Source organism: Somniosus microcephalus, chromosome 4, assembly GCF_052327205.1.
Source record: "Somniosus microcephalus isolate GS21.2 chromosome 4, FLI_Smic_1.0, whole genome shotgun sequence".
Taxonomy (NCBI): Eukaryota; Metazoa; Chordata; class Chondrichthyes; order Squaliformes; family Somniosidae; genus Somniosus; species Somniosus microcephalus.
The window spans coordinates 127,084,436-127,228,614 of record NC_140990.1 but is presented as its reverse complement, the minus strand read 5'-3'; positions in this window follow the sequence as shown (position 1 = coordinate 127,228,614).

The window sequence follows — 144,179 nt, the reverse complement described above, 5'->3', positions numbered from 1 at the left end:
ATGCTACTCCGAAAACCAGTCGATTGTACTGGTACATACCTTTGTGTGTATATATCGTGAGATATTTTTTAGAGGCCTCTTCAACCTCCATCTGTAGATATGCCTGTGCCAAGTCAATTTTGGTGAAACGTTTCCCTCCGGATAGTGAGGCGAAAATATCTTCTATCCTCGGAAGAGGATACTGTACCATGTGAAGGACCGCGTTTACCGTCACCTTGAAGTCTCCACAGATGCGAATTTTTCTCTGTTCTTCAGATTTATTATTATTCAATGCTTTCTTCATGACTGGAACGATGGGTTTTGCCCACTCGCTCCAATCTATTTTGGATAATACGCCTGCATTTTCCAAATTCTCCAGCTCTGCCTCGACTGCTGGACGAATTGCGTATGGCACTGCTCTTGCTTTAAAAAACTTGGGAATTGCTGCATCTTCCACTTTTATTGAGGTGGTGATGCCTTTCAAGGTTCCTAGTTTCTCTTGAAACACTTCTTTGGCGTTGGCCAAGATGTCTTTTAATCGTTCAGGTAAGACATCATCATCGTTTTTTTCTTACTGGTCACCGTCAGTGCCTGTATGGAGTGCCAGTCTAAACGTATTTTCCTGATCCATTCACGTCCTAACAGCAGTGGGCCACCATCTTGTAGAATGTATAAATACAACTTTTGTATTTCCTTGCCGTTGTATACAACAGGCACCCTTATTTTTCCTTTGGGGTATACTTTCGGAGTCGCTATCGCTTTTCTGGTCTTCGGAGCTACTGTCCGTCATCATTTGTACCTTTCTGTACTTTTTTTATTGATTTTTTTTTTCCTGTCTGTGGATTTATTTTGTCCAGATCGGCATACCTGTGCAATGTGTCCAATCTTTCCGCATTGCCGGCATGCTTTGACCTTGAACCAGCAGTCCCTCTGGTCATGGGTGGATCTGCCGCAGCGATAACATCTCTCGAAACCCTGTGTCATTTCATGGGTGCCGAAGTCCTGTGTTTTAAGTTGTATTTCTGCAGCTCCTCTTGTGGCTGCTTCGTATGATACAGCCATACTGAAAGCCTTGTCCAGTGTTAAATCTTTTTCAGAAAGCAGCCTTTTCTGTGTTCCTTCACTTAAGAGATCGCAGACGAATTTGTCTCGAAGATAATCTGCTAGTCCTGCCCCGAATTGGCAGTGTTTTGATAGCTTTCTTAATTCAGTGAGGTAATCAGCGTTACTTTCATTCTTGTGTTGATTTCTCTTGAAGAATTTGAATCGTTCTGCTATCAGCAGCGGTGTTGGGTTTAAGTGCTCCTGTAGAGTATCAACAATTTCTTTCAAATCCTTGTCCTTTCATTTGGCTGGAGTGTTTACATTTCGTAACTGCCCGTATGTCTTTGCGCTCATTAGATTCAGCAGTACTGAATCTTTTTTTTCATCTTCTATTCCATTTGCAGTGCAATATAGCTCCACTCTTTCCACATATGTGGTCCAATCCTCTATCTCGCTATCAAAAGCATCAATATTGCCAGACTTAGGTATCTTAGAAAAGATATGGCGCTTCCCGCACTTTTCTTTCTTTTCTGCAGAAAAGATATGGCGCTTCCCATGCTTTCCCGCCGCTGCTGCCAATGACAACGCTGTTTCCCGCGGTTTCCGTTCTTTTTTTATTTATTTATTTGCTGTTGGAGACTCGTTCCCGCCGAACTTTCACTCTAGGTCTGAACGCCTACCTTATTGCAGCGCCAGCTGTCTCCCGAGTGCTCCCTCCCCGTCTGTTACTGCTTGCCTCCGCTTTCGCTGCTTGGCCCAGCTGTAAAACCAGCTGCTGGAGCCCCAGCCTGACGCCCAGGAAGGATTAGCGCAGTACCTGCCACCAGCATGGCCAGCTGGTGAAACCACAGCTTTTTTCACTTTCTTGATTCTTCTGGACGCCAGAGGAATCAATGTCCTTGAGGTGCTGCTGAATTGCAGGTAAGTCCGTTTCCACTTCATCGCCACTGTTGTGTCTGTGTGTTGATAGAGACACTGAAGACAAGAGTTGGTTCATAGGTGTTTACTAAGCAAAGTCTGGAGGGGTACTAACGGATATAACACAATATACAGGCTTATTTTGCCCGAGTGGCCATTACCGGCATTACAGCACACATGGGGCTCTTAAAGGCACGTACACTACAACAATGTTCAATAAGGATACATGAGGGCTGAAAATACAATGGTCAGCAAGGATACATTGGGGCTGATAAAAGAAAGGTCACTAAGGATACATGGGTATTGACAATAAAATGGTCAGTGAGGATGCATGGGGACAGACAATGCAATAAACAGTAATGATACATGAGGACTGTTCATACAATAATCAGTAAGGACACATGGGGCTGATTATACAATGGTCAGTAAGGATACATGGGGACTTATAATACATTGGTCAGTAAGTATACATGGGGACTGATATTACAATGGGAATGATAATGCAATGTTCAGTAATGATACATGGAGACTGATCATACAATGCTCAGTCAGGATACATGGGGACTGATATTATAATGGTCAGTAATGATACATGGAGACTGATATTACAATGGTCAGTAAGGATAAATGGGTACTGATTTTACAATGGTCAGTATTGATACATGTGGACTGATATTACAATGGTCAGTAAGGATACATGGCGTCTGATAATGCAATGGTCAGTAAGGATACATGGGGACTGATAATAAAATGGTCAGTAAGGATACATGGTGACATATAATACAATGGTCAGTAAGGATACATGGGAATGACAATGCAATGTTCAGTAATGATACATGGAGACTGATCGTACAATGCTCAGTCAGGATACATGGGCACTGATATTATAATGGTCAGTAATGATACATGGAGACTGATATTACAATGGTCAGTAAGGATACATGGGGACTGATTTTCAATGGTCAGTATTGATACATGTGGACTGATATTACAATGGTCAGTAATGATACATGGCGACTGATAATACAATGGTCAGTAAGGATACATGGGGACTTATAAGGCAATGGTCAGTAAGGATACATGGGGACTGATAATACAATGGTCAGTAATAATACATGGGGACTGATATTACAATGGTCAGTAATGATACATGGAGACTGATATTACAATGGTCAGTATAAATACTTAGGGACTGATAATGCAATGGTCAGTAAGGCTATATTGGGCTAATAATGCAATAATCAGTAAAGATACATGGGGACTGATAATTCAATGGTCAGTAAGGATGCATGGGGGCTGATAATACAATGTTCAGTAAGAATACATGGGGGCTGAAAATACAATGGTCAGTAAGGAAACATGGGGACTGATAACACAATGGCCAGTACGGATACATGGCAACTGATAATGCAATGGTCAGTATGGATACATGATGGCTGATAATACAATGTTCATTAAGGATACATGAGGGCTGAAAATACAATGGGCAGCAAGGATACATTGGGGCTGATAATAGAAAAGTCGCTAAGGATACATGGGAAGTGATATTAAAATGTTCAGTGAGGATTCATGTGAACTGATAATGCAATAGTCAGTAATGATATATGGGGATTGTTAATACAATAATCAGTAAGGAGACATGGGGCTGATTATACAATGTTCAGTAAGGACACATGGGGACTGATAATACATTGGTCAGTAAGCATATATGGGGACTGATATTAAATGGTCAGTTAAGATATATGTGGACTGAAAATACATTGGCCGTAAGGATATATATGGACTGATAAGACAATGGACAGTAAGGATACATGGGGACTGATATTGCAATGGCCAGAAAGGATACATGGGGACTGATAATACAATATTCACTAAGAATGCATGGGGACTGATAATAAAATGTTCTGTAAGGATACATGGGGACTGATAATACAATGGCCTGTAAGGATACATGGGGCCTGATAATACAATTGTCAGTAAGGGTACAAGGGGACTGATAATGCAATGGTCAGTAAGGATACATGGGGATTGATATTACAATAGCCAGTAAGGATTCATGTGGACTCAGAATACAATGGTCAGTAAGGATACATGGGGACTGAAAATAAAATGGTCAGTAAGGATACATGGGGACTGATATTACAATTGTCAGTAAGGGTGCATTGGGACAAATAATACAATGGTCAGTAAGGAGACGTGGGGACTGATAAAACAATGGTCAGTAACGATACATGGGGACAGATAATACAATGGTCTGTAAGGATACATGGGGACTGATATTACAATGGTCTGTAAGGATACATGGGGACCGATATTACAATGGCCAGTAAGGATACAAGGGGACTGATAATACAATGGCCAGTAAGGATACATGGGGACTGATAATACAATGGTCAATATGGATACATGGGGACAGATAATGCAATGATCAATATTGATACATGGGGACTGATATTACAATTGTCAGTAAGGGTGAATTGGGACAGATAATACAATGGTCAGTAAGGAGACTTGGGGACTGATAACACAATGGTCAGTAAGGATACATGGCGACTGACAATACAATGGTCAGTATGGATACATGATGGCTGATAATACAATTTTCCGTAAGGATACATGAGGGCTGAAAATACAATGGTCATCCAAGATACATTGGGGCTGATAATACAAAGGTCACTAAGGATACATGGGGATTGATATTAAAATGGTCAATGAGGATACATGGGGACTGATAATGCAATAGTCAGTAAGGATACATGAGGACGGATAATTTAATGGTCGGTAAGGATACGTGGGGCCTGATAATACAATGGTCAGTAAGGGTACATGGGTGCTGATAATACAATGGTCAGTATGGATACATGGGGACTGATGTTTCAATTTTCAGTAAGTTTGCATTGGGACAGATAATACAATGGTCCCTAAGTATACATGGGGGCTGACAATGCAATGGTCAGTAAGGATACATGGGGACAGATATTGCAACAATCATTATGGTTCCATGGGGACTGATAATAGAGTTACCTGCAAGGATACATGGGGGCTGGTAATACAATGGTCAGTTAAGACACATGGCGACTGATATTACAATGGTCAGTAAGGATTAATTGTGACAGATAATACCATGGTCACTAAGGTGACATGGAAACTGGTAATACAATGTTCAATGATGACACATGGGGTCTGATAATAGAATGGTCAGTAAGTTTACATGGGGACTGATAGAACAATGGTCCGTAAGGACACCTCGGGACTGATAATGCAATGGTCAGTAAGGATACATGGGGATTGATAATGCAATTATCAATATGGATACAGGGGTCTCATAATACAATGTTCTGTAAGGCTACAGGGGGACTGATAATGGAATGGCCAGAAAGGACACATTGAGACTGATAACGCAATGGTCAGTAATGATACATGGAGACTGTTATTACAATGGTCAATAATGATACATGGGGACTTATAATGCAAAGGCCGGTAAGGATCCATGGGGTCTGATGATGCAATAATCAGTAAGGATACATGGGGGTGATTAAACAATGGTCAGTAAGAAGACATGAGGACTGTCCATGCAATGGACAGTAAGGATGCATGGGGACTGCTAATACAAACGTCAGTTAGGTTATATGGTGATTGATATTACAATAGTCAGTAAGGATACATGGGGGCTGATAATACAGTGGTCAGTAAGGTTACATGGAGACTGATAGTACAATGGTCAATGGTGATACATGGGGACTGATAATATAATCGTGAGCAAGGATGCAAGGTGACTGATAATACAATGGCCAGTAAGGTTGCATGGGGACTGATAATACAAATGTCAGGAAGGATACATGGGGACTGATAATACAATTGTCAGTAAGGGTACATGGGGACTAATAATGCAATGGGCAGTATGGATTGATGGTGGCTGATAATGCTATGGTCAGTAAGGATACATCGAGACTAATATTGCAATGGTCAGTAATGATAAATGGGGCTGATAATGCAATGGACCGTAAGGAAACATGGGGACAAATAATACAATGGTCAGGAATGATACACTGAGACTGATATTCCAATGGTCAATAAGGATACATGCGGACTGATATTGCAATGGTCAGTAAGCATACATGTGTAATGAAAATGCAATAATCAGTAAGGATACATGGGGACAGATAATGCAATTGTCAGTAAGGATACATGGGGACTGATAATACAATGAGCAGTAAGGATATATGGGGACTGATAATACAGTGGTCAGTAAGCATACATGGTGGCAAATAATACAATCGTCAGTAAGGATACATGGGGACTGATATTCAAATGGTCAGTCAGGATGCATTGGGGCAGATAATACGATGGTCAGTAAGTATACATGGGGGCTGATACTACAATGGTCAGTTAGAATACAAGGGGACTAATAATACAATGGTTAATATGGATACATGGGGGCCGATAATGCAATTGTCAGTAAGGATACATCGGGGCTGATAATTCACTGGACACTAAGGATACATGGGGAGAGATAATGCGATTGTCAGTAAGGATACATGGGGGCTGATATTTCAATGAACAATAAGGATACATGGGGACTGATAATGCAATGTTCAGTATGGATACATGGCGGCTGATAATACAATGGTCAGCAAGGATACACGTGGACTGATACAACAATGGTCAGTAAGGATACATGGGGACTGATAATGCAATGGTCAGTAATATAAATGGGGAATGATAATACAATGGTCAGTAATGATACATGGGGACTGATAATACAATGGTCAGTACGGATGCATGGGACTGATAATGCAATGGTCAGTAATGCTACATGGAGGCTGATATTACAATGCTCAGTCAGGATACATAGGGACTGATATTATAATGGTCAGTAATGATACATGGAGACTGATATTACATTTGTCTGTAAGGATACATGGGGACTGATGTTACAATGGTCAGTATTGATATATGTGGACTGATATTACAATGATCAATAATGATACATGGAGACTGATATTACAATGGTCAGTAAGGATACATGGGGTCTGATAATGCAATGGTCAGTAAGGATACATGGGGACTGATAATGCAATAATCAGTATGGATAAATGGGGACTGATAATTCAATGGTCAGTAAGGATATTGGGGGCTGATAATACAAGGGTCAGTAATGATACAAGAGGGCTGATAATTCAATGGTCAGTAAGGATACATGGGGACTGATATTACCATTGTCAGTAAGGATGCATTGGGACAGATAATTCAATGGTCAGTAAGTAGACATGATGATTGATATTAAAATGTTCAGAGAGGATATATTGGGGCTGGAAATTAAATGGTCGATAAGGATACATGGGGACTGATAACACTATGGTCAGTAAGGATGCATTGGGACAGATAATTCAATGGTCAGTAAGTATATATGGGGGCTTATAATACAATGGTCATTAAGGACATAATGAGACTGATAATGCCATAATCACTATGGGTGCATGGGGACTAATAACACAATGGTCAGTAAGGATGCATTGCGGCAGATAAAACAATGGTCAGTAAGTATACATGCGGACTGATATTACAATGGCCCATAAGGATACATGGATGCTGATAATACAATATTCAGTAAGGATGCTTGGGGTCTGCTAATACAATGGTCAGTAAGAATATAAGGAGACTGATATTACAATGCTCAGTAAGGATACATGGGGGCTGATAATAAAGAGGCCGGTAAGTTTACTTGAAGACTGATAGTACAATGGTCAACGGTGATACATCGGGACTGATAATAGAATCGAGAGTAAGAATGCATGGTGCCTGATAATAAAATGGCCGGTATGGTTATATGGGGACTGATAATACAATTGTCAGTAAGGATACATGGGGAATGATAATGCAATGGTCAGTAAGGATGCATGGGGATGATAATACAATGGTCAGTATGCATAGATGGCAGCGAATAATACAATGGTCAGTAAGGATACATCGGAACTGATATTACAATGGTCAGTCAGAATGCATTGGGACAGATAATATAATGGTCAGTAAGTATACATGGGGGCTGATACTACAATGGTCAGTAAGAATACAAGGGGACTGATAATACAATGGTCAATATGGATACATGTATTTAGATAAGGCAATGATCAGTAAGGATACATGGAGACAGATAAGGCAATTGTCAGTAAGGATACATGGGGGCTGATGATTCACTGGAGAGTAAGGATACAATTTTCAGTAAGTACACATGGGGAATGATAATACAATGGTCAGTAATGATACATGGGGACTGATATTACAATGCTCAGTTAAAATATATGGGGACTGATAATGCAATGGTCAGTAAGGATACATGGGGACTGATCATACAATGGTCAGTAAGGATATATGGGGACTGACAATGCAATGATAAGTAATGAGACATGGAGACTGATATTAAAATGCTCAGTCAGGATATATGGGGATTCATACTGCAATGGTCAGTAATGATACATGGAGACTGATATTACAATGGTCAGTCAGGATAAATGGGGACTGATAATACAATGGTCAGTCATGATACATGGGGACTGATATTACAATGGTCATTAGTGATACATGGAGACTGATATTACAATGGTCTGTAAGGAAACATGGGGACTGATAATGCAATGGTCAGTAAGGATATATGGGGACTGATAATGCAATAATCAGTAAGGATACATGGGGAGTGATAATTCAATGGTCAGTAAGGATACATTGGTGCTGATAATACAATGGTCAGTAAGGATACATGGGGACTGATATTACACTCGTCAGTATGGATGCATTGGGACAGATAACACAATGGTCAGAAAGGAGACATGGGGACTGATAATACAACGGTCAGTAAAGAAACATGGGGACTGATATTAAAATGGTCAGAGAGGATAAATTGGGGCTGGTAATACAATGGTTAGTAAGTATACATGGAGTGATAATACAATGGTTAGTAAGGATACATAAGGGCTGAATATACAACGGTCAGCAAGGGTACATTGGGGCTGATAAGACAAAGGTCAGTAAGGATACATGGGGATTGATATTAAAACTGTTAGTGAGGATACATGGGCACTGATAATGCAATAATCAGTAAGGATATATGAGGGCTGATAATACTATGGGCATTAAGGAAACATGGGGACTGCTATTAAAATGCTCAGAGAGGATAAATTGGGGCTGGTAATACAATGGTCAGTAAGGATACATGGGGACTGATAATAATATGTTCAGTAAGTATACATGGAGTGATAATACAATGGTCAGAAAGGGTATATGGGGACTGATAGTACACTGGTCAGTAAGGATACTTGGGGCTGATATTACAAGGTCAGTGAGGGTATGTGTGGCTGATAATACAATGTTCAGTACGGATGCATTGGGACAGATAATACAATGGTCAGTACGTATACATTGGGGCTGATAATACAATGGTCAGTAAGGACATATGGGGACTGATAATGCAATGGTCAGTATGGACACGTCGGGACTGATAATACAATGGTCAGTAAGCACACATGGGGACGGATAATGCAATGGTCAGTAAGGAAACATGGGGACTGATAATGCAATGCTCAGTATGGATACATGGGGGCTGATTATACAATGATCAGTAAGGATTCATGTGGTCAGTAATGTAAAATGGGGACTGATATTACAATGGGCAGTAAGGCTACACGGGAACTGATAATGCAGTGGTGAGTAGGGACACATTGTGACTGATAATACAATGGTCAGTAAGGAGACATGGGGACTGATAATGCAATTGTCTGTAATGATACATTGAGAATGATATTACAATGATCAGTAAGGATACATGGGGGCTGATATTACAGTGGTCTGTAAGGATACATAGGGAGGGATAATGCAATGGTCAGAAAGGATACATGGGGACAGATTTTACAATGATCAGTAATGATACATGGGGGCTTATAAAACAATTGTCAGTAAAAAACGTGGGGGCTCATAACACAGTGGTCAGTAAGTTTACATGAAGAGTGATAAAACAATGGTCAATGGTGATACATGGGGACTGGTAATAGAATGGTCAATATGGATACATTGGGACTGATAATACAATGGTCAGTAAGAATACATGGGGGCTGATAATACACTGGTGAGTAAGGATATATGGGGATGGATATTACAGTGGTCCATAATGATACAAGGGGCTGATAATGCAATTGTCATTAAAGATACATGGGGGCTGATAATAAAGTGGTGAGTAAGCTTACATGGAAAATGATAATACAATAGACAATGATGATAAATGGGGATTGATAATAGAATGGTCAGTAAGGATACATTGAGAAGGATAATGCAATGTCAAGTAATGTTATATTGCTACTGATAATAAAATGGTCTGTAAGGCTCTATGGGGACTGATGATACAATGGTCAGTAAGGAAACCTCGGGACTGATAATGCAATGGTCAGTAAGGATACATCGGGACTGATAATGCAATGGTCAGTGTGAATAGATGGGTCTCATAATACAATGGTCTGTAGGGATACAAGACGATTGATATTACATGGTCAGTAATGATACATGCGGACTGATAATGCAATGGTCAGTAAGGATACATGGGGAGAGATAATTCAGTGGTCAGCAAGCATGCCTGGGGACTGATAATACAATGGTCAGTAACGATACATGGAGACTGATATTACAATGGTCAGTAAGGCTACATGGCGACTGATAATACAATGGTCAGTAAGGATACATGGGGACTGATATTAAATGGTCAGTTAAGATACATGTGGACTGAAAATACATTGGCCAGTAAGGATACATTGGGCCTGATAATACAATGGTCAGTAAGGATACATGGGGACTGATCTTACAATGGTCAGTAAGGATGCATTGGAACAGATAATACAATGCTCAGGAAGGATACATGGGGACTGATATTAAATGGTCAGCGAGGATACAGGGGGGCTGATAATACAATGGTCAGTAAGGAGGCATTGGGACAGATAATACAATGGTCAGTAAGTATACATGGGGTATAATAATACAATGGTCAGTAAGGACATTTGGGGACCGAGAATGCCATAATCAGTTTGGGTGCATGGGGAATAATAATACAATGGTCTGTAAGGATACATGGGGGCTGGTAATACAATGTTCAGTAAGGATACATGGCGACTGATATACAACGGTCAGTAAGGATGCATTGCGACAGATAATACAATGGTTAGTAAGTATGCATGGGGCTGATAATACAATGGTCAGTAAGGACACAAGGGGAATGATAATACAATGGTCAGTAAGGATACGTCGGGACTGATAATACAATGGTCAGTAAGGACACATGGGGACGGATAATGCAATGGTCAAGAAGGATACATGAGGACCGATAATGCAAGTCTCAGTATGGATACATGGGGGCTGATAATACAATCGTCAGAAAAGTTTCATGTGGACTGATATTACAATGGTCAGAAAGGATATATGGGGACTGATAATGAAATGTTCAGTAACTATACATGGGGACTGATAACACAATGGTCAGTAATGATACATGGGGGCTGATATTACATTGGGCAGTAAGGATACATGGGGACTGATAATGCAATGGTCAGTAAGGATACATGGGGATTGATAATACAATGGTCAGTTAGGATACATGGGGACTGATAATGCAAAGGTCAGTAATGATACATTGAGGCTGATATTGCAATGGTCAGTATGGATACATGGGGACTGATATTACATGGGGAGGGATAGTGCAATGGTCAGAATGGATACATGGGGACTCATATTACAATGGTCAGTAACGATACATGGGGGCTGATAATACAATGTTCAGTAAAGAAACGTAGGGACTGATAATACAATGGTCAGTAAGAATATATGAAGACTGATAAAATAATTGTCAATGATGATACATGGGGACTGTTAATAGAATGGTCAATATGGACTGATAATACAATGGTCAGTAAGAATACATGGGGGCGGATATTAAAGTGGTCCATAATGATAAAAGGGGCTGTTAATGCAATTGTCATTAAAGAAGCATGGGGCTGATAATAAAGTGGTCAGAAAAGTTACAGGAAACTGATAATAAAATGGTCAATGATGATACATGGGGACTGAAAATAGAATGGTCAGTAAGGATACATGGAGATGGATAATACAATAGCAATAAAGGTTATATTGGTACTGATACTGCAATGGCAAGTCAAGTTATATTGTTACTGATAATACAATGGTCTGTAGGGATACAAGATGATTGATATTACATGGTCAGTAAGGATACATGGGGACTGATAATGCAATGGTCAGTAAGGATAAATGGGGACAGATAACGCAATGGTCATTAAGCATACATGGGGACTGATAATACAATGGTCAGTAACGAAACATGGAGACTGATATTCCAATGGTCAGTAAGGATACATGGGGACTGATATGCCAATGGTCAGTAAGGATACATGGGGTCTGATAAAGCAATAATCAGTAAGGATACATGGGGGCTGATAATTCAATGCTCAGTAAGGATACATGAGACTGATATTACAATGGTCGGTATGGATGCATTGGGACAGATAATACAATGGTCAGTAAGGATACATGGGGACTGATAATACAATTGTCAGTAAGGACACACGGGGACTGATAATGCAATGGTCAGTAAGGATACAAGGGGTCTGATAATGCAATGGACAGTAAGGATAAATGGGGCCTGATAATACAATGGTCAATAAGGATTCAAGGGGACTCATAATACAATGGTCGGTAAGGATACATGGGGACTGATAATGCAATGGGCTGTAAGGATACATGGGGACCGATAAAACCATAGTCAGTAATGATACATGGGGACAGATATTACAATGGACAGTAATGATACAGGTGATTGATATTACAATGGTCAGTAAGCATACATGGGGACTAATAATGCACTGGTCAGTAAATATATATGGGGGCTGATAATGCAATAATCAGTAAGGATACATGGGGACTGATAATTCAATGGTCAGTAAATATATATGGGCGCTGATAATACAATGGTCAGTAAGGATTCATGGGGGCTGATAATACAATTGTCAGTAAGGATACATGGGGACTGATGTTACAATGGTCAGTGTGGTGATTATTCTTGTTTTATAAGAAGCATTGTAATTGGTTGCCTGTTTTCCTGCCTTGAGATATATGCTGTAAACTTATTGGTTAGTTGGTTCCATGTGACCTGTGGTGGCCATCTTAAATTCAGTTCTCTACAGCTTGGTTGAGACTGGGTGCTTAACAAGTACTGCTGGTTTTTTAAGGTTATAAAGCCTAGCTTTTGAAAGGCAAGCTACTCTTTATTTCAATTTATTAACTTTTTGCTATAATGGAACGATATCTTCGACCGGAACGATTTAATGCTGATCCTCATTCTGCAGGAGTGGATGATCAATGGAAACATTGGTATCGTACATTTAAAATCTTTTTGGGCGTGCTGGATCAGCAATCTCTGAATAAGTTGGATATACTAATCAATTACATTGCTTCGGATGTGTATAAGTATATTTTGGACTGTGAAACTTATGAATTGGCTATTGCTACGTTGGAAAAAAATTTTGTTGAACCCAAAAATGAGGTATTTGCACGTCACCATTTATCTGCCCGTAGGCAGCAGGCGGGAGAATCCTTGGATGCTTATTTACAAGCACTCCGGCGCCTTGGTGTTAACTGTAATTATAATGCCGTGTCTGCAGAAGAACATAAGGAAGAGTCGGTACGGGATGCATTTATTAATGGATTACTGTCTAGATCAATGCGTCAGCGGATATTAGAAAATAAGACCTTGGATCTTAAGAGTGCTTTTGAGCAAGCCTTTACATTGGATTTGGCTCAGAGAAGTTCGGATTCTTATGCTCTTTTTGATCGGCCTGCGACCGTGGTTTCAGCAGTTCCAGATGAAGGGGAGTTACGTGGATTTAATAGGAGTGGTTTACCAGATTCCAAAACAGTTCCTACTTCGGCATCTGTTGCCTCTAGGATTCAGAAGTGTTATTTTTGCGGGAACGCCCGGCAGCCCCGTCTGAAGTGCCCTGCCCGGGAGGCTGTGTATAGTAAATGTGGCAAGGGAGGTCATTATGCACGTGTTTGCAAATCGGTTGCCTCCTCTGCGACCATTCAGCCTTTAGATAGGGCGTTTATTGCATCAGTTTCTGCCGCCTTTTCCCATGGCCAAAACAAAGCTATAGTTATGGCCCAAGTTAATGGGTTAGAAGTGAAGGCCCTTATAGATACGGGCAGTACTGAGAGCTTTATAAGTCTTCAGTTTGTGAGGGAGAAGCGTTTGAAAATTTCGCCTGCTTCCTATCAGGTGTGTATGGCTCAGATGACTCTCACCTCACAAGTAGCTGGTTGTTGCCTTGTGAAATTAATTCTCCTAGGTAATACGTATACTGATATACGTCTATCCATTCTGCCTAATCTCTGTGCGGACATTTTGATTGGTCATGATGTGCTTCAATTGCATGAGTCCCTCAGTCTTTCTTTCGGAGGAACTAAGCCACCTTTGTCTATTTGTGGATTAACTTCTTTATTCATTTCTCCATTATCACTTTTTTCCAATTTGATGCCGGACTGTAAGCCAATTGCTACCAAGTCAAGAAGGTATAGCAGTCCGGACAAAGAATTTATTAATTCTGAAGTTCAACGTCTTTTATCGGAAGGAATCATTGAACCTAGTTTTTCGCCCTGGCGGGCACAGGTAGTTGTCACCACTAATGAGAGGCATAAGAAGCGAATGGTGATAGACTACTCTCAAACTATTAACAGGTATACTCAATTAGATGCGTACCCCCTGCCTAAGATTGATGAGCTTATCAATAAAGTATCTCAATATAAGGTTTTTAGCACTATTGACCTAAAGAGTGCTTATCATCAGATTCCTATCGCTAAGAGGGACAAACCATATACGGCCTTTGAAGCTGGCGGAAAGCTGTACCAGTTTTGCCGAGTACCATTCGGTGTTACTAACGGTGTCGCTTGTTTTCAACGGGCAATGGATGCTTTTAGAAGTGATAACTCTCTCTCTGACATCTTCTCATATTTAGATGACATCATGGTGTGTGGCAAATCAAGGGTGGAGCACGATTTTAATCTAGAAAGATTCCTTCAAGTTGCGGAAAAAGTTGGCTTAACTTTCAATAAAGAGAAGTGTATCTTTTCGACCACCGAGGTAAATTTACTGGGGTATATTATCTCGGGAAACAAGATTAAACCAGATCCAGAACGGCTGCGACCAATGATTGAGTTACCTTGCCCTACTAATTCTAAGGCCTTGCAACGAGTTGTTGGACTGTTTTCTTATTATTCTAATTGGATTGCAAACTTCTCGCAGAAGATCCGGCCCCTTATTCGGGTTACGACATATCCTCTATCATGGGAGGCCAGGATGTGTTTTGATAATCTTAAAAAGGATATCCTTGGAGCAGTTGTGCATTCTATTGATGAGCAGGTTCCCTTTGTGATTGAGACGGACGCTTCCGATTTTGCAATTGGGGCTACCCTGAACCAAAATGGAAGACCTGTGGCCATTTTCTCACGTACTCTGAACAATAGTGAGCAGAGACATTCATCAATAGAGAAAGAGGCGTACGCAATAGTAGAAGCACTGCGTAAATGGAGACATTATTTATCTGGGCGACATTTTAAGTTAGTAACCGACCAAAAATCTGTGTCCTTCATGTTTGATGTCAAACATTTCGGAAAGATTAAGAATGATAAAATAATGAGGTGGAGGATCGAGTTGGCATGCTATGATTTTGATATAGTCTATCGTCCGGGGAAGGGTAATGTTGCCGCTGATGCGCTTTCGAGAGCTTATTGTTCTGTGCTTCACGGAGATACGCTTATTAATCTTCATAATGCTTTGTGCCATCCTGGTGTTACGAGGATGATACACTTCGTACGCAGTAAGAATTTGCCCTTTTCAGTTGAAGGCGTCAAGCGGATGACTTCATCATGCTCTGTCTGCGCCCGGTGTAAACCGAATAACTTTAAGCCTCAATGAGCTCGTCTTATAAAGGCTACTCCTCCCTTTGAACGCCTGAGCGTTGATTTTAAGGGGACTCTTCCTTCAACGACTCAGAACCGATATATATTTACTGTTGTGGATGAGTTTTCAAGGTTCCCTTTTGCTTTTCCTTGTGCAGATGTATCAGCTGCTACTGTTATTAAATGTCTGACTCAACTTTTTGTCATCTTTGGGATGCCTGCGTATATCCAGTCGGATCAGGGAAGTTCTTTTATGTCTTCCCAGTTGAAGGAATACCTCCAGAGTCGGGGAATTTCTACTAGCAGAACTACCCCGTATAATCCCCAGGGTAATGGACAGTGCGAACGATACAATGGGGTGATCTGGAAGGCAGTTATGTTGGCTTTGACATCCCGGAACCTTAAGAATACACAGTGGGAAATGGTACTGCCTGATGCCCTGCATTCCATTAGATCATTGCTTTCAACGGCTTCTAATGTGACCCCCCAAGAAAGGCTCTTCAACTATCTGCGGAGATCCTCTACGGGATATTCAGTACCTTCATGGCTTACTATGCAGGGACCTGTGCTGCTCCGACGCCATGTTAGACTGTCAAAGTATGATCCTTTAGTGGAGGAGGTGGAGCTATTGGAGGCAAATTCCCAATATGCTCATATTCGATTTCAAGATGGGAAAGAAAGTACGGTTTCAGTTAAAGACTTAGCTCCTTGTGGTGGCCAGCCCTCTCCTGAGGACATTAACAATAGCCATAATTCAGATAATGTTGATGTCGTCACAGATACTACAAACATTTCCAATCCTATTGCAGACGCTTACAATTCTCTCAGTCTGCCCCCGATGGATGTTAATGACCCTCCCAGTCTACCCTCTAATGGGACTTCCAATCCGGAAACCGTTGATAATCGGGATATTGATAGCCTCCCTGCAGAAGATATTTCTGTGTCTCCTGGTGTGGGAGGGCAAGGAACTCCACCAAGGCTAAGAAGGTCGACACGAACAAGATATCCGGTCGACCGATTAAAAATGGACTTTTAAAATAATTAATAATTTAATAGTAAAATTTTAAAATTGTTGAAGGCATTATACATGTATTGCTCTAGTCATAAATAACTAATTGTAAACTGTAAAGGGTACCTAGGTTCAAGTATATTTTAAAAGGAGGGGTGAATGTGGTGATTATTCTTCTTTTATAAGTAGCATTGTAATTGGTTGCCTGTTTTCCTGCCTTGAGATATATGCTGTAAACTTATTGGTTAGTTGATTCCATGTGACCTGTGGTGGCCATCTTAAATTCAGTTCTCTACAGCTTGGTTGAGACTGGGTGCTTAACATGTACTGCTGGTTTTTTAAGGTAAATAAAGCCTAGCTTTTGAAAGGCAAGCTACTCTTTATTTCAGTCAGTAAGGTTGCATTAGAACAGATAATACAATGATCAGTATGGATACATGATGGCTGATAATACAATGGTCAGCAAGGATACATTGGGGCTGCTAATACAAATGTCAGTAAGGACAAATGGGGATTGATATTAAAATGGTCAGTGATGATATATGGGATCTGATAATACAATGGTCTGTAAGGATACATGGGTGCTGACAATAAAATGGTCTTTATGGATACATGGGGACTGATATTACATGGGTCAGTAAGGTTGCATTGGGACAGAAAATACAACGGTCTGTAAGGATACATGGGGACTGATAATTCCATAATCATTACGGTTGCATTGGGACAGATTATAAAATGGCCAGTAAGGATATATGGGGAATGATAATACAATGGTCAGTAAGGATACATGGAGACTGATATTGAATGGTCAGTTAAGATATATGTGCACTGAAAATACATTGGCCAGTAAGGATACATGGGGTCTGATAATGCAAAGGACAGTAATGATACATGGGGACATATATTACAATGGCCAGAAAGGAAACATGGGGACTGAAAATGCAATGGTCAGTAAGAATACATGGGGCCTGATATTGCAGTGGTCTGTAAGGATACATGGGGACTGATATTTAAATGGCCAGTAAGGATACATGGGGACTGATAATAAAATGTTCAGTAAGGGTACATGGGGACTGAAAATGCAATGGTCAGTAAGGATACATTTTGACTGATAACACAGTGATCAGTAAGGATACATGCGGGCTGATAATACAATGGTCAGTAAAGATACAAGGGGACTGATATTACAATGGTCAGTAAGGATGCATTGGGACAGATTATTCAATGTTCAGTTAGTATATGTGGGGGCTGATAATAAAATGGTCAGTATGGATACATAGAGACTGATAATACAATGGTCAGGAAGGATACATGGGGACTGATAATACAATGGTCAGTATGGATACATGATGGCTGAAAATACAATGGTCAGTAAGGATACATGGGGACTGATAATGCAATGGTCAGTAAGGATACATGGGGAATGTTCATGCAATAATCAGTAAGGTTACATGGGGACTGATAATACTATGTTTGTAAGGATAAATGGGGGCTGATAATTCAATGGTCAGTAAGGATACATGGGGATGAAAATAAAATGGTCAGTAAGGATACATGGAGACTGATAATACAATGGTCAGGACGGATACATGGGGGCTGATAGTACACTGGTCAGTAAGGATACATGGTGACTGATATTACAATGGTCCATATGGATGCATGGATGCTGATAATACAATATTCAGTAAGGATACATGGGGTGTGCTAATAAAATGGTCAATAAGGATACATGGGGACTGATGATCCAATGGTCAGTCAGGAGAAATGGGGACTGATAATACAATGGTCAGTAAGTATATTTGGCAGCTAATAATACAATGGTCAGGAAGGTTAAATGGGGACTGATGTTACAATTGTTAGTCAGGTTGCATTGGGACAGATAATACAATCGTCAGTAAGTATACATGGGAGCTGATACTCCAATGGTCAGTAAGTATATAAGGGGACTGATAATACAATGGTCAATATGGATACATGGGGATAGATACACAATGATCAGTAAGGATAAATGGGGACAGATAATGCATTTGACAGCAAGGATACATGGGGCTGATAAAACACTGGACACTAAGGACACATGGGGAGAGATAATGCAATTGTCAGTAAGGATACATGGGGGCTGATAATTCAATGGACAGTAAGGATATATGGGGAATGGTAATACAATGGTCAGTAAAGTTACCTGGGGACTGAATATACTGTAGCCAATAAGGCTACCTGAGGACTGATACTACACTGGTCAGTAAGGTTGCATGTGGACTCATAATACAATGGTCAGTAAGGATACATGGGGACTGATAATGCAATGTTCATTATGGATAGATGGGGGCTGATAATACAATGGTCAGTAAGGAACAGGTGGACTGATATAATAATGGTCAGTAAGGATACATGGGTACTGATAAGGCAATGGTCAGTAAATATGCATGGGGAATGATAATACAATGGTCAGTAATCATACATGAGGACTGATATTACAATGGTCAGTTAAGATACATGGGGACTGATAATGCAATGGTCAGTAAGGATACATGGGGACTGATACTACAATGCTCATTCAGGATACATGGGCACTGATATTACAATGGTCAGTAATGATACATGGAGACTGATATTACAATGGACAGTAATGATACGTGGAGACTGATAATGCAATGGTCAGTGTGGACAGATGGGTCTCATAATACAATGGTCTGTAGGGATACAAGAGGATTGATATTACATGGCCAGTAATGATACATGGGGACTGATGATCCAATGGTCAGTCAGGAGAAATGGGGACTGATAATACAATGGTCAGTAAGTATATATGGCAGCTAATAATACAATGGTCAGGAAGGTTAAATGGGGACTGATGTTACAATTGTTAGTCAGGTTGCATTGGGACAGATAATACAATCGTCAGTAAGTATACATGGGAGCTGATACTCCAATGGTCAGTAAGTATATAAGGGGACTGATAATACAATGGTCAATATGGATACATGGGGATAGATACACAATGATCAGTAAGGATAAATGGGGACAGATAATGCATTTGACAGCAAGGATACATGGGGCTGATAAAACACTGGACACTAAGGACACATGGGGAGAGATAATGCAATTGTCAGTAAGGATACATGGGGGCTGATAATTCAATGGACAGTAAGGATATATGGGGAATGGTAATACAATGGTCAGTAAAGTTACCTGGGGACTGAATATACTGTAGCCAATAAGGCTACCTGAGGACTGATACTACACTGGTCAGTAAGGTTGCATGTGGACTCATAATACAATGGTCAGTAAGGATACATGGGGACTGATAATGCAATGTTCATTATGGATAGATGGGGGCTGATAATACAATGGTCAGTAAGGAACAGGTGGACTGATATAATAATGGTCAGTAAGGATACATGGGTACTGATAAGGCAATGGTCAGTAAATATGCATGGGGAATGATAATACAATGGTCAGTAATCATACATGAGGACTGATATTACAATGGTCAGTTAAGATACATGGGGACTGATAATGCAATGGTCAGTAAGGATACATGGGGACTGATACTACAATGCTCATTCAGGATACATGGGCACTGATATTACAATGGTCAGTAATGATACATGGAGACTGATATTACAATGGACAGTAATGATACGTGGAGACTGATAATGCAATGGTCAGTGTGGACAGATGGGTCTCATAATACAATGGTCTGTAGGGATACAAGAGGATTGATATTACATGGCCAGTAATGATACATGGGGACTGATAATGCAATGGTCAGTAAGGATACAAGGGGATATAGCACGGTGGCATAGTGGTTAGCACTGTTGCCTCACAGCGCCAGAGACTCGGGTTCGAATCCGGCCTTGGGCTACTGTCTGTGTGGAGTTTGCACATTCTCCCCGTGTATGCGTGGGTTTTCTCCGGGTGCTCCGGTTTCCTCCCACAGTCCAAAGATGTGCGGGTTAGGTTGATTGGCTATGATAAATTGACCCTGAGTGTTAGGGGGATTAAATACGTGGGGTTACAGGGATAGGGTGGGATGTGTGTTGGTGTGGGGGTTGCGGGGATCGGGTGGGATGTGTGTGGGTGCAGGCTCGATGGGCCAAAATGGCCTCTATCTGCACTGTGGAGTTTCTGTGTGATTCTGTGTGGGAGAGATAACGTAATGTCAGTAAGCATGCATGGGGACTGATAATACAATGGTCATTAACGATACATGGAGACTGATATTACAATGGTCAGTAACGATACATGGGGCTGATTATGCAATGGTCAGTAAGGATACATTGGGACTGATAATACAATGGTCAGTAAGGATACATGGGGACTGATATTAAATGGTCAGTTAAGATACATGTGGAATGGAAATACATTGGCCAGTAAGGATACATCGGGCCTGATAATACAATGGTCAGTAAGGCTATATGAGGCCTGATAATACAATGGTCAGTAAGGATCCAAGGGGTCTGAGAAACCAATAATCAGTAAGGATATATGGGGCTGAATATACAATGGTCAGTAAGGATACATGGGGACTGAAAATACAATGGTCAGTAAGGATACATGGGGACTGATAATGCAATAGTCAGTAAGGATACAAGGGGACTGATAATACAATGGTCAGTAAGGATATATGGGGCCTGATAATACAATGGTCAGTAAGGATACATGGGGACTGATAATACAATGGTCAGTAAGGATACATGGGGACTGATATTAAATGATCAGTTAAGATACATGTGGAATGGAAATACATTGGCCAGTAAGGATACATCGGGCCTGATAATACAATGGTCAGTAAGGCTATATGAGGCCTGATAATACAATGGTCAGTAAGGATCCAAGGGGTCTGAGAAACCAATAATCAGTAAGGATATATGGGGCTGAATATACAATGGTCAGTAAGGATACATGGGGACTGAAAATACAATTGTCAGTAAGGGTACATGGGGGCTGATAATGCAATGGTCAGTAAGGATACAAGGGGACTGATAATACAATGGTCAGTAAGGATATATGGGGATATAGCACGGTGGCATAGTGGGTTAGCACTGTTGCCTCACAGCGCCAGAGACCCGGGTACGAATCCGGCCTTGGGCTACTGTCTGTGTGGAGTTTGCACATTCTCCCCGTGTTTGCGTGGGTTTTCTCCGGGTGCTCCGGTTTCCTCCCACAGTCCAAAGATGTGCGGGTTAGGTTGATTGGCTATGATAAATTGACCCTTAGTGTTAGGGGGATTAAATACGTGGGGTTACAGGGATAGGTTGGGATGTGTGTTGGTGTGGGGGTTGCGGGGATCGGGTGGGATGTGTGTGGGTGCAGGCTCGATGGGCCAAAATGGCCTCTATCTGCACTGTGGGGTTTCTGTGTGATTCTGTGTGGGAGAGATAACGTAATGTCAGTAAGCATGCATGGGGACTGATAATACAATGGTCATTAACGATACATGGAGACTGATATTACAATGGTCAGTAACGATACATGGGGCTGATTATGCAATGGTCAGTAAGGATACATTGGGACTGATAATACAATGGTCAGTAAGGATACAATGGGACTGATATTAAATGGTCAGTTAAGATACATGTGGAATGGAAATACATTGGCCAGAAAGGATACATCGGGCCTGATAATACAATGGTCAGTAAGGCTATATGAGGTCTGATAATACAATGGTCAGTAAGGATCCAAGGGGTCTGAGAAACCAATAATCAGTAAGGATATATGGGGCTGAATATACAATGGTCAGTAAGGATACATGGGGACTGAAAATACAATGGTCAGTAAGGATACATGGGGACTGATAATGCAATGGTCAGTAAGGATACAAGGGGACTGATAATACAATGGTCAGTAAGGATGTATGGGGATATAGCACGGTGGCATAGTGGTTAGCACTGTTGCCTCACAGCGCCAGAGACCCGGGTTCGAATCCGGCCTTGGGCTACTGTCTGTGTGGAGTTTGCACATTCTCCCCGTGTTTGCGTGGGTTTTCTCCGGGTGTTCCGGTTTCCTCACACAGTCCAAAGATGTGCGGGTTAGGTTGATTGGCTATGATAAATTGACCCTTAGTGTTAGGGGGATTAAATACGTGGGGTTACAGGGATAGGGTGGGATGTGTGTTGGTGTGGGGGTTGCGGGGATCGGGTGGGATGTGTGTGGGTGCAGGCTCGATGGGCCAAAATGGCCTCTATCTGCACTGTGGGGTTTCTGTGTGATTCTGTGTGGGAGAGATAACGTAATGTCAGTAAGCATGCATGGGGACTGATAATACAATGGTCATTAACGATACATGGAGACTGATATTACAATGGTCAGTAACGATACATGGGGCTGATTATGCAATGGTCAGTAAGGATACATTGGGACTGATAATACAATGGTCAGTAAGGATACATGGGGACTGATATTAAATGGTCAGTTAAGATACATGTGGAATGGAAATACATTGGCCAGTAAGGATACATCGGGCCTGATAATACAATGGTCAGTAAGGCTATATGAGGCCTGATAATACAATGGTCAGTAAGGATCCAAGGGGTCTGAGAAACCAATAATCAGTAAGGATATATGCGGCTGAATATACAATGGTCAGTAAGGATACATGGAGACTGAAAATACAATGGTCAGTAAGGATACATGGGGACTGATAATGCAATGTTCAGTAAGGATACAAGGGGACTGATAATACAATGGTCAGTAAGGATATATCGGGCATGATAATACAATGGTCAGTAAGGATACATGGGGACTGATTATACAATGGTCAGTAAGGCTATATGAGGCCTGATAATACAATGGTCAGTAAGGATCCAAGGGGTCTGAGAAACCAATAATCAGTAAGGATATATGGGGCTGAATATACAATGGTCAGTAAGGATACATGGGGACTGATAATGCAATGGTCAGTAAGGATACAAGGGGACTGATAATACAATGGTCAGTATGGATATATGGGGATATAGCACGGTGGCATAGTGGTTAGCACTGTTGCCTCACAGCGCCAGAGACCCGGGTTCGAATCCGGCCTTGGGCTACTGTCTGTGTGGAGTTTGCACATTCTCCCCGTGTTTGCATGGGTTTTCTCCGGGTGTTCCGGTTTCCTCACACAGTCCAAAGATGTGCGGGTTAGGTTGATTGGCTATGATAAATTGACCCTTAGTGTTAGGGGGATTAAATACGTGGGGTTACAGGGATAGGGTGGGATGTGTGTTGGTGTGGGGGTTGCAGGGATCGGGTGGGATGTGTGTGGGTGCAGGCTCGATGGGCCAAAATGGCCTCTATCTGCACTGTGGGGTTTCTGTGTGATTCTGTGTGGGAGAGATAACGTAATGTCAGTAAGCATGCATGGGGACTGATAATACAATGGTCATTAACGATACATGGAGACTGATATGACAATGGTCAGTAACGATACATGGGGCTGATTATGCAATGGTCAGTAAGGATACATTGGGACTGATAATACAATGGTCAGTTAGGATACATGGGGACTGATATTAAATGGTCAGTTCAGATACATGTGGAATGGAAATACATTGGCCATTAAGGATACATCGGGCCTGATAATACAATGGTCAGTAAGGCTATATGAGGCCTGATAATACAATGGTCAGTAAGGATCCAAGGGGTCTGAGAAACCAATAATCAGTAAGGATATATGGGGCTGAATATACAATGGTCAGTAAGGATACATGGGGACTGAAAATACAATGGTCTGTAAGGATACATGGGGACTGATAATGCAATGGTCAGTAAAGATACAAGGGGACTGATAATACAATGGTCAGTAAGGATATATGGGGCCTGATAATACAATGGTCAGTAAGGATACATGGGGACTGATAATACAATGGTCAGTAAGGATACATGGGGACTGATATTAAATGGTCATTTAAGATACATGTGGAATGGAAATACATTGGCCAGTAAGGATACATCGGACCTGATAATACAATGGTCAGTAAGGCTATATGAGGCCTGATAATACAATGGTCAGTAAGGATCCAAGGGGTCTGAGAAACCAATAATCAGTAAGGATATATGGGGCTGAATATACAATGGTCAGTAAGGATACATGGGGACTGATAATGCAATGGTCAGTAAGGATACAAGGGGACTGATAATACAATGGTCAGTAAGGATATATGGGGATATAGCACGGTGGCATAGTGGGTCAGCACTGTTGCCTCACAGCGCCAGAGACCCGGGTTCGAATCCGGCCTTGGGCTACTGTCTGTGTGGAGTTTGCACATTCTCCCCGTGTTTGCGTGGGTTTTCTCCGGGTGCTCCGGTTTCCTCCCACAGTCCAAAGATGTGCGGGTTAGGTTGATTGGCTATGATAAATTGACCCTTAGTGTTAGGGGGATTAAATACGTGGGGTTACAGGGATAGGGTGGGATGTGTGTTGGTGTGGGAGTTGCGGGGATCGTGTGGGATGTGTGTGGGTGCAGGCTCGATGGGCCAAAATGGCCTCTATCTGCACTGTGGGGTTTCTGTGTGATTCTGTGTGGGAGAGATAACGTAATGTCAGTAAGCATGCATGGGGACTGATAATACAATGGTCATTAACGATACATGGAGACTGATATTACAATGGTCAGTAACGATACATGGGGCTGATTATGCAATGGTCAGTAAGGATACATTGGGACTGATAATACAATGGTCAGTAAGGATACATGGGGACTGATATTAAATGGTCAGTTAAGATACATGTGGTAAGTAAGGATACTCTGGTAAGTAAGGATAAATGGGGACTGATAATACAATGGTCAATATGGATACATTGGGAAAGATAATGCAATGGTCAGTATGGATACATGGGGTTAATAATACAATGGTCAATAAGAATACATGGGGACTGACATTACAATGGTCAGTAAAGATACATGGTTTCTGATAATGCAATGGTCAGTAAGAATGCAGGATTATTGATAGTACAATGGTCAGTAGTGATAAATGGTGACTCATAATACAATGTCACACAACACCAGGTTATATTCTAACAGTTTTATTTGAAATCACAAGGTTATAAATAAAACATTTGGACTATAACTTGGTGTTGTGTGACTTCTGCCATTTGTCCACCACTGTCCAACACCGGCATCTGCACACAATAATACAATTGTCAGTAAGGATACATGGGTATTGATAATGCAATGGTCAGGAAGGACACATGGGGAGTGATAATGCCATTATCAGTATGGGTGCATGGGGACTATTAATACAATGGTCTGTAAGGATACATGGGGGCTGGTAATACAATGGTCAGTAAGGATACATGGGGACTGATATTGCAATGGTCAGTAAGGATGCATTGCGACAGATAATACAATGCTTAGTAAGTATACATGGGGCTGGTGATACAATGGTCAGTAAGGACACAAGGGGAATGATAATACATTGGTCAGTAAGGATATGTCGGACTGATAATAAAATGGTCAGTAAGGACCCATGGAGACGGATAATGCAATGGTCAGTAAGGATACATGGGGACTGATAATGCAATGCACAATATGGATACATGGGGGCTGATAATACAATCGTCAGTAAGAATTCATGTGGACTGATATTACAATGGTCAGAAAGGATACATGGGGACTGATAATGAAATGCTCAGTAACTATACATGGGGACTGATAATACAATGGTCAGTAATGATACATGGGGACTGATATTACAATGGGCAGTAAAGAGACATGGGGACTGATATTGCAATGGTCACTAAGGATACATGGGGACGGATATTACAATTGTCTGTAAGGATACATGGGGAGGGATAATGCAATTGTCAGAAAGGATACATGGGGACTGATATTACAATGGTCAGTAACGATACATGGGGGCTGATTATACAATGGTCAGTAAGGAAGCGTGGGGGCTCATAATAAAATGGACATTATGGATACATGGGGACTGATAATACAATGGACAATAATAATACATGAAGACTGATAAAACAATGGTCAATGATGATACATGGCTACTGGTAATAAAATGGTCAATATGGATACATGGGGACTGATAATACAAAGGTCAGTACGGATGCATGGCAGCGGATATTAAAGTGGTCCATAATGATAAAAGGGGCTGATAATGCAATTGTCATTAAAGATGCATGGGGGCTGATAATAAAGTGGTCAGTAAAGTTACATGGAAACTGATAATACAATGGTCAATGATGATACATGAGGACTGATGATAGAATGGTCAGTAAGGATACATGGAGATGGATAATACAATGGCAATTAACGTTATATTGGTACTGATAATACAACGGCCTGTAGAGATACAAGATGATTGATATTACATGGTCAGTAAGGATACATGAGGACTGATAATGTAATGGTCAGTAAGGATACATGGGGACAGATAACGCATTGGACAGTAAGCATACATGGGGCCTGATAATACAATGGTCAGTAACGATACATGGAGACTGATATTACAATGGTCAGTAAGGATACCTGGGGACTGATAATCCAATGGTCAATAAGGATCCAAGGGGTCTGAGTAACCAATAATCAGTAAGGATACATGGGGCTGATTATACAATGATCAGTAAGGATACACGGGGACTGAAAATACAATGGTCAGTAAGGATACATGGGGACTGATAATGCAATGGACAGTAAGGATACATGGGGACTGATAATACAATGGTCAGAAAGGATACATGGGGACTGATAATACAATGGTTTGTAAGGATAAATGGGGCCTGATAATACAATGGTCAATAAGGATACAAGGGGATTAATAATGCAATGGACAGTAAGGATACATGGGGACTGATAATGCAAAGGTCAATATGGATACATGGGGACAGATACTGCAATGGTCAGTAAGGATACATGGGGCTGATAATACAATTGTCAGTAACTATACATGGGGAATGATATTACAATGGTCAGTTATGATAAATGGGGACTGATAATGCAATGGTCAGCAAAGATACATGGGGACTGATATAACAATGGTCAGTAAGGATACATGGGGACTGATAATGCAATGGTCAGTAATGATACATGGAGACTGATATTACAATGGTCAGTAAGGATACATGGGGACTGATAATGCTTTGGTCAGTAAGGATATATGGGGACTGATAATGCAGTAATCGTTAAGGATACATAGGGACTGATATTACAATCGTCAGTATGGATGCATTGGGAAAGATAATACAATAGTCAGCAAGGATACATGGGGATTGATAATACAATGGACAGTATGGACACACGGGCACTGATAATGCAATGGTCAGAAAGGACACAAGGGGACTGACAATGCCATAATCAGTATGGGTGCATGGGGACTAATAATACAACAGTCTGTAAGGATACATGGGGGCTGGTAATAGAGTGGTCAGTAAGGAAAGAAGGGGAATGATAATACAATGGTCAGTACAGATACGTCGGGACTGATAATACAATGGTCAGTAAGGATACATGGGGACTGATAATTAAATGCTCTGTAACTATACATGGGGACTGATAATACAATGGTCAGTAATGATACATCGGGACTGATATTACAATGGGCAGTAAGGAGACATGGGGACTGATATTACAATGGTCAGTAACAATACATGGGGGCTGATAATACAATGGTCAGTAAGGAAACGTGGGGGCTCATAATACAATGGACAGTAAGGATAAATGGGGACTGATAATATAATGGACAGTAAGAATACATGAAGACTGATAAAACAATGGTCAATGATGATACATGGGTACTGATAATACAATGGTCAGTACGGATACATGGCGGCGGATATTGAAGTGGTCCATAATGATAAAAGGGGCTGATAATGCCATTGTCATTAACGAGGCATGGGGGCTGATAATAAAGTGGTCAGTAAAGTGACATGGAAACTGATAATAAAGTGGTCAATGATGATACATGAGGACTGATAATAGAATGGTCAGTAAGGATACATGGAGATGGATAATACAATGGCAATTAAGGTTATATTGGTACTGATACTACAATGGGAAGTAAAGTTATATTGTTACTGATAACAGAACGGCCTGAAGGGATACAAGATGATTGATATTACATGGTCAGTAAGGATAAATGGGGACTGATAATGCAATGGTCAGTAAGGATACATGGGGACAGATAACGCATTGGTCAGTAAGCATCCATGGGGACTGATAATACAGTGGTCAGTAACGATACATGGAGACTGATATCACAATGGTCAGTCAGGACAAATGGGGACTGATAATCCAATGGTGAGTAAGGATCCAAGGGGTCTGATAAAGCAATAATCATTAAGGATACATGGGGCTGCTTATACAATGGTCAGTAAGGATACATGGGGACTGAAAATACAATGGTCAGTAAGGATACATGGGGACTGATAATGCAATGGACAGTAAGGATACATGGGGACTGATAATACAATAGTCAGAATGGATACATGGTGACTGATAATACAATGGTTTGTAAGGATAAATGGGGCATGATAATACAATGGTCAATAAGGATTCAAGGGGACTGATAATGCAATGGACAGTAAGGATACATGGGGACTGATAATACAAAGGTCAATATGGATACATGGGGACAGATACTGCAATGGTCAGTATGGATACATGGGGCTGATAATACAATAGTCAGTAACTATACATGTGGACTGATATTACAATGGTCAGTAAGGATACATAGTTTCTGATAATGCAATGGTCAGTAAGGATACATGAGAACTGATAATACAATAGTCAGTAATGATCCATGGTGACTCATAATACAATGGTCAGTAAGGATAAATGGGGACTGATAATGCAATGGTCAGTAAGGATGCATGGGGACTGATAATACAATCGTCAGTAATGGTACATGGGGACTGATATTACAATGGTCAGTAATGATACATGGTGACTGATATTACAATGGTCAGTAAGGATACATTGGGACTGCTAATGCACTGGTCAATAAGTATACATGGGGCTGAGAATGAAATAATCAGTAAGGATACATGGGGACTGATAATTCAATTGTCAGTAAGGATACATGAGGGCTGATAATACAATGGTCAGTAAGGATTCATGGGGCCTGATAATACAATGGTCAGCAAGGCTACATTGGGGCTGATAATACAAATGTCGGTAAGGACACATGGGGTTTGATATTAAAATGGTTAGTAAGGATATATGGGGGCTGATAATAAAATGGTCTGTTAGGATACATGGGTGCTGACAATCAAGTGGTCATTATGGATACATGGAGACTGATATTACAAGGGTGAGTAAGGATACATGGGGATGAAAATAAAATGGTCAGTAAGGATACATGGAGACTGATAATACAATGGTCAGGACGGATACATGGGGTCTGATAGTACACTGGTCAGTAAGGATACATGGTGACTGACATTACAATGGTCCATATGGATACATGGATGCTGATAATACATTATTCGGTAAGGATACATGGGGTGTGCTAATAAAATGGTCACTAAGGATACATGGGGACTGATAATCCAATGGTCAGTCAGGAGAAATGGGGACTGATAATACAATGGTCAGTAAGTATATATGGCAGCTAATAATACAATGGTCAGTAAGGTTAAATGGGGACTGATGTTACAATTGTTAGTCAGGTTGCATTGTGACAGAAAATACAATGGTCAGTAAGTATATATGGGGGCTGATACTCCAATGGTCAGTAAGAATACAAGGGGACTGATAATACAATGATCAATATGGATACATGGGGATAGATAAGACAATGATCAGTAAGGATGAATGGGGACAGATAATGCATTTGACAGCAAGGATACATGGGGCTGATAAAACACTGGACACTAAGGATACATGAGGAGAGATAATGCAGTTGTCAGTAAGGATACATGGGGGCTGATAATTCAATGGCAAGTAAGGATATATGGGGAATGGTAATACAATGGTCAGTAAAGTTACCTGGGGACTGAATATACTGTAGCCAATAAGGTTACATGAGGACTGATACTACACTGGTCAGTAAGGTTGCTTGTGGACTCAGAATACAATGGTCAGTAAGGACACATGGAGACGGATAATGCAATGGTCAGTAAGGATACATGGGGACTGATAATGCAATGTTCAGTATGGATAGATGGGGGCTGATAATGCAATGGTCAGTAAGGACACAGGTGGACTGATATAATAATGGTCAGTATGGATACATGGGGCTGATAATACAATAGTCAGGAACTATACATGTGGACTGATATTACAATGGTCAGTAAGGATACATAGTTTCTGATAATGCAATGGTCAGTAAGGATACATGAGAACTGATAATACAATGGTCAGTAATGATCCATGGTGACTCATAATACAATGGTCAGTAAGGATAAATGGGGACTAATAATGCAATGGTCAGTAAGGATGCATGGGGACTGATAATACAATCGTCAGTAATGGTACATGGGGACTGATATTACAATGGTCAGTAATGATACATGGTGACTGATATTACAATGGTCAGTAAGGATACATTGGGACTGCTAATGCACTGGTCAATAAGTATACATGGGGCTGATAATGAAATAATCAGTAACGATACATGGGGACTGATAATTCAAGTGTCAGTAAGGATACATGAGGGCTGATAATACAATGGTCAGTAAGGATTCATGGGGGCTGATAATACAATGGTCAGCAAGGCTACATTGGTGCTGATAATACAAATGTTGTTAAGGACACATGGGGTTTGATATTAAAATGGTTAGTAAGGATATATGGGGGCTGATAATAAAATGGTCTGTTAGGATACATGGGTGCTGACAATAAAATGGTCATTATGCATACATGGGGACTGATATTACAAGGGTGAGTAAGGATACATGGGGACTGATAATACTATGTTTGTAAGGATTAATGGGGGCTGATAATTCAATGGTCAGTAAGGATACATGGGGATGAAAATAAAATGGTCAGTAAGGATAGATGGAGACTGATAATACAATGGTCAGGACGGATACATGGGGGCTGATAGTACACTGGTCAGTAAGGATACATGGTGACTGATATTACAATGGTCCATATGGATACATGGATGCTGATAATACATTATTCAGTAAGGATACATGGGGTGTGCTAATAAAATGGTCAATAAGGACATTGGGGACTGATAATCCAATGGTCAGTCAGGAGACATGGGGACTGATAATACAATGGTCAGTAAATATATATGGCAGCTAATAATACAATGGTCAGTAAGGTTAAATGGGGACTGATGTTACAATTGTTAGTCAGGTTGCATTGGGACAGATAATACAATGGTCAGGAATTATATATGGGGGCTGATACTCCAATGGTCAGTAAGAATACAAGGGGACTGATAATACAATGGTCAATATGGATACATGGGGATAGATAAGACAATGATCAGTAAGGATAAATGGGGACAGATAATGCATTTGACAGCAAGGATACATGGGGCTGATAAAACACTGGACACTAAGGATACATGAGGAGAGATAATGCAATTGTCAGTAAGGATACATGGGGGCTGATAATTCAATGGCAAGTAAGGATATATGGGGAATGGTAATACAATGGTCAGTAAAGTTACCTGGGGACAGAATATACTGTAGCCAATAAGGTTACATGAGGACTGATGCTACACTGGTCAGTAAGGCTGCATGTGGACTCATAATACAATGGTCAGTAAGGACACATGGAGACGGATAATGCAATGGTCAGTAAGGATACATGGGGACTGATAATGCAATGTTCAGTATGGATAGATGGGGGCTGATAATACAATGGTCAGTAAGGACACAGGTGGACTGATATAATAATGGTCAGTTAAGATACATGGGGACTGATAATGAAATGGTCAGTAGGGATACATGGGGACTGTTACTACAATGATCAGTCAGGATACATGGGCACTGATATTACAATGCTCACAAATGATACATGGAGACTGATATTACAAAGGACAGTAATGATACGTGGAGACTGATAATGCAATGGTCAGTGTGGATAGATGGGTCTCATAATACAATGGTCTGTAGGGATACAAGAGGATTGATATTACATGGTCAGTAATGATACATGGGGACTGATAATGCAATGGTCAGTAAGGATACAAGGGGAGAGATAACGTAATGTCAGTAAGCATGCATGGGGACTGATAATCCAATGGTCAGTAACAATACATGGAGACTGATATTACAATGGTCAATAACGATTCATGGGGCCGATTATACAATGGTCAGTAAGGATACATTGGGACTGATAATACAATGGTCAGTAAGGATACATGGGGACTGATATTAAATGGTCAGTTAAGATACATGTGGACTGAAAATACATTGGCCAGTAAGGATATATCGGGCCTGATAATACAATGGTCAGTAAGGATATACGGGGCCTGATAATACAATGGTCAGTAAGGATCCAAGGGGTCTGAGAAACCAATAATCAGTAAGGATACATGGGGCTGATTATACAATGGTCAGTAAGGATACATCGGGACTGAAAATACAATGGTCAGTAAGGCTACATGGGGACTGATAATGCAATGGTCAGTGAGGATACAAGGGGACTGATAATGCAATGGACAGTAAGCATACATGGGGACTGATAATACAATGGTCAGAAAGGATACATGGGGACTGATAATACAATGGTCAGTAAGGATATATGGGGCCTGATAATACAATGGTCTGTAAGGATATATGGGGCCTGATAAAGCAATGGGCAGCAATTATACATGGGGACCGATAATACAATGGTCAGAAAGGATACATGGGGACTGATAATACAATGGTCTGTAAGGATACACGGGGACTGATATTGCAATGGCCAGTAAGGATACATGTGGAATGATAATAAAATGGTCAGTAAAGATGCATGGGGACTGATATTACAATGGCCAGTAATGATACATGTGGACTGATAATACTATGGTAAGTAAGGATATATGGGGACTGATAATACAATGGTCAATATGGATACATTGGGAAAGATAATGCAATGGTCAGTATGGATACATGGGGCTAATAATACAATGGTCAATAAGAATATATGGGGACTGACATTACAATGGTCAGTAAGGATACGTGGTTTCTGATAATGCAATGGTCAGTAAGAATGCAGGATAAATGACAGTACAATGGTCAGTAATGATAAATGGTGACTCATAATACAATGTCACACAACACCAAGTTATAGTCTAACAGTTTTATTTGAAAGCACAAGATAATAAATAAAACAGTTGGACTATAACCTGGTGTTGTGTGACTTCTGACATTTCTCCACCCCTGTCCAACACCGGCATCTCCACACCATAATACAATTGTCAGTAAGGATACATGGAATCTGATAATGCAATGGTCAGGAAGGACACATGGTGAGTGATAATGCCATTATCAGTATGGGTGCATGGGGACTAATAATACAATGGTTAGTAAGTATACATGGGGCTGGTGATACAATGGTCAGTAAGGACACAAGGGGAATGACAATACAATGGTCAGTAAGGATATGTCGGACTGATAATAAAATGGTCAGTAAGGACACATGGAGACGGATAATGCAATGGTCAGTAAGGATACATGGGGACTGATAATGCAATGCACAATATGGATACATGGGGGCTGATAATACAATCGTCAGTAAGAATTCATGTGGACTGATATTACAATGTTCAGTAAGGATATATGGGGACTGATAATGAAATGCTCAGTAACTATACATGGGGACTGATAATACAATGGTCAGTAATGATACATGGGGACTGATATTACAATGGGGAGTAAGGAGACATGGGGACTGATATTGCAATGGTCACTAAGGATACATGGGGACTGATATTACAATGGTCTGTAAGGATACATGGGGAGGGATAATGCAATGGTCAGAAAGGATACATGGGGACTGATATTACAATGGTCAGTAACGATACATGGGGGCTGATTATACAATGGTCAGTAAGGAAACGTGGGGGCTCATAATACAATGGACAGTATGGATACATGTGGACTGATAATACAATGGACAGTAATAATACATGAAGACTGATAAACCAATGGTCAATGATGATACATGGGTACTGGTAACAAAATGGTCAATATGGATACATGGGGACTGATAATACAAAGGTCAGTACGTATACATGGCGGCAGATATTAATGTGGTCCATAATGATAAAAGGGGCTGATAATGCAATTGTCATTAAAGATGCATGGGGGCTGATAATAAAGTGGTCAGTAAAGTAACATGGACACTGATAATACAATGGTCAGTGATGATACATGAGGACTGATAACAGAATTGGCAGTAAGGATACATGGAGATGGATAATACAATGGCAATTAAGGTTAAATTGGTACTGATAATACAACTGCCTGTAGAGATACAAGATGATTGATATTACATGGTCAGTAAAGATACATGAGGACTGATAATGTAATGGTCAGTAAGGATACATGGGGACAGATAACGCATTAGTCAGTAAGCTTACATGGGGCCTGATAATACAATGGTCAGTAACGATACATCAAGACTGATATTACAATGGTCAGTAAGGATAACTGGGGACTGATAATCCAATGGTCAGTAAGTTCCAAGGGGTCTGAGAAACCAATAATCAGTAAGGATGCATGGGGCTGATTATACAATGGTCAGTAAGGATACACGGGGACTGAAAATACAATGGTCAGTAAGGATACATGGGGACTGATAATGCAATGGTCAGTAAGGATACAAGGGGACTGATAATGCAATGTACAATAAGGATACATGGGGACTGATCATACAATGGTCAGAAAGGATACATGGGGACTGATAATACAATGGTTTGTAAGGATAAATGGGGCCTGATAATACAATGGTCAATAAGGATACAAGGGGATTAATAATGCAATGGACAGTAAGGATACATGGGGACTGATAATGCAAAGGTCAATATGGATACATGGGGACAGATACTGCACTGGTCAGTAAGGATACATGGGGCTGATAATACTATTGTCAGTAACTATACATGGGGACTGATATTACAATGGTCAGTAAGGATACATGGTTCCTGATAATGCAATGGTCAGTAAGGATACATGGGGACTGATATTACAATGGTCAGTTAAGATACATGGGGACTGATAATGCAATGGTCAGCAAGGATACATGGTGACTGATACTACAATGGTCAGTAAGGATACATGGGGACTGATAATGCAATGGTCAGCAATGATAAATGGAGACTGATATTACAATGCTCAGTCAGGATACATGGGCACTGATATTACAATGGTCAGTAATGATACATGGAGACTGATATTACAATGGTCAGTAAGGATACATGGGGACTGATAATGCAATGGTCAGTATGGATGCATTGGGACAGTTAATACAATAGTCAGTAAGGATACATGGGGACTGATAATACAATGGACAGTATGGACACACGGGCACTGATCATGCAATGGTCAGAAAGTATACAAGGGGACTGATAATGCCATAATCAGTATGGGTGCATGGGGACTAATAATGCAACGGTCTGTACGGATACATGGGGACTGGTAATACAGTGGTCAGTAAGGAAAGAAGGGGAATGATAATACAATGGTCAGTACGGATACATGGGGACTGATGTTACAATGGTCAGTAAGGGTGCATTGGAACAGATAATACAATAGTCTTTAAGGAGCCATGGCGACTGATATTAAAATGGACAGTAATGATACATGGAGACTGATAATGCAATGGTCAGTGTGGATAGATGGGTCTCATAATACAATGATCTGTAGGGATACAAGAGGATTGATATTACATGGTCAGTAATGATACATGGGGACTGATAATGCATTGGTCAGTAAGGATACAATGGGATATAGCACGGTGGCATAGTGGTTAGCACTGTTGCCTCACAGCGCCAGGGACCCGGCTTCGAATCCGACCTCGGGTGACTGTCTGTGTGGAGTTTGCACATTCTCCCCGTGTTTGCTTGGGTTCCCTCCGGGTGCTCCGGTTTGCTCCCACAGTCCAAAGATGTGCGGGTAAGGTTGATTGGCTATGATAAATTGACCCTTAGTGTTAGGGGGATTAAATACGTGGGGTTACGGGGATAGGGTGGGATATGTGGCGGTGCAGGTTCGATGGGCCGAAATGGCCTCTACCTGCACTGTGGGGTTTCTGTGATTCTGTGATTTCTGTGATAGGTCGGGACTGATAATACAATGGTCAGTAAGGATACATGGGGACTGATAATTAAATGTTCTGTAACTATACATGGGGACTGATAATACAATGGTCAGTAATGATACATCGGGACTGATATTAAAATGGGCAGTAAGGAGACATGGGGACTGATATTACAATGGTCAGTAACGATACATGGGGGCTGATAATACAATGGTCACTAAGGAAACGTGGGGGCTCATGATGCAATGGACAGTAAGGCTACATGGGGACTGATAATACAATGGACAGTAAGAATACATGAAGACTGATAAAACAATGGTCAATGATGATAAATGGGTACTGATAATACAATGGTCAGTACGGATACATGGTGGCAGTTATTAAAGTGGTCCACAATGATAAAAGGGGCTGATAATGCAATTGTCATTAATGAGGCATGGGGGCTGATAATAAAGTGGTCAGTAAAGTGACATGGAAACTGATAATACAGTGGTCAATGATGATACATGAGGACTGAAATTAGAATGGTCAGTAAGGATGCCTGGAGATGGATAATACAAGGCAATTAAGGTTATATTGATACTGATACTACAATGGCAAGTAAAGTTATATTGTTACTCATAATAGAACGGCCTGAAGGGATACAAGATGATTGATATTACATGGTCAGTAAGGATACATGGGGACTGATAATGCAATGGTCAGTAAGGATACATGGGGACAGATAATGCTTTGATCAGTAAACATGCATGGGGACTGATAATACAGTGGTCAGTAACGATACATGGAGACTGATATTACAATAGTCAGTCAGGATACATGGGGACTGATAATCCAATGGCGAGTAAGGATCCAAGGGGTCTGATAAAGCAATAATCAGTAAGGATACATGGGGCTGATTATACAATGGTCAGTAAGGATACATGTGGACTGAGAATACTATGGTCAGTAAGGATACATGGGGACTGATAATGCAATGGTCAGAAAGGATACAAGGTGACTGATAATACAATGGTTTGTAAGGATAAATGGGGCCTGATACTACAATGGTCAATAAGGATGCAAGGGGACTGATAATGCAATGGACAGTATGGATACATGGGGCTGATAATACAATAGTCAGTAACTATACATGTGGACTGATATTACAATGGTCAGTAAGGATACATAGTTTCTGATAATGCAATGGTCAGTAAGGATACATGGGGACTGATATTACAATGGTCAGTTAAGATACATGGGGACTGATAATGCAATGGTCAGCAAGGATACATGGGGACTGATACTACAATGGTCAGTAAGGATACATGGGGACTGATAATGCAATGGTCAGCAATGATAAACGGAGACTGATATTACAATGGTCAGTCAGGATACATGGGCACTGATATTACAATGGTCAATAATGATACATGGAGACTGATATTACAATGGTCAGTTAGGATACATGGGGACTGATAATGCAATGGTCAGTAAGGATATATGGGGACTGATAATGCAATAATCGGTAAGGATACATGGGGACTGGTATTACAATCGTCAGTATGGATGCATTGGGACAGATAATACAATAGTCAGTAAGGATACATGGGGACTGATAATACAATGGGCAGTATGGACACACGGGCACTGATAATGCAATGTTCAGAAAGGATACAAGGAGACTGATAATGCCATAATCAGTATGGGTGCATGGGGACTAATAATACAACGGTCTGTAAGGATACATGGGGGCTGGTAGTACAGTGGTCAGTAAGGAAAGAAGGGGAATGATAATACTATGGTCAGTATGGATACGTCGGGACTGATAATACAATGGTCAGTAAGGATACATGGGGACTGATAATTAAATGCTCTGTAACTATACATGGGGACTGATAATACTATGGTCAGTAATGATACATCGGGACTGATATTACAATGGGCAGTAAGGAGATATGGGGACTGATATTACAATGGTCAGTAACGATACATGGCGGCTGATAATACAATGGTCAGTAAGGAAACGTGGGGGCTCATAATACAATGGACAGTAAGGATACATGGGGATTGATAATACAATGGACAGTAAGAATACATGAAGACTGATAAAACAATGGTCAATGATGATACATGGGTACTGATAATACAATGGTCAGTATGGGTACATGGTGGCGGATATTAACGTGGTCCATAATGATAAAAGGGGCTGATAATGCAATTGTCATTAACGAGGCATGGGGGCTGGTAATAACGTGGTCAGTAAAGTGACATGGAAACTGATAATACAGTGGTCAATGATGATACATGAGGACTGATAATAGAATGGCCAGTAAGGATACATGAAGATGGATAACACAATGGCAATTAAGGTTATATTGGTACTGATACTACAATGGCAAGTAAAGTTATATTGTTACTGATAATAGAACGGCCTGAAGGGATACAAGATGATTGATATTACATGGTCAGTAAGGATACATGGGGACAGATAACGCATTGGTCAGTTAGCATCCATGGGGACTGATAATACAGTGGTCAATGATGATACATGAGGACTGATAATAGAATGGCCAGTAAAGATACATGGAGATGGATAATACAATGGCAATTAAGGTTATATTCGTACTGATACTACAATGGCAAGTAAAGTTATATTGTTACTGATAATAGAACGGCCTGAAGGGATACAAGATGATTGATATTACATGGTCAGTAAGGATACATGGGGACTGATAATGCAATGGTCAGTAAGGATACATGGGGACAGATAACGCATTGGTCAGTAAGCATGCATGGGGACTGATAATACAGTGGTCAGCAACGATACATGGAGACTGATATTACAATGGTTAGTCAGGATACATGGGGACTGATAATCCAATGGTGAGTAAGGATCCAAGGGGTCTGATAAAGCAATAATCAGTAAGGATACATGGGGCTGATTATACACTGGTTTGTAAGGATAAATGGGGCCTGATACTACAATGGTCAATAAGGATACAATGGGACTGATAATGCAATGGACAGTAAGGATACATGGGGACTTATAATACAAAGGTCAATATGGATACATGGGGACAGATACTGCAATGGTCAGTATGGATACATGGGGCTGATAATACAATAGTCAGTAACTATACATGTGGACTGACATTACAATGGTCAGTAAGGATACATCGTTTCTGATAATGCAATGGTCAGTAAGGATACATGAGAACTGATAATGCAATGGTCAGTAATGATCCATGGTGACTCATAATACAATGGTCAGTAAGGATAAATGGGGACTGATAATGCAATGGTCAGCAAGGATGCATGGGGACTGATAATACAATAGTCAGTAATGGTACATGGGGACTGATATTACAATGGTCAGTAATGATACATAGTGACTGATATTACAATGGTCAGTAAGAATACATTGGGACTGCTAATGCACTGGTCAATTAGTATCCATGGGGCTGATAATGAAATAATCAGTAAGGATACATGGGGACTGATAATTCAATTGTCAGTAAGGATACATGAGGGCTGATAATACAATGGTCAGTAAGGATTCATGGGGGCTGATAATACAATGGTCAGCAAGGCTACATTGGGGCTGATAATACAAATGTCGGTAAGGACACATGGGGATTGATATTAAAATGGTTAGTAAGGATATATGGGGGCTGATAATACAATGGTCTGTTAGGATACATGGGTGCTGATAATAAAATGGTCATTATGGATACATGGAAACTGATATTACAAGTGTGAGTAAGGATACATGGGGACTGATAATGCCATAATCATTATGGATTCATTGGGACAGATAATAAAATGGCCAATAAGGATATATGGGGAATGATAATACAATGGTCAGTAAGGATACATGGAGACTGATATTAAATGGTCAGTTAGGATACATGTGTACTGAAAATATATTGGCCAGTAAGGATACATGGGGACTAATAATAAAATGTTCCGTAAGGATACATGGGGACTGTTATTACAATGTCCCGTAAGGAAACATGGGGACTGATAATACAATGGTCAGTAAGGATACACGGGGAGTGATTATGCAATAGACAGTAAGGGTACATGGGAACTGATAATACAATGGTCAGTAAGGCTACATGGTTTCTGATAATGCAATAGTCAATAAGGATACATGAGAACTGATAATACAATGGTCAATGATGATAAATGTCGACTGATATTACAATGGTCGGTAAGCATACATGGGAACTGAAAATGCAATGGTCAGTAAGGATACATGGTGACTGAAAATAGAGTGATCAGTAAGGATACATGCGGTCTGATAATACAATGGTCAGTAAGGATACTTCGGGACTGATAATACAATGGTCAGTAAGGACACATGGGGAGGAAATGCAATGGTCAGTAAGGATACATGGTGATCGATAATGCAATGCTCAGTATGGATACATGGGGCTGATTATACAATTGTCAATAAGGATTCATGTGGACTGATATTACAATGCTCAGAACGGATATATGGGGACTGATAATGAAATGTTCAGTAACTATACATGGTGACTGTTAACACAATGGTCAGAAATGATACATGGGGATGATATTACAATGAGCAGTAAGGACGCATGGGGACTGATACTCCAATGGTCAGTAAGGATACATGGGGACTGATAATACAATGGTCAGTAAGGATACATGGGGACTGATAATGCAAGGGTCAGTAATGATACATTGAGACTGATATTACAATGGTCAGTAGGGATGCATTGGGACAGATTTTTCAATGGTCAGTAAGCAAACATGGGGGCTGATAATAAAATGGTCAGTATGGATACATGGGGACTGATAATACAATGGTCAGTAAGGATACATGGGATCTGATAATACAATGGTCAGTATGGACACATGATGGCTGATAATATAATGGTCAGTAAGCATACATGGGGACTGATAATGCAATGGTCAGTAAGTATACATGGGGACTGTTAAAGCAATAATCAATAAGGTTACATGGGGACTGATAATGCACTGTTTGTAAGGATAAATGGGTGCTGATAATTCAATGATCAGTAAGGATACATGGGCGATGAAAATAAAATGGTCAGTAAGGATAAATGGGGACTGATAATACATTGGTCAGTACGGATACATGGGGGCTGATAATTTACTGGACAGTAAGGATAAATGGGGACTGATATTACAATGTTCTGTAAGGATACATGGATGCTGATAATACAATATTCAGTAAGGATACAAGGGGTCTGCTAATACAGTGGTCATTAAGGATACATGGGGACTGATAATGCAATGGTCAGTAAGCATACATGGGGATTGATAATACAATGGTCAATAAGTATTCATGACGGCTAATAAGACAATGATCAGAAAGGATACATATGGACTGATATTGCAATGTTCAGTCAGGATGCATTGGGACAGAAAATACAATGGTCAGTAAGTTTACATGGGTGCTGATACTACAAAGCTCAGTAAGAATAAAAGGGGACTGGAAATACAATGGTTAATATGGATACATGGGGATAGATATGTCAATGATCAGTAAGGATACATGGGGACACAATGCATTTGTCAGTAAGGATACATGGGGGCTGATACTACAATGGTAAGTAAGAATACAAGGGGACTGATAATAAAATGGTTAATATGGATACATGGGTATAGATAAGTCAATGATCAGTAAGGATACATGGGGAAACATGAAGCATTTGTCAGTAAGGGTACATGGGGGCTGATAATTAACTGGACACTAAGGATACATGGGGAGAGATAATGCCATTGTCAGTAAGGATACATGGGTGCTGATAATTCAATGGACAGTAAGGATATATGGGGAATGATAATAAATTGGACAGTAAGGTTGCATGTGGACTCATAACACAATGGTCAGTAAGGACACATGGAGACGGATAATGCAATGGTCAGTAAGGATACATGGGGACTGATAATACAACGTTCTGTATGGATACATGGGCGCTGATAATAAAATGGTCACTTAAGACACAGGTGGACTGATATAATAGTGGTCATTAAGGATACATGGGGACTGATAATGCAAGTGTCAGTAGGTATACATGGGGAATGACAATACAATGGTCAGTAATCATACATGGGGACTGATATTACATTGGTCAGTAAGTATACATGGGGACTGATAATGCAATGCTCAGTAATGTTACATGGAGACTGATATTACAATGCTCAGTCAGGATACATGGGCACTGATATTACAATGATCAGTAATGATACATGGAGACTGACATTACAATGGTCAGTAAGGATACATGGGGTATGATATTACAATGCTCAGTAATAATACATGGGGACTGATATTACAATGGACAGTAATGATACATGGAGACTAATATTACAATGGTCAGTAACGTTACATGGGGACTGATAATGCAATGGTCAGTAAGGATATATGGGGCCTGATAATGCAATAATCTGTAAGGATACATGGGGCCTGACAATTCATTGCTCAGTGAGGATACATGGGGACTGATAATGCAATGGTCAGTAAGGAAACACGGGGACTGATAATACAATGGTCAGTAAGGAAACACGGGGACTGATAATGCAATGGTCAGTAAAGATACAAGGGGACTGATGATGCAATGGACAGTAAGGATACATGGGGACTGATAATACAATGGTCAGAAAGGTTTAATGGGGACTGATAATACAATGGTCTGCAAGGATAAATGGGGCCTGATAATACAATGGTCAATATGGATACATGGGGACTGATAATGCTATGGACACTAAGGATACATGGGGACTGATAATACAAAGGTCAATATGGATACATAGGGACTGATAATACAATGGTCAGTAGGGTAACTTGGGGACTGATAATGCAAGGGTCGGTAATGATACATTCAAACTGATATTACAATGGTCAGTAGGGATGCATTGGGACAGATTATTCAATTATCAGTAAGCAAACATAGGTGCTGATAATAAAATGGTCAGTATGGATACATGGGGACTGATAATACAATGGTCAGTAAGGATACATAGATACATAGATACATAGAAGATAGGAGCAGGAGTAGGCCATTCGGCCCTTCGTGCCTGCTCCGCCATTCGATGAGATCATGGCTGATCCTTTAATTCAGTATCCCGTCCCCGCCTTCTCTCCGTAACCCTTAACCCCTTTTGCCCGTAGAAATATATCTAATTCCCTCTTAAATATATTTAATGAGCTGGCGTACACTGCCCTCTGTGGCAATGAGTTCCACAGGTTCACCACTCTCTGAGTGAAGAAATTCCCCCTCATCTCTGTCCTAAATGGTTTAGCCCTTATCCTTAAATTATGTCCTCTAGTTCTGTTCTCACCCGCCAAGGGAAACATTCCTTCTGCATCCAGTCTGTCTAGACCTGTCAGAATTTTATACACTTCAATGAGGTCCCCTCTCAATCTTCTAAACTCCAGTGTGTACATCCCTAAACTACATAGTCTCTCCTCATAGGTCATTCCCGCCATTCCTGGTATCAGCCTGGTGAATCGCCGCTGCACCCCCTCCATGGCAAGAACATCCTTCCTCAGATGAGGCGACCAAAACTGTACACAGTACTCGAGGTGTGGTCTCACCAGTGCCCTGTACAGCTGCAGCAAGGTATCCCTGTTCCTGTATTCTAACCCTTTTGCTATGAAGGCCAGCATACCGTTTGCCTTCTTGACCGCCTGTTGCACCTGCATGCTCGCCTTCAGTGACTGGTGTACAAGAACACCCAGGTCTCTCTGTACTTCCCCCTCTCCCAATCTATTGCCATTTAAATAATAATTTGCCCTCCCGTTCCTGCACCCAAGGTGGATAACTTCGCACTTGTCCACATTATAGTGCATCTGCCATTTATCCGCCCAATCGCCCAGTCTGTCCAAATCGCTCTGGAGCTTCCTGGTCTCTTCCTCTGAGCCCACCCCCCCTCCTAGTTTAGTGTCGTCTGCAAATTTGGAAATGCTGCATCCGACTCCCTGATCCAGGTCATTAATGTAAATTGTGAACAGCTGGGGGCCCAGGACAGATCCCTGTGGTACCCCACTTGTTACTGCCTGCCATTCAGAAAATGAGCCGTTTATTCCAACTCTCTGTTTTCTATCTGACAGCCAGTTCCCTATCCACGCCAAAACTTTCCCCTTTATCCCATGAGCCTCAATTTTCCATGCTAATCTTTTATGTGGGACCTTATCGAAGGCCTTTTGGAAGTCCAGGTACACCACATCTACTGGCTCTCCCCCATCTATTCTACCAGTTACTCCCTCAAAAAATTCCAATAGATTAGTCAAGCACGATTTACCCTTTGTAAATCCATGTTGACTCTGTCCTATCCTGTCCCCATTTGCTAAGTGCTCCGCTATTTCATCCTTAATGATGGACTCCAGCATTTTGCCCACAACTGATGTAAGGCTTACAGGTCTGTAATTACCTGCTTTTTCCCTACCCCCCTTTTTGAATAGTGGGGTAACGTTAGCTACCCTCCAATCCATCGGCACTGTTCCCGAGTCTAATGAATTCTGAAAAATCATCCTTAGTGCATCCGCTATCTCTAGGGCCACCTCCTTCAGTACCCTAGGATGCATGTTATCAGGCCCTGGGGATTTGTCCACCTTCAATCCCTTTAGCTTCCTTAACACCATATCCTTAGAGATATTGATTTGCGTCAGTTCCTCCTTTGCCAATGTCCCTATTTTTCCCGATATCCCAGGGAGGTTTTTTGTGTCTTCCTTCGTAAAGACTGACCCAAAGTATGCATTTAGTTGATCTGCCATTTCCTTATTTCCCATTATATATTCCCCCGTATCTGACTGCAATGGACCAACTTTGGTTTTCACCAGTCTTTTCCTTTTGATATACTTATAAAAGCTTTTGGAGTTAGTTTTTATATTTTCCGCCAGCTTGTTTTCGTAAGCTATTTTGCCCCTCTTGATTATGCCCTTTGCCCTCCTTTGCTCTATCTTAAACTGTTCCCAATCTTCCGCTCTGGCGCTTTTTTTGGCTATTTTATACGCCCTATCTTTGGATTTTATGCTGTCTCTAATTTCCCCTGTTATCCACGGTTGAGTCACCTTTTTAGATTTCCTTTTATGCCAGATTGGTATAAACAATTTTTGCAATTTTGTCATTCTATCTTTAAATGTTTGCCATTGTTTATCTACCTCCAGTCCTCCCAGGAACGTTGTCCACTCAGACCTACTCAGTTCCCGTCTCATGGCATCATAATTCCCCTTGTTTAAATTCAGGACCTTAGTCTCTGAGTCAATTTCTTCGCTCTCCATTTCGAGTGAGAAATCGATCATGTTATGATCGCTCTGACCCAAGGGTCCCCGTACAACAAGATTACTGATTAGTCCCTTCTCATTGCACAGTACCCAGTCCAATATAGCCTGTTCCCGAGTTGGTTCCTCGACATATTGATCCAGATAACCATCCCTCAAACACTCAAGGAATTCCTCCTCCTCATTATTTTTACTGATTAGGCTAGTCCAATCTATATGTAAGTTAAAGTCACCTATGATGACAGCTGTGCTCTTATTGCACGCTTCTCTAATTTCCCTCGTGATGCCCTCCCTAACCTCTATTTTACTATTTGGAGGCCTATATACCACTCCTATTAATGTTTTTCGCCCCTCGCTATTTCTTAGCTCCACCCATATAGATTCTGTATTAACTGAGTTAATATCCTTCCTTTCAATTGCATTTATCCCCTCTTTTACTAGCAATGCTACCCCTCCTCCCTTTCTTTTTTGTCGATCCTTCCTAAATACTGAATACCCCTGTATGTTAAGCTCCCAGCCCTGCTCACCCTGCAACCATGTTTCCGTAATCCCAATTAGATCATAATTATTAACCTCTATTTCCACAGCTAATTCATCTACCATGTTCCTGATGCTTCTCGCATTAAGGTATAAAACCCTCAGGCTTTTTTTATGCTCACATTTTTTATGAATTAGTTTGGCCCTTTGTTTTTTGTTCCTCACCATTTTATCATTTATTTCTGTCTGCCTTTCACTTTCCTCTATTTCACTACATAGGTTTCTAGCCCCCTGCCATACTAGTTTAAATGCTCCCGAACTGCTTTATCAAAAATTACCCCGAGAACATCAGTTCCATCTCTGCACAGGTGTAGACCGTCCCTTTTGTATAGGTCACACCTACCACAAAACTGGTTCCAATGCCTCAAAAATTTAAAACCCTCCCTCTTACACCACTGCTCAAGCCACGTATTTAGCCTAACTATCCTGTTCTCTGTACTCTTACTAGCACGTGGCACTGGTAGTAATCCAGAGATTACTACCTTCGAGGTCCTACTTTTTAGTTTGGCTCCTAACTCCCTAAATTCTACTTGTAGGACCTCTTCCCTTTTTTTAGCTACGTCGTTGGTACCAACATGTATCACGACAACTGGCTGTTCCCCCTCCCCCTCCAGAATGTTCTGCACCCGCGCCGAGACATCCTTGACCCTTGCACCAGGGAGGCAACATACCATCCTGGAGTCTCGGTCGCGACCACAGAAACCCCTATCTATTCCCCTTACAATCGAATCCCCTATGGATTCATGGGAACTGATAATACAATGGTCAGTATAGACACATGATGGCTGATAATACAATGGTCAGTAAGGATACATGGGGACTGTTAATGCAATGGTCAGTAAGGATACATGGAGACTGTTAATGCAATAATCAATAAGGTTACATGGGGACTGATAATACACTGTTTGTAAGGATAAATGGGGACTGATAATACATTGGTCAGTACGGATGCATGGGGGCTGATATTATAATGGACAGTAAGGATATATGGGGACTGATATTACAATGGTCTGTAAGGATACATGGATGCTGATAATACAATATTCAGTAAGGATACATGGGGTCTGCTAATGCAGTGGTCAGTAAGGATACATGGAGGCTAATAATACAATGGTCAGCAAGGATACATGGGGACTGCTATTACATTGTTCAGTCATGATGCATTGGGACAGATAATACAATGGTCAGTAACTATCCATGGGGCTGATATTACAATGGTCAGTAAAAATACAAGGTGACTGATAATACAATGGTTAATATGGATACATGGGGTAGATAAGTCAATGATCAGTAAGGATATATGGGGAGACATAATGCATTTGTCAGTAAGTATACATGGGGGCTGATAATTCACTGGACACTAAGGATACATGGGGAGAGATAATGCAATTGTCAGTAATCAGATATGGGGACTGATATTACAATGGTCAGTTAAGATACATGGGGACTGATTATACAATGGTCAGTAAGGAAACGTGGGGGCTCATAATACAATGGACAGTATGGATACATGGGGACTGATAATACAATGGACAATAATAATACATGAAGACTGATAAAACAATGGTCAATGATGATACATGGCTACTGGTAATAAAATGGTCAATATGGATACATGGGGACTGATAATACAAAGGTCAGTACGGATACATGGCAGCGGATATTAAAGTGGTCCATAATGATAAAAGGGGCTGATAATGCAATTGTCATTAAAGATGCATGGGGGCTGATAATAAAGTGGTCAGTAAAGTTACATGGAAACTGATAATACAATGGTCAATGATGATACATGAGGACTGATAATAGAATGGTCAGTAAGGATACATGGAGATGGATAATACAATGTCAATTAAGGTTATATTGGTACTGATAATACAACGGCCTGTAGAGATACAAGATGATTGATATTACATGGTCAGTAAGGATAAATGAGGAATGATAATGTAATGGTCAGTAAGGATACATGGGGACAGATAACGCATTGGTCAGTAAGCATACATGGGGCCTGATAATACAATGGTCAGTAACGATACATGGAGACTGATATTACAATGGTCAGTAAGGATACCTGGGGACTGATAATCCAATGGTCAGTAAGGATCCAAGGGGTCTGATAATACAATGGTTTGTAAGGATAAATGGGGCCTGATAATACAATGGTCAATAAGGATACAAGGGGATTAATAATGCAATGGACAGTAAGGATACATGGGGACTGATAATGCAAAGGTCAATATGGATACATGGGGACAGATACTGCAATGGTCAGTAAGGATACATGGGGCTGATAATACAATTGTCAGTAACTATACATGGGGAATGATATTACAATGGTCAGTAAGGATACATGGTTCCTGATAAAGCAATGGTCAGTAAGGATACATGGGGACTGATATTACAATGGTCAGTTATGATACATGGGGACTGATAATGCAATGGTCAGCAAGGATACATGGGGACTGATATAACAATGGTCAGTAAGGATACATGGGGACTGATAATGCAATGGTCAGTAATGATACATGGAGACTGATATTCCAATGGTCAGTAAGGATACATGGGGACTGATAATGCAATGGTCAGTAAGGATATATGGGGACTGATAATGCAATAATCGTTAAGGATACATAGGGACTGATATTACAATCGTCAGTATGGATGCATTGGGACAGATAATACAATAGTCAGCAAGGATACATGGGGATTGATAATACAAGGGACAGTATGGACACACGGGCACTGATAATGCAATGGACAGAAAGGACACAAGGGGACTGACAATGCCATAATCAGTATGGGTGCATGGGGACTAATAATACAACAGTCTGTAAGGATACATGGGGGCTAGTAATAGAGTGGTCAGTAAGGAAAGAAGGGGAATGATAATACAATGGTCAGTACAGATACGTCAGGACTGATAATACATTGGTCAGTAAGGATACATGGGGACTGATAATTAAATGCTCTGTAACTATACATGGGGACTGATAATACAATCGTCAGTAATGATACATCGGGACTGATATTACAATGGGCAGTAAGGAGACATGGGGACTGATATTACAATGGTCAGTAACGATACATGGGGGCTGATAATACAATGGTCAGTAAGGAAACGTGGGGGCTCATAATACAATGGACAGTAAGGATAAATGGGGACTGATAATACAATGGACAGTAAGAATACATGAAGACTGATAAAACAATGGTCAATGATGATACATGGGCACTGATAATACAATGGTCAGTACAGATACATGGCGGCGGATATTAAAGTGGTCCATAATGATAAAAGGGGCTGATAATGCAATTGTCATTAACGAGGCATGGGGGCTGATTTTAAAGTGGTCAGTAAAGTGACATGGAAACTGATAATACAGTGGTCAATGATGATACATGAGGACTGATAATAGAATGGTCAGTAAGGATACATGGAGATGGATAATACAATGGCAATTAAGGTTATATTGGTACTGATACTACAATGGCAAGTAAAGTTATATTGTTACTGACAATAGAACGGCCTGAAGGGATACAAGATGATTGATATTACATGGTCAGTAAGGATACATGGGGACAGATAACGCATTGGTCAGTTAGCATCCATGGGGACTGATAATACAGTGGTCAGTAACGATACATGGAGACTGATATTACAATGGTCAGTCAGGATACATGGGGACTGATAATCCAATGGTGAGTAAGGATCCAAGGGGTCTGATAAAGCAATAATCATTAAGGATACATGGGGCTGATTATACAATGGTCAGTAAGGATACATGGGGACTGAAAATACAATGGTCAGTAAGGATACATGGGGACAGATAACGCATTGGTCAGTAAGCATAAATGGGGCCTGATAATACAATGGTCAGTAACGATACATGGAGACTGATATTACAATGGTCAGTAAGGATACCTGGGGACTGATAATCCAATGGTCAGTAAGGATACATGGGGACTGATAATACAATGGTTTGTAAGGATAAATGGGGCCTGATAATACAATGGTCAATAAGGATACAAGGGGATTAATAATGCAATGGACAGTAAGGATACATGGGGACTGATAATGCAAAGGTCAATATGGATACATGGGGACAGATACTGCAATGGTCAGTAAGGATACATGGGGCTGATAATACAATTGTCAGTAACTATACATGGGGAATGATATTACAATGGTCAGTAAGGATACATGGTTCCTGATAAAGCAATGGTCAGTAAGGATACATGGGGACTGATATTACAATGGTCAGTTATGATACATGGGGACTGATAATGCAATGGTCAGCAAGGATACATGGGGACTGATATAGCAATGGTCAGTAAGGATACATGGGGACTGATAATGCAATGGTCAGTAATGATACATGGAGACTGATATTCCAATGGTCAGTAAGGATACATGGGGACTGATAATGCAATGGTCAGTAAGGATATATGGGGACTGATAATGCAATAATCGTTAAGGATACATAGGGACTGATATTACAATCGTCAGTATGGATGCATTGGGACAGATAATACAATAGTCAGCAAGGATACATGGGGATTGATAATACAAGGGACAGTATGGACACACGGGCACTGATAATGCAATGGACAGAAAGGACACAAGGGGACTGACAATGCCATAATCAGTATGGATGCATGGGGACTAATAATACAACAGTCTGTAAGGATACATGGGGGCTACTAATAGAGTGGTCAGTAAGGAAAGAAGGGGAATGATAATACAATGGTCAGTACAGATACGTCGGGACTGATAATACATTGGTCAGTAAGGATACATGGGGACTGATAATTAAATGCTCTGTAACTATACATGGGGACTGATAATACAATCGTCAGTAATGATACATCGGGACTGATATTACAATGGGCAGTAAGGAGACATGGGGACTGATATTACAATGGTCAGTAACGATACATGGGGGCTGATAATACAATGGTCAGTAAGGAAACGTGGGGGCTCATAATACAATGGACAGTAAGGATAAATGGGGACTGATAATACAATGGACAGTAAGAATACATGAAGACTGATAAAACAATGGTCAATGATGATACATGGGCACTGATAATAGAATGGTCAGTAAGGATACATGGAGATGGATAATACAATGGCAATTAAGGTTATATTGGTACTGATACTACAATGGCAAGTAAAGTTATATTGTTACTGACAATAGAACGGCCTGAAGGGATACAAGATGATTGATATTACATGGTCAGTAAGGATACATGGGGACAGATAACGCATTGGTCAGTTAGCATCCATGGGGACTGATAATACAGTGGTCAGTAACGATACATGGAGACTGATATTACAATGGTCAGTAATGATACATCGGGACTGATATTACAATGGGCAGTAAGGAGACATGGGGACTGATATTACAATGGTCAGTAACGATACATGGGGGCTGATAATACAATGGTCAGTAAGGAAACGTGGGGGCTCATAATACAATGGACAGTAAGGATAAATGGGGACTGATAATACAATGGACAGTAAGAATACATGAAGACTGATAAAACAATGGTCAATGATGATACATGGGCACTGATAATACAATGGTCAGTACGGATACAGGGCGGCGGATATTAAAGTGGTCCATAATGATAAAAGGGGCTGATAATGCAATTGTCATTAACGAGGCATGGGGGCTGATTTTAAAGTGGTCAGTAAAGTGACATGGAAACTGATAATACAGTGGTCAATGATGATACATGAGGACTGATAATAGAATGGTCAGTAAGGATACATGGAGATGGATAATACAATGGCAATTAAGGTTATATTGGTACTGATACTACAATGGCAAGTAAAGTTATATTGTTACTGACAATAGAACGGCCTGAAGGGATACAAGATGATTGATATTACATGGTCAGTAAGGATACATGGGGACAGATAACGCATTGGTCAGTTAGCATCCATGGGGACTGATAATACAGTGGTCAGTAACGATACATGGAGACTGATATTACAATGGTCAGTCAGGATACATGGGGACTGATAATCCAATGGTGAGTAAGGATCCAAGGGGTCTGATAAAGCAATAATCATTAAGGATACATGGGGCTGATTATACAATGGTCAGTAAGGATACATGGGGACTGAAAATACAATGGTCAGTAAGGATACATGGGGACTGATAATGCAATGGACAGTAAGGATACATGGGGACTGATAATACAATAGTCAGAATGGATACATGGTGACTGATAATACAATGGTTTGTAAGGATATATGGGGCAAGATAATACAATGGTCAATAAGGATTCAAGGGGACTGATAATGCAATGGACAGTAAGGATATATGGGGACTGATAATACAAAGGTCAATATGGATACATGGGGACAGATACTGCAATGGTCAGTATGGATACATGGGGCTGATAATACAATAGTCAGTAACTATACATGTGGACTGATATTACAATGGTCAGTAAGGATACATAGTTTCTGATAATGCAATGGTCAGTAAGGAAACATGAGAACTGATAATACAATGGTCAGTAATGATCCATGGTGACTCATAATACAATGGTCAGTAAGGATAAATGGGGACTGATAATGCAATGGTCAGTAAGGATGCATCGGACTGATAATACAATCGTCAGTAATGGTACATGGGGACTGATATTACAATGGTCAGTAATGATACATGGTGACTGATATTACAATGGTCAGTAAGGATTCATGGGGGCTGATAATACAATGGTCAGCAAGGCTACATTGGGGCTGATAATGCAAATGTCGGTAAGGACACAAGGGGTTTGATATTAAAATGGTTAGTAAGGATATATGGGGGCTGGTAATAAAATGGTCTATTAGGATACATGGGTGCTGACAATAAAATGGTCATTATGGATACATGGGGACTGATATTACAAGGGTGAGTAAGGATACATGGGGATGAAAATAAAATGGTCAGTAAGGATACATGGAGACTGATAATACAATGGTCAGGACGGATACATGGGGGCTGATAGTACACTGGTCAGTAAGGATACATGGTGACTGACATTACAATGGTCCATATGGATACATGGATGCTGATAATACATTATTCGGTAAGGATACATGGGGTGCGCTAATAAAATGGTCACTAAGGATACATGGGGACTGATAATCCAATGGTCAGTCAGGAGAAATGGGGACTGATAATACAATGGTCAGTAAGTATATATGGCAGCTAATAATACAATGGTCAGTAAGGTTAAATGGGGACTGATGTTACAATTGTTAGTCAGGTTGCATTGGGACAGAAAATACAATGGTCAGTAAGTATATATGGGGGCTGATACTCCAATGGTCAGTAAGAATACAAGGGGACTGATAATACAATGGTCAATATGGATACATGGGGATAGATAAGACAATGACCAGTAAGGATAAATGGGGACAGAAAATGCATTTGACAGCAAGGATACATGGGGCTGATAAAACACTGGACACTAAGGATACATGAGGAGAGATAATGCAATTGTCAGTAAGGATACATGGGGGCTGATAATTCAATGGCAAGTAAGGATATATGGGGAATGGTAATACAATGGTCAGTAAAGTTACCTGGGGACTGAATATACTGTAGCCAATAAGGTTACATGAGGACTGATACTACACTGGTCAGTAAGGTTGCATGTGGACTCATAATACAATAGTCAGTAAGGACATATGGAGACGGATAATGCAATGGTCAGTAAGGATACATGGGGACTGATAATGCAATGTTCAGTATGGATAGATGGGGGCTGATAATACAATGGTCAGTAAGGACACAGGTGGACTGATATAATAATGGTCAGTATGGATACATGGGGCTGATAATACAATAGTCAGTAACAATACATGTGGACTGATATTACAATGGTGTGGAGATGCCGGAGTTGGACTGGGGTGGACAAATGTAAGAAGTCACACAACACCAGGTTATAGTCCAACAGCTTTATTTGAAATCACAAGCTTTCGGAGCGCTGCTCCTTCTTCAGGTGAAGTGGAGAAATGCATAAAGACACAGCTTATATAGTCAGAGAATCATGTCAGATGTTTACAGGTAACCTTTCCAACTGCCATTTATCGCACCTCGGCAGAGAGATAATCACAGCAGTCAAAGGTGTGAATGGTGTCCAAACAGGTCAGTCAGGGAAACATTACATCAAAGAACAATGAGGTGGGGTCACAAGGGGTCAAATATTGCAGATGCTGGGGTCTGTATGAAAAACAAAAAAACAGACAAAAAACATTTTTTTTTTTTTTTTTTTTTTTTTGGCTGGAAATCACAGCAGGTCCGGCCGCATCTGTGCAGAGAGAACAAGCCAATGTCGACTCGAGTCTGGGTGACCCTGCATCAGGTGGGGTTACATGTAGCGTGTCATGAACCAAAGATCTCGGTTGAGGCCGTCCTCATGAGTGCGGAACTTGGCTATCAGTTTCTGCTCGACGATTTTGCGTTGTCGTGTGTCTCGAAGGCCACCTTGCAGAATGCTTACCCGAAGATCGGAGGCTGAATGTCCTTGACTGCTGAAGTATTCCCCGACAGCGAGGGAACACTCCTGCCTGGTGATTGTTGTGCGGTGTCCGTTCATCCATTGTCGCAGTGTCTGCATGGTCTCGCCGAGGTACCATGCTCCGGGGCATCCTTTCCTGCAACTTATGAGATAGGCAACGTTGGCCGAGTCACATGAGTATGTACCATGTACCTGGTGGGTGGTGTCCTCACGTGTGATGATGGTATCTGTGTTGATGATCTGGCATGTCTTGCAGAGGTTGCTGTGGCAGGGTTGTGTGGTGTCGTGGTCGCTGTTCTCCTGAAAGCTGGGTAATTTGCTGCGAACGATGGTCTGTTTGAGGTTAGGCGGCTGTTTGAAAGCGAGTAGTGGAGGCGTGGGGATGGCCTTAGCGAGGTTTTCGTCGTCATCGATGACATGTTGAAGGCTGCGAAGAACATGGCGTAGTTTCTCCACTCCGGGGAAGTCCTGGGCGACGAAGGGTACTCTGTTGGTTGTGTCCCGTGTTTGTCTTCTGAGGAGGTCTATGCGATTTTTCGCTGTGGCCCGTCGGAACTGTCGATCGACGAGTCGAGCATCATATCCCATTCTTACAAGGGCGTCTTTCAGTGTCTGTAGGTGTCCATCGCGTTCCTCCTCGTCTGAGCAGACCCTGTGTATTCGCAGGGCTTGTCCATAGGGGATGGCTTCTTTAACGTGGTTCGGGTGGAAGCTGGAGAAGTGAAGAATCGTGAGGTTGTCCGTGGGCTTGCGGTAGAGTGAAGTGCTGAGGTGTCCGTCTTTGATGGAGATTCGTGTGTCCAGGAATGAGACTGATTCTGAGGAGTAGTCCATGGTGAGTTTGATGGTGGGATGGAACTTGTTGATGTTATCGTGTAGTCTTTTCAGTGATTCTTCGCCGTGGGTCCATAGGAAGAAAATGTCGTGAGGACACCACCCACCAGGTATATGGTACATACTCATGTGACTCGGCCAACGTTGTCTACCTCATACGTTGCAGGAAAGGATGCCCCGGAGCATGGTACATCGGCGAGACCATGCAGACACTGCGACAACGGATGAACGGACACCGTGCAACAATCACCAGGCAGGAGTGTTCCCTCCCAGTCGGGGAACACTTCAGCAGTCAAGGACATTCAGCCTCCGATCTTCGGGTAAGCATTCTCCAAGGTGGCCTTCGAGACACACGACAATGCAAAATCGTCGAGCAGAAACTGATAGCCAAGTTCCGCACTCATGAGGACGGCCTCAACCGAGATCTTGGGTTCATGTCACGCTACATGTAACCCCACCTGATGCAGGGTCATCCAGACCCGAGTCGACATTGGCTTGTTCTCTCTACACAGATGCGGCCGGACCTGCTGTGATTTCCAGCCAAAAAAAAAAAATGTTTTTTGTCTGTTTTTTTGTTTTTCATACAGATCCCAGCATCTGCAATATTTGACCCCTTGTGACCCCACCTCATTGTTCTTTGATGTAATGTTTCCCTGACTGACCTGTTTGGACACCATTCACACCTGTGACTGCTGTGATTATCTCTCTGCCGAGGTGCGATAAATGGCAGTTGGAAAGGTTACCTGTAAACATCTGACATGATTCTTTGACTATATAAGCTGTGTCTTTATGCATTTCTCCACTTCACCTGAAGAAGGAGCAGCGCTCCGAAAGCTTGTGATTTCAAATAAAGCTGTTGGACTATAACCTGGTGTTGTGTGACTTCCTACAGTTGATATTACAATGGTCAGTAAGGATACATAGTTTCTGATAATGCAATGGTCAGTAAGGATACATGAGAACTGATAATACAATTGTCAGTAATGACCCATGGTGACTCATAATACAATGGTCAGTAAGGATAAATGGGGACTGATAATGCAATGGTCAGTAAGGATGCATGGGGACTGATATTACAATGGCCAGTAATGATACATGTGGACTGATAATACTATGGTAAGTAAGGATATATGGGGACTGATAATACAATGGTCAATATGGATACATTGGGAAAGATAATGCAATGGTCAGTATGGATACATGGGGCTAATAATACAATGGTCAATAAGAATACATGGGGACTGACATTACAATGGTCAGTAAAGATACGTGGTTTCTGATAATGCAATGGTCAGTAAGAATGCAGGATAAATGACAGTACAATGGTCAGTAATGATAAATGGCGACTCATAATACAATGTCACACAACACCAGGTTATAGTCTAACAGTTTTATTTGAAATCACAAGATAATAAATAAAACAGTTGGGCTATAACCTGGTGTTGTGTGACTTCTGACATTTGTCCACCCCTGTCCAACACCGGCATCTCTACACCATAATGCAATTGTCAGTAAGGATACATGGAATCTGATAATGCAATGGTCAGGAAGGACATATGGTGAGTGATAATGCCATTATCAGTATGGGTGCATGGGGACTAATAATACAATGGTCTGTAAGGATACATGGGGGCTGGTAATACAATGGTCAGTAAGGATACATGGGGACTGACATTGCAATGGTCAGTAAGGATGCATTGGGGCAGATAATACAATGGTTAGTAAGTATACATGGGGCTGGTGATACAATGGTCAGTAAGGACACAAGGGGAATGACAATACAATGGTCAGTAAGGATATGTCGGACTGATAATAAAATGGTCAGTAAGGACACATGGAGACGGATAATGCAATGGTCAGTAAGGATACATGGGGACTGATAATGCAATGCACAATATGGATACATGGGGGCTGATAATACAATCGTCAGTAAGAATTCATGTGGACTGATATTACAATGTTCAGAAAGGATATATGGGGACTGATAATGAAATGCTCAGTAACTATACATGGGGACTGATAATACAATGGTCAGTAATGATACATGGGGACTGATATTACAATGGGGAGTAAGGAGACATGGGGACTGATATTGCAATGGTCACTAAGGATACATGGGGACTGATATTACAATGGTCTGTAAGGATACATGGGGAGGGATAATGCAATGGTCAGAAAGGATACATAGGGACTGATATTACAATGGTCAGTAACGATACATGGGGGCTGATTATACAATGGTCAGTAAGGAAACGTGGGGGCTCATAATACAATGGACAGTATGGATACATGGGGACTGATAATACAATGGACAGTAATAATACATGAAGACTGATAAAACAATGGTCAATGATGATACATGGGTACTGGTAACAAAATGGTCAATATGGATACATGGGGACTGATAATACAAAGGTCAGTACGGATACATGGCGGCGGATATTAAAGTGGTCCATAATGATAAAAGGGGCTGATAATGCAATTGTCATTAAAGATGCATGGGGGCTGATAATAAAGTGGTCAGTAAAGTTACATGGAAACTGATAATACAATAGTCAGTGATGATACATGAGGACTGATAACAGAATTGGCAGTAAGGATACATGGAGATGGATAATACAATGGCAATTAAGGTTATATTGGTACTGATAATACAACGGCCTGTAGAGATACAAGATGATTGATATTACATGGTCAGTAAAGATATATGAGGACTGATAATGTAATGGTCAGTAAGGATACATGGGGACAGATAATGCATTGGTCAGTAAGCATACATGGGGCCTGATAATACAATGGTCAGTAACGATACATGGAGACTGATATTACAATGGTCAGTAAGGATAACTGGGGCCTGATAATCCAATGGTCAGTAAGGATCCAAGGGGTCTGAGAAACCAATAATCAGTAAGGATGCATGGGGCTGATTATACAATGGTCAGTAAGGATACACGGGGACTGAAAATACAATGGTCAGTAAGGATACATGGGGACTGATAATGCGATGGTCAGTAAGGATACAAGGGGACTGATAATGCAATGGACAGTAAGGATACATGGGGACTGATCATACAATGGTCAGAAAGGATACATGGGGACTGATAATACAATGGTTTGTAAGGATAAATGGGGCCTGATAATACAATGGTCAATAAGGATACAAGGGGATTAATAATGCAATGGACAGTAAGGATACATGGGGACTGATAATGCAAAGGTCAATATGGATACATGGGGACAGATACTGCACTGGTCAGTAAGGATACATGGGGCTGATAATACTATTGTCAGTAACTATACATGGGGACTGTTATTACAATGGTCAGTAAGGATACATGGTTCCTGATAATGCAATGGTCAGTAAGGATACATGGGGACTGATATTACAATGGTCAGTTAAGATACATGGGGACTGATAATGCAATGGTCAGCAAGGATACATGGTGACTGATACTACAATGGTCAGTAAGGATACATGGGGACTGATAATGCAATGGTCCGCAATGATAAATGGAGACTGATATTACAATGCTCAGTCAGGATACATGGGCACTGATATTACAATGGTCAGTAATGATACATGGAGACTGATATTACAATGGTCAGTAAGGATACATGGGGACTGATAATGCAATGGTCAGTAAGGATATATGGGGACTGATAATGCAATAATCGGTAAGGATACATGGGGACTGATAATACAATCGTCAGTATGGATGCATTGGGACAGATAATACAATAGTCAGTAAGGATACATGGGGACTGATAATACAATGGACAGTATGGACACACGGGCACTGATCATGCAATGGTCAGAAAGTATACAAGGGGACTGAAAATGCCATAATCAGTATGGGTGCATGGGGACTAATAATGCAACGGTCTGTACGGATACATGGGGGCTGGTAATACAGTGGTCAGTGAGGAAAGAAGGGGAATGATAATACAATGGTCAGTACGGATACATGGGGACTGATGTTACAATGGTCAGTAAGGATGCATTGGAACAGATAATACAATAGTCTTTAAGGAGCCATGGCGACTGATATTACAATGGACAGTAATGATACTTGGAGACTGATAATGCAATGGTCAGTGTGGATAGATGGGTCTCATAATACGATTGTCTGTAGGGATACAAGAGGATTGATATTACATGGTCAGTAATGATACATGGGGACTGATAATGCAATGGTCAGTAAGGATACAATGGGATATAGCACGGTGGCATAGTGGTTAGCACTGTTGCCTCAAAGCGCCAGGGACCCGGCTTCGAATCCGACCTCGGGTGACTTTCTGTGTGGAGTTTGCACATTCTCCCCATGTTTGCTTGGTTTCCCTCCGGGTGCTCCGGTTTGCTCCCGCAGTCCAAAGATGTGCGGGTAAGGTTGATTGGCTATGATAAATTGACCCTTAGTGTTAGGTGGATTAAATACGTGGGGTTACGGGGATAGGGTGGGATATGTGTCGGTGCAGGCTCGATGGGCCGAAATGGCCTCTATCTGCACTGTGGGGTTTCTGTGATTCTGTGATTTCTGTGATACGTCGGGACTGATAATACAATGGTCAGTAAGAATACATGGGGACTGATAATTAAATGTTCTGTAACTATACATGGGGACTGATAATACAATGGTCAGTAATGATACATCGGGACTGATATTACAATGGGCAGTAAGGAGACATGGGGACTAATATTACAATGGTCAGTAACGATACATGGGGGCTGATAATACAATGGTCAGTAAGGAAACGTGGGGGCTCATAATACAATGGAAAGTAAGGCTACATGGGGACTGATAATACAATGGACAGTAAGAATACATGAAGACTGATAAAACAATGGTCAATGATGATAAATGGGTACTGATAATACAATGGTCTGTACGGATACATGGCTGCGGATATTAAAGTGGTCCACAATGATAAAAGGGGCTGATAATGCAATTGTCATTAATGAGGCATGGGGGCTGATAATAAAGTGGTCAGTAAAGTGACATGGAAACTGATAATACAGTGGTCAATGATGATACATGAGGACTGAAATTAGAATGGTCAGTAAGGGTGCCTGGAGATGGATAATACAATGGCAATTAAGGTTATATTGGTACTGATACTACAATGGCAAGTAAAGTTATATTGTTACTCATAATAGAACGGCCTGAAGGGATACAAGATGATTGATATTACATGGTCAGTAAGGATACATGGGGACTGATAATGCAATGGTCAGTAAGGATACATGGGGACAGATAATGCATTGGTCAGTAAGCATGCATGGGGACTGATAATACAGTGGTCAGTAACGATACATGGAGACTGATATTACAATGGTCAGTCAGGATACATGGGGACTGATAATCCAATGGTGAGTAAGGATCCAAGGGGTCTGATAAAGCAATAATCAGTAAGGATACATGGGGCTGATTATACAATGGTCAGTAAGGATACATGTGGACTGAAAATACTATGGTCAGTAAGGATACATGGGGACTGATAATGCAATGGTCAGAAAGGATACATGGTGACTGATAATACAATGGTTTGTAAGGATAAATGGGGCCTGATACTACAATGGTCAATAAGGATACAAGGGGACTGATAATGCAATGGACAGTAAGGATACATGGGGACTGATAATACAAAGGTCAATATGGATACATGGGGACAGATACTGCAATGGTCAGTATGGATACATGGGGCTGATAATACAATAGTCAGTAACTATACATGTGGACTGATATTACAATGGTCAGTAAGGATACATAGTTTCTGATATTGCAATGGTCAGTAAGGATACATGGGGACTGATATTACAATGGTCAGTTAAGATACATGGGGACTGATAATGCAATGGTCAGCAAGGATACATGGGGACTGATACTACAATGGTCAGTAAGGATACATGGGGACTGATAATGCAATGGTCAGCAATGATAAATGGAGACTGATATTACAATGGTCAGTTAAGATACATGGGCACTGATATTACAATGGTCAATAATGATACATGGAGACTGATATTACAATGGTCAGTAAGGATACATGGGGACTGATAATGCAATGGTCAGTAAGGATATATGGGGACTGATAATGCAATAATCGGTAAGGATACATGGGGACTGGTATTACAATCGTCAGTATGGATGCATTGGGACAGATAATACAATAGTCAGTAAGGATACATGGGGACTGATAATACAATGAACAGTATGGACACACGGGCACTGATAATGCAATGGTCAGAAAGGATACAAGGAGACTGATAATGCCATAATCAGTATGGGAGCATGGGGACTAATAATACAACGGTCTGTAAGGATACATGGGGGCTGGTAATACAGTGGTCAGTAAGGAAAGAAGGGGAATGATAATACAATGGTCAGTATGGATACATCGGGACTGATAATACAATGGTCAGTAAGGATACATGGGGACTGATAATTAAATGCTCTGTAACTATACATGGGGACTGATAATACATTGGTCAGTAATGATACATCGGGACTGATATTACAATGGGCGGTAAGGAGACATGGGGACTGATAATACAATGGTCAGTAACGATACATGGCGGCTGATAATACAATGGTCAGTAAGGAAACGTGGGGGCTCATAATACAATGGACAGTAAGGATACATGGGGACTGGTAATACAATGGACAGTAAGAATACATGAAGACTGATAAAACAATGGTCAATGATGATACATGGGTACTGATAATACAATGGTCAGTATGGGTACCTGGCGGCGGATATTAAAGTGGTTCATAATGATAAAAGGGGCTGATAATGCAATTGTCATTAACGAGGCATGGTGGCTGATAATAACGTGGTCAGTAAAGTGACATGGAAACTGATAATACAGTGGTCAATGATGATACATGAGGACTGATAATAGAATGGCCAGTAAGGATACATGAAGATGGATAACACAATGGCAATTAAGGTTATATTGGTACTGATACTACAATGGCAAGTAAAGTTATATTGTTACTGATAATAGAACGGCCTGAAGGGATACAAGATGATTGATATTACATGGTCAGTAAGGATACATGGGGACTGATAATGCAATGGTCAGTAAGGATACATGGGGACAGATAACGCATTGGTCAGTAAGCATGCATGGGGACTGATAATACAGTGGTCAGTAACGATACATGGAGACTGATATTACAATGGTCAGTCAGGATACATGGGGACTGATAATCCAATGGTGAGTAAGGATCCAAGGGGTCTGATAAAGCAATAATCAGTAAGGATACATGGGGCTGATTATACAATGGTCAGTAAGGATACATGGGGACTGAAAATACAATGGTCAGTAAGGATACATGGGGACTGATAATACAATGGTTTGTAAGGATAAATGGGGCCTGATACTACAATGGTCAATAAGGATACAATGGGACTGATAATGCAATGGTCAGTATGGATACATGGGGCTGATAATACAATAGTCAGTAACTATACATGTGGACTGATATTACAATGGTCAGTAAGGATACATAGTTTCTGATAATGCAATGGTCAGTAAGGATACATGAGAACTGATAATACAATGGTCAGTAATGATCCATGGTGACTCATAACTCAATGGTCAGTAAGGATAAATGGGGACTGATAATGCAATGGTCAGCAAGGATGCATGGGGACTGATAATACAATAGTCATTAATGGTACATGGGGACTGATATTACAATGGTCAGTAATGATACATAGTGACTGATATTACAATGGTCAGTAAGAATACATTGGGACTGCTAATGCACTGGTCAATTAGTATACATGGGGCTGATAATGAAATAATCAGTAAGGATACATGGGGACTGATAATTCAATTGTCAGTAAGGATACATGAGGGCTGATAATACAATGGTCAGTAAGGATACATGGGGAATGATATTACAATGGTCAGTAATGATACATGGGGACTGATAATGCAATAATAAGTAAGGATACATGGGGCTGATAATTCATTGCTCAGTAGAGATACATGGGGACTGATATTACAATCGTCAGTATGGATGCATTGGGACAGATAATACAATGGTCAGCAAGGATGCATGGGGACTGATAATACAATGGTCAGTAAAGATACATGGGGACTGATTATACAATGGTCAGTATGGATACATGATGGCTGATATACAATGGTCAGTAATGATACATGGGGATTGATAATGCAATGGACAGCAAGGATAAATGCGGACTGTTAATGCAATAATCAAAAAGGTTACATGGGGACTGATAATACAATGTTTGTAAGGATAAATGGGTGCTGATAATTCAATGGTCAGTAAGGATACATGGGGACTGATAATACAATGGTCAGTATTGTTACATGGATGCTGATAATACAATATTCAGTAAGGATACATGGGTTCTGCTAATACAATGGTCAGTAAGGATACATAGAGACTGATAATGCAATGGTCAGTAACGATACATGGGGACTGATAATACAATGGTCAGTAAGTATATATGGCAGCTAATAATACAATGATCAGTAAGGATACATGGGGACTGATATTACAATGGTCAGTCAGGTTGCATTGAGACAGATAATACAATGTTCAGTGAGTATACATGGGGGCTGAAACGCCAATGGTCAGCAAGAATACAAGGGGACTGATAATACAATTGTCAATATGGATACATGGGGATAGATAAGTCAATGATCTGTAAACATTCATTGCGACAGACAATGCATTTGTCAGTAAGGATACATGGGGCCTGATAATTCACTGGACACTAAGGATACATGGGGAGAGATAATGCAATTGTCAGTAAGGATACATGGCGGCTGATAATTCAATCGATAGTAAGGATACACGGGGAATGATAATACAATGCTCAGTAAAGATACATATACTGTAGCCAATAAGGCTACATGAGGGCTGATAATACACTTGTCAGTAAGGTTACATGTGGACTCTTAACAGACTGATCAGTAAGGACACATGGAGACGAATAATGCAATGGTCAGTAAGGATACATGGGGACTGATAATACAATGTTCAGTATGGGTACAGAGGGGTTGACAATACAATGGTCAGTAAGGACACAGGTGGAGTGATATTATAATGGTTAGGAAGGATACATGGGTACTGATAATGCAATGGTCAGTAAGTATACATGAGGAATGATAATGCAATGGTCAGTATTCATACATGGGGACTGATATTACAATGGTCAGGCAGGATACATGGCAATGATAATACAATGGTCAGTAATGATACATGGGGACTGATATTACTATGGACATTAATGAAACATGGAGACTGATATTACAATGGTCAGTGAGGATATATGGGGACTGATAAGGCAGTGGTCAATAAGGATACATGGGGACTGATAATGCAATAATCTGTAAGGATACATGGGGACTGATAATGCAATAATCAGTAAGGATACATGGGGACTGATAATTCAATGGTCTGTAAGGATACATGGGGGCTGATAATACAATGGTCAGTAAGTACACATGAGGGCTGATATTTCAATGCTCAGTAAGGATACATGGGGACTGATATTACAATGGTCAGTTTGGATGCATTGGGCCAGATTATACAATTGTCTGTATGGATACATGGGGATCGATATTAAAACGGTCAGTGAGGATCCATGGGGACTGATAATGCAATAATCAGTAAAAATACATGAGGACTGACATTACAATGGGCAGTAAGGAAACATGGGGACTGATACTAAAATAGTCAGAGAGGATAAATTGGGGCTGGTAATGCAATGGTCAGTAAGGATACATGGGGACTGATAATACCATGGTCAGTAAGTATACATGGAGTGAAAAAACAATGGTCAGTAAAGATACATGAGGGCTGAATATACAATGGTTTGCAAGGATACATTGGGGCTCATAATACAAAAGTCAGTAAGGATACATGGGGAATGATAATAAAATGGTCAGTAAGGACACATGGGGATTGATATTGACATAGTCAGTGCGGATACATGGGGACTGATAATGCAATAGTCAATAAGGATACATGAGGACTGATAATGCAATGGGCAGTAAGGAAACTTCGGTACTGCTATTAAAATGTTCAGAGAGGATAAATTGGGGCTGGTAATACAATGGTCAGTAAGGAAACACGGGGACTGTTAATACAATGGTCAGTAAGGAAACACGGGGACTGATAATGCAATGGTCAGTAAAGATACAAGGGGACTGATGATGCAATGGACAGTAAGGATACATGGGGACTGATAATACAATGGTCAGAGAGGTTTAATGGGGACTCATAATACAATGGTCTGCAAGGATAAATGGGGCCTGATAATACAATGGTCAATATGGATACATGGGGACTGATAATGCTATGGACACGAAGGATACATGGGGACTGATAATACAAAGGTCAATATGGATACATAGGGACTGATAATACAATGGTCAGTAAGGTAACTTGGGGACTGATAATGCAAGGGTCGGTAATGATACATTCAAACTGATATTACAATGGTCAGCAGGGATGCATTGGGACAGATTATTCAATTATCAGTAAGCAAACATAGGTGCTGATAATAAAATGGTCAGTTTGGATACATTGGGACTCATAATACAATGGTCAGTAAGGATACATGGGAACTGATAATACAATGGTCAGTATAGACACATGATGGCTGATAATACAATGGTCAGTAAGGATACATGGGGACTGTTAATGCAATGGTCAGTAAGGATACATGGAGACTGTTAATGCAATAATCAATAAGATTACATGGGGACTGATAATACACTGTTTGTAAGGATAAATGGGGACTGATAATACATTGGTCAGTACGGATACATGGGGGCTGATATTATAATGGACAGTAAGGATATATGGGGACTGATATTACAATGGTCTGTAAGGATACATGGATGCTGATAATACAATATTCAGTAAGGATACATGGGGTCTGCTAATGCAGTGGTCAGTAAGGATACATGGGGATTGATAATGCAATGGTCAGTAAGGATACATGGGGACTGATAATACAATGGTCAGTAAGTGTACATGGCGGCTAATAATACAATGGTCAGTAAGGATACATGGGGACTGCTATTACATTGTTCAGTCATGATGCATTGGGACAGATAATACAATGATAAGTAACTATCCATTGGGGCTGATATTACAATGGTCAGTAAAAATACAAGGTGACTGATAATACAATGGTTAATATGGATACATGGGATACATGGATACACGGTGGCATAGTGGTTATCACTGTTGCCTCACAGCGCCAGGGACCCGGGTTCGAATCCAGCCTCGGGCGACTGTCTGTGTGGAGTTTGCACATTCTCCCCGTGTTTGCGTGGGTTTACTCCGGGTGATCCGGTTTCCTCCCACAGTCCAAAGATGTGCGGGTTAGGTTGATTGGCTATGATAAATTGACCCTTAGTGTTAGGGGGATTAAATACGTGGGGTTACGGGGATAGGGTGGGATATGTGTTGGTATGGGGTTACGGGGATCGGGTGGGATATGTGTCGGTGCAGGCTCGATGGGCCGAAATGGCCTCTATCTGCATTGTGTGGTTTCTGTGATTCTGTGATCTGTGATAAGTCAATGATCAGTAAGGATATATGGGGAGACATAATGCATTTGTCAGTTAGTATGCATGGGGGCTGATAATTCACTGGACACTAAGGATACATGGGGAGAGATAATGCAATTGTCAGTAATCAGACATGGGGACTGATATTACAATGGTCAGTTAAGATACATGGGGACTGATAGTGCAATGGTCAGTAAGGATACTAGGGGACTGATACTACAATGGTCAGTAAGGATACATGGGGACTGATAATGCAATGGTCAGTAATGATACATGGAGACTGATATTACAATGCTCCGTCAGGGTACATGGGCACTGATATTACATAGGTCAGTAATGATACATGGAGACTGATATTACAATGGTCAGTAAGGATACATGGGGAATGATATTACAATTTTCAGTAATGATACATGGGGACTGATAATGCAATAATAAGTAAGGATACATGGGGCTGATAATTCATTGCTCAGTAGAGATACATGGGGACTGATATTACAATCGTCAGTATGGATGCATTGGGACAGATAATACAATGGTCAGCAAGGATGCATGGGGACTGATAATACAATGGTCAGTAAGGACACACGGGGACTGATAATGCAATGGTCAGTAAGGATACAAGGGGACTGATAATGAAATGGCCAGTAAGGATACATGGGGACTGATAATAGAATGGTCAGAAAGGATACATGGGGACTGAAAATACAATGTTCTGTAAGGATAAATGGGGCCTGATAATACAGTGGTTAATATGGATACAAGGGGACTGATAATGCTATGGACACTAAGTATACTTGGGGACTGATAATACAAAGGTCAATATGGATTCATGGCGACAGATAATGCAATAGTCTGTACGGATATATGAGGCTGATAATACAATGGTCAGTAACTAAACATTGGGACTGATATTAGAATGGTCCGTAATGATACATGGTTTCTAATAATGCAATGGTCAGTAAGGATACATGAGAACTGATAATACAATGGTCAGTAATGGTACATGGTGACTCATAATACAATGGTCAGTAAGTTTACATGGGGGCTGATACTACAAAGCTCAGTAAGAATAAAAGGGGACTGAAAATACAATGGTTAATATGGATACATGGGGATAGATATGTCAATCATCAGTAAGGATACATGGGGACACATAATGCATTTGTCAGTAAGGATACATGGGGGCTGATACTACAATGGTAAGTAAGAATACAAGGGGACTGATAATAAAATGGTTAATATGGGTACATGGGGATAGATAAGTCAATGATCAGTAAGGATACATGGGGAAACATAAAGCATTTGTCAGTAAGGGTACATGGGGGCTGATAATTAACTGGACACTAAGGATACATGGGGAGAGATAATGCCATTGTCAGTAAGGATACATGGGTGCTGATAATTCAATGGACAGTAAGGATATATGGGGAATGATAATAAATTGGACAGTAAGGTTGCATGTGGACTCATAACACAATGGTCAGTAAGGACACATGGAGAAGGATAATGCAATGGTCAGTAAGGATACATGGGGACTGATAATACAGCGTTCTGTATGGATACATGGGCGCTGATAATAAAATGGTCACTTAAGACACAGGTGGACTGATATAATAGTGGTCATTAAGGATACATGGGGACTGATAATGCAAGTGTCAGTAAGTATACATGGGGAATGATAATACAATGGTCAGTAATCATACATGGGGACTGATATTACATTGGTCAGTAAGTATACATGGGGACTGATAATGCAATGCTCAGTAATGTTACATGGAGACTGATATTACAATGCTCAGTCAGGATACATGGGCACTGATATTACAATGATCAGTAATGATACATGGAGACTGACATTACAATGGTCAGTAAGGATACATGGGGTATGATATTACAATGCTCAGTAATAATACATGGGGACTGATATTACAATGGACAGTAATGATACATGGAGACTAATATTACAATGGTCAGTAACGTTACATGGGGACTGATAATGCAATGGTCAGTAAGGATATATGGGGCCTGATAATGCAATAATCTGTAAGGATACATGGGGCCTGATAATTCATTGCTCAGTGAGGATACATGGGGACTGATAATGCAATGGTCAGTAAGGAAACACGGGGACTGATAATACAATTGTAAGTAAGGAAACACGGGGACTGATATTGCAATGGTCAGTAAAGATACAAGGGGACTGATGATGCAATGGACAGTAAGGATACATGGGGACTGATAATACAATGGTCAGAAAGGTTTAATGGCGACTGATAATACAATGGTCTGCAAGGATAAATGGGGCCTGATAATACAATGGTCAATATGGATACATGGGGACTGATAATGCTATGGACACGAAGGATACATGGGGACTGATAATACAAAGGTCAATATGGATACATAGGGACTGATAATACAATGGTCAGTAAGGTAACATGGGGACTGATAATGCAAGGGTCGGTAATGATACATTCAAACTGATATTACAATGGTCAGTAGGGATGCATTGGGACTGATTATTCAATTATCAGTAAGCAAACATAGGTGCTGATAATAAAATGGTCAGTATGGATACATGGGGACTGATAATACAATGGTCAGTAAGGATACATGGGAACTGATAATACAATGGTCAGTATAGACACATGATGGCTGATAATACAATGGTCAGTAAGGATACATGGGGACTGATATTACAATGGTCTGTAAGGATACATGGATGCTGATAATACAATGGTCAGTAAGGATACATGGGGACTGCTATTACATTGTTCAGTCATGATGCATTGGGACAGATAATACAATGGTCAGTAACTATCCATGGGGGCTGATATTACAATGGTCAGTAAAAATACAAGGTGACTGATAATACAATGGTTAATATGGATACATGGGGTAGATAAGTCAATGATCAGTAAGGATATATGGGGAGACATAATGCATTTGTCAGTAAGTATACATGGGGGCTGATAATTCACTGGACACTAAGGATACATGGGGAGAGATAATGCAATTGTCAGTAATCAGACATGGGGACTGATATTACAATGGTCAGTTAAGATACATGGGGACTGATAGTGCAATGGTCAGTAAGGATACAAGGGGACTGATACTACAATGGTCAGTAAGGATACATGGGGACTGATAATACAATGGTTTGTAAGGATAAATGGGGCCTGATAATACAATGGTCAATAAGGATACAAGGGGATTAATAATGCAATGGACAGTAAGGATACATGGGGACTGATAATGCAAAGGTCAATATGGATACATGGGGACAGATACTGCACTGGTCAGTAAGGATACATGGGGCTGATAATACTATTGTCAGTAACTATACATGGGGACTGTTATTACAATGGTCAGTAAGGATACATGGTTCCTGATAATGCAATGGTCAGTAAGGATACATGGGGACTGATATTACAATGGTCAGTTAAGATACATGGGGACTGATAATGCAATGGTCAGCAAGGATACATGGTGACTGATACTACAATGGTCAGTAAGGATACATGGGGACTGATAATGCAATGGTCCGCAATGATAAATGGAGACTGATATTACAATGCTCAGTCAGGATACATGGGCACTGATATTACAATGGTCAGTAATGATACATGGAGACTGATATTACAATGGTCAGTAAGGATACATGGGGACTGATAATGCAATGGTCAGTAAGGATATATGGGGACTGATAATGCAATAATCGGTAAGGATACATGGGGACTGATAATACAATCGTCAGTATGGATGCATTGGGACAGATAATACAATAGTCAGTAAGGATACATGGGGACTGATAATACAATGGACAGTATGGACACACGGGCACTGATCATGCAATGGTCAGAAAGTATACAAGGGGACTGAAAATGCCATAATCAGTATGGGTGCATGGGGACTAATAATGCAACGGTCTGTACGGATACATGGGGGCTGGTAATACAGTGGTCAGTGAGGAAAGAAGGTGAATGATAATACAATGGTCAGTACGGATACATGGGGACTGATGTTACAATGGTCAGTAAGGATGCATTGGAACAGATAATACAATAGTCTTTAAGGAGCCATGGCGACTGATATTACAATGGACAGTAATGATACTTGGAGACTGATAATGCAATGGTCAGTGTGGATAGATGGGTCTCATAATACAATTGTCTGTAGGGATACAAGAGGATTGATATTACATGGTCAGTAATGATACATGGGGACTGATAATGCATTGGTCAGTAAGGATACAATGGGATATAGCACGGTGGCATAGTGGTTAGCACTGTTGCCTCAAAGCGCCAGGGACCCGGCTTCGAATCCGACCTCGGGTGACTTTCTGTGTGGAGTTTGCACATTCTCCCCATGTTTGCTTGGTTTCCCTCCGGGTGCTCCGGTTTGCTCCCGCAGTCCAAAGATGTGCGGGTAAGGTTGATTGGCTATGATAAATTGACCCTTAGTGTTAGGTGGATTAAATACGTGGGGTTACGGGGATAGGGTGGGATATGTGTCGGTGCAGGCTCGATGGGCCGAAATGGCCTCTATCTGCACTGTGGGGTTTCTGTGATTCTGTGATTTCTGTGATACGTCGGGACTGATAATACAATGGTCAGTAAGAATACATGGGGACTGATAATTAAATGTTCTGTAACTATACATGGGGACTGATAATACAATGGTCAGTAATGATACATCGGGACTGATATTACAATGGGCAGTAAGGAGACATGGGGACTAATATTACAATGGTCAGTAACGATACATGGGGGCTGATAATACAATGGTCAGTAAGGAAACGTGGGGGCTCATAATACAATGGAAAGTAAGGCTACATGGGGACTGATAATACAATGGACAGTAAGAATACATGAAGACTGATAAAACAATGGTCAATGATGATATATGGGTACTGATAATACAATGGTCTGTACGGATACATGGCTGCGGATATTAAAGTGGTCCACAATGATAAAAGGGGCTGATAATGCAATTGTCATTAATGAGGCATGGGGGCTGATAATAAAGTGGTCAGTAAAGTGACATGGAAACTGATAATACAGTGGTCAATGATGATACATGAGGACTGAAATTAGAATGGTCAGTAAGGGTGCCTGGAGATGGATAATACAATGGCAATTAAGGCTATATTGGTACTGATACTACAATGGCAAGTAAAGTTATATTGTTACTCATAATAGAACGGCCTGAAGGGATACAAGATGATTGATATTACATGGTCAGTAAGGATACATGGGGACTGATAATGCAATGGTCAGTAAGGATACATGGGGACAGATAATGCATTGGTCAGTAAGCATGCATGGGGACTGATAATACAGTGGTCAGTAACGATACATGGAGACTGATATTACAATGGTCAGTCAGGATACATGGGGACTGATAATCCAATGGTGAGTAAGGATCCAAGGGGTCTGATAAATCAATAATCAGTAAGGATACATGGGGCTGATTATACAATGGTCAGTAAGGATACATGTGGACTGAAAATACTATGGTCAGTAAGGATACATGGGGACTGATAATGCAATGGTCAGAAAGGATACATGGTGACTGATAATACAATGGTTTGTAAGGATAAATGGGGCCTGATACTACAATGGTCAATAAGGATACAAGGGGACTGATAATGCAATGGACAGTAAGGATACATGGGGACTGATAATACAAAGGTCAATATGGATACATGGGGACAGATACTGCAATGGTCAGTATGGATACATGGGGCTGATAATACAATAGTCAGTAACTATACATGTGGGCTGATATTACAATGGTCAGTAAGGATACATAGTTTCTGATATTGCAATGGTCAGTAAGGATACATGGGGACTGATATTACAATGGTCAGTTAAGATACATGGGGACTGATAATGCAATGGTCAGCAAGGATACATGGGGACTGATACTACAATGGTCAGTAAGGATACATGGGGACTGATAATGCAATGGTCAGCAATGATAAATGGAGACTGATATTACAATGGTCAGTTAAGATACATGGGCACTGATATTACAATGGTCAATAATGATACATGGAGACTGATATTACAATGGTCAGTAAGGATACATGGGGACTGATAATGCAATGGTCAGTAAGGATATATGGGGACTGATAATGCAATAATCGGTAAGGATACATGGGGACTGGTATTACAATCGTCAGTATGGATGCATTGGGACAGATAATACAATAGTCAGTAAGGATACATGGGGACTGATAATACAATGAACAGTATGGACACACGGGCACTGATAATGCAATGGTCAGAAAGGATACAAGGAGACTGATAATGCCATAATCAGTATGGGAGCATGGGGACTAATAATACAACGGTCTGTAAGGATACATGGGGGCTGGTAATACAGTGGTCAGTAAGGAAAGAAGGGGAATGATAATACAATGGTCAGTATGGATACGTCGGGACTGATAATACAATGGTCAGTAAGGATACATGGGGACTGATAATTAAATGCTCTGTAACTATACATGGGGACTGATAATACATTGGTCAGTAATGATACATCGGGACTGATATTACAATGGGCGGTAAGGAGACATGGGGACTGATAATACAATGGTCAGTAACGATACATGGCGGCTGATAATACAATGGTCAGTAAGGAAACGTGGGGGCTCATAATACAATGGACAGTAAGGATACATGGGGACTGGTAATACAATGGACAGTAAGAATACATGAAGACTGATAAAACAATGGTCAATGATGATACATGGGTACTGATAATACAATGGTCAGTATGGGTACTTGGCGGCGGATATTAAAGTGGTTCATAATGATAAAAGGGGCTGATAATGCAATTGTCATTAACATAGATACATAGAAGATAGGAGCAGGAGTAGGCCATTCGGCCCTTCGTGCCTGCTCCGCCATTCGATGAGATCATGGCTGATCCTTTAATTCAGTATCCCGTCCCCGCCTTCTCTCCGTAACCCTTAACCCCTTTTGCCCGTAGAAATATATCTAATTCCCTCTTAAATATATTTAATGAGCTGGCGTACACTGCCCTCTGTGGCAATGAGTTCCACAGGTTCACCACTCTCTGAGTGAAGAAATTCCCCCTCATCTCTGTCCTAAATGGTTTAGCCCTTATCCTTAAATTATGTCCTCTAGTTCTGTTCTCACCCGCCAAGGGAAACATTCCTTCTGCATCCAGTCTGTCTAGACCTGTCAGAATTTTATACACTTCTATGAGGTCCCCTCTCAATCTTCTAAACTCCAGTGTGTACATCCCTAAACTACATAGTCTCTCCTCATAGGTCATTCCCGCCATTCCTGGTATCAGCCTGGTGAATCGCCGCTGCACCCCCTCCATGGCAAGAACATCCTTCCTCAGATGAGGCGACCAAAACTGTACACAGTACTCGAGGTGTGGTCTCACCAGTGCCCTGTACAGCTGCAGCAAGGTATCCCTGTTCCTGTATTCTAACCCTTTTGCTATGAAGGCCAGCATACCGTTTGCCTTCTTGACCGCCTGTTAACGAGGCATGGTGGCTGATAATAACGTGGTCAGTAAAGTGACATGGAAACTGATAATACAGTGGTCAATGATGATACATGAGGACTGATAATAGAATGGCCAGTAAGGATACATGAAGATGGATAACACAATGGCAATTAAGGTTATATTGGTACTGATACTACAATGGCAAGTAAAGTTATATTGTTACTGATAATAGAACGGCCTGAAGGGATACAAGATGATTGATATTACATGGTCAGTAAGGATACATGGGGACTGATAATGCAATGGTCAGTAAGGATACATGGGGACAGATAACGCATTGGTCAGTAAGCATGCATGGGGACTGATAATACAGTGGTCAGTAACGATACATGGAGACTGATATTACAATGGTCAGTCAGGATACATGGGGACTGATAATCCAATGGTGAGTAAGGATCCAAGGGGTCTGATAAAGCAATAATCAGTAAGGATACATGGGGCTGATTATACAATGGTCAGTAAGGATACATGGGGACTGAAAATACAATGGTCAGTAAGGATACATGGGGACTGATAATACAATGGTTTGTAAGGATAAATGGGGCCTGATACTACAATGGTCAATAAGGATACAATGGGACTGATAATGCAATGGTCAGTATGGATACATGGGGCTGATAATACAATAGTCAGTAACTATACATGTGGACTGATATTACAATGGTCAGTAAGGATACATAGTTTCTGATAATGCAATGGTCAGTAAGGATACATGAGAACTGATAATACAATGGTCAGTAATGATCCATGGTGACTCATAACACAATGGTCAGTAAGGATATATGGGGACTGATAATGCAATAATCGGTAAGGATACATGGGGACTGGTATTACAATCGTCAGTATGGATGCATTGGGACAGATAATACAATAGTCAGTAAGGATACATGGGGACTGATAATACAATGAACAGTATGGACACACGGGCACTGATAATGCAATGGTCAGAAAGGATACAAGGAGACTGATAATGCCATAATCAGTATGGGAGCATGGGGACTAATAATACAACGGTCTGTAAGGATACATGGGGGCTGGTAATACAGTGGTCAGTAAGGAAAGAAGGGGAATGATAATACAATGGTCAGTATGGATACGTCGGGACTGATAATACAATGGTCAGTAAGGATACATGGGGACTGATAATTAAATGCTCTGTAACTATACATGGGGACTGATAATACATTGGTCAGTAATGATACATCGGGACTGATATTACAATGGGCGGTAAGGAGACATGGGGACTGATAATACAATGGTCAGTAACGATACATGGCGGCTGATAATACAATGGTCAGTAAGGAAACGTGGGGGCTCATAATACAATGGACAGTAAGGATACATGGGGACTGGTAATACAATGGACAGTAAGAATACATGAAGACTGATAAAACAATGGTCAATGATGATACATGGGTACTGATAATACAATGGTCAGTATGGGTACTTGGCGGCGGATATTAAAGTGGTTCATAATGATAAAAGGGGCTGATAATGCAATTGTCATTAACATAGATACATAGAAGATAGGAGCAGGAGTAGGCCATTCGGCCCTTCGTGCCTGCTCCGCCATTCGATGAGATCATGGCTGATCCTTTAATTCAGTATCCCGTCCCCGCCTTCTCTCCGTAACCCTTAACCCCTTTTGCCCGTAGAAATATATCTAATTCCCTCTTAAATATATTTAATGAGCTGGCGTACACTGCCCTCTGTGGCAATGAGTTCCACAGGTTCACCACTCTCTGAGTGAAGAAATTCCCCCTCATCTCTGTCCTAAATGGTTTAGCCCTTATCCTTAAATTATGTCCTCTAGTTCTGTTCTCACCCGCCAAGGGAAACATTCCTTCTGCATCCAGTCTGTCTAGACCTGTCAGAATTTTATACACTTCTATGAGGTCCCCTCTCAATCTTCTAAACTCCAGTGTGTACATCCCTAAACTACATAGTCTCTCCTCATAGGTCATTCCCGCCATTCCTGGTATCAGCCTGGTGAATCGCCGCTGCACCCCCTCCATGGCAAGAACATCCTTCCTCAGATGAGGCGACCAAAACTGTACACAGTACTCGAGGTGTGGTCTCACCAGTGCCCTGTACAGCTGCAGCAAGGTATCCCTGTTCCTGTATTCTAACCCTTTTGCTATGAAGGCCAGCATACCGTTTGCCTTCTTGACCGCCTGTTAACGAGGCATGGTGGCTGATAATAACGTGGTCAGTAAAGTGACATGGAAACTGATAATACAGTGGTCAATGATGATACATGAGGACTGATAATAGAATGGCCAGTAAGGATACATGAAGATGGATAACACAATGGCAATTAAGGTTATATTGGTACTGATACTACAATGGCAAGTAAAGTTATATTGTTACTGATAATAGAACGGCCTGAAGGGATACAAGATGATTGATATTACATGGTCAGTAAGGATACATGGGGACTGATAATGCAATGGTCAGTAAGGATACATGGGGACAGATAACGCATTGGTCAGTAAGCATGCATGGGGACTGATAATACAGTGGTCAGTAACGATACATGGAGACTGATATTACAATGGTCAGTCAGGATACATGGGGACTGATAATCCAATGGTGAGTAAGGATCCAAGGGGTCTGATAAAGCAATAATCAGTAAGGATACATGGGGCTGATTATACAATGGTCAGTAAGGATACATGGGGACTGAAAATACAATGGTCAGTAAGGATACATGGGGACTGATAATACAATGGTTTGTAAGGATAAATGGGGCCTGATACTACAATGGTCAATAAGGATACAATGGGACTGATAATGCAATGGTCAGTATGGATACATGGGGCTGATAATACAATAGTCAGTAACTATACATGTGGACTGATATTACAATGGTCAGTAAGGATACATAGTTTCTGATAATGCAATGGTCAGTAAGGATACATGAGAACTGATAATACAATGGTCAGTAATGATCCATGGTGACTCATAACACAATGGTCAGTAAGGATAAATGGGGACTGATAATGCAATAATCGGTAAGGATACATGGGGACTGGTATTACAATCGTCAGTATGGATGCATTGGGACAGATAATACAATAGTCAGTAAGGATACATGGGGACTGATAATACAATGAACAGTATGGACACACGGGCACTGATAATGCAATGGTCAGAAAGGATACAAGGAGACTGATAATGCCATAATCAGTATGGGAGCATGGGGACTAATAATACAACGGTCTGTAAGGATACATGGGGGCTGGTAATACAGTGGTCAGTAAGGAAAGAAGGGGAATGATAATACAATGGTCAGTATGGATACGTCGGGACTGATAATACAATGGTCAGTAAGGATACATGGGGACTGATAATTAAATGCTCTGTAACTATACATGGGGACTGATAATACATTGGTCAGTAATGATACATCGGGACTGATATTACAATGGGCGGTAAGGAGACATGGGGACTGATAATACAATGGTCAGTAACGATACATGGCGGCTGATAATACAATGGTCAGTAAGGAAACGTGGGGGCTCATAATACAATGGACAGTAAGGATACATGGGGACTGGTAATACAATGGACAGTAAGAATACATGAAGACTGATAAAACAATGGTCAATGATGATACATGGGTACTGATAATACAATGGTCAGTATGGGTACTTGGCGGCGGATATTAAAGTGGTTCATAATGATAAAAGGGGCTGATAATGCAATTGTCATTAACATAGATACATAGAAGATAGGAGCAGGAGTAGGCCATTCGGCCCTTCGTGCCTGCTCCGCCATTCGATGAGATCATGGCTGATCCTTTAATTCAGTATCCCGTCCCCGCCTTCTCTCCGTAACCCTTAACCCCTTTTGCCCGTAGAAATATATCTAATTCCCTCTTAAATATATTTAATGAGCTGGCGTACACTGCCCTCTGTGGCAATGAGTTCCACAGGTTCACCACTCTCTGAGTGAAGAAATTCCCCCTCATCTCTGTCCTAAATGGTTTAGCCCTTATCCTTAAATTATGTCCTCTAGTTCTGTTCTCACCCGCCAAGGGAAACATTCCTTCTGCATCCAGTCTGTCTAGACCTGTCAGAATTTTATACACTTCTATGAGGTCCCCTCTCAATCTTCTAAACTCCAGTGTGTACATCCCTAAACTACATAGTCTCTCCTCATAGGTCATTCCCGCCATTCCTGGTATCAGCCTGGTGAATCGCCGCTGCACCCCCTCCATGGCAAGAACATCCTTCCTCAGATGAGGCGACCAAAACTGTACACAGTACTCGAGGTGTGGTCTCACCAGTGCCCTGTACAGCTGCAGCAAGGTATCCCTGTTCCTGTATTCTAACCCTTTTGCTATGAAGGCCAGCATACCGTTTGCCTTCTTGACCGCCTGTTAACGAGGCATGGTGGCTGATAATAACGTGGTCAGTAAAGTGACATGGAAACTGATAATACAGTGGTCAATGATGATACATGAGGACTGATAATAGAATGGCCAGTAAGGATACATGAAGATGGATAACACAATGGCAATTAAGGTTATATTGGTACTGATACTACAATGGCAAGTAAAGTTATATTGTTACTGATAATAGAACGGCCTGAAGGGATACAAGATGATTGATATTACATGGTCAGTAAGGATACATGGGGACTGATAATGCAATGGTCAGTAAGGATACATGGGGACAGATAACGCATTGGTCAGTAAGCATGCATGGGGACTGATAATACAGTGGTCAGTAACGATACATGGAGACTGATATTACAATGGTCAGTCAGGATACATGGGGACTGATAATCCAATGGTGAGTAAGGATCCAAGGGGTCTGATAAAGCAATAATCAGTAAGGATACATGGGGCTGATTATACAATGGTCAGTAAGGATACATGGGGACTGAAAATACAATGGTCAGTAAGGATACATGGGGACTGATAATACAATGGTTTGTAAGGATAAATGGGGCCTGATACTACAATGGTCAATAAGGATACAATGGGACTGATAATGCAATGGTCAGTATGGATACATGGGGCTGATAATACAATAGTCAGTAACTATACATGTGGACTGATATTACAATGGTCAGTAAGGATACATAGTTTCTGATAATGCAATGGTCAGTAAGGATACATGAGAACTGATAATACAATGGTCAGTAATGATCCATGGTGACTCATAACACAATGGTCAGTAAGGATAAATGGGGACTGATAATGCAATGGTCAGCAAGGATGCATGGGGACTGATAATACAATAGTCATTAATGGTACATGGGGACTGATATTACAATGGTCAGTAATGATACATAGTGACTGATATTACAATGGTCAGTAAGAATACATTGGGACTGCTAATGCACTGGTCAATTAGTATACATGGGGCTGATAATGAAATAATCAGTAAGGATACATGGGGACTGATAATTCAATTGTCAGTAAGGATACATGAGGGCTGATAATACAATGGTCAGTAAGGATACATGGGGAATGATATTACAATGGTCAGTAATGATACATGGGGACTGATAATGCAATAATAAGTAAGGATACATGGGGCTGATAATTCATTGCTCAGTAGAGATACATGGGGACTGATATTACAATCGTCAGTATGGATGCATTGGGACAGATAATACAATGGTCAGCAAGGATGCATGGGGACTGATAATACAATGGTCAGTAAAGATACATGGGGACTGATTATACAATGATCAGTATGGATACATGATGGCTGATAGACAATGGTCAGTAATGATACATGGGGATTGATAATGCAATGGTCAGTAAGGATACATGCGGACTGTTAATGCAATAATCAAAAAGGTTACATGGGGACTGATAATACAATGTTTGTAAGGATAAATGGGTGCTGATAATTCAATGGTCAGTAAGGATACATGGGGACTGATAATACAATGGTCAGTATTGTTACATGGATGCTGATAATACAATATTCAGTAAGGATACATGGGTTCTGCTAATACAATGGTCAGTAAGGATACATAGAGACTGATAATGCAATGGTCAGTAACGATACATGGGGACTGATAATACAATGGTCAGTAAGTATATATGGCAGCTAATAATACAATGGTCAGTAAGGATACATGGGGACTGATATTACAATGGTCAGTCAGGTTGCATTGAGACAGATAATACAATGTTCAGTGAGTATACATGGGGGCTGAAACGCCAATGGTCAGCAAGAATACAAGGGGACTGATAATACAATTGTCAATATGGATACATGGGGATAGATAAGTCAATGATCTGTAAACATTCAATGCGACAGACAATGCATTTGTCAGTAAGGATACATGGGGCCTGATAATTCACTGGACACTAAGGATACATGGGGAGAGATAATGCAATTGTCAGTAAGGATACATGGCGGCTGATAATTCAATCGATAGTAAGGATACACGGGGAATGATAATACAATGCTCAGTAAAGATACATATACTGTAGCCAATAAGGCTACATGAGGGCTGATAATACACTTGTCAGTAAGGTTACATGTGGACTCTTAACAGACTGATCAGTAAGGACACATGGAGACGAATAATGCAATGGTCAGTAAGGATACATGGGGACTGATAATACAATGTTCAGTATGGGTACAGAGGGGTTGACAATACAATGGTCAGTAAGGACACAGGTGGAGTGATATTATAATGGTTAGGAAGGATACATGGGTACTGATAATGCAATGGTCAGTAAGTATACATGAGGAATGATAATGCAATGGTCAGTATTCATACATGGGGACTGATATTACAATGGTCAGGCAGGATACATGGCAATGATAATACAATGGTCAGTAATGATACATGGGGACTGATATTACTATGGACATTAATGAAACATGGAGACTGATATTACAATGGTCAGTGAGGATATATGGGGACTGATAAGGCAGTGGTCAATAAGGATACATGGGGACTGATAATGCAATAATCTGTAAGGATACATGGGGACTGATAATGCAATAATCAGTAAGGATACATGGGGACTGATAATTCAATGGTCTGTAAGGATACATGGGGGCTGATAATACAATGGTCAGTAAGTACACATGAGGGCTGATATTTCAATGCTCAGTAAGGATACATGGGGACTGATATTACAATGGTCAGTTTGGATGCATTGGGCCAGATTATACAATTGTCTGTATGGATACATGGGGATCGATATTAAAACGGTCAGTGAGGATCCATGGGGACTGATAATGCAATAATCAGTAAAAATACATGAGGACTGACATTACAATGGGCAGTAAGGAAACATGGGGACTGATACTAAAATAGTCAGAGAGGATAAATTGGGGCTGGTAATGCAATGGTCAGTAAGGATACATGGGGACTGATAATACCATGGTCAGTAAGTATACATGGAGTGAAAAAACAATGGTCAGTAAGGATACATGAGGGCTGAATATACAATGGTTTGCAAGGATACATTGGGGCTCATAATACAAAAGTCAGTAAGGATACATGGGGAATGATAATAAAATGGTCAGTAAGGACACATGGGGATTGATATTGACATAGTCAGTGCGGATACATGGGGACTGATAATGCAATAGTCAATAAGGATACATGAGGACTGATAATGCAATGGGCAGTAAGGAAACTTGGGTACTGCTATTAAAATGTTCAGAGAGGATAAATTGGGGCTGGTAATACAATGGTCAGTAAGGAAACACGGGGACTGTTAATACAATGGTCAGTAAGGAAACACGGGGACTGATAATGCAATGGTCAGTAAAGATACAAGGGGACTGATGATGCAATGGACAGTAAGGATACATGGGCACTGATAATACAATGGTCAGAAAGGTTTAATGGGGACTGATAATACAATGGTCTGCAAGGATAAATGGGGCCTGATAATACAATGGTCAATATGGATACATGGGGACTGATAATGCTATGGACACGAAGGATACATGGGGACTGATAATACAAAGGTCAATATGGATACATAGGGACTGATAATACAATGGTCAGTAAGGTAACTTGGGGACTGATAATGCAAGGGTCGGTAATGATACATTCAAACTGATATTACAATGGTCAGCAGGGATGCATTGGGACAGATTATTCAATTATCAGTAAGCAAACATAGGTGCTGATAATAAAATGGTCAGTTTGGATACATTGGGACTCATAATACAATGGTCAGTAAGGATACATGGGAACTGATAATACAATGGTCAGTATAGACACATGATGGCTGATAATACAATGGTCAGTAAGGATACATGGGGACTGTTAATGCAATGGTCAGTAAGGATACATGGAGACTGTTAATGCAATAATCAATAAGATTACATGGGGACTGATAATACACTGTTTGTAAGGATAAATGGGGACTGATAATACATTGGTCAGTACGGATACATGGGGGCTGATATTATAATGGACAGTAAGGATATATGGGGACTGATATTACAATGGTCTGTAAGGATACATGGATGCTGATAATACAATATTCAGTAAGGATACATGGGGTCTGCTAATGAAGTGGTCAGTAAGGATACATGGGGATTGATAATGCAATGGTCAGTAAGGATACATGGGGACTGATAATACAATGGTCAGTAAGTGTACATGGCGGCTAATAATACAATGGTCAGTAAGGATACATGGGGACTGCTATTACATTGTTCAGTCATGATGCATTGGGACAGATAATACAATGATAAGTAACTATCCATTGGGGCTGATATTACAATGGTCAGTAAAAATACAAGGTGACTGATAATACAATGGTTAATATGGATACATGGGATACATGGATACACGGTGGCATAGTGGTTATCACTGTTGCCTCACAGCGCCAGGGACCCGGGTTCGAATCCAGCCTCGGGCGACTGTCTGTGTGGAGTTTGCACATTCTCCCCGTGTTTGCGTGGGTTTACTCCGGGTGATCCGGTTTCCTCCCACAGTCCAAAGATGTGCGGGTTAGGTTGATTGGCTATGATAAATTGACCCTTAGTGTTAGGGGGATTAAATACGTGGGGTTACGGGGATAGGGTGGGATATGTGTTGGTATGGGGTTACGGGGATCGGGTGGGATATGTGTCGGTGCAGGCTCGATGGGCCGAAATGGCCTCTATCTGCATTGTGTGGTTTCTGTGATTCTGTGATCTGTGATAAGTCAATGATCAGTAAGGATATATGGGGAGACATAATGCATTTGTCAGTTAGTATGCATGGGGGCTGATAATTCACTGGACACTAAGGATACATGGGGAGAGATAATGCAATTGTCAGTAATCAGACATGGGGACTGATATTACAATGGTCAGTTAAGATACATGGGGACTGATAGTGCAATGGTCAGTAAGGATACAAGGGGACTGATACTACAATGGTCAGTAAGGATACATGGGGACTGATAATGCAATGGTCAGTAATGATACATGGAGACTGATATTACAATGCTCCGTCAGGGTACATGGGCACTGATATTACATAGGTCAGTAATGATACATGGAGACTGATATTACAATGGTCAGTAAGGATACATGGGGAATGATATTACAATGGTCAGTAATGATACATGGGGACTGATAATGCAATAATAAGTAAGGATACATGGGGCTGATAATTCATTGCTCAGTAGAGATACATGGGGACTGATATTACAATCGTCAGTATGGATGCATTGGGACAGATAATACAATGGTCAGCAAGGATGCATGGGGACTGATAATACAATGGTCAGTAAGGACACACGGGGACTGATAATGCAATGGTCAGTAAGGATACAAGGGGACTGATAATGAAATGGCCAGTAAGGATACATGGGGACTGATAATAGAATGGTCAGAAAGGATACATGGGGACTGAAAATACAATGTTCTGTAAGGATAAATGGGGCCTGATAATACAGTGGTTAATATGGATACAAGGGGACTGATAATGCTATGGACACTAAGTATACTTGGGGACTGATAATACAAAGGTCAATATGGATTCATGGCGACAGATAATGCAATAGTCTGTACGGATATATGAGGCTGATAATACAATGGTCAGTAACTAAACATTGGGACTGATATTAGAATGGTCCGTAATGATACATGGTTTCTAATAATGCAATGGTCAGTAAGGATACATGAGAACTGATAATACAATGGTCAGTAATGGTACATGGTGACTCATAATACAATGGTCAGTAAGTTTACATGGGGGCTGATACTACAAAGCTCAGTAAGAATAAAAGGGGACTGAAAATACAATGGTTAATATGGATACATGGGGATAGATATGTCAATCATCAGTAAGGATACATGGGGACACATAATGCATTTGTCAGTAAGGATACATGGGGGCTGATACTACAATGGTAAGTAAGAATACAAGGGGACTGATAATAAAATGGTTAATATGGGTACATGGGGATAGATAAGTCAATGATCAGTAAGGATACATGGGGAAACATAAAGCATTTGTCAGTAAGGGTACATGGGGGCTGATAATTAACTGGACACTAAGGATACATGGGGAGAGATAATGCCATTGTCAGTAAGGATACATGGGTGCTGATAATTCAATGGACAGTAAGGATATATGGGGAATGATAATAAATTGGACAGTAAGGTTGCATGTGGACTCATAACACAATGGTCAGTAAGGACACATGGAGAAGGATAATGCAATGGTCAGTAAGGATACATGGGGACTGATAATACAGCGTTCTGTATGGATACATGGGCGCTGATAATAAAATGGTCACTTAAGACACAGGTGGACTGATATAATAGTGGTCATTAAGGATACATGGGGACTGATAATGCAAGTGTCAGTAAGTATACATGGGGAATGATAATACAATGGTCAGTAATCATACATGGGGACTGATATTACATTGGTCAGTAAGTATACATGGGGACTGATAATGCAATGCTCAGTAATGTTACATGGAGACTGATATTACAATGCTCAGTCAGGATACATGGGCACTGATATTACAATGATCAGTAATGATACATGGAGACTGACATTACAATGGTCAGTAAGGATACATGGGGTATGATATTACAATGCTCAGTAATAATACATGGGGACTGATATTACAATGGACAGTAATGATACATGGAGACTAATATTACAATGGTCAGTAACGTTACATGGGGACTGATAATGCAATGGTCAGTAAGGATATATGGGGCCTGATAATGCAATAATCTGTAAGGATACATGGGGCCTGATAATTCATTGCTCAGTGAGGATACATGGGGACTGATAATGCAATGGTCAGTAAGGAAACACGGGGACTGATAATACAATGGTAAGTAAGGAAACACGGGGACTGATATTGCAATGGTCAGTAAAGATACAAGGGGACTGATGATGCAATGGACAGTAAGGATACATGGGGACTGATAATACAATGGTCAGAAAGGTTTAATGGGGACTGATAATACAATAGTCTGCAAGGATAAATGGGGCCTGATAATACAATGGTCAATATGGATACATGGGGACTGATAATGCTATGGACACGAAGGATACATGGGGACTGATAATACAAAGGTCAATATGGATACATAGGGACTGATAATACAATGGTCAGTAAGGTAACATGGGGACTGATAATGCAAGGGTCGGTAATGATACATTCAAACTGATATTACAATGGTCAGTAGGGATGCATTGGGACTGATTATTCAATTATCAGTAAGCAAACATAGGTGCTGATAATAAAATGGTCAGTATGGATACATGGGGACTGATAATACAATGGTCAGTAAGGATACATGGGAACTGATAATACAATGGTCAGTATAGACACATGATGGCTGATAATACAATGGTCAGTAAGGATACATGGGGACTGATATTACAATGGTCTGTAAGGATACATGGATGCTGATAATACAATGGTCAGTAAGGATACATGGGGACTGCTATCACATTGTTCAGTCATGATGCATTGGGACAGATAATACAATGGTCAGTAACTATCCATGGGGGCTGATATTACAATGGTCAGTAAAAATACAAGGTGACTGATAATACAATGGTTAATATGGATACATGGGGTAGATAAGTCAATGATCAGTAAGGATATATGGGGAGACATAATGCATTTGTCAGTAAGTATACATGGGGGCTGATAATTCACTGGACACTAAGGATACATGGGGAGAGATAATGCAATTGTCAGTAATCAGACATGGGGACTGATATTACAATGGTCAGTTAAGATACATGGGGACTGATAGTGCAATGGTCAGTAAGGATACAAGGGGACTGATACTACAATGGTCAGTAATGATACATGGAGACTGATATTACAATGCTCCGTCAGGGTACATGGGCACTGATATTACATAGGTCAGTAATGATACATGGAGACTGATATTACAATGGTCAGTAAGGATACATGGGGAATGATATTACAATGGTCAGTAATGATACATGGGGACTGATAATGCAATAATAAGTAAGGGTACATGGGGCTGATAATTCATTGCTCAGTAGAGATACATGGGGACTGATATTACAATCGTCAGTATGGATGCATTGGGACAGATAATACATTGGTCAGCAAGGATGCATGGGGACTGATAATACAATGGTCAGTAAGGACACACGGGGACTGATAATGCAATGGTCAGTAAGGATACAAGGGGGCTGATAATGAAATGGCCAGTAAGGATACATGGGGACTGATAATAGAATGGTCAGAAAGGATACATGGGGACTGAAAATACAATGTTCTGTAAGGATAAATGGGGCCTGATAATACAGTGGTTAATATGGATACAAGGGGACTGATAATGCTATGGACACTAAGGATACTTGGGGACTGATAATACAAAGGTCAATATGGATTCATGGCGACAGATAATGCAATAGTCTGTACGGATATATGAGGCTGATAATACAATGGTCAGTAACTATACATTGGGACTGATATTACAATGGTCCGTAATGATACATGGTTTCTAATAATGCAATGGTCAGTAAGGATACATGAGAACCGATAATACAATGGTCAGTAATGTTACATGGTGACTCATAATACAATGGTCAGTAAGGATACATGGAGACAGATAATGCAAAGGTCAGTAAGGATACATGGGGACTGATAATACAATAGTCAGTAACGATATATGGGGACTGATATTGCAATGGACAGTAACGATACATGGTGACTGATATTACAATGGTCAGTAAGGATGCATGGGGACTGATAATGCACTGGTCAGTAAGTATACATGGGACTGATAATGCAATAATCAGTAAGGATGCATGCGGACTGATATTTCAATGGTCAGAAAGGATACATGGAGGCTGATAATACAATGGTCAGGATGGATTCATGGGGGCTGATAATACAATGGTCAGTCAGGATCCATGGGGACTGATGTTTCAATCGTCAGTAAGGATGCATTAGAACAGATAATACAATGATCAGTATGCATACATGTTGGCTGATAATACAAAGGTCAGCAAGGATACATGGGGCTGACAATACAAAGGTCAGTAAGGACACATGGGCATTGATATTAAAATGCTTATTAAAGATATCTGGGGGCTGATAATACAATGGTCTGTAAGGATGCATGGGTGCTGACAATACAATGGTCATTATGGATACATGGGGACTGATATTACAAGGTTCAGTAAGGTTGCATTGGGACAGATAATAAAATGGCCAGTAAGGATACATGGGGAATGATAATACAACGGTCAGTAAGGATAGATGGAGACTGATAATGCAATGGACAGTAATGATACATGGGGACTGATATTGCAATGGCCAGTAAGGATACATGGGGCCTGATAATAAAATGTTCAGTAAGGATACATAGGTACTGATATTACAATGGCCAGTAAGGATATATAGGGACTGATAATTCAATGGTCCGTAAGGATACATGGGGACTGATAATGCAATGGACAATAAGGATAGATGGGAACTGATAATATAATGGTCAGTAAGGATACATGGTTTCTGATAATGCAATAGTCAGTAAGGATACATCAGAACTGATACTACAATGGTCAGTAATGACACAGGATGAGTGATATTACAATGGTCAATAAGGATACATGGGAACTGAAATTGCAATGGTCAGTAAGGATACATGGTGACTGATAATATAGTGATCAGTAAGGATACATGCGGGCTGATAATACAATGGTCAGTAAAGATTCATGGGGACAGATATTACAATGGTCAGTAAGGATGCAATGGGACTGATAATACAATGGTCAGTAAAGATACATGGGGACTGATTATACAATGGTCAGTATGGATACATGATGGCTGATATACAATGGTCAGTAATGATACATGGGGATTGATAATGCAATGGACAGCAAGGATACATGCGGACTGTTAATGCAATAATCAAAAAGGTTACATGGGGACTGATAATACAATGTTTGTAAGGATAAATGGGTGCTGATAATTCATTGGTCAGTAAGGATGCATGGGGATGATAATAAAATGGTCAGTAAGGATACATGGGGACTGATAATACAATGGTCAGTACGGATACATGGGGGCTGATAAGACACTGGTCAGTAAGGATCCATGGGGACTGATAATGCAATAATCAGTAAAAATACATGAGGACTGATATTACAATGGGCAGTAAGGAAACATGGGGACTGATACTAAAATAGTCAGAGAGGATAAATTGGGGCTGGTAATGCAATGGTCAGTAAGGATACATGGGGACTGATAATACCATGGTCAGTAAGTATACATGGAGTGAAAAAACAATGGTCAGTAAGGATACATGAGGGCTGAATATACAATGGTTTGCAAGGATACATTGGGGCTGATAATACAAACGTCAGTAAGGACACATGGGGCTTGATATTGACATAGTCAGTGCGGATACATGGGGACTGATAATGCAATCGTCAATAAGGATACATGAGGACTGATAATGCAATGGGCAGTAAGGAAACTTGGGTACTGCTATTAAAATGTTCAGAGAGGATAAATTGGGGCTGGTAATACAATGGTCAGTAAGGATACATGGGGACTGATAATACTATGGTCAGTAAGTAAACATCGAGTGATAATACAATGGTCAGAAAGGGTATATGCGGTCTGATAATTCACTGGACAGTAAGGATACATAGGTGCTGATATCACAATGTTCAGTAAGGACACATGGACACTGATAATGCAATGCTCAGGAAGGATACCTGGGGACTGATATTAAATGGTCAGTGAGTATACAGGGGGGCTGATGATAGAAAGGTCAGTAAGGATGCATTGGCACGGATAATACAATTGTCAGTAAGTATACATGGGGGCTGATTATACAATGGTCAGTCAGGATATATGGGGACTGATAATGCAATGGTCAGTAACGATACATGCAGACTGATACTACAATCGTCAGTAAGGATACATGGGGACTGATAATGCAATGGTCAGTAATGATACATGGAGACTGATATTACAATGTTCAGTAATGATACATGGAGACTGATATTACAATGTTCAGTAATGATACATGGAGACTGATATTACAATGGTCAGTAAGGATACATGGGGAATGATAATACAATGGTCAGTTATGAGACATGGGGACTGATGTTTCAATGGCCAGTAAGGATGCATTGGAACAGATAATACAATAGTCTTTAAGGAGCCATGGCGACTGATAATACAATGGTCAGTATGGATACATGATGGCTGAGAATGCAATGGTCAGTAAGTATAATTGGGGATTGATGTTAATATAGACAGGTAGGATGCATGGGGGCTGATAATGCAATAGTCAGTAAGGATATATGAGGACTAATAATACAGTGTTCAGAAGGGATATATGGGGGCTGATAAGCCAAAGATCAGTAAGGATGCATGGGTGCTGATAATACAATGGTCAGTATGGATATATAGGGACTGATATTACAAGGGTCAGTAAGGTTGCATTGGGACAGATAATAAAATGGCCAATAAGGATACATGGGGAATGAAACTACATTGGCCAGTGTGGATACTTGGGGACTGATAATGCAATGGACAGTAACGATACATGGGAACTGATATTAAAATCGCCAGAAAGTATACATGGGGACTGAAAATACAATGGTCAGTAAGAATACATGGAGACTGATAATACAATGGACATTAAGGATACATGGGGACAGATAACACAATGGTCAGTAAGGATACATGAGGACTGATAAAGCAAAGGTCTGTAAGGATACATGGGGACAGGTAGTACTATGGCCAGTAAGGATACACGGGGACAGAAAATAAAATGGTCGGTAAGGGTACATGGGGACTGATATTACAATGGCCAGTAAGGATACATGGGGACTGATAATACATTGGTCAGTAAGGATACATGGGGACTGATAATACAATGGCCTGTATGGATACATCCGGTCTGATAATGCAGTGCTCAGTAAGGATACATGGTGACTGATTATGCAATGGACAGTAAGGATACAAGGGGACTGAAAATGCAATGGTCAGTAAGGATACATGGGGATTGATAAAGCAATGGTCTGTAAGGATACATGGGGACTGATATTACAATGGCCAGTAAGGATGCATGGGACTGATACTAAAATGGTCAGTAAGGATACATGGGGACTGATATTACAATGGCCAGGAAGGATACATGGGGACTGATAATACAATGGTCAGTAAGGACACAGGTTGAATGATATAACAATGGTCAGTAAGTATACATGGGGTATGATAATGCAATGGTCAGTATTCATACATGGGGACTGATATTACAATGGTCATTTAAGATATATGGGGACTGATAATGCAATGGCCAGTAAGGATACATGGGGACTGATACTACAATGTTCGGTTAGGATACATGGGGACTGATAATGCAATGGTCAGTAATGATACATGGAGACTGATATTACAATGCTCAGACAGGATACATGGGCACTGATATTACAATGGTCAGTAATGATACATGGAGACTGATATTACAATGGTCAGTAAGGATACATGGGGAATGATAATACAATGGTCAATAATGATATATGGGGACTGGTATTACAATGGACAGTAATGATACATGGAGACTGATATTACAATAGTCAGTAAGGATACATGGGGAATGATAATACAATGGTCAGCATGGATACATGGGGACTGATGTTACAATGGTCAGTATGGATGCATTGGAACAGATAATACAATAGTTTTTATGGAGCCATGGCGACTGATAGTACAATGGTCAGTATGGATACATGGGGATTGATATTAAAATTGTCAGGTAGGATACATGGGGACTGAAAATGCAATAGTCAGCAGGGATGTATGGGGGCTTATAATCCAATGATCAGTAAGGATGCATGGGTGCTGATAATACATTGGTCAGTATGGATACATAGGGTCTGACATTACAAGGGTAAGTAAGGTTGCATTGGGACAGATAATAAAATGGCCAATAAGGATACATGTGGTTTAATAATACAATGGTCAGTAAGGATACATGGAGACTGATATTAAATGGTCAGTTAGGATACATGTGGACTGAAAATACATTGGCCACTTTGGATACTTGGGGACTGATAATGCAATGGACAGTAACGATACATGGGGAGTGATATTACAATCGCCAGAAAGGATACATGGGGACTGAAAATACAATGGTCAGTAAGAATACATGGAGACTGATAATACAATGGCCTGTATGGATACATGCGGCCTGATAATGAAATGGTCAGTAAGTATACATGAAGTGAAAAAAAAATGGTCAGTAAGGATACATGAGGGCTGAATATACAATGGTTTGCAAGGATACATTGGGGCTGATAATACAAAGGTCTGTAAGGATACATGGGGACTGATATTAAAATGGTCAGTGAGGATACATGGGGATTGATATTGAAATGGTCAGTGCGGCTACATGGGGACTGATAATGCAATAATCAGAAAGGATAAATGAGGACTGATAATACAATGGGCAGTAAGGAAACATGGGGACTGATTATGCAATAATCAGTAAGGATAAATGAGGACTGATAATACAATGACCTGTATGGATACATGCGGCCTGATAATGAAATGGACAGTAATGATGCATGGGGACTGATATTACAATCGCCGGAAAGGATACATGGGGACTGAAAATACAATGGTCAGTAAGAATACATGGAGACTGATAATACAATGGCCTGTATGGATACATGCGGCCTGATAATAAAATGGTCAGTAAGGACACATGGGGATTGATATTGAAATAGTCAGTTCGGATACATGGGGACTGATAATGCAATAATCAATAAGGATACATGAGGACTGATAATGCAATGGGCAGTAAGGAAACATGGGGTCTGCTATTAAAATGTTCAGAGAGGATAAATTGGGGCTGGTAATACAATGGCCAGTAAGGATACATGTGGACTGATAATAATATGATCAGTAAGAAAACATCGAGTGATAATACAATGGTCAGTAAGGGTATATGCTGACTGATAATACACTGGTCAGTAAGGATACATAGGTGCTGATATCACAATGTTCAGTAAGGACAAATGGTCACTGATAATGCAATGCTCAGGAAGGATACATGGGGACTGATATTAAATGGTCAGTGAGGATACAGGGGGGCTGATAATACAAAGGTCAGTAAGGATGCATTGGCACAGATAATACAATTGTCAGTAAGGATATATGGGGACTGATAATGCCATCATCAGTATGGGTGCAAGGGGACTAATAATACAATGGTCTGTAAGGATGCATGGGGGCTGCTAATGCAATGGTCAGTAAGGATAAATGGGGACGGATATTACAATGGTCAGTAAGGATGCATGGGGAGGGATAATGTAATGGTCAGAAAGGATACATGGGGACTGATATTACAATGGTCAGTAATGATACATGGGGGCTGATAATACAATGGTCAGTAAGGAAATGTGGGGGATCATAATACAATGGGCAGTAAGGATAAATGGAGACTGATAATGCAATGGTAAGTAATATTACATGATGACTGACAAAACAATGGTCAATGATGATACATGGGGACCGGTAATAGAATGGTCAATATGGATACATGGGGACTGATAATGCAATGGTCAGTAAGGATACATGGGGACTGATAGGACACGGGTCAGTAAGGATACATGGGTCGGATATTAAAGAGGACCATAATGATAGAAGCGGCTGATAATGGGACTGATTATACAATGGTCAGTAAGGATACATGGGGACTGATATTAAATGGTCAGTTACGATACAAGTGGACTGGAAATACATTGGCCAGTTACGTTACAAGTGGACTGAAAATACATTGGCCAGTAAGGATACATGGGGCCTCATAATTCAATGGTCAGAAAGGATACATAGAGACTAATAATACAATGGTCTGTAAGGATATATGGGGCCTCATAATACAATGGTCAGTAAGGATACAAGGGGACTGATAATGCAATGGACAGTAAGGATACATTGGGACTGATAAAACAATGGTCAGGAAGATTACATGGGGACTGATAATACAATGGTCTGTAAGGATACATGGGGACTGATATTACAATGGCCAGTAAGGGTACATGGGGACTGATAACAAATTCGTCCGTAATGTTTCATCGTGACTGATAATACAACAGTCAGTAAGGACACATGGGGACAGATAATGCAATGGTCAGTAAGGATAAATGGGTCCTGATATTACAATGGCCAGGAAGGATACATGGGGACTGATAATACAATGGTCACTATGGATACATGGGGACGGATAATGCAATGGTCAGTGTGGATACACGGGGATGATAATACAATGGTCAGTAAGTATACATGGGAAATGATATTACCATGGTCAGTAAGGATACATGGTTACTGATAATGCAATGATCAGTAAGAATATAGGATAAATGATAATATAATGGTCAGTAATGATACATGGTGACTCATAATACAATGGCCAGTAAGGGTACATTGGGACTGATAATGCAATGGTCAGTAATGATACATGGGGACTGATATTACAATGGTCAGCAATAACACATGGAGACTGATATTACAATGGACAATAAGGATACATGGGTCTGAATATGCAATGGTCAGTAAGGATACATGGGGCTGATAATGCAATAATCAGTAAGGATCCATGCGGCCTGATAATTCAATGGTCAGTAACGATATATTGGGGCTCATAATACAATGGTCAGTAAGGATACATGAGGGCTGATAATACAATGGTCAGTAAGGATGCATGGGGACTGATGTTACAATGGTCAGTAAGGATGCATTGGAACAGATAATACAATAGTCTTTAAGGAGCCACGGCGACTGATAATCCAATGGTCAGTATGGATACATGATGGCTGATAATACAATGGTCAGCAAGGAGACATTGGGGCTGATAATGCAAAGGTCAGTAAGAAAACATGGGGATTGATATTAAAGTAGTCAGGTAGGATATATGGGGACTGATAATGCAATAGTCAGTAAGGATATATGAGGACTAATAATACAGTGTTCCGTAGGGATATATGGGGGCTGATAATCCAATGATCAGTATGGATGCATGGGTGCTGATTATACAATGGTCAGTATGGATACATGGGGACTGATGTTACAAGGGTCAGTATGGTTGCACTGGGACAGATAATAAAATGGCCAATAAGGATACATGGGGATTGATAATACAATGGTTAGTAAGGATACATGGAGATTGATATTAAATGGTCAGTTAGAATGCATGTGGACTGAAAATACATTGGCCAGTATGGATACTTGGGGACTGATAATGCAATGGACAGTAACGATACATGGGAACTGATATTAAAATCGCCAGAAATGATACATGGGGACTGAGTATACAATGGTCAGTAAGAATATATGGAGACTGATAATACAATGTCCTGTATGGATACATGCGACCTGATAATGAAATGGTCAGTAAGGATACATGGGGACTGATAATCCAATGGACATTAAGGATACATGGGGACAGATAATACAATGGCCTGTATGGATACATGCGGCCTGATAATGCAATGCTCAGTAAGGATACATGGTGACTGATTATGCAATGGACAGTAAGGATACAAGGGATTGATAATACAATGGTCATTGAGGATACATGGGGACTGATAAAGCAATGGTCTGTAAGGATACATGGGGAATGATATTACAATGGCCAGTAAGGATACATGGGGATTGATAATACAATGGTCAGTAAGGATACATGGGCACTGATAATGCAATGGACAGTACGGATACATTGGGACTGATAATACAATGGCCAGTAAGGATACATGGGGACAGAAAATAAAATGGTCAGTAAGGGTACATGGGGACTGATATTACAATGGCCAGTAAGGATACATGGGGACTGATAATACAATGGTCAGTAAGGATACATGGTGACTGATTATGCAATGGACATTAAGGATACAAGGGGACTGATAATACAATGGTCAGTGAGGATACATGGGGATTGATAAAGCAATGGTCTGTAAGGATCCATGGTGATTGATATTACAATGGCCAGTAAGGATACATGGGACTGATAATACAATGGTCAGTAAGGATACATGGGGACTGATATTACAACGGCCGGTAAGGATACATGGGGACTGATAATGCAATGGACAGTACGGATACATGGGGACTGATAATACAATGGTCAGTAAAGATAAATTTGGAATGATATTACAATTGTCACTAAGGATGCATTGGGACTGATTATTCAATGGCCAGTAAGAAAACATGGGGGCTGATAAAACAATGGTCATTAAGGATACATGAGAACAGATATTACAATGGTCAGTAATGATACATGGTGACAGATATTACAATGGTCAGTAAGGATACATGGGGACTAATAATGCAATCGTCAGTAAGTATACATGGGGACTGATAATACAGTGATCAGTAAGGATTCATGCAGGCTGATAATACAATGGTCAGTAAAGATACATGGGGACTGATATTACAATGGCCAATAAGGATGCATTGCGACAGATTATTCAATGGTTAGTATGGATACATTGGGATTGATAATACAGTGGTCTGTAAGGATACATGGGGACTGATAATACAATGGTCAGTATGGATATATGATGGCTGGTAATATAATGGTCAGTAAGGATACATGGGGACTGATAATGCAATGGTCAGTAAGGATACATGCGGGCTGATAATGCAATAATCAATAATGTTAAATGGGGACTGATAATACAATGTTTGTAAGGATAAATGGTGGCTGATAATACAATGGTCAGTAAGGATACATGCGGGATGATAATAAAATGGTCAGTAAGGATACATAGGGACTGATAATACAATGGTCAGTACGTATAAATGTGGGCTGATTATACGCTGGTCAGTAAGGATACATGTGGACTGATATTACAATGGTCCGTAAGGATACATGCATGCTGCTAATACAATATTCAGTAAGGATACATGGGGTCTGATAATGCAATAGTCAGTAAGGATATATGAGGACTAATAATACAATGTTCTGTAGGGATATATGGGGGCTGAAAATCCAATGGTCAGTAAGGAGACATTGGGGCTGATAATACAAAGGTCATTAAGTATACATGGGGATTGATATTAAAATGGTCAGGTAGGATACATGGGGACTGATAATGCAATAGTCAGTCAGGATATATATGAGGACTAATAATACAATATTCAGTAGGGATAATTGGGGGCTGATAATCCAATGGTCAGTAAGGATGCATGGGTGCTGATAAGACAATGGTCAGTATGGATACATAGGGACTGATATTACAATGGTCAGTAAGGTTGCATTAGGACAGTTAATAAAATGGCCAATAAGGATACATGGGGATTAATAATACAATGGTCAGTAAGGATACATGGAGACTGATATTAAATGGTCAGTTAGGATACATGTGCACTGAAAATACATTGGCCAGTATGGATACTTGGGGACTGATAATGCAATGGACAGTAACGATACATGGGGACTGATATTACAATCGCCAGAAAGGATACACGGGGACTGAAAATACAATAATCAGTAAGAATACATGGAGACTGATAATACAATGGCCTGTATGGATAAATGCGGCCTGATAACTAAATGGTTAGTAAGGATACATAAGGACTGATCATGCAATGGACATTAAGGATACATGGGGACTGATAATTCAATGGTTAGTAAGGATACATGCGGACTGATAATGCAATAATCAATAATGTTAAATGGGGACTGATAGTACAATGTTTGTAAGGATAAATGGGGGCTGAAAGTACAATGGTCAGTAAGGATACATGCGGGATGATTATAAAATGGTCAGTAAGGATACATGGGGACTGATAATACAATGGTCAGTACGGATACATGGGGGCTGATAATACAATGGTCAGTAAGGAAATGTGGGGGATCATAATACAATGGGCAGTAAGGATAAATGGAGACTGATAATGCAATGGTAAGTAATATTTCATGATGACTGACAAAACAATGGTCAATGATGATACATGGGGACCGGAAATAGAATGGTCAATATGGATACATGGGGACTGATAATGCAATGGTCAGTAAGGATACATGGGGACTGATAGTACACGGGTCAGTAAGGATACATGGGTCGGATATTAAAGAGGACCATAATGATAGAAGCGGCTGATAATGGGACTGATTATACAATGGTCAGTAAGAATACATGGGGACTGATATTAAATGGTCAGTTACGATACAAGTGGACTGGAAATACATTGGCCAGTTACGTTACAAGTGGACTGAAAATACATTGGCCAGTAAGGATACATGGGGCCTCATAATTCAATGGTCAGAAAGGATACATAGAGACTAATAATACAATGGTCTGTAAGGATATATGGGGCCTCATAATACAATGGTCAGTAAGGATACAAGGGGACTGATAATGCAATGGACAGTAAGGATACATGGGGACTGATAAAACAATGGTCAGGAAGGTTACATGGGGACTGATAATACAATGGTCTGTAAGGATACATGGGGACTGATATTACAATGGCCAGTAAGGGTACATGGGGACTGATAACAAATTGGTCAGTAATGTTTCATCGTGACTGATAATACAACAGTCAGTAAGGACACATGGGGACAGATCATGCAATGGTCAGTAAGGATAAATGGGTCCTGATATTACAATGGCCAGGAAGGATACATGGGGACTGATAATACAATGGTCACTATGGATACATGGGGACGGATAATGCAATGGTCAGTGTGGATACATGGGGATGATAATACAATGGTCAGTAAGTATACATGGGAAATGATATTACCATGGTCAGTAAGGATACATGGTTACTGATAATGCAATGATCAGTAAGAATATAGGATAAATGATAATATAATGGTCAGTAATGATACATGGTGACTCATAATACAATGGCCAGTAAGGGTACATTGGGACTGATAATGCAATGGTCAGTAATGATACATGGGGACTGATATTACAATGGTCAGCAATAACACATGGAGACTGATATTACAATGGACAATAAGGATACATGGGTCTGAATATGCAATGGTCAGTAAGGATACATGGGGCTGATAATGCAATAATTAGTAAGGATCCATGCGGCCTGATAATTCAATGGTCAGTAACGATATATTGGGGCTCATAATACAATGGTCAGTAAGGATACATGGGGGCTGATAATACAATGGTCAGTAAGGATGCATGGGGACTGATGTTACAATGGTCAGTAAGGATGCATTGGAACAGATAATACAATAGTCTTTAAGGAGCCACGGCGACTGATAATCCAAAGGTCAGTATGGATACATGATGGCTGATAATACAATGGTCAGCAAGGAGACATTGGGGCTGATAATGCAAAGGTCAGTAAGAAAACATGGGGATTGATATTAAAGTAGTCAGGTAGGATATATGGGGACTGATAATGCAATAGTCAGTAAGGATATATGAGGACTAATAATACAGTGTTCCGTAGGGATATATGGGGGCTGATAATCCAATGATCAGTATGGATGCATGGGTGCTGATTATACAATGGTCAGTATGGATACATGGGGACTGATGTTACAAGGGTCAGTATGGTTGCACTGGGACAGATAATAAAATGGCCAATAAGGATACATGGGGATTGATAATACAATGGTTAGTAAGGATACATGGAGATTGATATTAAATGGTCAGTTAGAATGCATGTGGACTGAAAATACATTGGCCAGTATGGATACTTGGGGACTGATAATGCAATGGACAGTAACGATACATGGGAACTGATATTAAAATCGCCAGAAATGATACATGGGGACTGAGTATACAATGATCAGTAAGAATATATGGAGACTGATAATACAATGTCCTGTATGGATACATGCGACCTGATAATGAAATGGTCAGTAAGGATACATGGGGACTGATAATCCAATGGACATTAAGGATACATGGGGACAGATAATACAATGGCCTGTATGGATACATGCGGCCTGATAATGCAATGCTCAGTAAGGATACATGGTGACTGATTATGCAATGGACAGTAAGGATACAAGGGACTGATAATACAATGGTCATTGAGGATACATGGGGACTGATAAAGCAATGGTCTGTAAGGATACATGGGGAATGATATTACAATGGCCAGTAAGGATACATGGGGATTGATAATACAATGGTCAGTAAGGATACATGGGCACTGATAATGCAATGGACAGTACGGATACATTGGGACTGATAATACAATGGCCAGTAAGGATACATGGGGACAGAAAATAAAATGGTCAGTAAGGGTACATGGGGACTGATATTACAATGGCCAGTAAGGATACATGGGGACTGATAATACAATGGTCAGTAAGGATACATGGGGACTGATAATTAAATGGCCTGTATGGATACATGTGGCCTGCTAATGCAATGCTCAGTAAGGATACATGGTGACTGATTATGCAATGGACATTAAGGATACAAGGGGACTGATAATACAATGGTCAGTGAGGATACATGGGGATTGATAAAGCAATGGTCTGTAAGGATCCATGGTGATTGATATTACAATGGCCAGTAAGGATACATGGGACTGATAATACAATGGTCAGTAAGGATACATGGGGACTGATATTACAACGGCCGGTAAGGATACATGGGGACTGATAATGCAATGGACAGTACGGATACATGGGGACTGATAATACAATGGTCAGTAAAGATAAATTTGGAATGATATTACAATTGTCACTAAGGATGCATTGGGACTGATTATTCAATGGCCAGTAAGAAAACATGGGGGCTGATAAAACAATGGTCATTAAGGATACATGAGAACAGATATTACAATGGTCAGTAATGATACATGGTGACAGATATTACAATGGTCAGTAAGGATACATGGGGACTAATAATGCAATCGTCAGTAAGTATACATGGGGACTGATAATACAGTGATCAGTAAGGATTCATGCAGGCTGATAATACAATGGTCAGTAAAGATACATGGGGACTGATATTGCAATGGCCAATAAGGATGCATTGCGACAGATTATTCAATGGTTAGTATGGATACATTGGGATTGATAATACAGTGGTCTGTAAGGATACATGGGGACTGATAATACAATGGTCAGTATGGATACATGATGGCTGGTAATATAATGGTCAGTAAGGATACATGGGGACTGATAATGCAATGGTCAGTAAGGATACATGCGGGCTGATAATGCAATAATCAATAATGTTAAATGGGGACTGATAATACAATGTTTGTAAGGATAAATGGTGGCTGATAATACAATGGTCAGTAAGGATACATGCGGGATGATAATAAAATGGTCAGTAAGGATACATAGGGACTGATAATACAATGGTCAGTACGTATAAATGTGGGCTGATTATACGCTGGTCAGTAAGGATACATGTGGACTGATATTACAATGGTCCGTAAGGATACATGCATGCTGCTAATACAATATTCAGTAAGGATACATGGGGTCTGATAATGCAATAGTCAGTAAGGATATATGAGGACTAATAATACAATGTTCTGTAGGGATATATGGGGGCTGAAAATCCAATGGTCAGTAAGGAGACATTGGGGCTGATAATACAAAGGTCATTAAGTATACATGGGGATTGATATTAAAATGGTCAGGTAGGATACATGGGGACTGATAATGCAATAGTCAGTCAGGATATATATGAGGACTAATAATACAATATTCAGTAGGGATAATTGGGGGCTGATAATCCAATGGTCAGTAAGGATGCATGGGTGCTGATAAGACAATGGTCAGTATGGATACATAGGGACTGATATTACAATGGTCAGTAAGGTTGCATTAGGACAGTTAATAAAATGGCCAATAAGGATACATGGGGATTAATAATACAATGGTCAGTAAGGATACATGGAGACTGATATTAAATGGTCAGTTAGGATACATGTGCACTGAAAATACATTGGCCAGTATGGATACTTGGGGACTGATAATGCAATGGACAGTAACGATACATGGGGACTGATATTACAATCGCCAGAAAGGATACACGGGGACTGAAAATACAATAATCAGTAAGAATACATGGAGACTGATAATACAATGGCCTGTATGGATAAATGCGGCCTGATAACTAAATGGTTAGTAAGGATACATAAGGACTGATCATGCAATGGACATTAAGGATACATGGGGACTGATAATTCAATGGTTAGTAAGGATACATGCGGACTGATAATGCAATAATCAATAATGTTAAATGGGGACTGATAGTACAATGTTTGTAAGGATAAATGGGGGCTGAAAGTACAATGGTCAGTAAGGATACATGCGGGATGATTATAAAATGGTCAGTAAGGATACATGGGGACTGATAATACAATGGTCAGTACGGATACATGGGGGCTGATAATACAATGGTCAGTAAGGAAATGTGGGGGATCATAATACAATGGGCAGTAAGGATAAATGGAGACTGATAATGCAATGGTAAGTAATATTACATGATGACTGACAAAACAATGGTCAATGATGATACATGGGGACCGGAAATAGAATGGTCAATATGGATACATGGGGACTGATAATGCAATGGTCAGTAAGGATACATGGGGACTGATAGTACACGGGTCAGTAAGGATACATGGGTCGGATATTAAAGAGGACCATAATGATAGAAGCGGCTGATAATGGGACTGATTATACAATGGTCAGTAAGGATACATGGGGACTGATATTAAATGGTCAGTTACGATACAAGTGGACTGGAAATACATTGGCCAGTTACGTTACAAGTGGACTGAAAATACATTGGCCAGTAAGGATACTTGGGGCCTCATAATTCAATGGTCAGAAAGGATACATAGAGACTAATAATACAATGGTCTGTAAGGATATATGGGGCCTCATAATACAATGGTCAGTAAGGATACAAGGGGACTGATAATGCAATGGACAGTAAGGATACATGGGGACTGATAAAACAATGGTCAGGAAGGTTACATGGGGACTGATAATACAATGGTCTGTAAGGATACATGGGGACTGATATTACAATGGCCAGTAAGGGTACATGGGGACTGATAACAAATTGGTCAGTCATGTTTCATCGTGACTGATAATACAACAGTCAGTAAGGACACATGGGGACAGATAATGCAATGGTCAGTAAGGATAAATGGGTCCTGATATTACAATGGCCAGGAAGGATACATGGGGACTGATAATACAATGGTCACTATGGATACATGGGGACGGATAATGCAATGGTCAGTGTGGATACATGGGGATGATAATACAATGGTCAGTAAGTATACATGGGAAATGATATTACCATGGTCAGTAAGGATACATGGTTACTGATAATGCAATGGTCAGTAAGGATATATGGGGACTGATAATACACGGGTCAGTAAGGAAACATGGGTCGGATATTAAAGAGGACCATAATGATACAAGCGGCTGATAATGGGACTGATTATACAATGGTCAGTAAGGATACATGGGGACTGATATTAAATGGTCAGTTACGATACAAGTGGACTGGAAATACATTGGCCAGTTACGTTACAAGTGGACTGAAAATACATTGGCCAGTAAGGATACATGGGGCCTCATAATTCAATGGTCAGAAAGGATACATAGAGACTAATAATACAATGGTCTGTAAGGATATATGGGGCCTCATAATACAATGGTCAGTAAGGATACAAGGGGACTGATAATGCAATGGACAGTAAGGATACATGGGGACTGATAAAACAATGGTCAGGAAGGTTACATGGGGACTGATAATACAATGGTCTGTAAGGATACATGGGGACTGATATTACAATGGCCAGTAAGGGTACATGGGGACTGATAACAAATTGGTCAGTAATGTTTCATCGTGACTGATAATACAACAGTCAGTAAGGACACATGGGGACAGATAATGCAATGGTCAGTAAGGATAAATGGGTCCTGATATTACAATGGCCAGGAAGGATACATGGGGACTGATAATACAATGGTCACTATGGATACATGGGGACGGATAATGCAATGGTCAGTGTGGATACATGGGGATGATAATACAATGGTCAGTAAGGATGCATGGGGACTGATGTTACAATGGACAGTAAGGATGCATTGGAACAGATAATACAATAGTCTTAAAGGAGCCACGGCGACTGATAATCCAATGGTCAGTGTGGATACATGATGGCTGATAATACAATGGTCAGCAAGGAGACATTGGGGCTGATAATGCAAAGGTCTGTAAGAAAACATGGGGATTGATATTAAAGTAGTCAGGTAGGATATATGGGGACTGATAGTGCAATAGTCAGTAAGGATATATGAGGACTAATAATAGTGTTCCGTAGGGATATATGGGGGCTGATAATCCAATGATCAGTAAGGATGCATGGGTGCTGATTATACAATGGTCAGTATGGATACATGGGGACTGATGTTACAAGGGTCAGTATGGTTGCACTGGGACAGATAATAAAATGGCCAATAAGGATACATGGGGATTGATAATACAATGGTTAGTAAGGATACATGGAGATTGATATTAAATGGTCAGTTAGAATGCATGTGGACTGAAAATACATTGGCCAGTTTGGATACTTGGGGACTGATAATGCAATGGACAGTAACGATACATGGGAACTGATAATGAAATGGTCAGTAAGGATACATGGGGACTGATAATCCAATGGACATTAAGGATACATGGGGACAGATAATACAATGGCCTGTATGGATACATGCGGCCTGATAATGCAATGCTCAGTAAGGATACATGGTGACTGATTATGCAATGGACAGTAAGGATACAAGGGACTGATAGTACAATGGTCATTGAGGATACATGGGGACTGATAAAGCAATGGTCTGTAAGGATACATGGGGAATGATATTACAATGGCCAGTAAGGATACATGGGGATTGATAATACAATGGTCAGTAAGGATACATGGGCACTGATAATGCAATGGACAGTACGGATACATTGGGACTGATAATACAATGGCCAGTAAGGATACATGGGGACAGAAAATAAAATGGTCAGTAAGGGTACATGGGGACTGATATTACAATGGCCAGTAAGGATACATGGGGACTGATAATACAATGGTCAGTAAGGATACATGGGGACTGATAATTAAATGGCCTGTATGGATACATGCGGCCTGCTAATGCAATGCTCAGTAAGGATACATGGTGACTGATTATGCAATGGACATTAAGGATACAAGGGGACTGATAATACAATGGTCAGTGAGGATACATGGGGATTGATAAAGCAATGGTCTTTAAGGATCCATGGTGATTGATATTACAATGGCCAGTAAGGATACATGGGACTGATAATACACTGGTCAGTAAGGATACATGGGGACTGATATTACAACGGCCGGTAAGGATACATGGGGACTGATAATGCAATGGACAGTACGGATACATGGGGACTGATAATACAATGGTCAGTAAAGATACATTTGGAATGATATTACAATTGTCACTAAGGATGCATTGGGACTGATTATTCAATGGCCAGTAAGAAAACATGGGGGCTGATAAAACAATGGTCATTAAGGATACATGAGAACAGATATTACAATGGTCAGTAATCATACATGGTGACAGATATTACAATGGTCAGTAAGGATACATGGGGACTAATAATGCAATCGTCAGTAAGTATACATGGGGACTGATAATACAGTGATCAGTAAGGATTCATGCAGGCTGATAATACAATGGTCAGTAAAGATACATGGGGACTGATATTACAATGGCCAATAAGGATGCATTGCGACAGATTATTCAATGGTTAGTATGGATACATTGGGATTGATAATACAGTGGTCTGTAAGGATACATGGGGACTGATAATACAATGGTCAGTATGGATACATGATGGCTGGTAATATAATGGTCAGTAAGGATACATGGGGACTGATAATGCAATGGTCAGTAAGGATACATGCGGGCTGATAATGCAATAATCAATAATGTTAAATGGGGACTGATAATACAATGTTTGTAAGGATAAATGGTGGCTGATAATACAATGGTCAGTAAGGATACATGCGGGATGATAATAAAATGGTCAGTAAGGATACATAGGGACTGATAATACAATGGTCAGTACGTATAAATGTGGGCTGATTATACGCTGGTCAGTAAGGATACATGTGGACTGATATTACAATGGTCCGTAAGGATACATGCATGCTGCTAATACAATATTCAGTAAGGATACATGGGGTCTGATAATGCAATAGTCAGTAAGGATATATGAGGACTAATAATACAATGTTCTGTAGGGATATATGGGGGCTGAAAATCCAATGGTCAGTAAGGAGACATTGGGGCTGATAATACAAAGGTCATTAAGTATACATGGGGATTGATATTAAAATGGTCAGGTAGGATACATGGGGACTGATAATGCAATAGTCAGTCAGGATATATATGAGGACTAATAATACAATATTCAGTAGGGATAATTGGGGGCTGATAATCCAATGGTCAGTAAGGATGCATGGGTGCTGATAAGACAATGGTCAGTATGGATACATAGGGACTGATATTACAATGGTCAGTAAGGTTGCATTAGGACAGTTAATAAAATGGCCAATAAGGATACATGGGGATTAATAATACAATGGTCAGTAAGGATACATGGAGACTGATATTAAATGGTCAGTTAGGATACATGTGCACTGAAAATACATTGGCCAGTATGGATACTTGGGGACTGATAATGCAATGGACAGTAACGATACATGGGGACTGATATTACAATCGCCAGAAAGGATACACGGGGACTGAAAATACAATAATCAGTAAGAATACATGGAGACTGATAATACAATGGCCTGTATGGATAAATGCGGCCTGATAACTAAATGGTTAGTAAGGATACATAAGGACTGATCATGCAATGGACATTAAGGATACATGGGGACTGATAATTCAATGGTTAGTAAGGATACATGCGGACTGATAATGCAATAATCAATAATGTTAAATGGGGACTGATAGTACAATGTTTGTAAGGATAAATGGGGGCTGAAAGTACAATGGTCAGTAAGGATACATGCGGGATGATTATAAAATGGTCAGTAAGGATACATGGGGACTGATAATACAATGGTCAGTACGGATACATGGGGACTGATAATACAATGGTCAGTACGGATACATGGGGGCTGATAATACAATGGTCAGTAAGGAAATGTGGGGGATCATAATACAATGGGCAGTAAGGATAAATGGAGACTGATAATGCAATGGTAAGTAATATTACATGATGACTGACAAAACAATGGTCAATGATGATACATGGGGACCGGAAATAGAATGGTCAATATGGATACATGGGGACTGATAATGCAATGGTCAGTAAGGATACATGGGGACTGATAGTACACGGGTCAGTAAGGATACATGGGTCGGATATTAAAGAGGACCATAATGATAGAAGCGGCTGATAATGGGACTGATTATACAATGGTCAGTAAGAATACATGGGGACTGATATTAAATGGTCAGTTACGATACAAGTGGACTGGAAATACATTGGCCAGTTACGTTACAAGTGGACTGAAAATACATTGGCCAGTAAGGATACATGGGGCCTCATAATTCAATGGTCAGAAAGGATACATAGAGACTAATAATACAATGGTCTGTAAGGATATATGGGGCCTCATAATACAATGGTCAGTAAGGATACAAGGGGACTGATAATGCAATGGACAGTAAGGATACATGGGGACTGATAAAACAATGGTCAGGAAGGTTACATGGGGACTGATAATACAATGGTCTGTAAGGATACATGGGGACTGATATTACAATGGCCAGTAAGGGTACATGGGGACTGATAACAAATTGGTCAGTAATGTTTCATCGTGACTGATAATACAACAGTCAGTAAGGACACATGGGGACAGATCATGCAATGGTCAGTAAGGATAAATGGGTCCTGATATTACAATGGCCAGGAAGGATACATGGGGACTGATAATACAATGGTCACTATGGATACATGGGGACGGATAATGCAATGGTCAGTGTGGATACATGGGGATGATAATACAATGGTCAGTAAGTATACATGGGAAATGATATTACCATGGTCAGTAAGGATACATGGTTACTGATAATGCAATGATCAGTAAGAATATAGGATAAATGATAATATAATGGTCAGTAATGATACATGGTGACTCATAATACAATGGCCAGTAAGGGTACATTGGGACTGATAATGCAATGGTCAGTAATGATACATGGGGACTGATATTACAATGGTCAGCAATAACACATGGAGACTGATATTACAATGGACAATAAGGATACATGGGTCTGAATATGCAATGGTCAGTAAGGATACATGGGGCTGATAATGCAATAATCAGTAAAGATCCATGCGGCCTGATAATTCAATGGTCAGTAACGATATATTGGGGCTCATAATACAATGGTCAGTAAGGATACATGGGGGCTGATAATACAATGGTCAGTAAGGATGCATGGGGACTGATGTTACAATGGTCAGTAAGGATGCATTGGAACAGATAATACAATAGTCTTTAAGGAGCCACGGCGACTGATAATCCAAAGGTCAGTATGGATACATGATGGCTGATAATACAATGGTCAGCAAGGAGACATTGGGGCTGATAATGCAAAGGTCAGTAAGAAAACATGGGGATTGATATTAAAGTAGTCAGGTAGGATATATGGGGACTGATAATGCAATAGTCAGTAAGGATATATGAGGACTAATAATACAGTGTTCCGTAGGGATATATGGGGGCTGATAATCCAATGATCAGTATGGATGCATGGGTGCTGATTATACAATGGTCAGTATGGATACATGGGGACTGATGTTACAAGGGTCAGTATGGTTGCACTGGGACAGATAATAAAATGGCCAATAAGGATACATGGGGATTGATAATACAATGGTTAGTAAGGATACATGGAGATTGATATTAAATGGTCAGTTAGAATGCATGTGGACTGAAAATACATTGGCCAGTATGGATACTTGGGGACTGATAATGCAATGGACAGTAACGATACATGGGAACTGATATTAAAATCGCCAGAAATGATACATGGGGACTGAGTATACAATGATCAGTAAGAATATATGGAGACTGATAATACAATGTCCTGTATGGATACATGCGACCTGATAATGAAATGGTCAGTAAGGATACATGGGGACTGATAATCCAATGGACATTAAGGATACATGGGGACAGATAATACAATGGCCTGTATGGATACATGCGGCCTGATAATGCAATGCTCAGTAAGGATACATGGTGACTGATTATGCAATGGACAGTAAGGATACAAGGGACTGATAATACAATGGTCATTGAGGATACATGGGGACTGATAAAGCAATGGTCTGTAAGGATACATGGGGAATGATATTACAATGGCCAGTAAGGATACATGGGGATTGATAATACAATGGTCAGTAAGGATACATGGGCACTGATAATGCAATGGACAGTACGGATACATTGGGACTGATAATACAATGGCCAGTAAGGATACATGGGGACAGAAAATAAAATGGTCAGTAAGGGTACATGGGGACTGATATTACAATGGCCAGTAAGGATACATGGGGACTGATAATACAATGGTCAGTAAGGATACATGGGGACTGATAATTAAATGGCCTGTATGGATACATGTGGCCTGCTAATGCAATGCTCAGTAAGGATACATGGTGACTGATTATGCAATGGACATTAAGGATACAAGGGGACTGATAATACAATGGTCAGTGAGGATACATGGGGATTGATAAAGCAATGGTCTGTAAGGATCCATGGTGATTGATATTACAATGGCCAGTAAGGATACATGGGACTGATAATACAATGGTCAGTAAGGATACATGGGGACTGATATTACAACGGCCGGTAAGGATACATGGGGACTGATAATGCAATGGACAGTACGGATACATGGGGACTGATAATACAATGGTCAGTAAAGATAAATTTGGAATGATATTACAATTGTCACTAAGGATGCATTGGGACTGATTATTCAATGGCCAGTAAGAAAACATGGGGGCTGATAAAACAATGGTCATTAAGGATACATGAGAACAGATATTACAATGGTCAGTAATGATACATGGTGACAGATATTACAATGGTCAGTAAGGATACATGGGGACTAATAATGCAATCGTCAGTAAGTATACATGGGGACTGATAATACAGTGATCAGTAAGGATTCATGCAGGCTGATAATACAATGGTCAGTAAAGATACATGGGGACTGATATTGCAATGGCCAATAAGGATGCATTGCGACAGATTATTCAATGGTTAGTATGGATACATTGGGATTGATAATACAGTGGTCTGTAAGGATACATGGGGACTGATAATACAATGGTCAGTATGGATACATGATGGCTGGTAATATAATGGTCAGTAAGGATACATGGGGACTGATAATGCAATGGTCAGTAAGGATACATGCGGGCTGATAATGCAATAATCAATAATGTTAAATGGGGACTGATAATACAATGTTTGTAAGGATAAATGGTGGCTGATAATACAATGGTCAGTAAGGATACATGCGGGATGATAATAAAATGGTCAGTAAGGATACATAGGGACTGATAATACAATGGTCAGTACGTATAAATGTGGGCTGATTATACGCTGGTCAGTAAGGATACATGTGGACTGATATTACAATGGTCCGTAAGGATACATGCATGCTGCTAATACAATATTCAGTAAGGATACATGGGGTCTGATAATGCAATAGTCAGTAAGGATATATGAGGACTAATAATACAATGTTCTGTAGGGATATATGGGGGCTGAAAATCCAATGGTCAGTAAGGAGACATTGGGGCTGATAATACAAAGGTCATTAAGTATACATGGGGATTGATATTAAAATGGTCAGGTAGGATACATGGGGACTGATAATGCAATAGTCAGTCAGGATATATATGAGGACTAATAATACAATATTCAGTAGGGATAATTGGGGGCTGATAATCCAATGGTCAGTAAGGATGCATGGGTGCTGATAAGACAATGGTCAGTATGGATACATAGGGACTGATATTACAATGGTCAGTAAGGTTGCATTAGGACAGTTAATAAAATGGCCAATAAGGATACATGGGGATTAATAATACAATGGTCAGTAAGGATACATGGAGACTGATATTAAATGGTCAGTTAGGATACATGTGCACTGAAAATACATTGGCCAGTATGGATACTTGGGGACTGATAATGCAATGGACAGTAACGATACATGGGGACTGATATTACAATCGCCAGAAAGGATACACGGGGACTGAAAATACAATAATCAGTAAGAATACATGGAGACTGATAATACAATGGCCTGTATGGATAAATGCGGCCTGATAACTAAATGGTTAGTAAGGATACATAAGGACTGATCATGCAATGGACATTAAGGATACATGGGGACTGATAATTCAATGGTTAGTAAGGATACATGCGGACTGATAATGCAATAATCAATAATGTTAAATGGGGACTGATAGTACAATGTTTGTAAGGATAAATGGGGGCTGAAAGTACAATGGTCAGTAAGGATACATGCGGGATGATTATAAAATGGTCAGTAAGGATACATGGGGACTGATAATACAATGGTCAGTACGGATACATGGGGGCTGATAATACAATGGTCAGTAAGGAAATGTGGGGGATCATAATACAATGGGCAGTAAGGATAAATGGAGACTGATAATGCAATGGTAAGTAATATTACATGATGACTGACAAAACAATGGTCAATGATGATACATGGGGACCGGAAATAGAATGGTCAATATGGATACATGGGGACTGATAATGCAATGGTCAGTAAGGATACATGGGGACTGATAGTACACGGGTCAGTAAGGATACATGGGTCGGATATTAAAGAGGACCATAATGATAGAAGCGGCTGATAATGGGACTGATTATACAATGGTCAGTAAGGATACATGGGGACTGATATTAAATGGTCAGTTACGATACAAGTGGACTGGAAATACATTGGCCAGTTACGTTACAAGTGGACTGAAAATACATTGGCCAGTAAGGATACTTGGGGCCTCATAATTCAATGGTCAGAAAGGATACATAGAGACTAATAATACAATGGTCTGTAAGGATATATGGGGCCTCATAATACAATGGTCAGTAAGGATACAAGGGGACTGATAATGCAATGGACAGTAAGGATACATGGGGACTGATAAAACAATGGTCAGGAAGGTTACATGGGGACTGATAATACAATGGTCTGTAAGGAAACATGGGGACTGATATTACAATGGCCAGTAAGGGTACATGGGGACTGATAACAAATTGGTCAGTCATGTTTCATCGTGACTGATAATACAACAGTCAGTAAGGACACATGGGGACAGATAATGCAATGGTCAGTAAGGATAAATGGGTCCTGATATTACAATGGCCAGGAAGGATACATGGGGACTGATAATACAATGGTCACTATGGATACATGGGGACGGATAATGCAATGGTCAGTGTGGATACATGGGGATGATAATACAATGGTCAGTAAGTATACATGGGAAATGATATTACCATGGTCAGTAAGGATACATGGTTACTGATAATGCAATGGTCAGTAAGGATATATGGGGACTGATAATACACGGGTCAGTAAGGATACATGGGTCGGATATTAAAGAGGACCATAATGATACAAGCGGCTGATAATGGGACTGATTATACAATGGTCAGTAAGGATACATGGGGACTGATATTAAATGGTCAGTTACGATACAAGTGGACTGGAAATACATTGGCCAGTTACGTTACAAGTGGACTGAAAATACATTGGCCAGTAAGGATACATGGGGCCTCATAATTCAATGGTCAGAAAGGATACATAGAGACTAATAATACAATGGTCTGTAAGGATATATGGGGCCTCATAATACAATGGTCAGTAAGGATACAAGGGGACTGATAATGCAATGGACAGTAAGGATACATGGGGACTGATAAAACAATGGTCAGGAAGGTTACATGGGGACTGATAATACAATGGTCTGTAAGGATACATGGGGACTGATATTACAATGGCCAGTAAGGGTACATGGGGACTGATAACAAATTGGTCAGTAATGTTTCATCGTGACTGATAATACAACAGTCAGTAAGGACACATGGGGACAGATAATGCAATGGTCAGTAAGGATAAATGGGTCCTGATATTACAATGGCCAGGAAGGATACATGGGGACTGATAATACAATGGTCACTATGGATACATGGGGACGGATAATGCAATGGTCAGTGTGGATACATGGGGATGATAATACAATGGTCAGTAAGGATGCATGGGGACTGATGTTACAATGGACAGTAAGGATGCATTGGAACAGATAATACAATAGTCTTAAAGGAGCCATGGCGACTGATAATCCAATGGTCAGTGTGGATACATGATGGCTGATAATACAATGGTCAGCAAGGAGACATTGGGGCTGATAATGCAAAGGTCTGTAAGAAAACATGGGGATTGATATTAAAGTAGTCAGGTAGGATATATGGGGACTGATAGTGCAATAGTCAGTAAGGATATATGAGGACTAATAATAGTGTTCCGTAGGGATATATGGGGGCTGATAATCCAATGATCAGTAAGGATGCATGGGTGCTGATTATACAATGGTCAGTATGGATACATGGGGACTGATGTTACAAGGGTCAGTATGGTTGCACTGGGACAGATAATAAAATGGCCAATAAGGATACATGGGGATTGATAATACAATGGTTAGTAAGGATACATGGAGATTGATATTAAATGGTCAGTTAGAATGCATGTGGACTCAAAATACATTGGCCAGTTTGGATACTTGGGGACTGATAATGCAATGGACAGTAACGATACATGGGAACTGATAATGAAATGGTCAGTAAGGATACATGGGGACTGATAATCCAATGGACATTAAGGATACATGGGGACAGATAATACAATGGCCTGTATGGATACATGCGGCCTGATAATGCAATGCTCAGTAAGGATACATGGTGACTGATTATGCAATGGACAGTAAGGATACAAGGGACTGATAATACAATGGTCATTGAGGATACATGGGGACTGATAAAGCAATGGTCTGTAAGGATACATGGGGAATGATATTACAATGGCCAGTAAGGATACATGGGGATTGATAATACAATGGTCAGTAAGGATACATGGGCACTGATAATGCAATGGACAGTACGGATACATTGGGACTGATAATACAATGGCCAGTAAGGATACATGGGGACAGAAAATAAAATGGTCAGTAAGGGTACATGGGGACTGATATTACAATGGCCAGTAAGGATACATGGGGACTGATAATACAATGGTCAGTAAGGATACATGGGGACTGATAATTAAATGGCCTGTATGGATACATGCGGCCTGCTAATGCAATGCTCAGTAAGGATACATGGTGACTGATTATGCAATGGACATTAAGGATACAAGGGGACTGATAATACAATGGTCAGTGAGGATACATGGGGATTGATAAAGCAATGGTCTGTAAGGATCCATGGTGATTGATATTACAATGGCCAGTAAGGATACATGGGACTGATAATACACTGGTCAGTAAGGATACATGGGGACTGATATTACAACGGCCGGTAAGGATACATGGGGACTGATAATGCAATGGACAGTACGGATACATGGGGACTGATAATACAATGGTCAGTAAAGATACATTTGGAATGATATTACAATTGTCACTAAGGATGCATTGGGACTGATTATTCAATGGCCAGTAAGAAAACATGGGGGCTGATAAAACAATGGTCATTAAGGATACATGAGAACAGATATTACAATGGTCAGTAATCATACATGGTGACAGATATTACAATGGTCAGTAAGGATACATGGGGACTAATAATGCAATCGTCAGTAAGTATACATGGGGACTGATAATACAGTGATCAGTAAGGATTCATGCAGGCTGATAATACAATGGTCAGTAAAGATACATGGGGACTGATATTACAATGGCCAATAAGGATGCATTGCGACAGATTATTCAATGGTTAGTATGGATACATTGGGATTGATAATACAGTGGTCTGTAAGGATACATGGGGACTGATAATACAATGGTCAGTATGGATACATGATGGCTGGTAATATAATGGTCAGTAAGGATACATGGGGACTGATAATGCAATGGTCAGTAAGGATACATGCGGGCTGATAATGCAATAATCAATAATGTTAAATGGGGACTGATAATACAATGTTTGTAAGGATAAATGGTGGCTGATAATACAATGGTCAGTAAGGATACATGCGGGATGATAATAAAATGGTCAGTAAGGATACATAGGGACTGATAATACAATGGTCAGTACGTATAAATGTGGGCTGATTATACGCTGGTCAGTAAGGATACATGTGGACTGATATTACAATGGTCCGTAAGGATACATGCATGCTGCTAATACAATATTCAGTAAGGATACATGGGGTCTGATAATGCAATAGTCAGTAAGGATATATGAGGACTAATAATACAATGTTCTGTAGGGATATATGGGGGCTGAAAATCCAATGGTCAGTAAGGAGACATTGGGGCTGATAATACAAAGGTCATTAAGTATACATGGGGATTGATATTAAAATGGTCAGGTAGGATACATGGGGACTGATAATGCAATAGTCAGTCAGGATATATATGAGGACTAATAATACAATATTCAGTAGGGATAATTGGGGGCTGATAATCCAATGGTCAGTAAGGATGCATGGGTGCTGATAAGACAATGGTCAGTATGGATACATAGGGACTGATATTACAATGGTCAGTAAGGTTGCATTAGGACAGTTAATAAAATGGCCAATAAGGATACATGGGGATTAATAATACAATGGTCAGTAAGGATACATGGAGACTGATATTAAATGGTCAGTTAGGATACATGTGCACTGAAAATACATTGGCCAGTATGGATACTTGGGGACTGATAATGCAATGGACAGTAACGATACATGGGGACTGATATTACAATCGCCAGAAAGGATACACGGGGACTGAAAATACAATAATCAGTAAGAATACATGGAGACTGATAATACAATGGCCTGTATGGATAAATGCGGCCTGATAACTAAATGGTTAGTAAGGATACATAAGGACTGATCATGCAATGGACATTAAGGATACATGGGGACTGATAATTCAATGGTTAGTAAGGATACATGCGGACTGATAATGCAATAATCAATAATGTTAAATGGGGACTGATAATACAATGTTTGTAAGGATAAATGGGGGCTGAAAGTACAATGGTCAGTAAGGATACATGCGGGATGATTATAAAATGGTCAGTAAGGATACATGGGGACTGATAATACAATGGTCAGTACGGATACATGGGTTCTGCTAATACAATGGTCAGTATGGATATATGGGGACTGATATTACAATGCTCAGTAAGGATACATGGGGGCTGATAATACAGTGGTCAGTAAGATTACATGGAGATTGATAAGACAATGGACAATATTGATACATAGGGACTGATAATAGAACCGTGAGTAAGGATGCATGGTGACTGATAATTCAATGGCCAGTATGGTTACATGGGGATTGATAATACAGCTGTCAGTAAGGATACATGGGGACTGATAATACAATGGTCAGTAAGGATACATGGGGACTGATTATGCAATGGTCAGTAAGGATACATGGGGACTGATAATGCAATGGTCAGTGTGGATTCATGGTGGCTGATAATACAATGTTCAGTAAGGATACATGGGGACTGATATTACAATGGTCAGTAAGGATACATGGGGAATACTAATGCAGTGGTCAGTGAGGATATATGGGGGCTGGTAATACAATATTCATTAAGGATACAAGGATACATGGGGTCTGATATTAAAATTGTCAGTAAGGATACATGGGGACTGATATGGCAATGGTCAGTAAGGAAACATTGGGACTGATAATACAATAGTCAGTAATTATACATGGAGACTGATATTGCAATGATCAGTAAGGATAAATGGGGACTGATAATACAATGGTCAGTAAGCATACATGGCGGCTAATAATACAATGGTCAGTAAGGATAAATGGGGACTGATATTACTATGGTCAGTCAGGATGTATTGGGAGAGATAATACAATGGTCAACAAGTATATATTGGGGCTGATAATAAGCAATGGTCAGTAAGTGTAAAAGTGGACTGATAATACAATGGTCAATATGCATACATGGTGATAGATAAGGCAAGGATCATTAAGGATACATGGGGACAGATAATGCAATTGTCATTAAGGATACATGGGGCTGAAAATTCAATGGACAGTAAGGATACATGGGGACAGATATTGTAATTGTCAGTAAGGATACATGGGGGCTGATAATTCAATGGACAGTAAGGATATATGGGGAATGATAATACAATGGTCAGTAAAGAGATATGGGGACAGTAAATGCAATGGTCAGTACGGATGCATGGGATGATAATTCAATGGTCAGTAAGGATACATTGAGACTGATATTCCAATGGTCAGTAAGGATACATGGGGACTGATAATGCAATGCTCAGTAAGGATACATGGGGACTGATAATACAATGATCTGTAAGGATACATGGGAACTGAAAATAACATGGTCAGTAAGGATACATGGAGACTGATAATTCAATAGTCAGTAAGGATACATGGGGGCTGATAATACAATGGTCAGTAAGGATACATGGGGATTGATACTACAATGGCCCGTAAGGATACATGGGGCCAGATAATACAATGGTCAGTAGGATATATGTTGGCTGATAATACACTAGTCAGTAAGGATATATGGGGACTGATATTACAATGGTCCGTTAGAATACATGGGAGCTAATAATACAATGGTCTGTAAGGAGACATGGGAGCTGATAACACAATGGTCACTAAGGTAATATGGGGACTGATATTACAACAGTTAATATGGATACATGGTGGCTGATAATGGAATGGTAAGTAAGGATACATGGGGACTGATAATGCAATAGTCAGTCAGGATATATGAGGACTAATAATACAATATTCAGTAGGGATAATTGGGGGCTGATAATCCAATGGTCAGTAAGGATGCATGGGTCCTGATAATACAATGGTCAGTATGGATACATAGAGAATGATATTACAAGGGTCAGTAAGGTTGCATTAGGACAGTTAATAAAATGGCCAATAAGGACACATGGGGATTAATAATACAGTGGTCAGTAAGGATACATGGAGACTGATATTAAATGGTCAGTTAGGATACATGTGCACTGAAAATACATTGGCCAGTATGGATACTTGGGGACTGATAATGCAATGGACAGTAACGATACATGGGGACTGATATTACAATCGTCAGAAAGGATACATGGGGACTGAAAATACAATAATCAGTAAGAATACATGGAGACTGATAATACAATGGCCTGTATGGATACATGCGGCCTGATAATTAAATGGTCAGTAAGGATACATGGGGACTGATCATGCAATGGACATTAAGGATACATGGGGACTGATACTTCAATGGTTAGTAAGGATACATGCGGACTGATAGTGCAATAATCAATAATGTTAAATGGGGACTGATAATACAATGTTTGTAAGGATAAATGGGGGCTGAAAGTACAATGGTCAGTAAGGATACATGCGGGATGATATTAAAATGGTCAGTAAGGATGCATGGGGACTGATAATACAATGGTCAGTACGGATACATGGGGTCTGCTAATACAATGGTCAGTATGGATATATGGGGACTGATATTACAATGCTCAGTAAGGATACATGGGGGCTGATAATACAGTGGTCAGTAAGTTTACATGGAGACTGATAGTACAATGGACAATGTTGACACATAGGGACTGATAATACAACCGTGAGCAAGGATGCATGGTGACTGATAATTCAATGGCCAGTATGGTTACATGGGGATTGATAATACAGCTGTCAGTAAGGATACATGGGGACTGATAATACAATGGTCAGTAAGGATACATGGGGACTGATTATGCAATGGTCAGTAAGGATACATGGGGCCTGATAATGCAATGGTCAGTATGGATTCATGGTGGCTGATAAGACAATGTTCAGTAAGGATACATGGGGACTGATATTACAATGGTCAGTAAGGATACATGGGGAATGCTAATGCAGTGGTCAGTGAGGATATATGGGGGCTGGTAATACAATATTCATTAAGGATACAAGGATACATGGGGACTGATATTAAAATTGTCAGTAAGGATACATGGGGACTGGTATGGCAATGGTCAGTAAGGAAACATTGGGACTGATTATACAATAGTCAGTAATTATACATGGAGACTGATATTGCAATGATCAGTAAGGATAAATGGGGACTGATAATACAATGGTCAGTAAGCATACATGGCGGCTAATAATACAATGGTCAGTAAGGATAAATGGGGACTGATATTACAATGGTCAGTCAGGATGTATTGGGGCAGATAATACAATGGTCAACAAGTATGTATTGGGGCTGATAATAAGCAATGGTCAGTAAGTGTTAAAGTGGACTGATAATACAATGGTCAATATGCATACATGGTGATAGATAAGGCAAGGATCATTAAGGATACATGGGGACAGATAATGCAATTGTCATTAAGGATACATGGGGCTGAAAATTCAATGGACAGTAAGGATACATGGGGACAGATATTGTAATTGTCAGTAAGGATACAAGGGGGCTGATAATTCAATGGACAGTAAGGATATATGGGGAATGATAATACAATGGTCATTAAAGAGATATGGGGACAGTTAATGCAATGCTCAGTATGGATGCATGGGGTGATAATTCAATGGTCAGTAAGGATACATTGAGACTGATATTCCAATGGTCAGTAAGGATACATGGGGACTGATAATGCAATGCTCAGTAAGGATACATGGGGACTGATAATTCAAAGGCCAGTAATGATACATGGTGACTGATATTACAATGTTCAGTAAGGGTACATGGGGACTAATAATGCAATGGACAGTAAGGATACATGGGCACTGATAATACAAATGTCAGTAGGATACATGGGGACTGATAATGCAATGGTTATTAATGACACATGGGGACTGATATTACAATGGTCATTCAGGTTACATCGGGACTGATCATTCAATAGTCAGTGATGATAAATGGGGACTGATAATTCAAAGGCCTGTAAGGGTACATGGGGACTGATAATTCAATGGTCAGTCAGAATACATGGGGGCTGATAATTCAATGGTCAGTAAGGATGCATTGGGACAGATAATACAATTGTCAGTAAGTATACTTGGGGGCTGATAATAAAATGGTCAGTAAGGATGCATTGGGACAGATAATACAATTGTCAGTAAGTATACATGGGTGCTGATAATACAACGGTCAGCAAGGATACATGATGGCTGATAATACAATGGTCAATAAGGATACATGGGGACTGATAATACAGTGGTCATTAGAGTTACATGGGGACTGATAATACACTGGTCAGTAAGGATACAAGGGGACTGATAATACAATGATCAGTGTTAAACATGGGGGTTGATAATACAATGGTCAGTAACGATAAATGGGGAAACATAACACAATGGTCAGTAAGGATACATGGGGACTGATATTAAAATGGTCAGTGAGGATACATGGTGGCTGATAATACAGTGGTCAGTAAGGATTCATGGGGACTGATAATACTATGGTCAGTAAGTATACATGGGCGCTGATAATACAATGGTCAGTAACGATAAATGGCGACTGAAAATACAATGGTCAGTAAGTATACATGGGGACTGATAATGCAATGATCAGTAAGGATACATGTGGACTGATAATACAATGCTCAGTAATGATAAATTGTGAATGATAATAAATTGATCATTAAGGATACATCGGTATGGATAATTTAATGGTCTGTTGGGATACATGGGGACTGATATTAAAATGTTCAGTTCGGATACATGAGGGCTGATAATGCAATGGTCAGTAAATATTCATGGGGGCTGATAATACAATGATCTGTAAGGATAAATGGTGAATGATATTACAATGGTCAGTAAGGTTACATGGGGACTGATAATGCAATGGCCAGTAATGATACATGGGGAGTGATAATACAATGGTCATTAAGGGTACACGGGACTAATAATACAATTGTCAGTAAGGATACATGGGGGCTGATAATACAATGGTCAGTAATGACACATGGGGAATGATATTACAAGTGTCAGTCAGGATACATGGGGACTGATAATACAATGTTCAGGAAGTATACATGTGGGCTGATAATACAGTGGTCAGTAAGGATTCATGGGGACTGATAATACTATGGTCAGTAAGTATACATGGACGCTGATAATACAATGGTCAGTAACGATAAATGGCGACTGAAAATACAATGGTCCGTAAGTATACATGGGGACTGATAATGCAATGATCAGTAAGGATACATGTGGACTGATAATACAATGCTCAGTAATGATAAATTGTGAATGATAATAAATTGATCATTAAGGATACATCGGTATGGATAATTTAATGGTCTGTTAGGATACATGGGGACTGATATTAAAATGTTCAGTTAGGATACATGGGGACTGATAATGCAATGGTCAGTAAGTATTCATGGGGGCTGATAATACAATGATCTGTAAGGATACATGGGAACTGAAAATAACATGGTCAGTAAGGATACATGGAGACTGATAATTCAATAGTCAGTAAGGATACATGGGGGCTGATAATACAATGGTCAGTAAGGATACATGGGGACTGATACTACAATGGCCCGTAAGGATACATGGGGGCAGAAAATACAATGGTCAGTAGGATACATGTTGGCTGATAATACACTAGTCAGTAAGGATATATGGGGACTGATATTACAATGGTCCGTTGGAATACATGAGAGCTAATAATACAATGGTCTGTAAGGAGACATGGGAGCTGATAACACAATGGTCACTAAGGTAATATGGGGACTGATATTACAACAGTTAATATGGATACATGGTGACTGATAATGGAATGATAAGTAAGGATGCATGGGGACTGAACGTACAATGTGCCATAAGGATTCATGGGGCTGATAATACAATGGTCAGTAAGGATACTTGGGGACTGATAATACAATGGTCAATAAGCATACATGGGGGCAGATAATACAATGGTCAGTAGGATACATGTTGGCTGATAATACACTCGTCAGTAAGGATATATGGGGACTGATATTACAATGGTCCGTTAGAATACATGGGAGCTAATAATACAATGGTCTGTAAGGAGATATGGGAGCTGATAACACAATGGTCACTAAGGTAATATGGGGACTGATATTACAACAGTTAATATGGATACATGGTGACTGATAATGGAATGATAAGTAAGGATGCATGGGGACTGAACGTACAATGTGCCATAAGGATTCATGGGGCTGATAATACAATGGTCAGTAAGGATACTTGGGGACTGATAATACAATGGTCAGTAAGCATACATGGGTACTGATAAAACAATCGTCAAAAAGGATACATGGGGACTGATAATACAATGGTCAGTAAGGATACATGATGGCTGATAATACAATGGTCAGTAAGGATACATGGTGACTGATAATACAATGATCCATAAGCATTCATGGGGGCTGACAATAAAATGGTCTGTAAGGAGACATGGGAGCTGATAATACAATGACCATTAAGGATATATGGGGACCGATATTACAATGGTCAGTGAGGATACATGGAGAATGCTATGACAATGGTCAATGATGATACATGAGAACTGATAATAGAATGGTCAGGTAGCACACATGGTGACTGATAATACAATGGCCAGTAACGTTACATGGCGACTGACAATGCAATGGGCAGTGAGTTGACATGAAGACTGATAATTCAATGGTTAGTATGGATACATGGGGACTGATAATGCAATGTTCAGTAAGGATACATGGGGACTGATAATACAATGGTCATTAAGGATACATGGGGACTGATATTACAATGGCCAGCAAGGATACATGGGGACTGAAAATACAATGACCAGTAAGGATGCATGGGGTCAGATAATACAATGGTCAGTAAGGATACATGGGGACTGATAATACAATGTTCAGTAAGGATACATGGGGACAGATAATGCAACGGTCAGTAAGTCTGCATGGGGGCTGATAATGCAAAGATCAGTAAGGATAAATGGTGTCTGATATTACAATGGTCAGTAAGGTTACATGGGGACTGATAATGCAATGGCCAGCAATGATACATGGGGAGTGATAATACAATGGTCATTAAGGGTACATGGGACTAATAATACAATTGTCAGTAAGGATGCATGGGGGCTGATAATATAATGGTCAGCAATGACACATGGGGAATGATATTACATGCGTCAGTCAGGATACATGGGGACTGATAATACAATGTTCAGGAAGTATACATGTGGGCTGATAATACAGTGGTCAGTAAGGATTCATGGGGACTGATAATACTATGGTCAGTAAGTATACATGGATGCTGATAATACAATGGTCAGTAACGATAAATGGCGACTGAAAATACAATGGTCAGTAAGTATACATAGGGACTGATAATGCAATGATCAGTAAGGATACATGTGGACTGACAATACAATGCTCAGTAATGATAAATTGAGAATGATAATAAATTGATCATTAATGATACATCGGCATGGATAATTTAATGGTCTGTTAGGATACATGGGGACTGATATTAAAATGTTCAGTTAGGAAACATGGGGACTGATAATGCAATGGTCAGTAAGTATTCATGGGGGCTGATAATACAATGATCTGTAAGGATACATGGGAAATGAAAATAACATGGTCAGTAAGGATACATGGAGACTGATAATTCAATAGTCAGTAAGGATACATGGGGGCTGATAATACACGGGTCAGTAAGGATACATGGGGACTGATACTACAATGGCCCGTAAGGATACATGGGGGCAGATAATACAATGGTCAGTAGGATACATGTTGGCTGACAATACACACGTCAGTAAGGATATATGGGGACTGATATTAAAATGGTCCGTTAGAATACATGGGAGCTAATAATACAATGGTCTGTAAGGAGACATGGGAGCTGATAACACAATGGTCACTAAGGTAATATGGGGACTGATATTACAACAGTTAATATGGATACATGGTGACTGATAATGGAATGATAAGTAAGGATGCATGCGGACTGAACGTACAATGTGCCATAAGGATTCATGGGGCTGATAATACAATGGTCAGTAAGGATACTTGGGGACTGATAATACAATGGTCAGTAAGCATACATGGGGGCAGATAATACAATGGTCAGTAGGATACATGTTGGCTGATAATACACTAGTCAGTAAGGATATATGGGGACTGATATTACAATGGTCCGTTAGAATACATGGGAGCTAATAATACAATGGTCTGTAATGAGATATGGGAGCTGATAACACAATGGTCACTAAGGTAATATGGGGGCTGATATTACAACAGTTAATATGGATACATGGTGACTGATAATGGAATGATAAGTAAGGATGCATGCGGACTGAACGTACAATGTGCCATAAGGATTCATGGGGCTGATAATACAATGGTCAGTAAGGATACTTGGGGACTGATAATACAATGGTCAGTAAGCATACATGGGTACTGATAAAACAATCGTAAAAAAGGATACATGGGGACTGATAATACAATGGTCAGTAAGGATACATGATGGCTGATAATACAATGGTCAGTAAGGATACATGGTGACTGATAATACAATGATCCATAAGCATTCATGGGAGCTGACAATAAAATGGTCTGTAAGGAGACATGGGAGCTGATAATACAATGACCATTAAGGATATATGGGGACCGATATTACAATGTTCAGTGAGGATACATGGAGAATGCTATGACAATGGTCAATGATGATACATGAGAACTGATGATAGAATGGTCAGGTAGCACACATGGGGACTGATAATACAATGGCCAGTAAGGTTACATGGCGACTGACAATGCAATGGGCAGTGAGTTGACATGAAGACTGATAATTCAATGGTTAGTATGGATACATGGGGACTGATAATGCAATGTTCAGTAAGGATACATGGGGACTGATAATACAATGGTCAATAAGGATACATGGGGACTGATATTACAATGGCCAGTAAGGATACATGGGGACTGAAAATACAATGACCAGTAAGGATGCATGGGGTCAGATAATACAATGGTCAGTAAGGATATCTGGGGACTGATAATACAATGTTCAGTAAGGATACATGGGGACAGGTAATGCAACGGTCAGTAAGTCTGCATGGGGGCTGATAATGCAAAGATCAGTAAGGATAAATGGTGACTGATATTACAATGGTCAGTAAGGTTACATGGGGACTGATAATGCAATGGCCAGCAATGATACATGGGGAGTGATAATACAATGGTCATTAAGGGTACATGGGACTAATAATACAATTGTCAGTAAGGATACATGGGGGCTGATAATATAATGGTCAGCAATGACACATGGGGAATGATATTACATGTGTCAGTCAGGATAGATGGGGACTGATAATACAATGTTCAGGAAGTATACATGTGGGCTGATAATACAGTGGTCATTAATGATTCATGGGGATTGATAATAATATGGTCAGTAAGTATACATGGACGCTGATAATACAATGGTCAGTAACGATAAATGGCGATGAAAATACAATGGTCAGTAAGTATACATGGGGACTGATAATGCAATGATCAGTAAGGATACATGTGGACTGATAATACAATGCTCAGTAATGATAAATTGTGAATGATAATAAATTGATCATTAAGGATACATCGGTATTGATAATTTAATGGTCTATTAGGATACATGGGGACTGATATTAAAATGTTCAGTTAGGATACATGGGGACTGATAATGCAATGGTCAGTAAGTATTCATGGGGGCTGATAATACAATGATCTGTAAGGATACATGGGAACTTAAAATAACATGGTCAGTAAGGATACATGGAGACTGATAATTCAATAGTCAGTAAGGATACATGGGGGCTGATAATACAATGGTCAGTAAGGATACATGGGGACTGATACTACAATGGCCCGTAAGGGTACATGGGGGCAGATAATACAATGGTCAGTAGGATACATGTTGGCAGATAATACACTAGTCAGTGAGGATATATGGGGACTGATGTTACAATGGTCCGTTAGAATACATGGGAGCTAATAATACAATGGTCTGTAAGGAGACATGGGAGCTGATAACACAATGGTCACTAAGGTAATATGGGGACTGATATTACAACAGTTAATATGGTACATGGTGACTGATAATGGAATGATAAGTAAGGATGCATGGGGACTGAACGTACAATGTGCCAAAAGGATTCATGGGGCTGATAATACAACGTTCAGGAAGTATACATGTGGGCTGATAATACAGTGGTCAGTAAGGATACGTGGGTACTGATATTAAAATGGTCAGTGAGGATACATGGGGTCTGAAAATACAATGGTCAGTAAGGATACATGGGGACTGAAATTACTTTGGTCAGTAAGGATGCATTGGGACTGATAATACTATGGTCAGTAATTATACCTGGGAACTGGTAATGTAATGGTCATTAATAATAAATGAGACTAATCATACAATTGTCAGGAAGGATACATGTGGGCTGATAATACAATGGTCAGTAAGGATACATGGGGACTGAAATTACAATGGTCAGTAAGGATGCATTGGGACTGATAATACTATGGTCAGTAATTATACATGGGGAATGGTAATACAGTAGACATTATGGCTACATGGGTGCTGATAATATAATGGTCGGTAGGGATATATGATAACAGATAATACAATGGTAAGTAAGGATATGGGTGGTTGATTCCATAATGGTCAGCCAGGAGACATATGGGCTGATAACATAATAGTCTGTAACTATACATGGGGGCTGATAATGGTATGTTAAGTTAAGCTGCATCGAAATTGATAATATACTGGACATTAACGATGAATATGTGCTGATAATACAATGGATATGTTGGGCGATTGAATGCAATGTTTAGTAACGATGCATGGGGACTCATTGTGCAAATCTCAGTAACGATACATGAGGACTGATAATGCAATTGACATTATGGATACATAGGAACTGATAATACAATGGTCAGTAAGGATATGTAGTGTATGTACCTTTAAAAGCCCCTGTGTACTGTAGTACCGGGAGTGACCACTCGGGTATATAAGCCTGTATAGCGTCTTGTATCTTTTAGTTCACCTCCAGACTTTGTTCAGAAAACACCTGTTAAACCAACTCCTGGAATCCGTGTCTCCATTAACACACGGATACAACAGTGGTGACGAATTGGAAATGGACTTACCTGCAATTCGGCAGCACCTCAAGGAGATCGATACCTCAGACGAAGGTCGAAGAAAAAAAAAAACTGTGAGTTCACCAGCTAGCCGGGCTGGTGGCAGGTACTGCACTGACCCTTCCTGGGCAGAGGGCTGCGGCTCGATCAGTTGTCTCTGCAGCGGGGCCGAGCAGTGAGTCGGAAGGCAGAGGCAAACAGAGACGGAGGGTGGAGCACTCGGGAGACGGCCGGCACTGCACAACAGGTCGGCGTTCGGACCAAGCAGAGGGAGGGAAAAGTCCCAGAGAGACCAGCGGGAATGAGTCTCCAACTATTAAAAATAGCCGCGTAAATAAAAGCCGCAGAGAACAGCGTTGTCAGCAGCGGCAGCGGTGGGCAAGCGCGGGAGGCGCCATTTTTTCTCGGCAGCGAAGAAAGGAAAGAAAGGCATCATTTTTGATTTTCAGGATGCCTAAGACTGGCAATATTACTGCTTTCGATAGTGATATAGAGGATTGGACCACATATGTGGAAAGTGTGGAGGTATATTGCACAGCGAATGAAGTAGAGGATGATAAAAAGACATCGGTACTTCTAAATCTGATGGGCGCAAGGACATACGGGCTGTTACGAAGCTTAATCACTCGAGCCAAACCGATGGACAAGAATTTTAAGGAGATTGTTGATACCCTACAGGAGCACTTAAACCCAACACCGCTGCTCAGGAGGAATCAGCAGAAGAATGAAAGTAACGTTGATTACCTCACCGAATTAAGAAAGCTGTCAAAGCACTGCCAATTCGGGGCAGGACCGACAGATTCTCTACGAGACAAATTCGTCTGCAGTCTCCTAAGTGAAGGAACACAGAAAAGGTTACTTTCTGAGAAAGATTTGAGACTGGACAAGGCTTTCAGTGTGGCTGTATCATACGAAGCAGCAGCAAGAGGAGCTGCAGAGATACAGCAAAAGCCACAGGACTTCGGCACCCATGAAATGACACGGGGTTTCGAGAGATGTTATCGCTGCGGCAGATCCACCCATGACCAGAGGGACAGCTGATTCAAGGACAATGCATGCAGGCAATGTGAAAAGATGGGACACATTGCACGTGTATGCCGATCTGGAAACAAAAAATCCACTGACAGAAAAAAATCAATAAGGAAAAGTACAGAAAGGTACAAATGATGACGGACAGTAGCTCTGAAGACCAGAAGAGTGATAGCGACTCCGGAAACAAGAGACTAAGCTGTCTCAAATTACATAATGTAATTGCCAAAGAAGATTACCAGACCATTAGGGTTACCCTCATGATAGCGGGGTCCCCAGTTAAAATGGAGCTAGATACAGGATCAGCTCTGACCGTCATAAGTCGACGGGATTACGAGCGGCTATTTCCACATACACCTTTGAAAGACACATCCATTACCGTGAAGACATATACGGGGCAGAAAGTATACTCCAGAGGGAAAATAAGGGTGCCTGTTGTATAAAACGGCAAGGAAATACAGAAGTTGTATTTATACGTTCTGCAAGATGGTGGTCCACCGCTGTTGGGACGTGAATGGATCAGGAAGATACTTTTAGACTGGCACTCCATTCAGGCACTGATGGTGACCAGTAAGAAAAAAAATGATGATGACGTCATACCTGAACGATTAAAAGACATCTTGGCCAACGCCAAAGAAGTGTTTCAACAGGAACTAGGAACCTTGAAAGGCATCACCGCATCAATAAAAGTAGAAGATGCGGCAATTCCCAAGTTTTTTAAGGGAAGGCCGGAGCCATACGCAATTCGTCCAGCAGTCGAGGCAGAGCTGGAGAATTTGGAAAAGGCAGGCGTGTTATCCAAGGGAGATTGGAGGGAGTGGGCAACACCCATCGTCCCAGTCATGAAGAAAACGTTGAATAATGATAAATCTGAAGAACAGAGAAAAAATCGCATCTGTGGGGACCTCAAGGTGACTGTAAACCCAATCCTTCACAGGGTACAGTATCCTCTTCTGAGGATAGAAGATTTTTTTGCCTCACTATCTGGAGGGAATCGTTTCACCAAAATTGACTTGGCACAGGCATATCTACAGATGGAGGTTGAGGAGGCCTCTAAAAAGTATCTCACGATAAACACACACAAAGGCCTGTATCAGTACAATCGACTGGTTTTCGGAGTAGCATCAGCTCCAGCTATCTGGCAAAGATCTATGGAGCAAGTCCTGCAAGGGATTCCAGGGACTCAATGCTACCTAGACGACATCCTTGTTAGAGGAGAAAACGACAACAAGCACCTTGCCAATTTGGAGCAGCTGCTCACTAGGCTGAGAGAACGGGGCCTGCGAGCAAATCGCCCCAAGTGCGAAATTTTCCAGAAACATATATCATATTGTGGCCATATAATTAACGAAGAAGGGTTGCATAAGTCAGCTGATAAAATTGAAGCATTCATAAAAGCCCCAGCACCTGAAATTGTCTCACAATTAAGGTCGTTCCTGGGATTGATAAATTACTATCCTAAATTTTTACCGAACTTGTCAACTGTTCTGCACCCTCTTAACAAATTGCTACAAACGGGAGTAATTTGGAAATGGAGCGAAGACTGTAAACGTGCCTTCCATAAATGCAAAGGCTTGATCACGTCCAAGGAAGTGTTGGCTCATTACAACCCATCACTGCCAATCAGACTGGCATGCGATGCATCCCCTTACGGCGTAGGAGCTGTATTATCGCAAAGATTCCCTGATGGCTCGGAGCGGGCGATTGCTTTTGCGTCATGCTCATTGAACTCAGCTGAGCGTAACTATGCCCAGATCGACAGGGAAGCACTCAGCCTGGTATGGGGAGTGAAGAAATTCAACCAATACCTACACGGACAAAAATTTATCTTGTTGACTGACCATCAACCCCTCGTCTCCATATTCAACCCTAAAAAGGGCGCTCCTATTATGTCAGCGCAAAGGCTACAGAGGTGGTCCCTTTTCCTAGGGGCACACCAATATGACATAGAATACAAAGGAACAAAGCAGCATGGGAATGCTGACAGTTTATCGCGCCTACCATTGCCAATGGTAGAAGAGGCACCTACAGTGGACCCAGTGGAGATGTTCCACTCAACCATAGTGGAATGTCTACCAGTAACAAATTCTACCATTGAAAAGGAAACGAGGAATGACCTGACTCTCTCACGAGTCTACGATTTAACGGTGAAGGGATGGCCAGCACATGGCGAACCACTGTTGCCAGCATTCTCGCAAAGAAGGGAACAGCTGTCAGTGTGCCGAGGAACCTTGATGTGTGGATCCAGAGTGGTGATTGCACCCAAACTCCAGGATAAAGGGCTAAAGGAGCTTCACGAGGGGCATCTGGGTGGAGTGAAATTGAAGAACCTAGCCAGAGCGTTTGTGTGGTGGCCAGGTATCGATGGAGACATCGAAGAAATGACCAAGAGCTGTCTAGGATGCCAGAAGGTCCAAAACGCCCCACCACCAGCCCCTCTACATCCATGGGAGTAGCCCTCATCTCCATGGCAAAGGGTACATATCGACTTTGCTGGTCCATTTATGGACTCAATGTTTTTAATCGCGGTTGATGCACACTCCATGTGGCCGGAGGTAATAAAGATGTCCTCCACATCCACGGAAAAAACCATCACAATATTAAGGACCATATTTGCCAGGAATGGGCTGCCTGAACAGGTCTGTTCTGATAATGGACCGCAATTTGTGTCCGAAGATTTCAGGAAGTTCTTAAAAATCATTGGAGTTAAGCACTACACGTCCGCCCCATACCATCCCGCCACCAATGGATTAGCTGAAAGGTTTGTCCAGAACTTCAAGAAGGCCATAAAGGCCATGGGTAATGAAGACATAAATCTACAACATAAGGTTGTGCTGTCTCTTGGTAGCAATTTATGTCAGTTTTCCAGTTAATTCAGGGGTTTGAATAAGTTGGGTCGATTCCCATTGTGTGCTGCCACCTAGTGGCTATTTGGTACCTAGCAACTGCTGTAAAAGTGCAGTAAAGTGCTGTAAAGCACAGTAAGTGCAGTAGAGTAAACTACAGACCTACAGCGGCACATGCTCTGGGAAGTTGTATTGTTCCCATGCCTGAGTCTTGGATATTAATTGTCTGTAAGTACTTGAGAATGTTATAGATGATTAGTGTACACTGTATGTTGCAGAAAATGTTTAGTTTGTAACTTTTCTCTGTAAGCAAACTTACACAGCTAGCCGTGAAGTGCTCGCTCTCTGTCTAGCTGGTTAACTAGTAGCTGTATTTTGATGCACTATGTACAGGGCTAATTTAAAGAGAATGCCTTCCAGTTTGCTAAATGTATATTCACAGTAAGCTGTGTTTCCACATGTTTGGTAATTTACATGCCAAATGTACTGTGTTGCTCAGGCGTACCTAAATTTGTGTAGGAATATCAGTTATGCGCTTGTATACTAATGTGTGCTTCCATTTCTGTGTTGTATTTCAGTTTTACAGTAAGAATCTTTCAGTAAAGCTTTACAAGAAAAGTCAAGCCTTGTGATTTTTATGGGAAGATATCAAGTTGTTAGCTATCTGTCTAGCTCTGCATAGGAATGTGCTGCGAGGGCAGAAAAGTAAAAAGAAAACAGCACAGCGGGCTCAAGCACAAGAAGATACCACTCAGCGACCATGAGTCTACGCTCAGGAAGACAATATACCATAGAGGACGTCGACCAGCCAATCGAGAAGCATGAGCCTCTCTGAGCAAACGATGCCAAGTCACAGTCCTCTAAAGCATCCTTTAGATCATCTCGGCGGTCCAGCAGACCATCATCATTGACAGCTTCTGCATGCGCCAAAGCACGTGCCAAGGCAAAAGCTGCCCAGGCTCAATTGTCCTTCGCTGAAAACGAAGCTAGTGTGATGAAGCAGAGAGCTGACCTTGACGCCAGTCTCCACATTCTCCAAAGCCAGAGAGCTGCCGCTGCCGCTAAAGCTGAAGCCGCAGCTTATGAAGAAGGTGAGGAGAACGAAGGCGGGGAGCCCAGCCATGAAGCATATGTTCTAGAACAGCCCCTCAGTCCAGTGCAACATACAAGTGAGTATGTCCAACAACACTCCAAATTGTTCTACAAGGAAACATCCAGCTATCTCGACGCAGAACCAGCTACTCACCACAGTAGCAAACAGCCTGTTTTTGGAGACACTGAGCTTAAAGGAGAGGAAACAAGCAAGACTTACCTGCAGAGACCTCCACAGCACTCGGCCAATCCAGCCAAGCAGTCCTCACCCGAGCCACAAGGTGCACAAGACCTCGCTAGGTACCTTATCCGCCGAGAATTGTTAAGTTCAGGACTTCTAGAATTCGATGACCGTCCTGAAAATTATTGGTCATGGAAAGCGTCCTTCCTGAGTACCACCAAGGACTTGAATCTGTCAGCCAGAGAAGAACTCGACTTGATGACAAAGTGGCTCGGAGCTGAGTCGTCAGAACAGGCGAAGAGAATTCGCTCAGCGCACGTCCGCAATCCCACAGCAGGCCTCAACCTGGTTTGGCAACGTCTCGAAGACTGTTATGGGACACCAGAAGACATTGAACACGCACTGCTCAAGAAGATTGAGGACTTTCCGAAGCTAACCAACAAAGATAATGTCGAGCTCCGAGAACTGGGCGACATTCTCCTCGAACTGGAGTGTGCCAAGGGAGAAGGTTACCTGACCGGCCTCTCGTATTTGGATACAGCTCGTGGGGTAAACCCAATAGTGGAAAAGCTCCCCTACAACCTTCAAGAGAAATGGATAGCTAAGGGATCCAAGTACAAGGAGGACAATGGAGTGGCATTTCCCCCCTTCTCTCTCTTCTCCAGGTTCGTCCAACAACAGGCAAAGGTGAGGAATGATCCAAGTTTCACTTTCTCCACCTCCAGCAGTTACGCTCCTTCGAGAACAGAGAAACCCACAAAGTACAGCAATAAATCCTCTGTGAGTGTGCACAAAACAGACGTTCCAGCCGGACCCTCAGTCAACCAATCCAGTTCTGCTGGGAATAAAGCGGATGACCCAGATCGCCAGTGTCCAATACACAAGAAGCCCCACCCACTCAAAAAGTGTCGCAGCTTTAGAGACAAGCCTATTGATGAGCGCAAATCATACCTGAAAGAGAATCGCATCTGCTTCAGGTGTTGTGGGTCGACTATGCACATGGCAAAAGACTGCAAGGTGACAATCAAGTGCTTCGAGTGCAACAGTGAAAAACACATCCCAGCCCTGCATCCAGGTACTCCTCCTTCAACCACCGAGAGTGCTGCGGTTGACAAAGAGGATAGCGGGGAGCAAAGTGAAAGCACATCTTCTTCAGTCACCTCCAAGTGTACAGAGGTTTGTGGAAATGCAAGCAGCCCACGCACATGCTCCAAAATCTGCTTGGTTAAAGCATATCCTGCAGGGAGAAAGGAGAAGGCAATCAAAATGTACGCAGTGCTTGATGAGCAAAGTAACAAGTCTCTAGCGAAGACAGAATTCTTCAATCTCTTTGAAGTCAAGGCCAGTGCAGCTCCGTACACGCTAAAAATCTGTGCAGGGACAACAGAGACTACGGGTAGGAGAGTTGGGAACTTCATGATCGAGTCCATGGATGGGAAACTATAGCTTCCCCTCCCCACCTTAATTGAGTGTGACATGATGCCAGACGATAGGACGGAAATTCCCTCCACAGAGGTCGCACGCCATCAGCCCCACCTACAGCCAGTTGCCAACAAGATTCCAGCTGTGGACCCGGACGCTCCAATCCTCCTGCTCTTGGGAAGAGACATCTTAAGGGTGCACAAGGTGCATGAGCAAATCAACGGCCCCACAATGCTCCTTATGCGCAGCGGCTTGACCTGGGATGGGTCCTCGTGGGTGGAGTTTGCCTGGGAACAGTCCACAAACCAGCGGCTGTCAACGTCTATAAAGCAAACGTGTTGCACAACGGTCGCACATCCTTTCTCAGCCCATGCCCAAACAGGATCCAGGTAAAGGAAGACTACGATGGCATGACGCAGCATCATAGGTCAACCTCCTCTGCCTGTGAGGAAGAGGCAGGCCTCACTGTGAGCACAGACAGCCTAGGATGCTCAGTGTTTGAAAGGTCCAAGGATGATGACAAGCCAGCACTCTCCATGGACGACAAAGCTTTCCTAACCATCATGGATGAGGAGGTTTACCAGGACGATGAACACAGCTGGGTGGCACCCTTACCATTTCACTCTCCCAGACGCCGCCTTCCGAGTAACAGGGAACAAGCTATGAAGCGCCTCTGCTCACTCAGGAGAACACTGGAGAAAAGGTTAGAAATGAAGGGCCATTACATAGAGTTCATGCAGAAGATGCTGGATAACGACCAAGCCGAGCCTGCTCCACCTCTGGAAGAAGGTAAAGAACACTGGTACCTGCCAACATTCGGTGTGTATCACCCACAAAAGCCAGACCAGTTACGAGTTGTGTTTGATTCAAGTGCTGAATGTAAAGGAGTGTCTCTGAACGATGTTCTCCTCAGCGGCCCTGACTTGAACACCTTGTTGGGTGTTCTTCTGTGGTCCAGGAAAGAACCTGTAGCCCTGACAGCAGATGTGCAGCAAATGTTTTATTGCTTCATCGTCCGAGAAGACCACAGGGACTATCTCCGCTACCTGTGGCATGAGGACAACGACATCAACAAGAATGTGGTGGAGTACAGGATGAAGGTCCACGTGTTTGGAAACAGCCCTTCACCTGCTGTGGCTATCTACTGCATGAGGCGAGCCGCTCAGAAAGGTGAGCAAGAATATGGCTCCGATGCGATGCATTTTGTTGAGAGACAGTTCTATGTTGACGATGGTCTTACCTCGGTTACCACACCTGAAGAAGCAATAGATCTCCTGACAAGAACCAGAGCGATGTTGGCAGAGTCCAACCTGAGACTACACAAAGTAGCATCGAACAGTGGACAGGTGATGGAAGCCTTCCCTGCAGAGGACCGTGCCAAGGATCTGAAGGATTTGCACCTTGGAGTGGATCCTCGACCCCTTCAACGGAGCCTGGGGCTCTCCTGGAACCTGGAAACAGACAGCTTCACATTCCTGGTGTCCCGTGAAGAAAGGCCATTCACACGGAGAGGCGCCCTGTCCACAGTCAACAGTTTGTACGACCCTTTGGGGTTCGTAGCTCCCATAACAATGCAAGGAAAAGCATTAGTACAGGAACTCTCATCGGATCAGAGTGAGTGGGATGCTCCACTCCTCCCAGAAAAAGAAGCAAAATGGAACCTATGGAAGGAGTCCTTGAAGGCTTTCGAAGACCTGCACATAGAGAGGAGCTACATTCCAGGCTCGCTGTCTTCAACACAGAGAAGAGAGCTGTGCATCTTCTCAGACGCTTCCACAGTAGCAATAGGAGCTGTGGCCTACTTGAGAGCAGCTGACACCGATGGGAAATACCATGTGGGATTCGTTATGGGGAAGTCCAAGTTGGCCCCTCGGCCTGCCCACATCATTCCACGTCTCGAGCTTTGTGCAGCTGTGTTGGCTGTTCAACTGTACGAGTTGATCAGAGACGAGATTGACATCGATGTGGGCACCGTCAAGTTCTTCACGGACAGCAAGATTGTACTTGGTTACATCCACAACTCCACAAGAAGGTTTTATGTTTATGTTTCCAACCCGGTGACTCGTATCAGACGATCCACTCACCCTGACCAGTGGTGCTATGTCTCCACAGACCTGAACCCTGCAGACCATGCTACCAGGTCTATACCAGCAGCACACCTACAGCAAAGCAGTTGGTTCTCGGGCCCCTCTTTCCTGTCTAATGTCAACACAGAGGGGACTCCTGAGTCCAATCCCTTCACCCTTGTGGAGCCTGAAGCTGATACTGAGATTCGACCTGAAGTTACGAACCTGGGCACCAAAGCCTCAGAATCTCAGTTGGGCTCACAACGCTTCGAGCGATTCTCAAGCTGGAGAACACTCTGCCGAACTACAGTCCGACTCATTCATGTAGCAGCATCCTTCAAGGGGAATTTGGACAACATAGAACGCAAAGGATGGAAATGTTCTAAAGAAGTATCCAGCACAGGTGAGCTTTCACAAGCCAAAGGTGTGATCATTCGCTCTGTCCAGCATGATGTCTTCAAGGAGGAATTCAAATGTCTTGAAGAGGGACAGACATTCCGGAAGCAAAGCCCACTTAAAAAGCTCAACCCAGTTACAGATGAAGATGGTTTGCTCCGGGTCGGAGAGCGCATATCATCCGCAGACTTGTCAAGAGAAGAAAAGCACCCTCTGATCATCCCGCACACCCATCACATTGCCACACTACTCGTGAGATACTATCATGAGCAAGTGGCTCACCAAGGACGACACATAACAGAAGGAGCTATCCGAGCAGCCTGATACTGGATAATCGGGAGCAAGCATCTGGTTTCTTCCGTTATCCACAAGTGTGTTACCTGCCGCAAGCTACGAGGGAGGTTAGAGGACCAAAAGATGGCAGACTTGCCCGCTGATAGACTCACTCCAGAGCCTCCATTCACCAGCGTGGGCCTTGACGTCTTTGGGCCATGGACCATCATGACGCGTCACACAAGAGGAGGTAGTGCAGGCAGCAAGCGCTGGGCGGTGCTCTTTACGTGCATGTCTACCAGAGCTGTGCACATTGAGCTGATCGAATCCATGTCAACAGATAGCTTTATCAGTGCACTGAGGAGGTTTTTCTCAATCCGTGGTCCAGCCAAACTTCTCCGCTCTGACAGAGGGACTAACTTCGTGGGTGCCTGTAAGGAGTTGGACATCCACACGGACGATGCAGTGGTAGGAAGCTACCTCCAAAAGAAAGGATGCACGTGGGTGTTTAACCCCCCGCATTCATCCCACATGGGTGGTTCATGGGAGAGGCTCATCGGTGTTGCCAGGCGTATTCTGGATGCTATGCTGCTTCGGACGGGACCTACTCGTCTCACACACGACATCTTAAGCACTCTCACGGCTGAAGTCATGGCGATCATGAATGCAAGACCCCTGGTGCCGGTGTCCACTGACCCAGACATGCCTGCAGTCCTCACCCCAACGATGCTCCTGACTCAAAGGATGAGTGCTATTTCAGCCCCCTCTGGAAACTTTGACATGGCTGAGCTGCACAGGAAGCAGTGGAAGCAAGTCCAGTGTCTTGCAGACACTTTTTGGAAGAGATGGAGAGGAGAGTATTTGTCCACCCTACAGAGCCGTAGGAAATGGACAGAAGACAAGCCAAATGTCAAAGTGAGAGATGTTGGCTTGCTGAAAGACAGCCAAGCACACAGAAATGAATGGCCAGTGGGACTGGTTGTCAAAACTCTGCCGAGCAGGGACAAGAGGGTCCGCAAGGTGGAGGTGAAGATTGTCAAGGAGGGGACTGTCAAAGTGTTTCAGAGGCCAGTCTCAGAGATCGTAGTCCTCCTTTCTGAAGAAAGCTAGAGAACGGATTCTGAGTATGTTTGCAGCCAAAGGACGTTTACTTTAGGTTTATTTTGTATCTGTAGTGGTACAATGGAATTGTACCAAGCGGGGAGTGTGCTGTCTCTCGGTAGCAATTTATGTTAGATTTCCAGTTAATTCAGGGGTTTGAGTAGGTTGGGTCGATTCCCATTGCGTGCTGCCACCTAGTGGCTATTTGGTACCTAGCAACTGCAGTAAAAGTGCAGTAAAGTGCTGTAAAGCACAGTAAGTGCAGTAGAGTAAACTACAGACCTACAGCGGCACATGCTCTGGGAAGTTGTATTGTTCCCATGCCTGAGTCTTTGATATTAATTGTCTGTAAGTACTTGAGAATGTTATAGATGATTAGTGTACACTGTATGTTGCAGAAAATGTTTAGTTTGTAACTTTTCTCTGTAAGCAAACTTACACAGCTAGCCGTGAAGTGCTCGCTCTCTGTCTAGCTGGTTAACTAGCAGCTGTATTTTGATGCACTATGTACAGGGCTAATTTAAAGAGAATGCCTTCCAGTTTGCTAAATGTATATTCACAGTAAGCTGTGTTTCCACGTGTTTGGTAATTTACATGCCAAATGTACTGTGTTGCTCAGGCGTACCTAAATTTGTGTAGGAATATCAGTTATGCGCTTGTATACTAATGTGTGCTTCCATTTCTGTGTTGTATTTCAGTTTTACAGTAAGAATCTTTCAGTAAAGCTTTACAAGAAAAGTCAAGCCTTGTGATTTTTATGGGAAGATATCAAGTTGTTAGCTATCTGTCTTGCTCTGCATATGAACGTGCTGCGAGGGCAGAAAGAAGGTAGATAACTTCTTGTTTGCGTACAGGAATGCAACACATGTGGTTACAAACCAAACTCCCGCCATGATGTTTTTCAATAGAAGACTAAGATGCCAGCTGGATTTGATCAAGCCAAACATCAGAAGGTACGTGGAGAACCGGCAATTTCAATGCATGAATGAAAGGCCAACTAGAACCTTCCAGATAGGTCAACAAGTTTTGGCCCGGGACTACCATACCGAGAAATGGCAGCCTGGAAATATTTGCACATGACTCGGACCGCTGATGTATACCGTGGACATTGGAGAAAGCATAATAAGGTGCCATGCTGACCAGATCATAGAGTCATCCGAAAAGGGACAACCTACACCACAACTCTATATGCCTAATGATGAAGCAGAGATACCCATAGTATCTACCTCAGATCCGGTGATACTGGAACCAGATGAACACGACACTGGCATTCAAGCCGAATCGCCCTTGCCAAAAGAACCTACTACACCACCGAAAACTACTACACCACAGAGGCGTTATCCGGACCGAGTCAAGAAGCCTACAGGGAGACTGACTTATAATTGATGAACTGCAGCAAATGTGTAGATTATTGTTCTTGTAAACATGTTAATTAATGATTACTTAAAATGTTATGTACTAATTATCTAAAAGGGGAGGAATTGTAGTGTATGTACCTTTAAGAGCCCCTGTGTACTGTAGTACCGGTAGTGACCACTCGGGTATATAAGCCTGTATAGCGTCTTGTGTCTTTTAGTTCACCTCCAGACTTTGTTCAGTAAACACCTGTTAAACCAACTCCTGCATTCCGTGTCTCCATTAACACACGGATACAACAGGATACATGGGGACTGATAATACAGTGGTCAGTAAGAATGCATGGGGACTGATAATACACTGGTCAGTAAGGATACATGGGGACTGATAATACAATGGTCAGTAAGGATACATGCGGATTGATAATACAATGGTCAGTATGGATACATGAGGACGGATTATATAATGGTCAATATGGATACATAGGCACTGATAATACAATTTTCAGTAAGGATACATGGGGGCTGATAACACAATGGTCAATATGGATACATGGGGACTGATAATACAGTGTACAGTCATGTTACATGTGGACTCATAATACACTGGTCAGTAAGGATACATGGGGACTGATAACACAATGGTCAGTAAGGCTACATGATGACAGAAAATGCAATGGGCATTAAGGATACATGGGGCCTGATAATACCATGGTCAGTAAGGCTACATGGGGACTGATAATACAATGGTCAATAAGGATTCATGGGGGACTGAAAATACATTGGTCAGTAAGGTTACATGGGGGCTGATAATGGAATGGTCAGTGAAGCAGCATCGAAACTGGTAATACAATGGTCATTAAGGATGCATTGGTGCTGATAATACAATGGTTAATAAGGATATGTTGGGCGCATTACACAATGTTCAGTAACGATGCATGGGGACTCAAAATGCAAATGTCAGTATGTATACATCGGGACTGATAATGCAATGGTTAGAAAGTATGTATAGGACATTTAATGTAATGGTCAGTAAGGTTACATGAGGATTTCTAATGCAATGGTCAGTATGAATGTTTTAGGAGTGATAATGCAATGTTCAGTAAGGAATGAGAAGGTGATAATCCAGTGGTGAATAAGGATACATAGCCAATTAAATAAATGGTCTGTAAGGATACATTGGAGCTGATAAAGGAATGGTCAGTCGGAATATATTGGGCTGATAAGGCCATTGTCAATAAGAATACCTGGGGCCAGGTAATACAATTGTCACTAAGGATGTATGAGGCTGATAATGCAACGGTCAGTAATGATACATGAGTACTGATAATGCAATGGTCAGTCGGGATAATTGGGTTCAGGTAATTCAATGGTCACTAATGGTACATGGGGGCAGATAATACAATGATCAGTAAGGGTACATGGGGAAAAACAATACAATGGAAAATATGGTTATATGCTTGCGTGGAATGCAATGGCCATTCAGGACACGGTGGAGCTAATTCTGCAAATCTAAGTGAAGAAGTATTAGGCGGATAATGCAACGAACATTGCGGTTACATGGGTCTGATAATGCAATGGTCAGAAGCGATAGAGCGGCGACAGATAATGTACTGGACAGTAAGGTACATGGGTGCAGATAGTGCAGTGGTGAATAACGATACATAGGCATTTAATCCCATGGAGAATAAGGATACATGGGGGCTGATACTAGAATGGTCAGTAAGGATACATGGGGGCTGATAATACAATGGTCAATAAGGATACATTGGGGCTGATAATACAATGGTCAGTAAGGGTACATGGGGACTAATAATTCAATGAGAGTGAGGATACTTGGGTAATGATAATGCAATGGTCACTAAGGATACATGGAAACCTATAACGCAATAGTCAGTAAGGATTAATGGGGACTGAAAATGCAATTGTCTGTAAGGATTCAGGTGAAAATATACTACAATGGACAGTGATGGTACATGCTGGCAGGGAATGCAATGGGCAATCAGGGCACGACCGGGTTCTTAATGTAATGCTCTGTAAAATATATTAGGCAGTTAGTGCATTGAACAGAAAGTTTACACGGAAACATGGGGATGTTAATACACTGGTCAGAGGGGATACATGGGGGGTGAAAATGCAGTGGTGAATAAGCATACATGAGCAGTTAATCCAATGGTAAGTAAGAAAAACTTGTGCTAATAATTCAATGGTCGGTGAGTCACATGGGGGCCTGATAATAGAATGGTGAGTTAAATACATGGAGTCAGATAAGGCAATGGTCAGTAAGGATACATGGGGACTGATAATACAATGGCCAGTAAGGATACATGGGAACTGATAACACAATGGTCAGTAAGGATAAATAGGAACTGCTAATATAATGGTCGGTAAGGATATTTGGGAACTGATAATACAATGGTCACTAAGGATACATGGGGGCTGATATTACAATGGCCAAGGCGGACCTCTGTGTGGCTGATACCATAATGGTCAGTAAGGATATATGGGGACTGATAATACAATGGTCAGTAAGGATACATCGGGATTGATAATACAATGGTCAGTCAGGATAAACGAGGACAGACAATACAATGGTCAGTTAGGTTACATGGGGACTGATCATACAATGGTCATTAACGATACATGGGGACTGATAATGCAATGGCCAGCAAGGATTCATGAGGACTGATAATACAATGGTCAGTAAGGATTCATGAGGACTGGTAATATTATGGTCAGAAAGGACACATGGGGACTGATAATACAATGGTCAGTCAGGATACATGGGGACTGATAATACAATGGTCAATCAGGATAGACGTGGATTGATAATACAATGGTCAGTAAGGATACATGGGGACTAATAATACAATTGTCAGTCAGGTTACACGGGGACTGATAATACAATGGTCAGGAAGGATACATGAGGACAGACAATACAATGGTCAGTTAGGATACATGGGGACTGATAATACAATGGTCAGTAAGGATACATGGGGACTGATATTGCAATGGCCAGTAAGGATGCATGTGGACTCATAATGCAATGCTCAGTAACGATTCATGGGGACTGATAATGCAATGGTCAGAAAGGACACATGGGGACTGATAATACAATGGTCAGTAAGGATACATGGGGACTGATAATACAGTGTTCAATCAGGCTAGACTTGGATTGATAATACAATGGTCAGTAAAGACACATGGGGACTGATATTGCAATGGCCTAGTAAGGATGCATGTGGACTCATAATGGAATGGTCAGTAACGATTCATGGGGACTGATAATACAATTGTCGGTCAGGATAAACGGGGACTGATAATACAATGGTCAGTAAGGATTCATGGGGACTGATAATATAGTGTTCAATCAGGATAGACGTGGATTGATAATACAATGGTCACTAAGGATACATGGGGGCTTATATTACAATGGTCAGTAACAATACATGGGGTCTGATACCATAATGGTGAATAAGGATCCATGGCTACTGATAATACAATGGTCTGTAAGGATACATGGTGACTGATAATACAATGGTCAGAAAGGACACATGTGGACTGATAATACAATGGTCAGCAAGGACACACGGGGACTGATAATACAGTGGTCATTCAGGATAGATGTGGATTGATAATACAATGGTCAGAAAGAATGCACGGGGACTGATAATACAATGGTCAGTAAGGTTAGACAGTGACTGATAATACAATGCTGAGTGAGGAGTCATGGGCTCAAATGCCTTACCAACATTGAAGTCTCCCACTCGATGGATATCCTGTGATTTATTTTCCTCATTGCTGCGCAAGGGAAGGGAAGTGGAGGGAAGAATTTAGATGAAAGGAAACGAAAGGAGAGGCCAGAAAGCTAATGGTGAGGAGAGGGGTGTTTATAGAGATGAGTCACCTGCAGTATCTTAAGTGGGGAATTCAACCCAAATAATCTGCTTTTTAGTGCTGCTTAACTGTAACTAGTGAATTCTAACATCCTTTCATGACATCAGTGAAATTACATCCTGTAAATTAGATCACTAGAACGCAATAGTTGGTTCAACACTCTAAACATCTCTCTGTCCTGGATCACAATTCAGCCCAGACGGAAGAGAGGAAAGTTTC